The 144179-nt window shown below is 40.8% G+C and overlaps 4 protein-coding genes across 5 annotated transcripts in view; all 4 read right to left on the reverse strand.

The window, feature by feature from the left end:
* Positions 1-15065: 15065 nt before the first annotated feature.
* kbtbd11 (kelch repeat and BTB (POZ) domain containing 11) lies at positions 15066-20029 on the reverse strand. The gene is made up of 2 exons (XM_080042924.1): positions 19703-20029; positions 15066-19032 (listed from the first exon to the last, which is right to left on the reverse strand). The coding sequence occupies exon 2, from the start codon at positions 18920-18922 to the stop codon at positions 17066-17068; it is 1857 nt and encodes a 618-aa protein (XP_079899050.1). The 5' UTR covers positions 18923-19032; positions 19703-20029; the 3' UTR covers positions 15066-17065.
* A 1450-nt stretch (positions 20030-21479) lies between these two features.
* arhgef10 (Rho guanine nucleotide exchange factor (GEF) 10) lies at positions 21480-84605 on the reverse strand. Of its 2 annotated transcripts, XM_080041875.1 has the most exons (30): positions 84473-84605; positions 75540-75649; positions 68097-68489; positions 66857-67195; positions 65149-65185; positions 64783-64871; positions 64399-64455; positions 63041-63228; positions 61952-62068; positions 61104-61215; positions 60762-60874; positions 60562-60639; positions 60297-60476; positions 55956-56072; positions 53496-53588; positions 52791-52961; positions 51671-51816; positions 50850-51034; positions 44727-44842; positions 43391-43518; positions 40702-40802; positions 40228-40349; positions 39087-39173; positions 38002-38228; positions 37434-37591; positions 34009-34151; positions 29640-29814; positions 23923-24045; positions 22714-23244; positions 21480-22625 (listed from the first exon to the last, which is right to left on the reverse strand). In XM_080041875.1, exons 2-29 carry the CDS (start codon positions 75574-75576, stop codon positions 22730-22732), a joined length of 4347 nt encoding a protein of 1448 aa, XP_079898001.1. In that variant the 5' UTR covers positions 75577-75649; positions 84473-84605; the 3' UTR covers positions 21480-22625; positions 22714-22729. The 2 variants fall into 2 exon arrangements, with proteins under 2 accessions (XP_079898001.1, XP_079898002.1); XM_080041876.1 differs by lacking the exon at positions 61952-62068.
* A 4651-nt stretch (positions 84606-89256) lies between these two features.
* On the reverse strand, positions 89257-91411 carry cln8 (CLN8 transmembrane ER and ERGIC protein). Its single transcript, XM_080042016.1, has 3 exons — positions 91307-91411; positions 90136-90809; positions 89257-89635 (listed from the first exon to the last, which is right to left on the reverse strand). The coding sequence occupies exons 2-3, from the start codon at positions 90679-90681 to the stop codon at positions 89306-89308; spliced, it is 876 nt and encodes a 291-aa protein (XP_079898142.1). The 5' UTR covers positions 90682-90809; positions 91307-91411; the 3' UTR covers positions 89257-89305.
* Positions 91412-105537: 14126 nt separating this feature from the next.
* The window catches only part of dlgap2a (discs, large homolog-associated protein 2a), a gene marked incomplete at its 3' end in the record, with an annotated part of 148544 nt that continues 109902 nt past the window's right edge, over positions 105538-144179 (reverse strand). The window contains exons 5-14 of the mRNA XM_080042981.1: positions 136855-136923; positions 135543-135702; positions 134117-134333; positions 126787-126846; positions 119759-120147; positions 111830-111918; positions 110860-111296; positions 110560-110651; positions 106112-106264; positions 105538-105744 (exon numbers count right to left, since the gene is read on the reverse strand). Of these exons, the coding sequence (XP_079899107.1) occupies positions 105538-105744; positions 106112-106264; positions 110560-110651; positions 110860-111296; positions 111830-111918; positions 119759-120147; positions 126787-126846; positions 134117-134333; positions 135543-135702; positions 136855-136923 (1873 nt within the window). The remainder of the gene's footprint in view (positions 105745-106111; positions 106265-110559; positions 110652-110859; positions 111297-111829; positions 111919-119758; positions 120148-126786; positions 126847-134116; positions 134334-135542; positions 135703-136854; positions 136924-144179) is intronic.

Genomic DNA, 144179 nt, shown 5'->3' on the forward strand with positions numbered 1-144179 from the left:
AACCATACTATTGATGTTCATTTGGGTTTGTACACATCTCAGATTGTTGCCAGGTCATTGTTACTCTTGACTTTTTATCCCTTCCCTCTGTGACACCCTCAACTGGCTTTTCTTTCCCAAACCAATCTCCACTCAAGTGTTTCTAATCCCTGCAAAGTCAGTTGAGACACAGCTGTTAGATGCCCTCTTAACTGTGCCTTAAACAACTATTATCATGCTGAGATACTGTGAGGGGCATTCATTTGTATAGAGATGGAGTTTGAGCATTCAGATGTATGAAAAGGTTAAGATACAATATCATGACATCATCGACACAGAGCAGGCGTGATTAAGGACCACTGGAGGTGAGCTCCACTGACTACTATTCACTAATAGTTCATAATTACAAGTATGACTGTCACTTAAGGTTTGTGAAATAAAATGGTCAACTACAGTTACCATTTATCGATCCATCAACAGTCTAAATCTCATATTTCACTGGAGTCCACTCTTTCCAGGGAGTCTTGGATACATTTATAAAAAATATAGAATAAGACAGTTGAAAATATCAATCAGTAAAAAAAACTATCAAAGATGATATAGTCATTCATAAACCTTTGGTGGTTTTCTGCATATTGAGTGTCATATCGTCAATAGATTGTATTAGTGGTTAATTATTAAAGGAGAAGTAAGTGATGTGGTCCTTTTAGCTAACTTCCTGTCAGTGAGTGCAGTTAGCAGTCCCCTCCCTCTTCCCTACGTCACCACCACCACATGAACACACAGCCATCTTCGTCAGATAGTGCCGCGATGGAGAGCAGCGAGTCATCTTTTCGGGCACAGAGACGCGCCTCTTTATAGTGCTCTGTCTCCTGATTAGGTAAAACGAGCGGAAACTCAACATTTTAACTGGCAAATACTGCAAAGGAAAAATGACTGGGAGACGTGTTATGATAAGTGAATACTGTTTAAGTGGTAGCTGTATTAATATAGAGAGATTAAACACTTATATTAACAAAACAAATTTACTTACTTCTGCTTTAAATCAATTAATTGCTTGAGCACTATTCGGTTTGTTTAAATGTGGGTTGTAGCACTTTTCAGCATGTGATATAAACAGCATAGCTCATTCTGTACAAAAAATTGCGGAGATTCGTAAGATTATTAAATTCACATTTGAACAAGAAAGTAAGGTTTATGCCTCCCCATATTCTTTCACCACCACACAGGCCTGGTTCAAATTCACATGATAACCTTATACTTGGTGCTGACACAAATAACACAATTACTTCTATAAGGAATAGCTGGGATATCTTCAGTAATAACATAATAATCCCAAAGTCAAGTTAATACACTTCACTGACAGAAGGAGCCATGTTAAAGGGTACCTGATCATTAATCAACAAAAGGGGGACAACTGAAAAAAAAAAATCATAGTACTCTCGTAAATCCTCATCAAAAGATCAATAGTCAAAAATGTAGATTTTATGTTTAAACTCAGTTTAATGAGCATTATCATGAACTCTGTCTTTACATTTCACTTCACTGGCCCACAATAAACTGGATAATAAAATCGGTCTCTCTTTGAAATTTAAATTACTTTCTGAGGAAATTAATCATATAAAAAGGAACAGCGTGATAAGAACTGCTAACATGTTATTACAGCATGCCGTGTTCATCGCGGTTAAAAACTTACCTTATACCATCAGGAGAGAACAAAGTGCATTATGGAGCCAAATTTTACATTAAGGCAATTTAAAATATTCCAGACTGCCTAATTTAGGGGTCGGACTTCTGTGTAACTTAATTCGACAAGATTAATTATACAATTAAATCCAAACTTCTCTCAATTATGTGGAGAAATGCTGCCTGCCTGCTCGGGCCGACCCTTCACCTTTGCTGAGGCGAGGTACCTGATAATCATAATTTCAAGAGGAGCAGAATAAATTGCTACCTATTTTGTTGCTGTGCTCGACTCAGCACATTATAGTTCTTAATTGCTGGCGGACTTGGTAACTGTGCCCTTGACATGGAAAGGCAAAATGTTATGCCATTCACTGAGCTCTTTCCTGATTGACAGGACAATCCACTAAAACAAAAGACTTAATTGTGTGTCAATTGATTCTGTAATTACAATTGGCAGGTTTGCCTCTTCAGTTTCATTGATTCATCATCTGTGACAAGCAACTAGGCTAACTAATGACATCATTTGCTGCTAGGGTCTTAGTAGTCTATGTTATCTCCAAAATGTGGGCTCGGCATGGTACTATTTTTCAGTAGGCCTACAGTTTGAATGACATGCAGGTCAAGGCCAGGAACCAGCAAGGTACTGTTCATGTCTTCTCTTACTAAAATGTATTCCTTGAGTGCCCTTTTGTAGAATATTGTACCCTTTACAGTAACATTAAGGGGTCACTGACATCCAAAATGCAGGAGCCCTACTAACCCGGAATCGTGTTCCTTTCATATTTATGTCGAGGCTATGAGCTGAACCAGCAGGCCTGAGTTACACAGAGCAGGTGGGCTCATCCTCCTTGACAAGGAGCCATTATCAACACAATTCTTGGAGTGAGAGAGGAAACCACCAGGGATGGGTGTAAAACCTCTTTCAAAGGCCTTCAAAATCCCAGCTTCTACCACAGCTCTCTCTCTCTCTCTCTCTCTCTCTCTCTCAATCCCTCCCTGTCATCATTTTATTCGCCCTCTCTCAGCTCCCTTCACAGGAGAGGGGAAAAAGGGGGGAGGGAATGGTCTACTTGACCTTAATCTGCCCAGTTGTGAGTTTCAGAGAGATGACATGCAACCTCAGAGGTAAAGGGCAATTGTTTCTTTTTCCCTCTTCTGAGAGCCAATTTACGGCCCCTAGGGACTTCTCCTGAGCTGCAAACTATTTCAGGTTCTGCCACATTGTTTTTGATTCACTCAGCTGGAAGAGGCTGAAAGAGCAAGCACCTTCACCTTCACTTTCCTTATTCTTAATCTTGCCCAGACCATTAAATCCCATTCATACCTCCTGTAACGGAGGAGGAATAGAGTGGTATTTGCATTGCATTTCATGGACTACTGTATACGTAACCTATAATTGAATATGGTTACTGCTTGTTGTAATGGCTATTATAACAAGTCAGCGATAACATTAATTGTGAAAACCCTTAAACTTGAATTGAGCATAAAACAATAAGGAAATAAATCCCACTGGTAATATTATATGTGCATATGAGCTAATGAATGTGAAGTGCCTTCAGCAAATGACTAAAGGACTGGATATAGCCTATATAGACTCAACAAATCTACATCAAAACCAAGAAATCCAGAACAATCTGGATTGGCCTGACTCCATTATGTTTTGTTAACATATTGATTTTATCAACGTAGATTTCCCTGTTGTGGGATTAATAAAGGAATATGTTATCTTCTCAACGAACTAAATAGACAATAGAAAAAAGGCTATTCAATTCAAAAATATCTTTCCATTCACATTTCATGCATCTTCATGAGTCAAGTATAATGTCAAAAGTTACTCTTGCAAAGTTTTACACCTTTGTTTTATTACAATCATGTCATACTTAAAGTTCAAGACTGATAAGTCAATTGACAATTTCAAACTTCAAACAGAAAAAAAAGTAAAACTTGACCCATTATTACAGGGTTGTTAGTGGCCCCAATCAGAACCACCTCATTAGCTCAAACATGAGTCAGACGGGGTTGACTCGAGGACATTCTACTGAAATGACAGCCATTTCTTAAAGTAAAAGTGATCTACCGTATCAACAGCTAGCCCACATCAGCATGATGCATGGAAGAAACTGCATCTATTTTGCTAGCTATAAACAAAGCATTGATTTGGAATTCAATATGTAAATCAGAATGTCGACAGACAAAACTGCAGCCCAGATTTATAAAGTCACAAAGTTCTGACAGATTTGCCAAGTGCTTGTATAGAACCGTCAAGAAGCGATGCATATTTAACAACATATAAAGGCAGGGAAATTAACCATGAGACAAGTCTTGCAGAGCCAGTTCGAGCCATGAATTAATAATTCGGAGTGAAGTTATTAAGTTATTTGTTAACAGTAAATATTCTGTATGTGTCCCTGAGAGCATGACTTTTTAATAATCTGAAGATTTTAAACTTTAATGTTTCGCTCCATTCTGGAAATAATGGTGCTTAGCTGTAATTGATTCTTCCGGCGTGGAATCATTATACTAGCTGTATGGAAGTGAAGCCTGATTCCACTTGGCTCTGGGAGAAAGGAGAGAGATCGAGGGGAGAACAGAGAGATGTAACGACAAGGTGGAAAGACATTATTGAGACGCAGGTTTGGCTATGTCTCTTGCAGATAGCCTGCGATAACTGAAGGCAGAATACAGCACAGTGGTGGGAATACCCTCCAGCCCTGAGCAATATATCTCTTAGTCCTCATTTTTAGGCCTATTCACTGAAACACGTTATGTCCACCACCGGTCTTGTTTATTAGATGGTATGGAGCTGATTTAACACCTTCCCACAATTTCTTCTACACCTGTTGCTCATCTCACTCTCTTTGCCACTCTTGCCATAGTGCCCCTTAAAGTGTCTTGTTGCTAGCAGGTCACTATGCCAACAGCAGCATTCAGAGCCGATCTCAGCAGGGTAGTATTTAATCCATCAGGGCTCAGTGATAATTACTCACACATCCACAGCGCTCTGAAGTGAGGCTAGGTTGATGTGCCCTAGCTAGCACTGCTCTTTAAAGGGAATGATCCCATAAACCAGGCACAGTCTTTGTCTAGGGTCCATTACTTTGGCACAAATTAAAGGTGTAGTCAGTCAAAATCACTTTGTCAAAATCAGCGAATAACTTCTTATGATCTGCTACCTGTCCGTACTATGTGTGTGTTGAAACAATTCCAGTGTTAATAAACGGCATAGTAAATTATCAAATTGCTAGCAAGGGCCACTTTTGTTTACATACCAGTTTACAGAGCACATGATGTGTATTAACACCAGAATTATTTTCAGTGCGAACACATATTACACCAGCCATGATTAGAAATGCACAAACAAACATCCTGTAGAGCACAGGGCAGAATAGAGCAGGGTTAAAGAAACACACCTAGCAAACATGGTCAAAGTGTACGTCATCTGTGGCTGACTGGGTTTCCCATAGGTCAGAGACAAACACAGCTTCATGGGGACCACCGAGAGAGAAATGCCAATTGTCTCGTGGGATAAGCCAATAGCAATAGCCAATACATAGACAAACGCACATCCACACACACAGGGTCCTGTCTAGAGTGGCATAGCAGGCCCTGGTCACAGCTGCTCTCCCCTGCCTCGGGAGGAATTGCTTCCATTTGGCCTGTCACTTTGGCCCGGGCCACTGTGGCTTTTCTCATTTGTCAGAGAGCAGGGGCGATCCTCGGGCTCTCATGGCTAATCTGCAGCCTCAGGCTAGAGGAGACCCACACACACACACACATAAAGACAGACACTATTTTATCTCATCTGACTTATATAAGCTTTGGCTCACAAGGGTCTTTTTACTCTTTCCGTTGAACAGGGGCAGAGGGGGGGGGGGACAAGAGCAACAAGTAAGAGACAAAAAGAGAAGTAAACTAAATCAAGGTCAAGGATACAGTCACACATTGAGCTCCACTGCAAAATGTTTTTTGCTATTGACTTGAAGAAGTACAAACAACCCACAAAGGTAATTGGACATGGTTTTAGTAATTATCCTCTGATGGAAGCACAAAACATTGCTTTAACTGTAACACAATGGAGTCTTGGGTTCCTCATTCTCTTACATGCATGAGCGCTCAGTTAGCACTTGATTAGGGGGAGAAATTATTTAGGAAGTCTCAGGGAGGAATATCAGGGTCCAAATGAACATGAAATTGCCTGTACGCATAAATAGACGTACAGAATATACTTGAGATCATCTTTGTCTTCCTTGATTTTATTACAGTATATTGAGGAATAATTATACCATAACAGCCGAGCAATACTGGCTAGTAACATTTGTACAGCACTGGGGGAACGGAGCAGTCCAATTAAAGAGCTGTCACACAAAGCTTTGAGGGGAAACATGACCAACGTGCTGTGCCAAAACCGATCCTATCATTAGAGGCTGCCATCGCTTTGAGGAACAAATGCTTTCAAGTCTTTCTTTCAGCCAGCTTCCACTGCAGTCAACAGGTGATGGCTCTACTTGATTATAAGTCTGCCTTAAATCTACTATTATCAATATGCAGCTACCCGTGAGATCTATATAAGAATGAAAATGTCTTCCAATGATCTAAGGCAGTTTAAAATTGGTTTGTCTATCAAGATAAGAACAGGTGAATCAAGGCTCTCTTAATTCATTTGAATATCAAGAGAAAAACAGAACAACTCCAAATGCATTGTGTGTCATGGTTAGAGTTACAATTTAGAAACAATGACTTTGTAAAAAGTTATTAGAAGAAGTTAATGACCAGACAATTACATTTGGTGTTGTGCCTGTTTTACTTTAATCTTCTGATAACATTTCAAACTAGAGCTACGTTTTGATTATGTGTAAAATAACAGGAACTGAGATCAAACAAAATACCTGTGAGTAAAATAAATGTTTGCTGTAAGGCCAGGATACACATGAAAAATGCATCCCATTTAGTTTGTCAACACAGCTGTATGCTAAGTGAAACACAAGCCAAAGTATACATTTAAAAATACTTATGGGGCCACTCGTGTGTAGTGGTTAGAGCGCATTTCATTCCCCTCTATATCTCATTTCATCTCTGTCTCTCCAAACTATCAATAAAATGCCCCAGAAAATCTTTAAAAATAAAATACATATGAATATCTAATTGAATAACCGACAATTTTTGGGGATGATTCCCCAGTTTGATTAACATACACATAAATGTATGGTTTATGTATTAATATAATACTAAAACTGTGTATTTAAAGGTGCACTAGATAGAAATCCAAAAGTGGTTGTTTTCATGGTGGCCGTTAAGTCACATGCAGGCAGCATTCTAAGGGTGTATTCACACATGCCGTGTTTAGTTCGGTTGAAACGAACTCAGATGCACTTCTGCCTTCGGTGCGCATCTTTCAGGCAGGTGTGAATACTGCAATCGCACTCGGGTGCGGACCAAACAAACGCTCCGAGACCCAGCTGAAGAGGTAGTCTCGGTGCGTTTCCAAACGCACTCTGCTGCAGTTCGTTTGTGGTGTGAATTTGTTCGGACTCAATCCGACCCAAATGCAGGAGGCACTGTGCCTTTTTTTTCTTTTCTTTTTTAATAAATAGCCGTCAGCTTCACATTATGGGAAAGTGTTGTTGTCGCCATTGTTAGGACGATAAGTTGTGGTTTGACCGGGAGCCCAGAACAATATATTACATTTGATCGAGAGGACGTGTAAAAATGCTGAATGTGTTCAGCGATCAGATGAAGGAGAGGGGAGCGTCTCTCGCACAGTGCCAACAGGTTCACGCTGCGCAAGAAGTGAGTGTTTTTACTTTGCTTCCCATGTACGGGACCGTCAGTTTGGAGCTGAACTGCGCCGACCCAGCTGATACACAGCTTAATCAGCTGAGTGTCAGTTTGAGCCTATTCCTCGTGCGTCCAGCACCAAAAATACAGTAACAATTATGTTTCACATCGTAGGCTACAAGCCACATAACGTGGCATTGACATAAGGCTACACATTATAACCATATGAAACAACAATAATTTGATATTTTTCCTCTTTATTTATAGGTTAGATGTAGGCCCTTTTATTATTTTTAGCCCCATATTATATCAATGATATATATTTCGCAGTTTAAACTTCGTGCTTCCTGTTTCTCTCCACCCCAGAATGTCTGTCCAATGAATGAATGACCTCAGATCACGTGTGGTTTTGCTTCGTAATGCTGGTTCACTTGCAAAAGGGGCAATATGAAAGTGGACCACACCAAACAAAAAAAATCAACACTCTATTTGGTCTGGACCAAAGCAAGTGCACTAGCGGACTTTCCCAGTGTGAATACACCCTAAGACTCGCTTTCGCGTGAGCCTCAGCAGTGTCAACACAGCTGACCTAACGTTAAGTGAACTAGTTCGACAAAATATTTCAGCCTTATTATAGAGTTGCCACATTCCTATATAGACACAAATTTCAATTACAAAACTCATTTAGTTGAATAAATCGCTCATGTTTCAGAGGCCCTCAAGTATATATATATTGTTGTATGAACCATAATCAAACACAGTGGCTCCATTTGATAGATGGGCCAGATAGGACTGTAGGCAGGTGGTTGACAAACCTGTCCATTGTGGATTTGCGCCTCAACCAGTTCAGCTGTTAATGGGGGGACCACACCAGAAAGAAGTCCAAGAGCCTGTGGGTAGTCTGGCCAGAGACTTCTCCTCTTCGGAAACCCCCCTCAGATCTCCAGCGTTAACCGAAGATGTTGCACTGCAGCTGAGGGATGTAGCTCTAGTCTTGGGCAACTTTCACTGTGTGGACACAGTAATGTTTTGACTTCTTGGTGTACACTCTCTTTTTTCGGAAAGAAAACATATAACATCAGTTGACAATTGTATTTTACTGAGTATGTTTTTCATTCCTGTAGAGAGTGTTTCAGCCATTGTAAGTATGGGCTGTTGTTTTTGTTGTTTATGAACACTGGGTGGCATATTTGTACAAGAGGTTACAAACGTGATTGGGGCTAGGTGTAAGCAGAACATGTTTGACCATGTAGCCATGCAGGCACTGTTGTTTCAAATAAGCTAACCACAGTGAGCCACTATAATAGAGGCACACCAGTGAAAAGGGGAATATCTAATGATATAGCTTATGTAACGGCCTGTTAAATTATAGTAATTAAAAAGTGATAGAAAACACTTTTGTCACACAGAAATGTTGACTAATACACATTTAAGAATAAAAGAGATTATTACTTGATTATGATTTAACCAACTAAGAGAAGTTGACTATTTTAACACTGTATCAAAACTGTAACTGTTCGGGTATTTAACAAAATATTATAATTCAAAGACACAAGCACATTTTAAATTGAGATATTTATCTTGCAAACAATTAAATATAGTGTTTATTTCCTGAATTTTTCTTTATTGCTATGCCTGTACATGCAGGTAAAATTCAAACATTTATCATCCAAATGCAAAGGCTAATGTAAAAAAATTAAAAAAGTACCTGTGGTGTAATGGATCCTTAGTTCAGCCATCTCTTTGTGACCTTTGGCAAGTAGAGTTTGCAGCAGCTAGTTGCCAGGGATCGCTCTAGCAGAGACAGATGAGCACAGGATTTAAAGGTAAGGAATCAAGCCTACATTCTCTATATGGTATTTATGAGACCAATGCCTTTAAAAAAAACCATTAAGATTATAATTTTACTGATTTACTATCCAGTTCAGTTTGCCACACACACATTGATCAACCTCTCATCTTTAATTGACAAATCATTGCAAAACATATTAGAGAAAACATTATCTGAGTGATGGTCCTAACTTTTTATAAGCATTTCTGACAACGTTAATGTATCCCCCAAGTTTAATTATTTCTTAATATTGACATTTCTAATTAAGCAGCATAATTGGAAAGCCTGTGTGCAGTGGCAATCATTTAAGCGGGCACTGAAAAATTAATACAAAAATTATTAATGAATACTACCACTTTTAATTGCTGTGTACCCATATTCATAATTGCTCGCCGCATCCTCCTTGAAATGACATGATGACAAATACAAGTGTCATGTCAGCGCTTTGGTTCTTCATCTCACACCTCAATCAAAGCTAATCCATTCCACCTCAGCTATGAACACTGGAACAAATTAAAGTCCCTTTTCATTTTCCACCTTCATTAATGGATTTTGTTTCCAAGGTTACAATCATTTAGTCACTGTGCAACAAAACAAATTCAAAGAACGGTGCTCTTTGATATTTCGAGAGGAAGACGTGGATGGAGCTTACTGCGAAAACAAATAAGCCCATAGTTTTAATCCGCCGGCTCCAAAGTGTGCTGCACATGTTTATCACAAAACAAAGCCTTTTTCATCTGAACAAACATTTTAATATTAGACTTCAGAGGCTTATGCCCACAGAACAATGTTCAGAATTCAAACTTTACCTTATACTAGTATAAGGCAAAGTACCTTACTACTACTACTACAACTACTATCCAAATGCCAAAGGAGACGACATGAGCACTAGCTGCAAAATGTCATTATGTTTGTAGTGTTTCCTCCTGTGGTGTGTGATGTTACAACCCCAGACACAATGACCCAATTTGCCTGAGTGGCTATAGGGGGGTGCCAACGGTAGGTTGCATCATAAATACTGTACAAAGACCCTTTTAAGAGGCAATAATACAACTCTTCTATGTAATGAAAGGCAGCCATATAAAATAACACATTCTTCTTTGCCCAAACATATAAAGGAAAAGAAAACAGAGCCTAAAGAAATGCGGAGCTGGAGTTGGTGGGGGCAATGATGAGTTCTCAGACTAGCCTCTTTCGCATGCAAATCATATCTGAATTTCTCATTAGCATAAATGCATGAGCAACTTTAAATGCTTTTAATTTTCAATCTCGCCAAGCAGAGGAGTAATTTGTCACTGTCAGGATGGAAGACTAAAAGGGGGGGACCAGAGGGAGCCAAGGACTCAACACTAAACTGGAATCACAGAAAATTTCTGATTTACTAATTGACTGATGTGCAGTTTAGTCGAGTTGCCTTGAAGGTGTAAATAATTCTGTGTATAATCAAATGGCAAAAATGGAGAGAGTGCGGTGGATGGGGAAAAGCACATTAGACTTTCCCCAGACCATACTTTTTTCTGGTGATTCTAATTTCCATCCTCTTACGTTTTCATTCAGTCTCCATAAAGGGGGTGCACATTTGCTATTTTGGTACATAAGCAATGATAATCAACTGGAAATTAAAACAAAATGTCACAATTCTTTTGCCATTTCATTAAAAAGGCTGCTCAAAGCTATTCAGCAGTAGAGCACAAAAACATTCCCAACAGCTTATCACATAAGCGGGTTTACGTCTATTTCAATTGTATCTCTATTCTTTAAAGATATAAGATCAATTGACACTGCACTCCGAAGTCTAAATCACTAATCCCTTTTCTTTTTTTTAACAAAGCGGTTCAAATACCTTTTTAGCTAAATGTAACTGTAGGTGAAAACCATGGACCCATTATAAGAGGTGAACACAGGGGGAAATGATTTAAGCTCCCCATTTAAATTGCTCAAACCAATTATGCAAACATAAATAGCATAAGAAAACTAAAGAATAGCTACATACCTACGAAGAGGGCTGGATCATACACAATCTGGTGGTTGTAGTATTTATCTGTACAACTGTACCGTAGCCTATGAATGCAACACAAAATGTGTCATTTTTATTCACTTAGCATACAGCTGTGTTGACATTCATTTATATATGTTTTACAGTCTATGCATTTAACCTTCCACCAAGATATTATATTCGAAGAACATTTAAACAAGTTAAACATTATTTTAAATAACTCATTTATGCTTTTTGAACATTGAGCTATCATGCTTCGACCACACAGCTCTGCAGCTAGCATGTCTGCTTACTTTATTTACCTAGTATTCGCTATGTGACAAATTAATCTCAACTCAAAGCTTTTTACTAGCCTATATTCAGAACTTTAACAGCTACTAGGTATTTGCTAAATAAAAGAGCTGGCTCAAGTGTCAGGTAGTGTAGCCTATACCATTACATTAGCTTCTATGCTAATTAGATAGTTCACATTCAACCAAGCTAGATAGCTAATTGCACTGACCAAGTTTTTCAATAAAACAGGACAGAGGTGAGAGATAAGTTAGTATCGACAGTCACCAAAAATAGTGTACCTGGCATTTGGGGGAAAGGTGTCAGATGTTTTCATTGTCAGTTTAAAGAAACCGTATGAAGAAATAGGAAGGAAGCAAACTGATATAGGCTACGTAGCTAACATTAGCTTGGTAGTTTTCACTCCTAAAGATTAATTCAAAATGCACGGGTTCAACTGTCAGGGGTCTGTCAATCATCCTAGCTCCAGGGCAACAGGATGATAGCTCTTCTCTGAGTTTTGGTTTTATGACATGTCATGTGGTTTGTTGTGACAACACATGCAAGCAATTAGTAGCCTAAACATTCAAACTTCCTCTACACCAGCTGTATTTGAAGTTATATGACAAAATGAAAATAAATGTGCGCTGCTCAAATTGAAATCATTAATTTTAGGCTATATGGCTACCTTTATTTCATTTTAATTCAAACTAATTTAGCCTAGTTCTGAGAAAAACAACACATTTCGTCTATAGACCTACAGTTCAGACTCAACATCGACAATCATCTAGAAAAAAGGCCTTAAAAGAAAATCTACATATAGCCTATATCTAGGCCTACATCAGGGCAAATAAATCACTTAATAGAATGGTTCCGCACACAAAAAGATCAAATTAAAAGTAGATTAGGCTAGATATAGGCCTATTTACATTTGTTTAACTTTCCAACTAATATGTTCTGAATTTTTTTTATTAAATCAATGATAGGCCTACAAATAGCCTAGCCTAATAGCTGACACTATAATATGGCTACTTTTAGTTTGGTAGGCTACTTAGGAGAACTAAGTCCTGCCATTTTCTCAGGTCATTTGGAATGTTGTGGCCCACGTTTTCTGTGAAGTGACAGAGCTGTTCACTATCATATTTGACCCATTAGAAGCATAACCCAATATCTGGTCACGTCTGGTCACAACTCAGCCTCCATGTGAGCCGGATTTAGCCCATAGGCCTACCTGTTGGATGTAGGCCTATGCCGTTTTCATAGGGGGTAGCCAACTCAAGTAGCCTATAAGCATTAGTGGAAAAGGGGTGCAGTTGTGACATGTCAATTCTTTACATCATGTTCATACTGCCCTCCAGTGTTGAACGTTTGAAAATAGTGTGAAATACACAAAGGACATGCGATAACAGAAGTAACAACTGGCCAATGTGAACCAGTTTAATCTAACAACTTTGTGTCCTATCATGTTTTACATTCAGTAGAAGAGTAGCCTAGTCTCCCTTTAACATGTAGTCGTTTGGGAAAATGTAGCCCAATGTTTATAGAACCTACTTTTACACTTTAATTCTGCCATATTTATTCAGTAAAATGTCACTCACCATCCATTCACCCATTGACTCGACATCATTGGAAGTGAGGGTCACGCTTCAATGATCTCTCTATAAATACAGGTTGAATGAATTATAATATTTACAAATTAATTGTGCATAGTTTTGTGGGCAAATGGGCAGACAAACATGTCACAAGTAAAACTTTTCGTCCTTCAATTTTGGTGATATTCATTTAAATAGCACTTACTGTAATATTTCTTCTCCCAATGACATAAGTGTTGCAAGGAGCCGCCATAGGGGCAGGATACATTTGAAGCAAAAATAGTAACTCAATTATAGAAAGCACGTAGGCTATAGGAAGATAAATAATTGTTTTGACTGCAGCACAGCAGAAAGCAGGTCACTCATACGTCTCCACGTGTATGCACAAGAACAGGCAAAGGATTTCTGGTATGACACTGCTGGAAAAAGAAAAACTTGACAAGTTATGCAAATTTGAAGAAAAGAAGACCATGCTATTTTTAAATAAAAAGAAAAAAGTATGTCTTTAATGCAACTGACCCAAAATCATCTTGGGTAATGAAAGGAAATTGTCCAGACGAAATAGATGATAGTATACCATCAATACAGCTAAAAATGTTGTAGCCATGTCAGCAATGATGTTCTATTCAATCATATTTTTCATGTTCTTTTATTGTGTTTTGCTGTCATTTTTCACTCCTCCTTTCTACACGACTTGCCACCGACAACTTGAATTCAAAGGTTTTATACATTGACATGTCACTATCTGTAAAGTGAAGCTAACCCTTCATTTTTCCCCAATGTGAAGCGATTCTGAACGATTTAAGCTTTACTGCAGCTTGATACCATCCATATAGCAGGGAAACACCACCCTCTAGTGATAAATGTTTAGTATTGCATTAAATTATCTCAACATTTGAAGCGCTTAAACTAAGATAGTGCGTAACTTTTTCATATAAATGCATGTCGGTTGTATTCAAGCCATTGCCAAATGAGTTTACACAAAGTTGATCAACTCGACATAACTTTCACTGAATTTCTCAGTATTGCAGCTTTTACAAACTGATCAGCCCGACACTGCGTAGGAGCTCAGAAAAATCCCAAGAAGCGGCTAAGAAATGTTTCAGTTGTAGATTCTACTGCTAAGAAAAAAACTAAAAGGTATAAAATCCATGCACAATCACCGAAAGCTTTATTCACGTAGATGTGCGTAGCGTTGTTGTTATTACTCACAATTCCTCATGAGGGCGACAGAAGTTATGCACTATAGTTTTAAATGGAAGACTAATTTCAATGTTACATATATTGCTTTAATTACAGGAGCAAAGTAATATATGTATTGCCTGACATTTTTTTTTTCATTAAAAGTTGTTCATCTGGTTAGAATATTCTGTCATAATTACAAGGATTTTTAGAAAGTATCTCATAATTATCTTGTCGATGTGAGACGTGTCAAAATTATGAGGAGTCTCAGAAATATTCTTATAACATTTAATATATGATCTCAAATACTATTTGATAATTGCGAGTTGCTGTCTGTATTTTCACAAGTAATATATAAATCATAATTATGACACATGTATCACATTATAATTATATGACACAATATCTGATCAATGATAAAAAAGCAAATATTTGATGATAAGTATTAAGCCGTAATAATAGCTGAGCGTAAATCCACTTTTATCAGAATCTTTTCACATATGAAGTACTTGACTCTTGTTGTATGACGATGCATGTGATTGGCTTGTGATAAAAAACCGAATAGACTGATAAGTATCAAAAGTGGACTTTGCCATAGTGATGTTCATATCCTTCTACACAGGAGTCTAGCAGGAATATTACAGCGATTACTAAACATTTATGGGCAGGGAAATATAGACAGGTCAGTTATTTTATTGTTTGCAGCAGTATTACTGGCTGCTGTTACAATCAGTATCCACCAGAGGGAAGCGCTGTTCCAGGTTTGGCACATACAGTAGGCTATACAAAAGGATTCAGCATATTCAGAAACACCAAATCACTTTCAGACACAAAATATTTTATTTGAAGCACTTAGTTCTTATATTCCCATATACATTATCCAACAGCTAATTTGTTAGCCCACTCCAATTACCTTGAACAGGAAGCCACTGTCTAGCATTGCATTACTTTACTGTCAATCACAGCAGCCGATCAACACAAAAAAAAAACGACCAAATCCAATACAAAAATTCACAGAAATGCAGATGCCAGCCAGCAAAATATCAAAACCACATCCATGTTGTCCTTTAGTCACTACAAACGTTATCAAAAGCAATTTGTTCCAAGAACATTTCAGCACCAGCTTCCATAGAAACACCCCACTGTGGCAGCAGCAATCAAACAATGTGAAAAAGTCTAAAAATAAGTACATTTAGAGCGAAACTGGTGTTAATGTGCACTGATGCAAGAAGAGCATGTCTTGTTAGTGTGTTCATGGCCTTAACGCACTGCAGCAATGTAGTGTCTGATTTGACCTTTGACCTAAGGGACGGGGTCCAGCCATAGCTGGTGTAGAGATCTTCTAGCAGCTGAACAAGAGTATATTGCTGTTTCCCCGTATGAAACACATATGGGGAAACAATTATAACAGATGCATTTTTGTGTGTTCTGAATGGCTCACTTACCCTTAACCTCCCAGAAAGTGCCTGTTAGCAGCTAACATGATGCCCTTCTTACAGAGTCAAGCTATTGCTTCAGTTTGTTGCCCGACTGCCCAAGTTTTTACTAGTAACTTCCTCCACAACGTATGTTAAAGTCTTTGTCAGTCGTGACTTAATAACTATTTATCTTTGGCAAATGTGCTAAATGTGAGCTGTGTCAGCCGTGAGTATGCACTATAAGTAGCATAAACCCTGATTTAAACCTATATCAGGTCAGTTTCCAACTTTTGTTCCAAAAATCGGAAGCCTCTTCTTTTAGAACTGCAGATTTCGGTTTGACTGAAAAGGTGCCTTGAATTACGAGGTGCAACATACTGTGTAAATGATTTGCGAAGGGAAAACCATGTGTGTGGTATACAACTGATTTAGTTGCTTTTATAATGATAACAGTTTGAGCTTCCTTCACACCTTCAATTCAAGGGCAGTGGAGGTCAGGGTTCGAGGTAGAGCTGCAGCGATTTGTCAATTAATCGATTGACAGAAAATAAACTGGTTCAATAATCACAATTAATAATTTTTTCAGCATTTTCTGTTTCCAATTTGTAAAATCTTAGGATTTGAGGGTTTCCATTCCAATATATAACAGTAAACTAGATATATTTGTGTTATGGAAACCTAAAGACATCATCTTAGGGGGTATCGGAAATTAAAGCATTCTTTTCACCATAATCAGACATTTTGTTAACCCATCAACTTCCCTTTTAATCACAAAAAAAATGAATTTGCAAAAATATTTGTTGCAGTTGGAGAAATGCTTATTCCTTCCACGGCAGATTCCCATTAAAATGAACTTTTAAGGAGCCCAGCATCACAGCACATCTGTATATTCTGTCTCATTTGCATAGAACCTGTGTTGCATCGTTCACGAAGCGCACTACAACTTGCCTTGGCTCTTTTTCATACGACTTTCGACAAAACACTTCTTTGTGTTACCAAAGTCACCGGTTAATATGTTCTAAATAATATCGATTCTAACTACAAAAGTGCACCAAACACAGGAAATACACAAAATAACCTACAGTCACTGCCATCGCGTCATTATCTACAGTCGGAAACAAATGCTGTTGCATTCATTCAACACTTTAAGATAAAAAAGTTTTCCTTTTAAGGCTCAACCCTGCAGACACAGTAAATTGCCATGCAAATACACACATTCCATTGGAAGCAGGCATAGAGACACTGAGATTGAAAGCTGACATTGAGAAGTGTATATAGAAGGTCTTCTGCTTATTCCAGTTTTGCAATGACACATTTATAGCGTTAAACCCACACATTATGTAACCTTTTCGGGCTTTTCAGGCAAAGTGAGGACAAAAGGAAAAAGAACTCCTTTGGCCTCCATGGGCGCCCTCAGCGGCTCCTCCACAAAGTAGGCATTCTCCTCTTCCACAACAAACTGAAGAGTCTGGCTTTTGTTCACACAGTAGATGCAGTTCTCGATAACGGCACACCTGAAGGGCAAATGACTTCCGAGCCTCTGAGACGCACAGTCGTGCCACATTTTCACTATGCTGTTGTACTTGAACACGTTGATGCCCTGCTCGCGGTTGACATCAAAGCGGTAGATGAAGCTTTTCAGAGCCACCATGTCGCTGGACTTCTTCCTGCTGTTGTTGTAGGGACACTCCTGCCACTCGTCCCTCTTGGTGTCGTACTTGAGAAGGCGGTAGAAGAGAGAGCCGCCTGAAACGTAAAGTTCTCCGCTGCAGGTCGTGGCTTCGTGGGCCACGGCGAAGGCTCCCTTGGGCAAAGGGGCCACCGGGGTCCAGCGGTCCATGCGAGGGTCGTATTTCTCCACGGTAAACAAACATTCCCCTCCGATGGCGTACAGGTAGCCATCCATAGACACCAGTTTGAGCTGGGAGCGAGCTTGGTTCATAGGTCTGACCTCAGCCCAGCGGTTGGTGATGGGGTTGTAACAGAAGACCTTGTCCGAAACCTTGCCCTTGTCCCCGTAGCCCTTTATTCCCCCCGCCACAAACAGGTAGTTATACATGGCGCAGATACCGCACCCTTTAGTGTTTATGTCATCGGGCATGGCGGTCAAAGGTCTCCAGTCGTTCTCTGTCTTGTTGAAGTAGTAAATCATGTGATTCTCCTCCAAAGAGCCGACCGACAGCGGGCTCTGTGGTCGGCTGCTGCCACGGCTGGGCGGCCGACTCCCCACCCTGTCGAAGACATCGTTTATCTCAGCCACCATGAGCGTCTTCCTCCCCTCCATCCTCTTCTTCAGGATGAGATCGCGCTCAGAGCCGGTGAGGCGGCCGTACGCAGACGGGTCTTTGAGGACCTGGAGGAAGTTGTCGCTCATGAATGCGTAGGCGGTCTCCTTCAGTTCGCTGAGCCGCTGCTTCTTGGCGATGGTCAGAATCTCGTAGCAGTTCTCCGCCGTGACCTGTGCCGACATGGACTCCATGGCGGCCTGGACGGCACAGGGCATCTGGAGGATCTTAGCCCCCGTGATGACCTCCACCACATTGTCCTTGGAGACGCTCATCCGAGAGGTGTAAACGTAGTCGATCAAGGTGGACAGGGTCTTGTACGTCATGCCCTTCACCTTCAGGATGTCTCTGGACAGACGCGCTTTGAAGTAGTCGCTCTTCTCCGCCAGCACGGACTTGTGAGCGTTGATGGACTGCCCGCCCACTTCGATGACTAAATCGGGCTCTTTTTTAGCATCGCTCTCCTGTTTGGCTTGGCCGGGCGAGGGTGCGGAGTAATCTGCACAGTAAGACACTTTAGCTCTGGCGCCGTTGTGGGCTTCAAAGTTTTTTTGCATGGCAGCAATGTGATTGGCCACAGAGGAGTCCGTTTGAGGAGGGAGATCGGCAGTTCCCTCGTCGTTGGCGAGGTGACACTGGTCAGCTCTGGAGATGTACGAGCCGTTACCGTTATTTTTCTGATGATGGACGTGGTTATTCTCCATCAGTCCCCCATCCAACAGGTATTCCTTCTCAAACACTGGGGGAGGATTGAAGGCTTGCTCATCCACAATGAATCCTTTGACATAACCGGGGCATATATCCCCATCTTTGTCAGAAGGTGTGACGAGGTCGGGGTTCACGGCGTGGAAGATGACATCGGCCTCCACAGTGATGGCCCCTCCTCCTCCTCCCTGCACCACGTTCATCTTGACGTAGGCCAAGGCTACTCACTGGTGATGGGCGGCAGCTGCTTCACCAAATCATGCTGAGTGTGTGTGGACAAGCTTGTGATTTTTTTTCTCTCCTAGCCCTCCACCTACGAAGGGGGACAAAAAAGGAAGGAGTTTAACCAAGATTCAACAGACGAGGGGGAAAAAATGTGTCTGGAGGCTGCAAATACTTCTGTATTCTCTAAGGGGCGCCCTTTCTCTAATAACAAACCGCTTGGAACATTTTGAAATTTCAAAAAGGAAAAATTGACTTTGTGCTTCCATTGCCAACTATGATGTGCAATACACTCCTGTACTAAATGTGTCATTCCTGTAATAAATGTGTCATCATCCATCAGGGAAACCAACAGCAGCAGACAGACAGCATGTAGGCCTTCAACACCTTCAACTTAACAAAGAAACAGAGGCAGTCCCAACATGCAGCTTCTTGTGGCGAAATGCACGACCTACTGCAATAATAAAAACAACCCCGACTGTCCACTATTTGTTGTAATCTGCACATTACGAGCGCATGCGCAAATGGTGTGGCACCGATGGAGGAATTAATCTCCAATATGACTGGGAAAGGGCGTTTGTGAATAAACTCTCTTAACGCGTTCCTCCATCCTGTCTCCCATTAGACTCTGAAAATCAGCCCATTTGATAAATGCAAGAATGGATAAAAGTATCCTCGCGTAGACTAAGACATAATTTTTTATCAAATTGAATTCCACGTATGCGGGTGTGTTCCCATTGACAGTGTGAGATGTGACCTACCTGCGTCTCCTCGCTGTGATTAAACAGCTCGGCACCCGCGGTTTCCCTGCCAGTCCCTGCACAAACTCAAAGCTAGTTACGTAAGGGCGGTCGCAGTCCCTTGACGACTTTACTATACGCCGACTATTCCAGCTGGTTTATTATGCCATCCGTTCACCGCCTCTGCACTGAAACCTGCCCGGGTTCAGTGGAGGAGGAACGATCATGGTAAAGGTGGTTGCACCTCCTTCTGATGAGGCGTCGCCAGCTAATCCTCCTCTATGGGGAGAGCCTCTGCACACGTTCAGCGTCGCGCTCTCCAGCAGAGATGTAGGCTACCAGCTCACGGACCTGTTGGTTTTTTTTGTTGTCTTATTTTTTTAACAGTCGACTACAGTGAGGCGGTTATCCTTGCTCTTAACCACGCCCCCGTCCACTCGGTATTGGTATTAACCCTACACACTCAACAGCAGGAGCACGAGGGCTCCATCTGTTGTGCGCGAGCCAGAGATGCGACATTCCAATAGGCATCACCCATGGGTACCACCATGAGCGCAGGGGTCCAGGGGAATACAGGCTATATTGGAAATCCTCTAACCACACCCTTAAAAAACAGATGCTTTTAAAATAATATTAATTGAGAGATTGACACTCTGAGCCATGAAGTGGTTTTATATTACAATAACACCATTCAAAAATCAATGCATGTTACTTGAGTACACTTCTGCAAGAGGCAGTTTATCACAATATCTGTAGAACTGACATGATCACTTGGTGTAACAAATTGGGAGTGTATGCTTGAGGCAACCTCAAAACTGCCTGACAATGTTCTGACAATATGAGTCACACTTTCCTTTCGGCAAGGTTCCAACAATAACTTTTAGGAGAGAGAGAGATACAGCCTGAACAAATCAAGGTGCAGCAAGGGGCATATTTGAGTAGTGTAACCTTGGAATTGGTAATGTTTGTATTACTTTACTGAGAGAGAGAGGAGGCACACACAAGGCATATACTGTATACGCTGTGCATGCGGAAAGGCCTGATTAGAAATAGCACAACCTCACAGCATGTGGCAGACGTTTTCATTCAGGGTCTCCTGTGGAGACTTCATGTCTCAACAACTGGCCTTCAGATATAAAAATAGAGGCGAGCGACCACAAGGGCATCACACAACTCCATCAGCTCTGTGTGAGATTAAAGGGGCATTCAGCTGGGAGGCTTTAATGCCAGATATTCTGAGAACAAAGACTTGCTGCAGACCTGTACACAAAACGAGTGGTCTCCATGGAAACGGCAGGGCCCGAAAAAAATAGACTTCCAGTTGCAAAGCTATCTCTTGATATGAGACCAGAACAACACCCAGCCAGAACAAAGTAGATAACTGGGTTACTTCCTTGGTACAGTGATACTGAGGTGTTTCCACGTTCTAACAGTAGTTTACAAGTACATGATTGTGGCCAGTTAGGGAGGTTAAACATTATCTTAAGTAAGTACTATAACAAAATGTAGGCCTAGATATTTATAGGATAAGTCTATTTTGCTGTGGATTGCAGCAAAGGCACAACTCCAACCTGAAATCAGCTCATCTATTTCTGTTGGAGCCGATAATATAGTGAAACACGGTTGTGCAACAGTGGAGGTGGGCGTTACAAAAAGCGAGAAGGATCCTTGACCCTCTCTGTTCTCCTGCAGCAGGAGAAATGAGCAGCGAAATCCCGGAAGAGCTGTATCAGGCTCAGTTCCTGCCGCCCCTCAGGCACATTGCTAGTCCCAGCATGTACTGATGGCTGCACACAGGCAGAGTGGAGTAGTAGCTAGTACCAGGCACACTGACACTATTATTCCTCCAACGTGTCTTGAATATGACTAATGTCTACCTTCTAGATGGTGATTTACCAACACGTCAACTCCTTCACGTTATTTGGTTTACTGCTGCTGGAAACTTGCCACATAGTCAGTGTGTACTTCCTAGGAAGAAAGTCATCAATTAAATAAAACCACAGATAGATTAAAAGGTTGTGCATGTTCCAATCAAAAAGGTGCTTCTGAAAACTCACAGAACGACATGCATGCTTTGAAAATGAAATGAACACAAGGTTTCTTAATAGGACAGTTTATGACTTTGTTAATACAAATAACATACATAGATATTGTGACAGATGTATAAAGCTTTTTTTCACTCTTTTAAAATATCCTTTTGTAAGACACAAATATGCCTTAATCTCTCCGCATGATTACAACTCTTTCCTCCCTTTCTGAAAAGAAACCTGGCCAGCCAGGGATTCTCATCAAGCCTTCTCCTATTTTCAACCCACACTAATTCAGTCATCAGTATTTCACCTTTTTCATCCCTTTTCCCGGTCAAGCTGCTTCAATAATAAAAGGATTTGATTCTATATAAACACAGAGCCTTTCTCTGACCCCAAAACTCATACACATGTAATCCTGAGTTGTCAGACTTTATATTTCCAACTCTGGCCTTGCCTGATCATCTAAATCTGGCCAAAACCTAATCCTCATCTTAATACGTTTTTTTTTTAAACGTAACAGATTGAAAGCCCCATCGTTACCCTATGCACATTTCAAGCAGGACAAAATTGTTCTTTTAAGTCTCAACACTGAATTAAATACTGCAGTCCTACACATCAATTTATATGGCACAAACACTGAAGAGTAATGTATTAGCCATGTTACAGAAAAACAATCAACTTTTTCAATGTACTGTATTTCAACGAGTAAATCCATAAGACTGTTCCTTAGGGTGCCATCATGATTGAGTGGTTATATTGATCCTTTCATTTTTAATGGCATCATTAGATGATGAATGATAGAAATATCATCCAAATATTGTGGATGATGCTTGGTCCTGGTTTCCATAAGACATTTAGTTGTTTTGATTGATCCCAAATGTTCCGTGTGTAACAACAGATCTCTTTGTTTCACCCTGAAAGGAGACAAGAGAATATAGGTAAGACTCTTATACAAGGACACACTTTGACATTTCTACTTGTTACGGATACGTTTCCACCTACCAATGTGCTGGTGTTGTCACATGTTGAGTAAGGGGATCTGCCAGACCATGATTGTGGAGGTGGTGTCGTCATGGCGAGACTGTTTGGTCTTTTTGTTGACCCTGCGGTGGCCTGAACCTCCGGACACCACCAGCAAAGAGCTGACGTCCACTTTGCTGGTGCGTCGGCCCCTCTGGTGGTGGACAGGGTCGTGTAGAACGTCGTAAAGAGCCCCGTCCTCTGGCCCGTGCTCCAAGGAGCCCTGTGAGGGGGCCAGGGAGCCGCACGACGAGGACAGGGAGTCCTGGAGAGCCATGGTGGTACAGCCCGCCTCTCCCAACCACACACCCCGTCCCTGAGCTTGAGTCTGGGTTGACTCTGAGGCAGGCTGCTGGGTGCTCTCTCCAACGGTTGTCTCTGTCGGCTGCGCTGAGGCGGGAGGAGGGGTGGAGGTGGTGGATGCCAGGCCAGACTGCCGGTTACACACCGCAGCAGCCACTGTGAGGAACTTGACCGGTCCGTTGTGAGCGTGTAAGGACACCATACCCCGACCTGACAAAAGGGACGGCCACTTTAATAGTCAATTCAAGATGTTAAACACACCTTGTTGTATACTGTATTTGTGGATATATAATCAGCAGTACACGTATCTTTTAATTTAAAGTAATATTCCCCAAAACGTTAAAATGTTTAATTGGCTACTTTTGTTTACCAGCCATATTCTAATAAATTTTCTGATCGTGTAATATGCTAATATATTCAAACATATCTGAGAAAACAATCTCCCACATTGAACCTCTTTGGAACAAAAAAAATTAAAAAAGGAATGTCAAAGGTCAGCTGATTACAAACTGTGATTAAATTAATAGGCACCCATTTGATTAATTGCTTGTAATTTTTTAAGTAAAAAAGCCAAACTACTTCCAGCTTCTACAATTACAGAATTAGCTTTATTACACGCAAAAGAAAGTTGTTGTTGTTTTTTTGTTCATTTGTAAAACATAAAAGGTTTGCAGCTTTTCTGTGTTGAACACAAACCTATGTGGGTTTAGCCTGCTGGTCGGATAAAGAAGCAGTTTGAAAATGTCACCTTTGTCTCTAGGATATCGTGAAAAATCTTCTACCTTTGCGAGGTCTAAATGACTAATATATTAATCATATATAATGATGAATTCATCATTATTTGGGAGGACATTTTGAATATGTGCTACAGTAATGTTGCAGTGTCACCTGTGACTTTGGGGATCCCCTGCAGTCTGGGGACAGAGAGGGCCACAGTCACCCCGAGGTTGGTCCCTACCAGCAGCAGACCATGACAGACCAGCAGACTGCTCACTGACACTCTCTGGTTTCCTGTGGGAGAGGAACAGAAGAACAACATATGCTTTAATCTTACACAAATTAAATGTAGTTCAGTAAAAAACAAAAATAGAACATATTAAAATACATCGCCAACAAATGTTTGCTCTGCAAACTTTTTCTACAACCTTGAGTGATTTACAGTGTCATGCATGACCTGTCAGACCTCACACAGATGCACCAGGCTCATGCCCACTGGTGTATGTTGGAAAAATCAGAAAAGAGCATAGTTAATGGGCCACTTAAATACAGTGTGGTGTGCGGGAGGGAAGGCATTTATTCAGCGGCATTGCTCAATGGTTATTTGTCTCCAGGGCAACGTGGAGAGTAGCCTGGATAAAAGCATCTCTTTTCAAGTGTCTGAACACAGAAAAACGCCCCATTATGGTCCGCTTTGTAGTCAAACAAACAAACACAAAAGTCTTATGTAACAGAATGAGTGAAGCGTGATGCTGTAATTAAGCAAGGAGCTGTGGCTCAGAGGCGGTTACGACAAGACAATCTGACCTGACCTTTTCCCTTCCCTACCCGTTAGAGAAATCACAGTGATGCCACTTTGGACTGTAAAAGCTTGGACTGTTAAGTTAACAGCAGCTTTCAGCAAGGATGGCAATAAAGTCCGACCTAATGGCAGCCTGCCATGTTAGGTGACTTATGATGTGGTATTTGGCTCTCATCTAAGACCAGTCCCCGCACGGGAGCTTTGTCAGGATTGAGCGGTGCAACAAATGGCATCCAGTCGGACATTTTTGTCATTATTTTTTACGATTGTAATAAGAATCTGGGGTTTTTCCAAAAACAGACGTTTCAGTCCTGCTATGTGGGAGGGAGAATGTCACGAGTCATTACTGCTCCAACAGCTTGACTTGAGTTTCCTCCCTCAAAGTAATCCTCTTGGGCTTTGGGAAAAATGACTGCAGTCTCTCTGCCTGACCCTCCCCTCCCCAGTGTTGACCCCTTGCATGGGGCACACACACGCCATACTGCCACACTTCCAGGAATGGGGCCAGACATGGCAGGCAGGTACAGTGGAAGGCTGGGCCCCGAGTCCTGCCCACATGTGCTTCTAATGAGGGCCCAGCGTTAGCAGAAACACACCGACTGCTGGTCGGGGGCCTTGCTCAACTTCCTCCTTTCATAATATTTGGAGTTCCCCACCCAGAGGGTGAACTAAAATAAACCCAGAGTGAACGTCAACACGGCCTGGCTCTGGACCTGATCCTCCAGCAGAGCCCCACTTTGATCTGCACTTAGTCCTGACAAGCCACAGCAGGAGGGAGGAGCAAATCCCAAACATTGCAATAATACACTGTATCAGCCATTCACTCAGTCAATGTAGAAACAACTCAGATCAGCACAATGTGAGCAATTGCACTTTCAGTCGCTATCGTACGGAACTAAACCCCTCTTTGTATAAAACTTCTATTGTAAATTGGATTGTGATTTGTTATATTGGGCTATAAAAATAAAACTGATTTGATTCAATAAAGTAATAGAACTATAGAAGTGTTCCAAGTCCTACACCAACCCCAAAAGAGAGCTTTGTCAGTATTGAATTGTGCAACAAATGGCATCTAGTAGTCAGACATTTGTATCATCATTTATTAAGAGAGTAGACATACTGTAAGTGTTTTATCCATATTGGGATGTGTGGCGTCCAAACAAAGAGGAGCTGGAGGTGTTATTTACTGACCCCCCCTCTGTTGTTTTTCTCCCATTAGGCCATGCATGGCTGCTTATTTAGGTCACAGAGCAGCAGACAAAGGCGGACTAGACCTTCAGAACAGCAGCCAGCCCGCCACCATACTCTGAGACATCATCCTGCTGCCGGCTGCTTTAGTGATTCTGCTTTTTGATCCGCTTACTAAGAACTTTGATGGATATGCCACCTTTGATTTATTTTAAAAACATTATTTATTTGTTATATTACAAATATCATAAATGACAAATGAACTACACAATGCAGTAACAATCACCCAATGAACTGCTAATACCCCTTAATTACTCTAAAACATGAGCCGCAAGGAAGTCTTTCATAAACACTAGCTCTGAGTTATATGGGAAATGACTGCTATTACAGCATATTAGCCCGGTGTCTGGATTTAGCGCTTGGATAAGGAACCTCCTGTCTGCAGTGGAGGGAGTTAGCAGAATTGCTCCAACATGCATGAACATGAGAAGGACAACCCCACTTAAGAGCACCTCCTGCCTTTCAATACGGCACCATTTATAGAGGCATTCACACGGACAAGACAACGCCCCATTTCTATGACCGTGCACACAATTTAGATGTGTGAACCAGACAAAACTGCAAAGAGATCTGTAATGTAATATCCCATCATAATAATAATGGGTACTTCCTGGAGATTAGGGTTATGCATAGATCAAATAACAGACTGGTGTTGCTTCTTGTCATTCTTCTGATAAGCTTGTGTCTCAGTAAATGTACATTTATGGAGAACATAATCGCATTTGAAAAAGCCATCACTCTTTGCCTCTAGCACATCGATTGTGTGCCGTCCGTCCTGTCCAAACTGTTTGCACGGAAGCTCCATTGAATCATCAGAGTTCAAATTCAGTTCAGCAAATTTCAAAGCAAGCAGTGATCACAACAGACCACCGAAATAATGGCCATACAAGGTAAAATTCACTAAATAAGTACCATTTCAATCACACACACACAACCTTGTCTGTGATTCAAGGGGTGTAAAACCCCTTTGAATGATTTCCATGCTTACTGACAGTCCAGGCACCCAGTACTGCTATCAGAGGAAGTGAGTTTCTTAATGGTGAGGCCCGGAGGATGAAAGCTTTCATATGTGGTGGGTCGGTCCCAGAACCGGCTTCCTCTGCGGTTGCATGGATCCTATTAGCTCATATGGGGCAGCTTTTATCATTCACATCTGTCTGTCAAAGAGGCCTTCCACTTTTAACTCTAAACACTAGGAATTCTTCCACAATATCAAGTGATATGGATGTCCCGTAGCAGTTGGTCCCCTCTTACTTTTTTACTACTTTGCTTTGTAAAATTTAGGCTTTTAACTGTTGCAACTGCTGTTCATAAATCTGTTTTTCCTGAGATTTCTGCACACAGTACTTGTGATGCCTTTCCTAATGTCATTGCTACCTCGTGGCAATAGTGGAGAGTTCCCCTCAGAAGACCAAAAGTGCACGCAGTCCAGGCAGAGTTTGGCTAATGACAGCACTGCTAATGATGCTGAAGAAGAGATAGGACAGAACAACTGCAGTCTGGTCGTTAACTGCGGACCACAACACAGATGCAGATTAAACCACAGCGGCCTCACTGTACAATCTAGTTTTTTCTATGTTTTCAAAAAAGCATTCATATAAAAATGTTAAGTCATTACAAAGAATGCTTGAGGAAATGCTCCAAACCACAGCTGTCTGCGTTACTCAGCAGGAAGGAATAGGATCTTTAAAGCAGCAGCGAATGGGCCGCACACAATCCTGACCTCATATCAACAGAAGCAAATCCCCCCCCCCCCCCCCCGCCCTCACCAAAAGAAATACAACAAGCTCCAGTCATGCTTTGAGACTGTGTGTTTTGGGGTCAGGCTGATGTAACGCAGCAGATTAAAAGATCCAAAAGCAGTGATGACCTCAGCCTGGGACTGTCACACTAACGCTCAGTTGATATGAGCTGAACGTCCTCGGTGACAACGTTTGGCTTGAACACACATAGCAGGAAACTGTTTCGCAAACCAAATGCCAGCACACAAAAACACAATATACCCTACTGTGATGGCAACAATTGCCATGGTAACAAAACTAATGTCCGTGAAAAAGAACACATCAAAGATTTCTTTAAACAGTGTTATGATACCCATTTGGACACACACACACACACTCCGTGCTGAGTGATAAGTCCAACTTCTCGAAAGGTTCAGAGTCTCCAATATTTAACACGCTTGAATTCAACTCATCTCAAATTGTCTGTGAGATAATGGCTCATTTGTCTCGCCTCGGGACACAGTGCTGCGATTGTTACAACCTGTTAATGAAAGGTTTACATCTGCAGTGCATTACACAATGGCAGATCAAAGGTGAGCCATGATGCAAGTCGAGTAAAGTGCTCTTTAAAGCAGGGACTAACCACTGTTCCCATCTGGATTACTGCGCTTAGTAGTAATGCTATTTTAGATTTCTCTTGCAAGGGAAAAACCCACCTTCAGATACTCCTACACAGTGTTTCCATGTTTAATCTGTTTTTTCAACATATTTAATGGTCAGTTGATCCTTATAACAAATAATTTTTTTTTTGAACGTGTCCCTAGTAACAGCGAGCAATGCAGGTAGATTGGGTTTTATTTGCACAGGTCATGACAATACAATTCATATTGTTTGCTAGCATGACAGTCTGATCGATCAAATCAAATCAAATCAAATCAGTTTTATTTGTATAGCCCAATATCACAAATAGACATTTGCCTCAGTGGGCTTTACATTCCATACAGTATGACAGCCTGCCCTTACACCCTTAGCTCGTCTGAGAAAAAACTCCCAGTAAAATAAATCCTTTACAGGGATTAAAATTGAGATTGATTGAGGTTACTTGTTGGTGTTGAAAGTGTGATCGATTTAGGTTGCTTGTGTGTGGTTAAAGTGTTACATCTACTATTTAAGGGATAGGTTTATTTACATAATAGCGATTTCCAACACAAGCTTCTGGTCGTTGTCACCATTAATCTTTCAGATAGCATAGGAATGATATTTTTGGCTGAACTCTTCTAGCTCAACAATAGCTCAGTGGGAAATGTCTTTATTTCCCTGTGATGTCATGACTCATGTTTGTTTGGTCAGGTTATTTGTTGTTTTTAAAAGTGTTCAAAGTTTGGGCTGGATTTTCCAGCTGGTTTCAAGTTTCCTTGAAGATGACGTGACGAGGTCAAACATTTTTCTTTATGCCAAAGACTGAGAATAGATCTAAAATGAGAGGTTCCTCATTCACTGTTTAGACTAAAGGAGCCTTTGAATGACAAGCTTGCCATAACAAAAGCTGTCTGGATGAGCACCTGCACTGATGTCAGCTAATTACTGACACAGGCACCAAAATAAGACGGCACTTTGAAAACATGAGGTCATGGGAGGTGCATCACAGTCCACGAAGGAAGAGCTGTATTTGAATAAGTATATTTGTCTAGATGATGACAGGATCAAATATCAAAAGAACAGAAAATGTATGTTTTGTCACACAATTTGACACTCTCCAAAGGGTTTCAGACTCAACTAGGTGTATAGATCAGATGACTGATTGATACTGAAGGGCAGGCGGAGAGAACTGACAGGGGCAGTGGATGTTGTGTTAAAGGTGGTGAGACCCCAGAAACCCTATTACTGACTATAGACCAAGGAATCCTACAGGGTGAAAAAAACATCTGAATACTACAGTACAGTGTATTTTTTTTTGTATTAGCTACTGTGTAGAATGAACCATTAAAGATTCAAAAATATATTCTTTGTCTTATGCTTGTATTAAGAAATGAAATAAATGTCCACAACACATCAACTGGAAACTACACTGGATTGATATTTCCCTCAGTCCTTGAAATGAAAGTTAGCAGTCTTACCAGGCAGTGTATTGTGGACAGGCGTGGCGATGTTAATGTCCTGCAGGTGCTCCAGGGTCTCGGTGTGGAAAAGGCGCAGAGTGGAACCGGAGCTGAAGGCGATCCAGATCCCCACCCCGGCCACCACCATGTGGGACACTACCATGCCCTCCTCCTGGTGGGCCTCCAGCTGCCTCTGGAAGTGGACAAAGGCTTTACCTACTGCACATTTATAATACATACAGCCTGAGGGAGGGAGGATGTCCTAGATTGCAGAAGAGACGTTTCACTTTATTGAGAGTCAGTGTGGTCAAAATATGAGCAAGTGAAATCTAACTTGTAAGGACTTTTTGTCAGTTGTACTTAAAGGTGAAGTAAGCGGTTTATTTATATTGTAATATAAGTGTTAAATCGCTCTTTATTCATACAGCAATCACTTACATGATGTGCGCGTTTCATAAAGCCAATCTCTTAGTCAGCTGCTCTGCATGTAATAAGCAATTAAACTTTATGTAGTATCCCGAAATTTTAACCAATCACAAGAGAGAACGCTACAAACCGACACCCGTCCACACCCCTCTCCCTCATTGGTCTCACGCCGGAGCGACACATGGGTGAATGTTTATGCGCCTACAATGGCGGAGCAGGTAAAAATCCTTCCCAAAGTCTGTTTTGATGGTTTTTATCATGTTTTATCACACTTATGGATCTGAGATGATGCTAGACTAACTTGCTGCTTGGAGACCGCAGTGCATTAATGTGGTGACGTAGGGACGAGCGAGGGGACTGCTAACTGCAGTAACTGACAGGAAGTTAGCTAAAAGAACCATTCCGCTTACAGCATCTTTAAGACTAAAATAAAATAGCAGCTTTTCATGTGCGAGTATACATGATGATAGACACAAAATAAATAGGACAAAATCTCCTACCCCAAAAAAAAAGAGTAAGGACCACAGCAGTGATCTCAAATGATAATTGCAGGTACAGTACATAGGCTTAGGGAATGTTTGTGTGATGGTTTATTCAACCTTAAGACATCAAGGACAAGATGTTGGATAAGTTGTAGAGACTTTAGGTAGACATTTTACATCTTGATAAATCTGGGTTGTTCAAACTTAGGCTGTTTACTTTTGTAGCATGTTGTTTTCTGGTTGTACAATTTACTTCGTTTTGATTTCTGTTAATTGTATTAAGATGCAAAATCCAACACTGAATGACTGAAAACGACACTGCAATTAAAAGGCTAAAGGATTTTGCACAAACTACATGCAATGCATTTGGTAGTGACATTTTAAAATCAGGCTAAACATGACAGTGGCTACAGAGGGCATTGTTGACTGCCAAGTGTGGGCTGTATGTGACTGTAAAGTACAGAAAAACTAGAAAAACGTTATGCCATTTAACCCACTGAAAGTCTGTCTCAGTGTGTTTAGACTACATAAGCCTGTGTATTGTTGGCTGCCTGGAATCTGTGATTATGCTTACTTATAAAAATGGAATCAAAATAATCTACAATAGACAGCATGGAATATGAAACAATGATGGGTTGTCATTGTTTCTTTTGGTCCAAATGAACCGAATGTGTTTATTCAGGGTTGACATTTCACAGCAAAGTGAGACAGTGTCAGGTGTAGTCAAAACAAGGAAGCACATGGAAGGTAGTATTTACTAATGTTTAAAACGATTTTGTATAGAAAACCTCATTGAAATAAATGTTTATTCATTATTTTTTTAACTCTTGATTGTCCCTTTCTTTCATTAGTACAAGTTTCAAATATGTGCGGAGGTTACATTTGAAATCTCTGCGCACAGAGACCAAAAACCTGGTATTTTCCACCAATACTGGTTACACAATCTCCCCACACATTGCTTTACGTGTAGGTGGAGATATATTTGTCCAAGGAGAGTCCGTTCACTAGTGTGTCAGTAGAGGGTTGTAAGAAAATGTTGTGGAAAAAAAAAGCATGAAATGTAAATGTAATGTCCTGCCTTTGAGTTTGCCAAAAATGACAACCACTCATGTTTAATGTATTTTTTTGATTAAGCATCTATTAAATACTTCTTGAAATATCCAAATTCTTCGTAGCTATCCTATCTCTCTCGTTTTTCACTTATGTTCAGTCACCACCCTAACTGTTATTCCTCAGTGAGGAATAGAGAGAGGGCAAGACAGGCAGGTGGTCCAACATAATGAGCTTAATGAGGCTAACCAGATTAAGAGTGTGTGCATGTCGGAGAAGAAGGTTACTATTCCTGGACCCATGGCAGGTGCTTCCATTCACACACACACACACACACACACACACACACACACACACACACACACACACACACACACACACACACACACACACACACACACACACACACACACACACACACACACACACACACACACACACACACACACACACACACAGGGAATACCACGCATATTTTCGGATATGGAAAAAGGGACCAAGGGAAGGGGAATGAGGCACTTTCATCAACTAGAGGTTCTTTATACTTTTATTGAGCAAAGTTTATACTGGTTGCATCTTGGGGAAAACTCCCTAACAATAAATAATTCCACACTGAAAAATACCTATGACCACAATTTTCCGGTAAACTCTAGACTCTCCTGGATCTTTTGTGGTGATGTATCCCTTTTGTAATCTCATCTCCCTCTCCCTCTCCCTTTTGCTCACTACAACATATTCTTCTTCTTAACCTTAAAGTACACAAAAAGCCTCTCCAAACTATGTCCTTAGTTATTTTACTAGCCCGAGCCACTCCCTTAACAAACAGATAATTTCCCACAGACAGGAGGATGATTAACTATGATTCAGGATATTTACTGCACACTCACAGAATGATCTGCTAAACTGCTCAGGGGCCGGTTTCCCAAAGCCTTCGTAGAGCCTTCTTAACGCTACGTCATTCGTAACCCCTACGTAGAGTTCCTACTTAACATTTCGCCTGTTTCCCGAAACGTTCTTTGCTACGAATCTCTTTCGTACGTCCTACGTTGGTAAGGTTGGTCTGGAGCGCCCGCAGAGCCTTCTTAGCTCTACCGTAGGGATGTTTCAGCTCTCATTTGTGTCATTTAACTAATAAATCTGACTGTATTTCATATCAAACGGACACAGCGATGACTGTATTAAATAACAAACTGTTAAAAACGATAACTGTATAAAGCGTACATTTCACATTTAAAGTAAGCTATATATTTTAGCAGAATACCATTCACTCTGATTCACAAAGTGTTCAAACTATAAGTAGGCCTAGCCTACATAGTCATCTAACTGACTTGACAATCAGCATTAACTGATTGGATGCGATGTCCGTCAATATGAAAATAGGCTACTTTATACGTGATACACTACAGCCTACAGTCGGATCGTTTTTATCAGTTTGATATTTAATACAGTCATCGCTGTGTCCCTTTGATATACAGTCAGATGTATAAGTTTAATGACAAGTGAAGTCCCTGCGATCGCTGTGGCATCGCCAGAGATAGGCTTGGCTACTACAGACCCCCACATTTCCTTCCGTAAGCACCATGCGTAAAACGGACACGAGTGACATCCCTGTTGCGCATGGAACTGCCACAAGTCATTCATGAAGAAAATAATTGCTGGAAACAATCTTAATCTCCTCCGCTGTTTCTATATTTTTCTATAGCCTAGGCTACCTTTTTTAAATCAGTAGGCCTATAGGCTATGGTAATACGTTCGACCAAGGTTAACACTAGAACCATCGCACTGTGTTCCACACACTGCGGAGCTGTCAGCTGAGCCGGCTCAACTGACAGCTCCGCAGTGTGCGTCGGATTCTCCGCCTCAAAACATGTAAACGTGTGAAAAAATTAATGAATAATCAATTAAAGCTTACCTTAAAATAAGTGTGCCATGTTACTGTTTATTGTATTTAGGATTTTAGCTCATTTGGACGCTGTTTGGGCCGTCTGTTTTTATTGATAAAGGCCATTGGCGATATTCTACTTTCAGTTTCCTTACTGACCCACCACGAAACGTGATTATTGTTCTTAAAGATACTTAGATTATAAAGCAAGAGGTGTTCAATAAATGTTTCGGCTTAGAAGGATTTCTAGTAATCTTTTATTCGCAAAGACTTGTCATGCAGCTTCGCATGAAATAAGCAGGAAATGGAAAATCGAACTCTGAGCAATCGATTTCAGCAGTGTACGTACGACGTATGGAGTGTTTCTCCTAAGAGACCGTTCGGGAACCACGACTACAGAGGTAAACAACTTTGGTAAGTCATAACGTAGGAGTCTTCGTAGCTCGCTAAGAGATGACGTTATCGGGAAACCGGCCCCTGGTTTTTGATGGGGGCATTGTACATACATTAACATTAGCCCTAACAGTATCACAGCTGGGTTACGTACCTCCACACAGTGTGTGTGGGTGCTGATGATGAAGACCTGCCCACCCGATGAAGCCCAAAGGTGCTCCTCCACAGCTATCATGGCCTTGACTGGAAGGACTCCAAGCTTCAGCACCGTCGGATTTTCGTGGCTCCACAAACCGTCTGTTGCAAAAAAACAAAAAACAAAACACAGTATTTTATAAAAATGCATTTCACAGAATACCACAGAATAGTTTATTTGCAAACACAGAAAACAAATACATTTTTGGTAAGAGTCTGAAATCGAATAAAGTTGCATTGAAACACAAACTACAAACACAACAATCTCCTCCATTAGTATTAATGCACTCTCTTTTGAAACCTCCAGCCATTTTTCATGAACTAGTTAAAGAGGAACAGTTTATACTTCATGTGGAAAACGCAGTAATAGCCAATCCATCTTTATAAATGTCGTCTGAAAAGGTCATCTGCGTTTATGACACCGCTAATGCTGGCGGAGTGGCCATTGATGGTTTTCACAGCCTTCACTATGAATATAGATGGACTGCCAGGCATTAGTCAGAGCTGAGCTCTATCCCACACAACCACCTCCTACAGACCCTGTTCTTCATGTGCCCGGGTACACACGGTGCCAGCTCTGCTCAACCAAAACACCCCATGCAGTGTCTTTTAGAAAAATCAACACATTACTTTTCTGCAAACATTATATTCACTGGTCTGGATTCCAATCATTGTCGGAATTAAATTAGAGGAAATAAAAGGTTTATTGCATAGATAAAAAGCCATTTTTATCAAAACTGTGAACGTGCATCAGTACCAACTCTCTTTTTTACTGAAATGTGCTTTTAGCCAGAAGGGCCCCATGTTGAATACAAACTTAATTTCCTCCAGATACCACATTCCCGGAGCTAATCTAGGCCAGGAAGTGAATGAGGCCTCGCCAATAGTGTTTGTTAAGAGAAGGCACAAAGGCAGCTATTGAAGGCAGAGGTGCCACGTAGGGAGAGATGTTCTTTCAGAGGTACAGTAATGACTGGGGAAGTTAGAATAATCTCCCACTAAAGGTGCTAGGTGGGATTAGCATTCCAGCAATGCCCTGTGTATATTGTTTTAATAATCATACTCTCTAGGTGAATGCACATGAGAGAGAAAAAAGAGAGAAAATTTAAAAAGGAAAGGAGCAGTGGAGGAAAAGGAGAAAAAAAAGTCAATGAGTGCCAACTTCCAGTCTTATGTAAGTCTGCAGTGCCCACATCTCTGCCTTCTGAAACTGAGGCAGTCCTTCATGTCAGTGTCAGACAGTTGCAACACTCTTCTCATCAGTGTGTGTGTGTGCGCAACAATAGCACACAAACAGTGAACACTGACTCAACAAGCCAATCTTTTCTTTTCTTATTATTTGGCAATGCTGCGACACACAACAAATAATGCACAACACTAGTATATGATGCAGAATGACAGAATAGAGGAGCATAGAGTTTATCTTCAGACTGCTTGGCCATGACGTGTGACCTTTGCAGAATCATTGCCTCCCTCTTTCTCCATCTCTCACACACTCAGTCACAGAGGAAATAAGCAAGCATTGGCAGAATGAGGCTGACTGGCCGGCCTCAGACACACTGCATCTACAGCAGGATAGCATTACCATTGCAGAATGGTGGCTTTAAAGACAGGGCACTTGTATTTTTGATGTCTCATCACTATTCACACCGAGGGGTTCCCCTTTGATCAGCTGACAGTTTAACATCAAGGAATATAAGCCGATAATTTCTCCTAGTTCTGCACACTTTCTTCTCTGCAATGTAAACCGTGGGGCTACTTTAAATGCTAATGGGGTACAGGCAGAGCTTTTTTTACTGTGACAAAGTACCCGAGCAGCATTACAACAGGGATGCAGGGACCGCTCCCCCCCCCCCCCCTACCCAAATTATGCGGAGCTGAGTCATCATTTCATTTTCAGGCATTGTGTTCCAGTCACAGTGACAGTGACAGTGCCGTTGATGGGAAGAAATGGTCAGGATCTAGGGGCAGGATATCTTTCTGGGTTTCATTTCACACACCAGTGATGATGAATGAATAAAGAAAAACAGTCAGTTACAATGACAGCAGAATCTGGCATACTCTCCAAAAATGGGTTTGCGGAGGATCAAGGGGGGAGAGAGAGAGGTGACATGTGCATCAAAACAAGGAGCAATGACGAGCTTAAGAAAACATTCCTGAACGGTTGCATACATAAAAAGTTTCTTCCAAAGAGAACTGTAGCTAAAGAGAGGAATGCACGGACAGTATTTCCCCTCCTGTGTCCTCAGGCCATCAACCATATTATTTCTGTGTCCGTTTCCATCCCTAGCACACACACACCAGCCAAAATGACAGACTCACCCGAACAACAAAGCTACACTTAAAAAAGGATCTTAGTTGGAGATGTCGGAAAATCTAATTTGGGTCATAGTAGGGCATGGAGAGGAATGAAAATGTGTGACTGAGTTTCATAAAATGTGCAATGGTGTCATCACAGGATAGCCATGCCAACACTTACATTTGACAGCCAAGAATTACAAGGAATCTGTTTCCTCATGTTCTGAAATACGTACGTATCTTTACCTACATTAGTGAAACAGAGAAAGAGCAGACAAAGACAGAGAGAGAAGGAAAAAGCTCAGGGACCCTCTGTTTGCGCCACTAAGAGAAGGAACAAAACGCAGAATGTGAAAGACTGTGGGAAGAGCGTAGCCTAGATCCTTTTCCTCTCATGTGTCAGCGCGTTCGCCTGGGAGGGGAAAGACCTTAAATAGGTCACGGCTTACAGATTGGCTTCTCCCAGACAACCGAGCAAACGGAAACAGAACCTCAACACAGAGCAGAGGAGACCCCTGACCCCCGAGCTGCACAGCCAGCGTCTGACTTCTACACTCACGGCAACCTGAGGACTAAGAGAAAGAAAACAGCCGTTGGAACAACATGTCTGTATGCGGCCTACCCAGAATAACCCCCTTTCTGTCAGTGTCGACAAATTCCTATTTGTCAAATTAGCACCAAACTCTAGAGGATGGGAACACATTCAAATTTCTGCCTAAACTTTAAACATTCATCAGATATGGTGCAAGTTGCTGGTGGTAAATTATGTCAGAGTGTAAAAAGTTGATCAATTTAAGAACCAACTTACCAAGTCATAAACAGGGGTCTCATTCATTTCCATGGACAATTATGGGTTAAGGTTCCAAAATGCAGAGGGCTACTGCAGAAACACCGTCAGCCCACACAGTTTTAAAACAAAGTCAAACTTACTCCATGAATGCATCTGTTTCACGCAATAACAGTGATTTAAACTGGTAATAGCTCTAATTATAGCCATTTAACAGTATCAACAAACATTACAAAGGCTGAAGTCTGAGAGTGTAACAGAGGAGAGACACAAACTTGCTCCCCTCGTAAAACACACACCTTGTGATCTGGAGTAGATTGCCACAGAGCCGCTGACCAGGCCGGTGTACAGACAGTGTTTCTTATAGACCAGGCTGGTCACGGTGGACTTGTCGGTGGTGAAGAAATGCTGCAGACGCACTTTCTTGGACCGCTGGCTGCTCTTATACACAATAATGCTAAAAAAAAAGGACAAGATTAAATTAAAACCAAACTTTACAGAGTGTTACCAATACCATTTTGTTTGGAGTAAAAACGGTTAAAGAGATTATTGCCTTTGGACATTATTTTGTAGTGTTTTTTGGGACATTTAACAGAGTTGTCGTATAAGTGTGCATCATTTGACACTGAATTATATCTGAAAGTTTGACATTTAAGTATCTAAAACCTCTATATTGCAAATTCAATGACATGATAGTCAACTTTTTTTGTAGGTAAAATGTATGATGTCTGTTGTTTCCTCTCCCGCCTGAGGAAAATAGTGCAAGAAGAACTTCAAACCATTTTCAAGTTGTCTTTAAAAGTTTCAAAACATTTACTGTCATTTGTAGATGTTTTTTTAAGATATGAAGGACAATGTATTCTGTACCTGCCCTCCTCCATACCCAGACAGACACTGGGGGTGTCGCTGGCCTTCGCTGTGGGGACGTGGTTATTTTCGGGGACCTTTTCGCCATTCTCCTCGGCTTGCTCTGCAGGGACGTAGGCCATGCAGAGGATACGGGACTCCACGTTGAAACACTCGGTCACCTTAGGGCTGGAGTTCTGCATGGCCACTATGGATATTTGGCCCATCTGGTTGGTACAACTTGCAACCTGCACAAAGATACAGAGACCTTTTGTTTTAGGGATTGTTTATTTAAATATGTTAACTACTTATATACTATATATATATACTGTATATATTAATGCCTTAACATCACAGTAGAATTTTTTTTTAAAGCAAACAGTGCAATGTTTAATTATTTAAGGTCATATCAAATTTGTGTCTAATAGTGTAAAAAATAATATATAGGCCAATTTCAAAATCTCATGAGACCAAATACTTATACCTCAAATGTTCATATTTCAGGTTAACATCTTTCAGCAACAGTTTATGTATTACCTCACCAATGAAAATAACCAGCTAAAGTGATGTTTATATCTTTAACAGACCCAAGGTTTTCCCTTATGGTAAAAAGTACTGCATTAGCAGCAATTACCAAGGTTTATTTTGAGAAAAAATCAAAGTACTGGAGCAATAATTTTCACACCCTGATTGTCTTTCTTATAAGACATTTTAACAAATAAACGTAGAAAAAACATACCATCTGTTCTGCTAACACTCTACTCTTAGCCAAAACTAAGAGACAGACTCACTGACAGAAGAGTGGTGAAGATTAAATAGTTTTAGCTGCTGAAAATAAGAAAGCCGTGAGACCTTTCTCCAATAAACACTTGCTAGAACCAATCAACACACTTATCTAAATCCTCTAATCCAAGTCTCAGATATCATAGTCCATAAATATGTTCCTATAAAACTAAAATATTCAACTCTGGGTGGATGAAGCCACTATTATTGTAGGTAGCCACTATATAAACCTTGGAATAAGCTGTTATTTTGTGTAAGTGGAATGCATGCTAACACAGTGCTTCTTTTTTTTTTTTTTTAATGATGTGGGAAAAATGTCTCACCCAGACACAGCCATGGCCAACGACGGGAGTGTCAGCTGTGCTCTCTGTGTTGATATGGGGCTCTGGATTGTGAACAGCACATTCCACCTGCCACAGATCAGGAAGACAGAAGAGAGGGTGAAGAGAGATAAAGAACCTTGATGGATGACTTGCCTCAAGTTATCATGTAGGAATTCACAGAGTAATCATTAACAGTGCCCAGTTAGTCATAAAAACAGTCAAGATCTCTAAGTGAGATTCCACCATGCTAATGCTATGAACCAAGGCGAGACAATTCACTCAGAGAAACTACGACCTGTGATTGCATATAAGATTCATAAATCAAAAACATATGGCCAGTACGGGGATCGAACCCGCGACCTTGGCGTTATTAGCACCACGCTCTAACCAGCTGAGCTAACCGGCCCTGTGAACATACTTAGGCTATTTTTTGACACACACCGTCAGTCACTGTTGACTGATATCTGACCCCATTCCACAAAACAGTAACGTGATGGTAAAAAAATAAATATAAACATCTTAGTACACAGAAGAAATATAGGAAGTGTTTACTTGAGGGTTTATCTCGATTATCTCCAGAATATTCTTAAACTCTGAAAATGTCACTTTACCTTATATTTTGTTAAGAAATACATATATTTATTGCATCAAAGATAGGGCACAAAGCCCTTTTTAGGCCTAGTGAAAAACATTCAATCAATCTTTTTTATGGGGGATACAAAGGCAAGTTGGTCCTTCAGCCATGGTGACAGATTTGAGAATTAAGAATGAATTGAAAGATGTAGGTTCGAAATAATCCCAGAGTTTTTAACAGGACAATGATTTAGCAAGTTAGACAGCTTCCTCAAATCACTAGTATGTGATGATTGACATCTTCCCATCTCATCAACATTTAACATAGGAAGGAGATCACTGAACAGAACCAAGTGAAATGTTTCACCTAATCTTGTCAACATTTTGAGTTGAAATCTATTTTAAACAAGCCATGTCCTTACCACAATATGATAGCTGGCCAGTACGGGGATCGAACCCGCGACCTTGGCGTTATTAGCACCACGCTCTAACCAGCTGAGCTAACCGGCCATGAACCACACTCATTTCAATCAGTTAAAAAATGCGACAAAAAAGGAAAATATTTCACCTTAAACTCCAGTAATTTTGACATGACCACAGGCATTTGTCGAAGCAAGAGAGGGTGTTTCTGCTTCTTCATCTGATTCCCATCATCCTCTGCAAAGAACCAACCCTGCAAGTTGTCCTCCTCTGATGTAAAATACACAAAACATGTTTTAAATAAGCAACATACTTATAATGACCATTAAATATATTAAATACATATAATACATCATTTAATATGAATAATATTCAAAATATTTTGAGGCATCTTTCATTTAGATTTGGTCTTAACATGTAGTTCATCTTACATCCTGCTAGCAAATAATGTTTTACGGTAGTAATTTGGATAATTGTGGAACATTTATTGAAGAGACAAATAAATCATTAAGCCAATAAAGTGAACTGTCATATTGTACAAATGAATGCATACACAAATATAATGGAAAAACAATCGTGCAACTGAGACAGTGAAGGTGTACGGCCAGGCAGTGTACCGTACCTAGAGCCAGCTTTGCCATCTGCAAGTTACTGATCCATGACTGTTTTATGGCTGGGCTGAGAGTGTTGAACACTGCACTGAAGTAAGTGGGTTTACCAGACCTGCAATAGATAGGGGACACAACAAAACTACTCGTGACTGAAAAGCCAGATGAAACTGAAAAGCCTGAGTACAGAAATACTATTACAAATAGTATTCATATAACTGATGCATTTTTGTACATAAAGTATTATGTATGAACTTTTTTTAGTGCACCCTTTTTTTCAAAACTCTATGTGAAAACTTGGCAAAACGGCAACACACTGAAGAGGAGGTCATATTTTACAACCACAGAATGGGGACTAGGGGTGTGAACGTTTACAAAAATGTCTAACCGTGTACACAACGGAATTTTTTTCGTGTACACGGTTAACCGTGACATCATTGTCTTCGCGCGCCCGCCGTCCTGTAGGCGCGCGCACACACACATACGCGTTCGTTCGTCTGTAAACACACAGTTGAAATGAACTACGCTCATTCACACACCTCTTATAATAGGTCCATGGCACAAACACAAACACACGTTCTCCTGACATGTGCGCCGTCATTATCGCGCTTCATTCATTTCCTGATTAATATAGCCTATCGCTTTCTACATGTCCACGTTCATGCAGGTTGAACAGGTGTTATAAAGTCTGGGCTACTTACGAGCTTAGTTCACGTCAACCGAGTAATCTTTAGGTTATCTTTCATCACTCTTCCGTGGCTGTGAGTCGAGCACCGGCACGGCGACTCCCCGTGTGTGTGTGTGTGTGTGTGTGTGTGTGTGTGTGTGTGTGTGTGTGTGTGTGCGCGCCGATACACACACACACACAGACACACACTCGCCGAGGGACAGACCGATTCGGCAGACTAGCTTTTATCATCCCCAATTAGTTTAGGCCTACTAGTGATGTAAAATCAATAAATGTGTGTCTCCAGAACATATTTAAAAACTTTGAAAAAAAGAAAATTTTAAATTTGAAGATTTTTTTTTTAAACGGTTTTCGTTTATTGATTTTTCCTAAACGGTTATGATTTACTAAACGGTTACACGTGTACACGTGCACACCCCTAATGGGGACAACACTGTTTTTGATCATTTCTGTTTATCACAAACAAGAAAAATTCCTCACTATCCGTATCGGGCAACAAGTTCAACCGGTGTTCTGCATACTGAAACAAAAATGTTCAAGTCAAGAGGATGTGGAAAGTTTACAATGTAAAAGTCATCACATTGAGCTTCATAAAAAAAAGTACTCAATTGCAATGCGAGTCCTTTACTTTCATAAGTACAGAAATCGTTGGAAGTGTTTGGCTTGTTAAAGCATTTCCGCTGTTTGGTTCATAGTCTTGTTAAACTGAACTGAATAATTCATGTGCTGCAAGATCTGTCGGCACTTGGACAACCATAGGGCCAGCCTGAATTTAGATGGGCATTTCTGTAAGCAGTCATGTTAATGTTGAAAATTGCAGACACGGCAGTCCACTGATTAGCATATTTTACAGTCAAATACTCAATAGGTTCAAATAAAAGGAACTCTGTCTGGTTTGAATTCCAGTCGAGGGGAAACGCGAATGTGCCTATTCCATGCTGATTGACTAGACAGACTGTGAGCGAAACGTGATAGAAGTCAATGTCAATTATAGCTTATACCAGCAGCTCATAGACGTGTGTGTGTGTGTGTGTGTGTGTGTGATGTCCTCATCTGAAATGTGTTTCTCCAGTCACTGCCTGACGGTGAGAAGTGTTGTGTTCTGTGTGTTTTGGGATTGAGGGATCAGCGGCGGAATGAGAAAGGCACAGCTGTGTTTCCAAACATAACTGTGGATTATCTCACTATCTAAGAGCATATGAGGGGATGAGCGATGCAGTCAGGGAGAGGGAGGGCGAGATAGGGAAGCAAAAGAAAGCTATGGTTCCACAGAAATGTGAAAAAGGCCAAAACAAGGAGCACCCTTTGGGGATCAAGTGCAGCTAGACTACAAAGACTTGTTTCCACTGAGCAGTGCGGTTCGGTGCGGGTCGGCACCCGTTTATTTGGGTTTGCATTGTAAAAAGTTAGAAAGGGTACCAAAATAAGCGAGCCAAGCCACACGTTTTTTTTATGGACCCTTTCGTTTGGGTACCAAGCTGTCCCAAAGGGGCCCAAAAGGGTGGAGCTACACACTGCAGTCCGTTGATTGGTCGACAGAATAATTTTGGGTGAGAGATAAACCGCAGTGTTTGCGCAAACCAGAATCTAGGGTGAACATGCCCTGCCGAACCGTGCCTAACCGAACTGTGCTGCTCAGTGGAAATGAGGCATAAAAGTGTATGTCAATGTGTGGGAAAGAGTATTTGCGTTCAGCAACAGCTGTGGCACTGGGATGCTTTTGGTTGCAAACACTGATGCACGTCCCCCCCTCCCCTCCCCCTGAGATCCATGCCTCAGATTAGAGCTGGTGGAGAAACGTTATCCAAATATCCAACTGTGCTCTAAATACTCTCTCCTAAACCATAAGGGGACAAAGGGAGACAGCAGGGTTAAAAAGGCATTTTCCCAAAACCTAAGATAACATGACAATGGTGGGGTGTGGAGACTGGTGTGTTGTATGTGCTGCTGATTGTATGAAAGGCCAATTAAAGCTAAAGAGGTACTGTATGTATCTATGTATGGAAAACACAAACTTGTCTTGTTTGCCAGGTAGCTGGAGCTGGATCCTACAGCGATCGGCCGCCCTGATCTCCTCCTCCTTCTTCAGTATCAGCCTCTGGAGACCCGATACCCAGTCGTGGGCCACCGTGGGGTTTACATTCTGTTTACAAGAATAACGAAGAGAGACATGAAATTGAGAAAATAATAGGAGAGAGAAAAAGAAGTATAGGGATGGGGTTAGGAAGTTTTTTTATATACTTCACAGCATTTAAACATCAATCAACCACAATTATTTAGAGACATTGTCATAATTTAAGGTAACAAAAGTCCTCTAAGTTTGATTCAGTTAAGACTGCATTTTATTGGATGCAAGTGGTTTCTAGTATCATTGCTTCTAATAAAAATATTCTCCGTATATTTAAATTACTTGAATTATGTAGAATAATCAACACAAACTACAGCTAAAATGTGAAATACCATTGCATTGGGTAATCACAGCAACTACAGTATTAGTCTCTCGCCAAACTGAACATCATAATTACATTGCAAATGTACTGGTATATAGATTTTTCTGGAAAATTAATGTAAACTGACTTATAACTTGTCAGTCAGACGGAAGACAGACATTTGTTCTTAATGTGTCATTTCTAACTTGACAAGGATATCTGACCTTTCAACATACTTCTTATTATTATAAAGAAATCTTAGCCAGGTTTCTTTCCTTCCTTTCCCCATCATCTCTCCATCCCTCCCTCCACCTCTAGGACACATGTCTCTCTGAGAGCTCCTCTGTTCCTTTGCCTCCCAGTCTGCTCCTGACAGACCCAGCACCGCAGCACAAACACAGCCTCACACACTCATGCTGTGCTGTCCTCTGCAAACCAAACCTCCATCTCAACAGCACAGACTGGCTTGTGTGAGTGTGTGTGTGTGTGTGTTTCTGTGTGTGGCCTTATGATATGACATGCTTGAAGGGGTGCAAATCAAGACTTAAGAGTCTCAAATCACCCACGCTGGCACATTCCACAGCTTGCACATTATATGCCCACTTAACAGACCAGCCCTTATGGACATCTCAGAGGAAACATGATGAATGTGATTTTAAAAAAGGTACATTGGAGGAACATTTGTCTCCGTCAACTTTTGTCAAGCTTCCAAGACTATGAATAGACAGTATAACTCTACCAATAGTTCATATGGTAAGTAAACATACCATAAAAATACAAGTACTCATTTATTCATTAGATTGTATTAGATTCTTTTATAATGACATTTTATTTTCAAACAAGTTTTATCAAACTTCCCTAAATGCTCAACAGTTCATTTGTCTCTAACTCGGTGCATGTGTTTATTGGAGTCATACAGTACCTGGTAGTTGCCTTTGAGGCTGCTGATCATGCTGGAGATCTGGTTGACCAGACTGAGGTCATGGATGAGGTTCTGCAGATCTTGGTACAACTGACCGGGGCCCATGTACAGCTTGTCTACACAGAGAAACACACACAACAAAAATAATGTTAAAAACAGCAACATTTGAGTATATTTAGAAAAAAACTAAACACAACATAACTCGCAGTGGATTGTTAAAAAATTTAAAAACTGAGATTATATCTTATTAAAAAAAGGTGTGTCTTAAACCTTATTTCAGAGCACCTACTATGATGACCATCAAATATAAAAAGTTTCATCCTTGTGTGAGGAGCTGATTTCTGACTTCAGCAGCCCCCTAATAGAAAGTTGGATACACAAGCAGAGATGAGTGAGGCTTGATTGATGTTAGAAGCAGTTAATTAATTGATCAAGCCAAACGAGACAAAGATCAATAAAGGCCAATTAATCAGTTTACCACTGGGAGCGGTGACAGCTCTGCAAACGCAGCAGTGATTCTTTACAGTGTGCTCGATCGATCTAGTTAGCTTAGCAAGTTAGCTTTCACACACACATATTGTGCAGGCTGCCTACAATATGTATGCTGCAAAGCTATGGTGTTTGTGTCTCAGTTTTTCCACTTGTGCTCAAAATATCAAACCTAATAAACCCATAAGAGTTGATGAGAGTGGTTTGTGAGTTATTGTTCTGTATCAAAAGGGAAACAACTTGTGCTTTGTGTGTACACAATCGCATAGCTCAAAGGTCTGGCAGGCCTTTCCCACGCACACACACACACACACACACACACACACACACACACACACACACACACACACACACACACACACACACACACACACACACACACACACACACACACACACACACACACACACACACACACACACACACACACACACACACACACACACACACACACACACACACACACACACACACACACACACACACACACACAAATTGGGAAGAGTAGCTTGCAGAGAGCACAGGGGGACTGCCTGTCATTTGGCCAAAATGGTCAACAGAAAAGTTATCCAGGTCATTTGATCAGATGGCTCGATGAACAATTACAGCACTCTTTCAACAAAAAAAAAAATAGTTTGTGTATCTGTGAACAAAGAGTTAAACGGCATCAGAGTCTTTGGCACGAAAATGATTCGCTTGCCTCTGCCATTCTACTTTCTCTTCTCTCTTTCCCTCTCCTCCTCCTCCTCCTCCTCCTCAGTTTTCTTATACAATAGTCACAGAGTCTGCCTGGTGCTCCGACTCCATGGCAACCCAGTGCAGTCCAGGGCAGTCCCCTCCTGAAGGTCTCGCTGACCGGGCATTCAGGGGGAACTTTTTTTCCCCTCTACTTGTGCACCACCAAATATCGCGTTTGTAGGTGGTCTATGGGAGAATAAGTCTGAAAAAATGTCTCCCCTTGAGTTTCTACACAAGACGCTGCTCAGAGACGGATACAGTCTTTGTCATCCCTACACATGCTTGAGCACCCAAACACACAAAGGAACACACTGAACACAGCAGGCCTACTAACAGTCCTGTATGTTGGTTTTAGATTTCTTTGTAGTTTTCAAAGTCTGTGACCTTTAATTGTATTGAATCCATGTCACTGGATTAAATACCAGCCACCATACAGTAATGTTATGTTTACTTAATTAAAAAGGAGGAGTCTGCAACGCCGGAGAACGCTTGTTGTCAAAATCACCTTCTGTGAATATCTGGGAATATCTCCTCAAGATCCGCTGCCTTTCCATACTTTGTGTGCGCTGAAAAAAAAAACAGCCTAGGCTCTGTAAATGGGCATGTTGCTAGATATGGTGGGCCCCCTTTGTTTACATACCCTTTGTTTGCAATTTCAGTTTTTTAGAGCCTAGGGTGTGTGTATTAACAACACCAGATTTATTTTCAGCACACACACACACACACACACACACACACACACACACACACACAGTACAGACAGGTAGTGGATCGTGAGGAAAAAGATATTCACTGATTTTAAACAAAAAGTGATTTTGACAGCAAGCGTTCTCCAGAATTGCTGACTTCATTTTTAAAGTGCGTATAATATTACATAAGAAATGATTCAGAGAAGAGTTTGCAGTTCTATTACAGTAAAGTGTTTTTATTCATTTCCCATGTCTTCCTTCTCTAATAGCGCTGTATGCAATTTTCATGGCTCATCTCATCTGCCTCGGCAAACGCTGAGACACAGGGGGTTGAATTCAGGTCAGGACAGAAATGCTGAATAAAACCTTTCGTGCTTGCTCTACGGTGGGTCTTGCGAAAAGCACGTGCAACTACACATTTCATCAGCCAGTAATATATGATGGACTCACTGTGACGTCAATACACTACTTAATATTACTTCATTTTGGCATTGTTTAAAACAGAAAGGTAATTGAACTACGAATGTTGCAATATCCTACTTGATTTGAGTTTAAATCAAACAGGCATGTCGTTTGAATCTCAATTCTTTGTTACACTGTCTGCTCATAACAAGCCCAGTGATCTTTGTATGATGTGGCTGTTGCAGTATATTTCCTCCTTAAATAGAATTAGCTGAAATTATATCAACTAAATCCAGAGTGCTTTGTTTTTGCATATTATCTGTATTAAATGTTACAGATAATAATAATAATAATAATAATAATAATAATAATAATAATAATAATAATAATAATAATATGCAAAATGATAAAGAGTAAGGAAGTATAGAAACCAACTATCGCTAAATGTACTATTCCCGCAGAAAAACACGACTTTCTGAAAGGCCAAATGCCACAAGTTTTTTCTTCTAACATAAACAAGCCTGTAGCATTATAGGAATCCCCAGCAATTACACACCTCCTACAAACAAATAGTATATTGACAACTGACATACTGACTTAAAGCAGTAGGAGTGTTACCAGTCTGGGTTATACAGCATAGAGAAGAGATTCACTAGGCAGAGAGGTGACATCATGCTGGTCACCGAGCTGCTTTTGGCTGGACACAGCGGACTGAGGAACAATCGTTTCCACTTGGTAAAAGTTCCTGGACAATGAAGGCATTCGTATGCACACCCACGTTTACCAAAAGACACACACAGAGCTGATGTTTCAAAGGGAATAAGTAAAACAGAGTGGGGAAACTGAGTGAAGGTCAGAAAGGCTATTGTAGACCAATATAGAATTTCATTCCTGTCAAGGGAATCAACAGACACTTTTTATAGCGCCGTATTCAAATCATATAATCTCATAATCAACTTCCACTTCCAATTCAATGAACTGCTGTTTGTTAGAACAAAACAATACACTGAAAAATATATCCTTTCTCAGGCCTTTAAGGAGAAGAGAGTGCACACACACTTTAATCACCACCACATTGGGTTGAAATGAGGCTGTGAAGATGTCTGGCAGTAGCAGATATATAAAAAAAAAAAAAAAAACGCCAGATGTTACTCAGGTCTGTCTGTGCCATCTGTTACATACACTCATGTAAGCGCTGTTCATATAGTCTTGTTAAGTATCACAGTGGGACAGGTGGCCTGGCAGGAGGTGGGTGCTATGGAGAAGAACCGAATGTGGCTTAAGAGGTGCTAAAAGGCCAGTGATAAAGAGGTGAAATAGTATAAGACGTGGTAGAGGGGGAACGTGTGGAAACTCACTTGTTGATATTTTCAGCATAGGAAGATGAGGAAGAGTACATGTATACACTCCACTGCACATGCTGTCATCCTGCATAAAAACCTCACACAGCAGGGACACTAACACAACTGTAACACCACTGTTACACCTGGCTTTAAAAGACTGCATATTATGCAAGTGTATTGCTAACATTGGAATGGAGCGAATAGAGAGAAAGCTATAGTGCAGTGTGTATTTCAATGGTGCCTATTCCAACCCACTATCCTTTGCCTTTGACCCCAGCTTGAATTGCAAACATCCATTGACGCACCAGGCATAAAACGCTATCAAACTACGCACAGAGGGAATGCATGTCAATATATGTACACACACACACACACACACACACACACACACACACACACACACACACACACACACACACACACACACACACACACACACACACACACACACACACACACACACACACACACACACACACACACACACACACACACACACACACACACACACACACACACACACACACACACACACATCCTAGAATAAAAACTGCAGTGCTGCGACCACAAAAACACACACCCCCGTTACGCCTCTTGATCTGGTCATTTTAAAGTGGTCGAGCAGCTGTCTGTGACAGAGGAGAACCCAGTGGAAACGCTGAAATCATCGCATTTAGCAGCCATTAGACCATTTCAGAAAGGGAAAAAAATGCATACTGGGTGCTGGATGGTCTGTGCAGGCCAGGGCTGACACCATTATAGAAAGGCAGTGTTTCCCCTACCATTATACAGGCCTGGCGGGCCCGCCAGGCCAACGGGACCCCCCGCCAGGCCAACAGCAGCCTGACTTTAAAAAAATAAAAATAAAAAAATTAATTGATTCCGTAATAATCATTTGCGAGCGTCTGCGCGGCACTGTCGGTCTACCCCTCGTGTGCGCCTGTCTTTACAACCTCTCGTTTGATCATCCCATCAGCTGATCTGTGTGTCTGCGTGTGTGTATGTGTTCTGCGCGCGGCGCGATGCGCGTGTGCATTCGGTGCACACTTGTTAGACACGGAAGCCAATGAGCAGGAGCATGACTAGCAAGCAAACGTTGAACTAATGGCGAAAATAAAACCAGCGCCTGCTCTGTGGAGATATTAAGGACTCAGTAACAGGGACGTTGAACAAGAAAAAGTGCTGAGCAAAATTTAGAAAGTTAAAATCGCTACGTCGCCGTGGCAACACAACCAATCTTTATCAACAGCAGAGACAGCGCTGAAAAAACGGCATGCACTCGTTTCAGTAAGTTTACAGAAGTGCCTCACTGCTACTGCCTTTGGCATTTTTCTCAGAAAAGCATTAATTTGTTTTCAGGAGACATATTAATTTATTTATTGTTTTAACTGTTAAGTTATCTTGAAAACAGCAGGCCATAGCCTACAAGCTTTATTTTTTTGTATTTTCAATGCTAGGCCTACTTTATTTTTATGTTTTAAATTGAGAAATAGGCTAGATGAAATATAATGGTCGGAATAGGGAAGTTGCCTTAAGAAGCACACATGTTGATAGGCTAATCATGATGTGTAGCCTATGTTAATTAATTAATTTTCAACAAGGCTATTTGCATGAAAAATAAATTAAAACAATGTTTCAGTAGGCTAGCTTCAAGGTGAGGTGATTCAGATTATTCCAGAAATGAGTACTAGACAGGACTTGTCTATATTAGATCTTAGTGTTTATTGTTTTTTTTCATTGAAATCCACGTGTTTTTCTTCAATAGATTACGTGGCTTGTATCTCCAAATTATTACAGAAAATAGTTATAGGCAGGACATATGACAGTTGTTTACAGAGCACAGAATTTCGCCTCTCAAAGTGCACCAGATTGATGTATTTAACTTTAAAAGGATAAGGTTTCTTCTGCAGGGGGATGCCCCCAGACCCCCCTAGAAGGTCCATTCTCACCCAGCAGGATCTATCCTGATCTAAATCCTGTGAGAAACACCACATGTACAAACGTACTGATGAATGTGAAAGTATAACCCTATGCCCTCATTTTTAACGGGCTGTCAAAAGAGGCTCATCCCAAATGGGGTTCGTTTTGGTCAATGTCTTCTAGAAATTTGGTACGCACGTGGCGCGCATACTCTTTATCAGCTCTTACCACCGGGCCTAAAAAATATTCTAGGGGAAACACTGAAAGGCTCTATATGACCAGCAGGAAACAAATATTTATTTATTTATAAAGTAGGCAACAACTAGTCATGTGTTGGCTCCTATTTCAGAGACTCATATTTCCATGACCTATACAGTGATCAAACCTCAACTACTTAGCATTTTCTGACAATTAAGCTAACTGAACCCTCTTGTACCTTTCCTACAAAACCCTTTTCTCCAGTTTTTGGAGAAAAATCAGCAGAACATTCAGAGAGGTAGACTCATTTTAAAATAACGGGAATGTGACACAGCGGTTCGTACTTGGCTTGGCGTTGATGACCACCTTCTCCCCAGAGTGGGGTGTTGGGTAGTGGCTGTTGTCGGCCATGTCCTCACTGGATCCAAACTCTAGCGCTTCCACAAAGCCCAAAGGCACGCTCCACTTCAGAAGGTACTTCTGGTCCAGTGGGGCATTGCCACTGCCGCTCCCGCTGCCGTCTTGAAATCTGGACGGAGCAGAAAGAGACAAAGTGGTTCATAACACTTTTTTGTGGAGAATATGTTAATCTTCCGCACTGTGTGAGGAGTAAAAGCCAAGGAGAAGGTAGGAGAAGGTAAAAAAATACTATCATTGTCAGTGGAGGAGGCCCAAGGAAGCCATTTTTGAAGGAGCAAATGTCACTCTTTTAGAAAATCAGTTTCCCAAAAGTAGCATTTGGTGACCAACATGTTACAATTACAGGATAAGAGAAAAGCAAGGAACGGGGCTCTCCATCAGTCTTGGCTGAATAGCAAGCCGCAGTATACATGGGTTCAAGCCCAGAGACTTATATAGTGCGGTCAGAAGTCACCCCAAGGACACCTCTTACGTACAATGCTTACCAGCTTTCTCTGCTCTCGAGACTTGCATTTCAGTTTAGTTGTACTGAAGGGAAATCCTAGTTGAATTTAACATTCCCTTGCAATAGGCAAACTATACAAACAAGTCCGGAGCAACAATATACACACAACAATCAGTTTCTAAAATAAAAAAATAAAAAAATGGCAAAATGATTACAGGACATTGCACCCAAGGACAGAAGAAGGTGCAAATTAAAAGGAGAGATTTAGAACAGGTCTTTGGTTTTTGCGGCCCCTCTTACCGGATATTGGGCGTGGCACACATGAGGACATCATTGAGCAGGAAGAGGCGTCGCTCCTTGGTTTTGATGATTTCACCGCGCTCGTTGTAGACCGTCTCCACCATGTCGTCTGAGCGGATCAGGTAGCGGCTGCCATTACTCAGAAGCTAAGGGACAGGGATGACAAGTCGGAGTGATACTAAGTGAACAGAGTTTGCATCTTAGATTTAAAAGTTCATGTTTCAGTACTGAGTTAACAATAGAATGTAGCCAGAGAGACCCCACATTCTGCTAACCTTAATGGCTTTAACAAGTAAAAAATCCAGATACATTTTAGCCCATACTGCTGCTGATGAAATCTGATAGTGAAGTCAAGGGGAATTTGGAATCAAGGCTTTCCCAGAGTATTTAATTCTCAAAATTCAGCCAGGCCGGCAACCTTTGCTTAGTGTCATCACGCTCTTCCTTCCCCCATGTTTCCTCTTACTCTCAACTGTGAAACCAGCTGCTGTGGGCCACAGCATATAATATAAGGCTATCAACAATGACTGAGAAATTAAAGGCTATGGGGAACACAACTCCCCCTGCCCCAGGAAGGGTATCCTGTACACACACACACACACACACACACACACACACACACACACACACACACACACACACACACACACACACACACACACACACACACACACACACACACACACACACACACACACACACACACACACACACACACACACACACACACACACACACACACACACACACACACACACACACACACACACACACGAGTGGGTGGCTACATAAAGACAAATAATTACAACTTGGGGAGAGCTGCTGTTTGTGCACATGCAGTATGCTATTGAGTCAAGCGAACACTTGAGATTTGAGAAAATGTGAAGCTCAAGGGCTTAATGGCCGCCCACACTGTGACAGAGACAAATGCCACAGCATATGTCGAAAGAATAAAACATGAGCCAAACATTTGCACACTGACTGAGCACTGAGTACATCATCAACTCTTCATACTTCAACTGCATATTAAAATAGGCACATCGCAAAAGAGGACAAAAACATGATGATTCAAGACACGACCCACAGAAGGCTATGGCATTATACTGTGCAATGGGCAGACCTTATTGAGGTAGCGTTCGTTCATGGCCTTTGCAATGTGACGGATCTCGCAGCGCTGGTCAGCTTCCCTCTTCTTTTCGTTGAGCTTCTCTGCCAGCGTCTCCAGTTCAGTCAGGGCCATCTGCAGGGGCAGACGGTCTGCATGACCCACTGGTGTGTTCCTCAGCATGTCCTGATGGGGATGCACACAGAGGTCATACATTAGTTGATTGCACACTGAGGACCAATCTCTTTGCCCTTTTTTTCATTAATGTTATGAGAAAAACTACAATTATACAACTCTGACTAAATCTACACAATCACATCCACTGCCATTTAATGGAAGCATGCTCTCTCCACTCATACATTTTTTGGTATTAATATACCACAAAGAAATGGATAAATGATAATAGCGAGGATGCAGATTAACATCCCTTGGTATTTGTAGCATTTAAACTGCTGTCATACATGTTTATGTAACCAATGTCCCATATAGTGTCAAATGTTTTCTGCAAGAGACACAGGAAAAGCAAATAAGCCTGGGTTGGAATGAAAGAGGGCTGAGGAAACCATTTCCCTTGCCTCCCTATGAGGTGGCAAAAAGGAAAAAAAAAAAGAAAAAAAGTTCCATGTTTTTTTTGTGTATGGCACTCCCTCTGCTGGTGAATGTGTTTACTACACAGTCTCCTGTAAACTGCAGTTCTCTGTTATTCTGAATTGGTTGTACCTGAAGGAGCAGAATGAACTGTGGGAACCTCTGGATAGGTTTCATCATCAGGCCGTACAGAGTCATTCTGTCACTGCTGGTCTCCTGACGTTGCTGTTGGTGAGAAGATGAAATGTACTGAAGTGCATAGCTTTTAAATAAAAAGTGATTTCGGAACAGGACTAAGAGAAGCATGCTAGCAAAGTACAGAGTTGTATATATATATATATATATATATATATATATATATATATATAGATTGATATATATATCAATCTTCCTCTGTGCGTCTCAATTTTGTTTGCTAGCTGTCTCGTCTCCCGCCGCCTGCCCCATCTGTGTGTGTGTGTGTGTGTGTGTGTGTGTGTGTGTGTGTGTGTGTGTATGTGTGTGTCAATATTTTTGCCTATGAGTACGACGATGGTGAATGAATCGGCATAGGCATATGTGGCAGTGCAGCGCTGTCTGTTGTGGAGACAGAAGTTACGAGAGACGGAGAGCGAGAGAGAGAGAGAGAGAGAGAGAGAGAGAGAGAGAGAGAGAGAGAGAGAGAGAGAGAAACAAACTGTAGCAGGCTATACAGCTGTTTATAAACAGGTATAAAAGTGTCATAAAAGTATGCGATTAATTTAGATTAATTAATCACAGAGCGCTTGACAGCCCTTATATATATATATATATATATATATATATATATATATATATATATATATATATATATATATATATATATATATATATATATATATATATATATATATATATATATATATATATATATATATAATCATATATATATATATATATATATATATATATATATATATATATATATATATATATATATATATATATAAGGGCTGTCAAGCGCTCTGTGATTAATTATATATATATATATATATATATATATATATATATATTAGTGGTGGGCCGTTATCGGCGTTAACGTGCTGCGTTAACGCAAAACTTTTATCGGCGATAAAAAAAATATCGCCGTTAATCTCTTATTCCACCTCCTGTTCGGCTCAGGGGAGATGGTTCCCTCCATGGCCGATGGCTATTCGCCGTCAGGGTGAACCCCCTTCCGTGTGTTCTCTGGTCGGGTAATAATAGCCGGGGGCCGTTGTTGACACTTGAGGAGCCTTTATTGCAGGAGCGAAGCTTCTCTCACACACCCGCCGCTCTCTCTCTCCATCACTTGCCCACGACACACACCACCTGGCTGCAGGATCGCTAATGTAACACTCAGCGCCAAACCCCCTTCACAAATCTGTCTATTCAATGTTTACTTATGAATGTATCCATGTACGTAACTCTGACATGTACATAACTTAATTTATTGTTAATAATATGGTCTGTTTATAAATTCGGCATATGATTAAAGCATCTAAACGCCCGTAATCATGTTAAACGTTTACTGTTTTTAAGTTATTAATGCCACTCGCTCCCGCAGATACACAGCAGAGGGAGGTCTTATATTCAGCCATTGCTAAAGGGAGTGCTGTATTATGGAACGGCCGCTGTGGTACGAAATTCCAGTCTCAACAATGTTTCCTACACGAAATTATAACTCTAGCGTCTACAGCCCGTTGTTTTCATGTAGTGTAACTTGTGTAATGTGTTACATTATTCAGCTGTTGCCGTGATGTCGGCTAACGTTGATGCTAATGATAACTAGCTCTCCGTCGCACAATAGACTGTAGGTTGGTGTTGCAGCCAGCTGTTAGGTGAAGCGCTGTCCCACAGGTAAAAGCCATGGACCTATAAAGCCTGTCCAATATTCACTCTAGTCCAGCTTCTTGAAAAGTTTATAAGGACTTTATTATTTATGTAAAAATTATATTTAATGTTTCACTTGAAGCACAAAAGTAATGGCTTTATTTTCTGTTATAGCCTATAGCCTACCCAACAAATTAGTTTTTTCGTTTTTTTTAAGCACAAAAAACAGTGCAATGTTGTGATTTTTAGCCTTATATCTGATTAAATTGTTAGAATATTATTTGTTCGCAATAATTAGACACTCGTTCTGATGACGAAATGAAAGCCACCTGGCTTGAGAAACACGTTCTCAAAGACTTACTTTGAGTCATTATTTAGGAGCACACACATATTATGAATGAATTCAAATGAGCCATTTTAATCTAGATTAATCTAGATTAATTCCAAAATTAATCTAGATTAATCTAGATTAAAAAAATTAATCTATGCCCACCTCTAATATATATATATATATAATATATCACACAGATTTGTGCAGTTTGGAGTAAATGTATTCAGCATTATTGTAAAGAAACAATTCCATTCGTCTTTTATGCAATGTGAATAGCAATACTGTGTATCGGCAACTTAACAGCAAGAATTTGACGATGAATGGTTGATAAAAAAAATTCTTGTTAGTAAAAATTAAATAAGAAAATTAGTATTAATTTGGTACTTGTTTATAAGTAGTAGTATTAGTTTAATACTTGGATGTTCTCAAACCTTGAGGAATTCCAGGAAGACAGGTTTGGCGGCACATGTCTTCCTTACCACTGCCATCGCAGTGCTGAAGTTGTTCACATATTCACTGTAGGCATCCAGCACCATGGACTTTGAGAACTGTTGAGAAACATGTTTAAAAGATTAGTGCCTTTCATCCACCTACATTAACAGTACCTTGGAAAAAGACATTAAAAAATGTCAAACCACAATCATTTTTGTCCTTATAGTACAGGCATTTTGTGAGAAAATATGGGTGGACCTCTCAAAAATTGCAAAAGAAACCATTTCAACTGTTTTTGACTCATGAATATGTAATTAATAACATACAAAAGTCTTAAGGAATCCAAGCGGTGGAAAGTTATTTTCTAAGGGGTTTCTTAACCATACCTTTATGTCAATTTTCGGCTTCCTAAAGTACTGTTTTATGGTGGAGGGGATATGTGCAAAATTGTTAACCTTTTCAGAAAAGCTTGAAACTTGGTACACTTATACAGTTTGGGGCTCTGAACATTTTCAGATATTAAGCCATTGCAAAATTTAATCATGGTTGCCATGGAGACCATTTTACTTTCCGCCATAGCCTAATTATGCATTTTTCATCATAACTCCTGAACCAAACATAATACCACATAACTAGTGAGGTCTAACCATATGTTTTCATGGTCAGGGATTACTATGATACCACACAACATCAGAAACAGTTAAGGTCAATAGTTAAGGGTGAATCCAATGTTAATTTTTATTTATACATTCTTTTCTGATATCCACAGAAATCGTTCATTACTGTCCATATCAACCAACAACTTTGTTTAACAAGAGATATGGTACAATGCATGTGCAAATAAATGATTAACTATGAAGTCATAATATTCATTTGATTTAATTTTCTTGCCATAAATGTATTAAATGTTTTCAAGATAACAATGTCAAGTTATTTTTGGGTAATTTTTGCCTTTATTAGTTAGAGAGAGAGATCAGAACCATATGACCCGACAGCAGACCTGAAACTCATATGGAAAACTGCCATCCTGTTTGTCTCACAAAGGCCAGCATGGTCTAGTATGATGCAATTTGCACAGCATGGCAATCACCCGGGGTAAACATCCTTTGTGTTTACCCCATTGGTTGATATGAGACGTAGTGACCCTACATGCATCTACTCCGCATGTAAGTTCCTATGTGAACATGCCCACTGCCACAATTCCACCCCAATCATCAAGTTTTATCAACCACTGGTGGAAGGCATTTTCTTATGAAAGCAGCTGAGCCAGAGGTTAGTGACTTGGGGGCTTCCACACTGATATGAGTTGTTGGGGTCCATTGGGCATGTTATGGTTGAAGCTGGGAAGAGGAAGTGATAATGATTTTCTATGCAGCCATTGTGCACATTATGACAGGGAAGATGTTTGGATGGGATTTGCATTGAAAGAGTCCTTAATTGCCTGATTCTGCCTGATGCACTTGTTGTAACTCCCCATTAGCTGCAAGGAGATCCAAAATACTATGATGAAGAGATGTCATCAGCAGATGATACCTGCTGGAGATCGTTTATAAAACTCTGGTGTCAATTAAGTTGCTGCAATATATGCAAAGCTGATAGACGATGTCTGCAGAGAAGGCTTGCCATTCTGATGTGATTCTCAGAATAAGATGACTTCTCAAATGCAAAACTGAATCCTTAAAATCCATTGGTAGACATATTTTGCAAGTTTCTGAGAATTGGGAACTTCACCTTGAAACAATATCAGAAATGCTTCCTTTCATGGCAGTATCAGGGCATAATCTCTACACAAAATCAGCTCACATCATATCTGCACATCATATGTGCAGACAGGGCCGCCCATAAGGGGTAGAAAGTGTGAAAGCTTTCTAGGGCCGAGCCACTTGGGGGGCCCATGGTCTTTGGAAGCCAAGAACCTACCTAGATAACCTTTATTTTTCGATTTTTAGATATTTATGTCAATATCTATTCAAAGTTGGGTGTTTACACAGAGCCGCGGCTCCGCTTAAGGCCATTTAAAAAGCAGTAGAAAAGCTACTTGTGTTTGGGTGTGGATGTGAAAAGTATTTGGACCCCATGAAAAAACAGGTTGGATACCTTTTGTAGTTCTTCTACATTCTTATAAACAGGACAGGCTAGTTACTCTGCCATTGTACTGAGTCTACAAAGAGGTTTAAATTCTCTCTCCCCATAAAGTACATTTTTGTGAAAAAGAATTTCCCTTTGGGGACTATAACTTCTAAAGGCTTTGACATAAGTCTTCAGGTTGACACGGCCAGCCAGGTCTGACCAGTTTTTCAGAAACCTGGCCAATTGACCAACCAGCCGAGTGATACCACAATGAAGCTGACGAGCAGCATCATCCTGTTTTAATCATTGTAACCAACAAGGTCCTGCTTTCTGTATTGGTTATTCATGTAGAGAACCGCCTTTTTTTTCTTTTTTGTGTGAAGAATTTGTTGTTGATGTTAATTTTTAAGCGTTATTTATTTCAACAATACCACGAAAATATTTCAAATGATTTATTGTCATGTGCAGAAATACAAAAGAGTGCAATATTTGGTGCAGTCAATTAGTGTAAATGTATCTTATACCAGAAACTAGTAGCATAGAAAACGTGCAAATTGTGAAAAAACTTTTAGATTGCTTTAGTGGATACTAAAGAAGAACAATCTCTCTGTGTGAACTGATTATTTTGTAGAGATCTGCTGATCTGTTAAACAATTGTGTGAGTGGGTATTCAAAATAAAGGTATGCTGGGCTAAGATATTTTTTGGGCATTGTTATGCTTTATTGATAGTGCAGAGAGACAGAGGTGAAATGGGGCAGAGAGGGGAGTGACATGCAGAGAACGACCGCGGGCGGGAATCGAACCCGGATCTGCTGCTGGGCCCGGCCCGGGGGGGGGACGCCCTACCAACTGAGCTAAGGGCGCCCAACCTTAACTGTTTCTGATGTTGTATGTGGTATCATAGTAATCCCTGACCATGAAAACATAGGGTTAGACATCACTAGTTATGTGGTATTATGTTTGGTTCAGGAGTTATGATGAAAAACACATAATTAGGCTATGGGGAAAGTAAAATGGTCGCCATGGCAACCATGATTCGATTTTGCAATGGCTTAATATCTGAAAATGTTCAGAGCCCCAAACTATAAAAGTGTACCAAGTTTCAAGCTTTTCTGAAAAGATTAACAATTTTGCACATATCCCCTCTACCATAAAACAGCACTTTAGGAAGCTGAAAATTGACATAAAGGTATGGTTAAGAAACCCTTTAGAAAATAACTTTCCACCACTTGGATTCCTTAAGACTTTTAGTATGTTGTTTATTACATATTCATGAGTCAAAAACAGTTGGAATGGTTTCTGTTGCAATTTTTGAGAGGTCAGGTTATATAATGCCTGGACTATTATTGCATACACCACTGATTCTCAAGACTATGGTACACATATCACCAGTGATATTTGAGCTCCCTCTAGTGGTATACGGAGGAATCTCAGAAATATGTTTTTTGAATGTAAATTTAAAATAAAAAAAAAAGTAATACTATCAAAACAATCAAAAATGTCAAATGAAAATACTTTAAATATGAACCCACTGAGATTGTAGCGATTCCTCTGTAATTTGTTGGGGTTTTGGGACAACCAATTGGCTCATCCCCCTTACACCACGTCTCTGGTAGATTTGCAATATCACTGGCACTCATCTCAATAAATTCATAACGTCTGCTCCCCAAACAACATGCGGAGTAGCTAAGAACCTAAATGGTCTGTATTCTGTATAGAAATGCACAACAACACAATAACTTAACTGAAAACGTGTCGCCTGTTTGTGGACATCGTTGGAGTTTCTGAAGGAATTGCATTGTGCTGCAAAGATTTTGAATAAAATAAATAATAAAATAAACAACTTTAAATGTTGATGAGTGTTTCAAAATGACTATATATTTATATTATTTAATTTAATTTTATATATGCACTAGGGAGTATTCCATTCCCAAAATAAGCTCCTGGTGTGATAAGTCATGTTGCTTTATGATGGGATGAGAATAGTGAGGTTAGAGGGCAGTGAGCAGACTTTTGACTGAGTCTCACATAGGTCTCAGTGCTCCTCTGATGTCATGCCAGGGGTCGATTTTCAGACAAAAACAAGGTAATGATGTAATGGGCAGGACTGCAGGTTGTCTGTTTTGACGACGCTCAGCACTTTGCCAAAACTATCATAAATAGCATAAATGATTAGGAGGATAACAGGAATTTATGGGTACCACAGCTAGTGTATGTTTAACAGTTTTGGAGCAGTTCTTAGTAAAAAGGCTATTCAATGACAACTTACCGATGCCACAAAGACATCCCCGATCATCTCCAGGCTGTCCCACTCTGCCACTCGGCTGGCCAGGGCGATCTGGAACAGGAAGTGGCTCTGCAGAATCTCACGCACACGATAGAAGGTCATCTTCAGCTTCCTGTCACTTAGCAGCCTCGGCTCAATCTGCGACAGGGGCTTCTCATAATGCTGACGGAGCAGACAAAGTCAACTGTTATAACACAAAAAAACTTTAAAGTGCATTTGGCAACTCATTTCAGCAGTCATCTTTTACCTCTAATATCTTTTTCAGTGCATCAAGATAGTTCTTCTCGCTCTCCAATATAGATCCCAGTATACATCTCCTCACCAGCTGGATAGGAAAAATTCCCAAACCACATTTATTAAAAAGGCATTTGGCATAATTTTTCTCAAACATGTATTTTCAAGAATTGCGTGAACTGGACTAAAAAGGTAAAAGAGAATGTGTGTTACCTGCTGCTGTGAAAGACCCTCTGGTGCTGGACACAGCACTGGCTCAACGTTAAAACAATCCACCTCTATGAAGAGTTCTGACTCCTCATCCTCAAAACAGCCCGACTTCCTCTCTAAAATATCAAGAAGAGAGAATTTGCAAAGCATCGTGAAAAAAAATTATTGCAATTATACAAACAGGCCATTATGCTGATGCTGAAGGGATAGACGGAAAAATGCTCCCATGGCCCAACTATGTTCCTATTAAACACTGAAACATTCCCATTACCACAAGTAAAAACTGTGTATAGCTGAAGGGGTTGCTGTTAATGGAGGTAAACTGCCTTTAAATGGATTGCATACCGTTACAGAATGACTTGGTTTTGATGTAAGAGCGTCCCTTCTTCACTGCAGCTTTGGTTTTCTCCAGCCCATCTTTGGTCCCGTCCTTAGCTGCCTTCACCAGCTTTTGCATCTTTGATGAGACAAAAACACACTGTATATCTGTATCGCAAAAGTAACAGAAAGGTAATTTGTTTTTTCACAAACCTGAATTTCAATCCAAAGGGAGGTTAAATCTACTTTGTCTAAACCTATGGTTAAAAAAAAAAGAAGCTACGGAATTGAGCTAAGTAGGAGTAGTGTTAGAGTAGGGAAGAAGGTAGATGGCAGATCATGTAATACAGGATTACAGGAGGGTTTACCAGAGAATGAGACAGTGACTGGGACATCAGCTAAAAGTATCATAATGCTGAGGGACAATTCAGTTTTACATAGTTCCAATAGCTATAGCTCACTTTCAAAATACATTATAACTGATCTAAAAGTAGTAAAATGTGTAAATACCACTAATATTTTCTGTTACAAAATGCTAGTGTTAATCTAGTTAATCAATGGCTACTATCCATCAAAATACAACTCCATTGCTGGTGTCTCAGTTTACAGTAGGAAACCTAACACCTGTTACCCATGAAAGCATAAACATAAAATGAGAAAGGGTCAGTGCAGCAGACATGGAGGCAAATGAACCATCACCAGTACAACCATCACCACCACCACCACCACCTCCACAAGTCATTCACATCAGAGCGGGATGAGGGATACCGAGTCAGTGAGAGATGCCCAGAGTGGTTAGCTAGACTCAAGAGTAAAGCCGTGGGAACTACTTTCTCTAGCACACACACAGGCGAGGTGAGCCTCAGGTAGTTTACCTTCTGCTCGCGTTTCTGTTTTAACTGCTGCAGCTCTACCGTTCCCACTGTATTTGCCATTAGATCTTTCATCTTTTTCTCATAGTGTTCTTTCAAGCGTGTCAGATCTTGAGAGAGCTAAACAGAAGCAAAGCAGGCGTTACTGGTTATGGTTTTGGAATGAACTTGCACCTCAGAGTCACGGAAAACTCTTATAATGATATGTGTGTTGCTAGACTGCCGACTATATCCTGTCTATATCCAAAAGAATAATTTTGCATCGGGGGATAAAATTTACTTTTCAAGAGGGCACGCCATCACTTGATCTGAAGTTATAGGGCATTTTTTCCTTCTTTAAGGCCACTAAAATGTTGTTAAAGCGCACTTGTAAAATGGACTAGAAATGCATAGGTACTTAATCTGTATCAGTAAGATCCTATTTGATTTAAATACAATGTAATAACATTGAGAGTTTGTGACAATTGTCTACAAACACAACATTGACTGTTTTGTTTGAAATAAATATTAAGCAACTTAATACAATTGTTCATAATGCTGTCTAAAATTAAAATTACTGGGGGCACTTTTCACCCACTACTTTCTAAGTCACTTGGCCTTTGAGGTACTATTATAGTATTTGTAGTTACCCAAATCAATTATTGTTGTTTTGTTTTTTTACCTCGGTATACTGGGAACTAAGTGAAGTTGAATTCTCAAAACCACAAGCCAAAACATTACAGATTGAAGCAAGCTGACTGTAGGCCAGAGTGATCTCTCTCAGGTCTGCAGAAGCAAATGGACTGTTGATTTTCACATTCCACGCACACATGGACATTACATTATTGAAATCTTTAACCATCAACAAAAATAAGAATATGTATATACCTCCAGTATCAGCTTTTAATCTTAAATGACATATTTGGTGGTTGAAAAAAAAACAAAAAAAAACAAGCCTTCTCACCAAATTCAACAATGACAAATAAAACAAACCCCTGCTTTAGCCACTGCTGTCATCCACCCAGCAGCAGAGGTAACAGTAACATGGCAAAGAGTTATTTGTAGGCTGTGATGCTGATGGAATAATGTGAGGGAGACTGTTATATAACGCACATGTGTTTTCCTCTGCGGGGGCTTCCCTCTCATGAAGGCGTTGGGCAGGCCGTTCTCAGAGCGACCCTCCCCGTCGCTGGCCTCGTCGTAGCTCTCAAACTCGCTGGAGCTCCAGCCGTTGTCCATGGAGCTGCCGAAGCCGCCCTCCTCGCCCAGCTCAACGTCATCATAGATCATCTCATCCGGATCTGTGGGGGAAGAACCAGGACAGAGAAGGTTTTATCAGGAGATGCAATGTTTTGGCTAGAACTTTTTAAGTAGATTTAAGGGCCTACAGAGCTATTTGTGTATTGAGTGTATGCCGATGAAAACAATAACAATATTCAGCACTCAAAGAGAATAGCTTTGAAATAAATCCTACCTTTGTAAAGATTATTATGTTCAATATTCGCTGAGAGCAAATTAAATGGGATTTAGTGCTGTGTTCCTGTTAACGCTTTCAATAAAAATGGTTCTACTTTGCTCAAATCATGTGCTTTATATAAAAAAATATATATATTTACAGTCATGCCCGAAATTATTCATACCCCTGGCAAATTCTGACTTAAAGTTACTTTTATTCAACCAGCAAATGTTTTCTTCATTGGAAATAACACAGGCTTCTCCCAGAAGATACCAAAACACAAAGCAAAAGTGGTAAAGAAATGGTTAACGGACAAACACATTAACGTTTTACAGTGGCCCAGCCAGAGTCCTGACTTGAATTCAATTGAGAATCTGTGGAGGGAGCTAAAGATCAGGGTGATGACAAGGAAACCCTCCAACCTGAAAGAGTTGGAGCTCATTGCTAAAGATGAATGGGCAAAAATACTAGTGGAGACATACAAAAAGCTGGTCAGCAATTATAGGAAGTGTTTGATTGCTGTAAGAGCCAATAAACACTTTTTCTATTGATTATTGAGAAGGGTATGAATCATTTTGACCATGCCACTTTTTTGTTCAAATGTAAATAAAAGCTGAAAAAATGTTTTCTCACAATGATGCCTCTTGTACATAGTCTTATTATCTTCTGGGAGAAGCCTGTGTCATTTCCAATTAAGAAAAAACTTGTTGGTTGAATAAAAGTAAGTTTAAGTAAAAATTTGCCAGGGGTATGAATAATTTCGGGAGTGACTGTATATAAAAAAGAAAGGTCAAATTAATTGAATGGCTATTGTATTGGATTACATTCCAGAATACACAAACAGCAGCATAATGTTCCCATGCAAATGCCTAAATGAATAACTGAATTTAAAAAAAGGAAAGAAAAAAAGGACACAAGAAGCGAAAGTGAGCGGCGCCGACAGACTTCAGGCTACAGACAGAAACTGAAATACTGAATTTGTGAAAGACAGGAATGAAAAATACATTTCCCAAACCTGTGTTGGAGTCAGAGTTATCTCTGGGCACGTCATCATAAATCACCTCATCTGGATCTGTAGCGAAGAGGAAACATTCATGAGAAGTAATCCATGACTTTTCACATCACACAGCGAGGGGTTCTACACACAACAAACAGGATCTCATCTAAAAGAAAAGCACACACAAGGGTCTGCTTCCTCAAAAGAACAGGGGAAGGAAGCGTCTGGGATTCCAGTTGTTTCAAAAGAAGAAGAAAAAAAGATAATGGCACCCTGAGGGCATGCACTGCACTGTGTGTGCAGAGGCAATAACAGAGAACTCATAACACAAACAGCAGTTTTCTTTCCACGGAAATTAGACATGCAGCTCCAGTACATGAACATTTCTTGTTCTTTCCTTACTTTCCATCCATGCCGTGTTGGCAGGATCCGACGCCCACTTAGCCAAAGCATCCTCTTCTCTGATAGGTGGATACTCTTCACTGAAAACACTTGAGAAAACATGCAAAATATTGTCATTATCAGTATTAAGACAAAAACAAAGTAATAATTCTATATTTGGTTATTGACATATTCGATAATATTTGTAAAGTGAGTCCATGTATCACTTACATGAGGTCCAGCAGTCATTTATAATTTATAATATATTGGCATGGAAAACTTAAACTGTAAGTTAAAGTGTAACTGCTTCTTTTCTTGAGATAAAACTCTAAATGTACTTCAGTATTAGTATTTTGACATGTTCTAGCTGTGTAGTGCGCCACATACCTGTCAACAGACGTGTTGCCAGTCCCAACCACAGTGACTGAAGGAGGAAAGAGAGAGAACATTACACACAGAAATCCTACAACTCCATGCATTCTCTTGTTGTTTTTGCTACACAGTTCTTACGATCCAAGCACAAAGGATTTAAATTTAAATATGGCATATTGTATTATTAAGAGCATAGTAGGTAGGAACTCTTCAATAATAAATGATTATGTATTTAACATTATTCTATTTATTTTTTCATAAATTATACCATTATTATCATCAGTATACTTGTTTTGTTGTTTCCGAAATCAACACACAGCATGTCAAGCAAATCCAAGATTCAGAATCTCTATTGTAACTTTCTATTTATGCCACCAGGTGTCACTGATGATTCCTAGATGGACATCTCCTTAGATGACCAATGATTTTCCCAAGATGATAATTTTATGTAAATGCGCATCCATACATTTCCCTTGACACATGTTCCTAATTTAATAGTCTCAGAGAAGATAAGCCCTCTGTTGTCCTTTCAAAATGTCATTGAAAATGTGATAGTAAGTGTAGTAAAATGTCCTTGCTATGTGCTACGTAATGTGGCCAAAATAACTCCTCAGATGAAACTAACAATGTGAAACGTGTTAAGAATATTTCTATATCCTCACATACATCCATCCATGACTTTCCAAAGTCTATTACTAAAACGTGTGAGTATGTCAGTCTGGTGTGACCATGGGAAGATAATAACAGTGTAATCAGACTCCGCAGCGTGCCAGGCCACAGGCTTGGACTAGGCCACTGCTAGATTTGAGGGGAAACAGGAAAATCCTCACAGTCAACACAGATCTTTGGGGAGGGCTAAATTTAGGCCCTACTTCCTTGTGGCAAGGCTTCAGGAAAAACAAGAGAAAGGACAGGGGAGAGAAGCCGCTGAGACAGCATTTACGTGTCATAGCATTGTGTCTCTAGGTCTGAGTGTAGTGAGAAAGAAGAGGAAGAATTTCTCTCGAGATAAAAAATAAACAGAGCCCTAATTTAAGTTTTTGTTGTTGAAGTTATTTGAAAATTAAGTATCTGCATTATTATTGTTTTAAAGATGCATTATGTAAATGTGGGTGTGTCAGAGAAGTTTTTCGAAGGTATATTCTCATAACTGAATAAACAAACTTTTCCTACAGGAAAATAGGATCCATGGAACACTGATTGAAGTTAAAAGGCTGCCTTAAGAGTAACCATTTCACTGTTGTTGTATACAGCACTATGGCCAACAGTTTTGTTTACAAATATATTCTAGTCTTACGTTTGGTTCAAAGGTGCCTCAAAATATTTTTTTGATAGCATTACATATGTTTTGTTAACTAACTGCTGGCTCTGCAAATGTAAACAAATCCATCTTCCCAGAAACTGCATAGTGCACCTTTAAGCCCAGTTCAAAGACCAAAGATTTGCGAGACGCAACTGCAACTGCTCGCAACGAGCTGGCCTGGACGTTCTAAAACTGGACCTTGCGATTTGACATGTTAAATCTTCTGCAACTCCTTGCAACGGCTTGCAACGCGCTGCAACAAACAGTTCACACTGCTGCGACTTCCCCCCTGCGACGTTCTGAAACTGTCTCGTTGCAAGTCGTTGCGAGCCGAATCTTTGGTCTGAACTGGGCTTTAAGAATCACTTGTTTTCAGAAAAGTGTTTCCAGAATTCCCCACTGCTGCAGGCTGTACTTTACCTTCCTCATCCATGGAGAGGTGTCGAATGATGACAGGTGTGGTGTAAGTCGGCGTGATTAGCGGTACGCCGGAGGGGGTTGCATAGCCGCAGGGCACTGGGACTGAGTATCCTGAGGTGATGCCAACAGGGCTGCTCGGGATATCCTGGCCTTCTCCATCTCTTTCCTTAGGCTCTGTCGGGGAGGAAGGGTGAGAGGAGGGTCCGTGCTGCTGCTGCAGTTGGAGAGGAGAGATGTCGATCACACAGTAGGGGTTGACTTTGCCCTGGGAGGAGGACCCGGGGACGGCCTGTGGAGGCTCAGGGCCATCCAGGGATCCATCCTGGCCCTCGCTGACTGCTGAGAGAAAGAAGATACAGAAAAAGATGCATTAGAATGAATGGGAAAAAGGCCATTTCAGGCACAATTATATTGAAACATCACAAAATACATGATCAACTTACTAACAATTACACAAACTAGTAATACTGAACTACAAAGACTATATAAGATCATTTACCTATACAACTGACAGGAGCCACTCTCAAAAATAAATGTTTTGTTATGAAAGAAATGAGTGATGAGAATAGTATTATATTGTACGTTCTTAGGAAACTCTTCTTTGTAACAGACTCTGTATATGTGACGTTTTATTGTATTTTATTGTGTTTTTTAATGTGAAGCGCTTTGTGACCCTGGTCTGCGAGAGGCGCTATATAAATAAACTTTACTTACTTACTTACTAGTGTGCTCATATCATGCATGCTTGTTAGGGAAAAAGGGAAAACAATAAACAAATAAAAAAAGTTAAAAATTGTGCTCCGTTTCAGTACTTTCTGCAGTACTACAGATAGAGTAAGTGAGTGAGTGAGAGTAAGTAGAAACTGGCCCTGTCCACAGCTGCTGCTGTTATGACTTTCAGTGATAAAAGCCAGACAAGCTCCAGCACCAGGCTCTCCAGAGATACAAGGTGTCACGAGAAAGACCGACTGCCCCACTTTACTGCCCCTCTCTAGCCTGAGCTGCGGGGGCTGGATTAGAGCCAGATCATGTACACAAACATGACAGGAGAATGTCTAGGACTTCTGCTGTTAGAAGAAATATCAGCCTTACTCAAAGCATAATTTGTAGTCTAATTTCCAAACACAACTGTAGTGCAAAGGAGCTTCTTCCGCCCCAGGTAGAGGCTAAAATAGGCTCAAATTGCTCCGACTGCCCCCTCAAACCAACAATAAAATGTCAACACTTTTAGGTTGCAGACCTGCACTGCCTGGATCTGTGTCGTCGAGAGGAGGGGGTGGAGGAGGTAGAGGTAAATCTGTCTCTTTGTTGTCATCAGTGCCCTCAGCAGCAGATGTCCCCTCTCCTTCTGCTGTTGCCCCACCTGCTGTGGAGGGTCTGCTTGTGTCAACTGTTGGTGATGGAGCCGTGTCAGATGTGGTGGAAGGTGCTGGGGGGTCTGAACTGGGGAGACCATGGCCCTGCGGTGGACTGGCCACAGTCGTGTCCGGGCTCTGATCCTTGCTGTTTGGGTCTAATGGAGCTGGAGGGGCGGGGGGCGGTCGGTCAGCCTCAGGCACATCATCCCCGCTGTCATCAAATTCAAACGCTTCTCCCTCATCTTCATCTGGGAAGGGGGCGCAGTCTGCCAACACTGGAAACAGAGACAGAGAGAAAAAAAGTGATATTAGAGTTAGAAAAGATTAAAAGAGTTTATGGGTTGATGATAGATACCACGAGATGATAATTGTATACTGGTTAGGTTTATTATTTCTACTAAGGAAGCATTGCCTTTAATGTACTATCTGGTTATAATAGGACATCTGGGAAACACTGCAGTTTTGTGACATATTTAAAAAGTGGAGTCAGCGATTATGGAGAATGCTTGTTTTCAAAATCGTTTTATCAAAATCTGTAAATATCTCCTCATGATCCATTACCCGTCTGTACTGTGTGAGCTGAAAAAAGTCCATAGTTAAAACACAGCCTAGATTCTGTAACGGGCATGTTGCTAGCTATGGGGGGCCCCCAAGCAAACTACACACTCGTCTTCTCACATTCAACACCCATATACCTTTAGTATATATATATATATATATATATATATATATATATATATATATATATATATATATATTGTGGCGTGTAAAGACGGGAGTCGGAGGCGGAGTGTCAAAAGACGGAGCTAACTGCTTTAATGACATTAAGACACTTGTCGAGTAACAACAACGGAGCAGACATGTCAACTCCTGCTAGTCTCCACATGCCAACAACACAAAACAGGAAATTCCCCCAGTCATAACAGTCCCCCCGGAACCCCGGAACTTCAGTTCCATAGGTGAATTATGTAAGATCACTACACAAGCCCCCCCAGAATTCACCCATAGTCAAAGTCCCCGCGCCGGAAAGGCACGCTGGCCCGGCCGCGACTAGAACGAGTGGCAGGGGCCGAAGAGGAGAGGGGCGTGGTGGGTGCGGCAGGACCAACATCAGTTGCGGTCGTAGCGACTGTGGCACCGATGGTTACAGGAGCGCTGGTTACAGGAGCGCTGGTAACAGGAGCGTTGGTTACAGGAGCGCTGGTAACAGGAGCGTTGGTTACAGGAGCGCTGGTAACAGGAGCGTTGGTTACAGGAGCGCTGGTAACGGGAGCGTTGGTTACAGGAGCGCTGGTAACGGTCGGGCGTGGTGGCGTCATCTAGGCCATCCTGCTTCGGAACCATGTGGAGTGGCGAGGACCACGGACTGTCGGAACGGCGAACGATGCCCAGGCGCTCCATGTTGGCGAATTCAGCCTTAGCAACCGCCAGTCTCTCCGGAGCGAGCCGTCGGGCCCTGGCATGGACGGGGGGCCCTTTCGTCTCAATATGGTGCTCCACACCGTGTTTCGTCGACGTGGACGAGAAGGTTGGTTGCAGCAGGCTAGAGAACTCTCTGAGCAGCCGCTGGTACCTGTCACCCTCAGAGAGCGAGCTAGAAAGGCCGTCGTATGTCCCCTCATCGCAGACACGTGCGAACGAGGAGAAGGTCAATGCGTCATGCTGTTGCGATCGATATTCAAATCAGTCTCGGAATCTTCAGCGGGACTGACGTCAGGGTCACCAATGTGGCGTGTAAAGACGGGAGTCGGAGGCGGAGTGTCAAAAGACGGAGCTAACTGCTTTAATGACATTAAGACACTTGTCGAGTAACAACAACGGAGCAGACATGTCAACTCCTGCTAGTCTCCACATGCCAACAACACAAAACAGGAAATTCCCCCAGTCATAACAGTCCCCCCGGAACCCCGGAACTTCAGTTCCATAGGTGAATTATGTAAGATCACTACACTATATATATATATATATATATATATATATATATATATATATATATATATATATATATATATATATATAAATAAATAATCATATTTAAAAGGTCATAACATTTTTATTAGACAAATACAATAAATAACTCTAGGATGACAGACAGGATAATTTTACCACACTGTCTGTGTAACCCAGTAGAATATTGGGCCCTGATATATTATTTTATTTCCCAAATTATCCCCTTATTTCTCATAAAGTTTCCCCTTTCTTTACTTTGTCTGTAATATTCCCTTAGTTCTCATATTGTTTACCTGTTGGGTTATTAAACTGTCAATCAGTGATTTTGCATTAACTGGAGTACTATTGGCTGTATCTCAGAATACAGACCTCCTATTGGTTAGAGGGAAGTAAGCCCCGCCCTTCACGTAGCTGTCGTAATGCGCTATGCGCAGCCAGAACGCTAACACAAGCAGATGAGTGAAAACGAGTGGTGAAAACGAGTCAAACTATAGAAATAGTCAGTTACTAAACTGTATAAAAACTGAGTGGAAGTTGAAGGTAAACATAACCGAAGTGAGGGAGAGGGAATTGATGACCGAGCGCCGGGAGTTTTATTATTTTCGGCCGAGTCTTGGTGAGTTCATGAAGCTAGAAGCTAAAGCTAACGCTCATTGCTAACTGTGCTAGCCATGCTCTGTGTTATCATGCTGTGTCATACCACGAGGCTCAGTAAGACTGCTTGTATTTTACCGCTGATGCTGTGTGTGAACCTGACTCTATGTTACTGTTGTACAGTGTTGAAGATACAGTTAAAGCAGCACATTATTGCACTGATAACCCGATAGAAAATATGAAGCTAAGCTATTTTACTTTACTGCTCAATTTATTTGCACTTTACTTTTGTGGTATTTTATGTTTACAATTTGAGCATGCATGCTCTGTTAAGCACTACTTGTGCTCATGGTATGTAGCATATGTTAAAAAAGACTGTTCTAAATGCACTTATTATAGCCTTGAATTTATATTTTGAGGTGAAGCTGTAAGATGTGTTTTGTTACATGGTGAATAAGGCTTATTTAATCATATTTCATGGTTAAAAGAGTTGAATTGATTTGTAATTCATGGTGAATAGCTAAAAATAATTCATTTTTATTTAAGAGTATAACACATTTCCTATGTGGAAAAAGCTGTACAGTTAAAAAAAGATAATTCTGCATTACTGCAATACTATTGCGTTTCAATAGTACCATTATGGCCATAAAGAATGTTGTTTTGAGACCCATGTAGTAATAGCCTGTTTTTATATAGGCTAGGTTTTTTTGGAGTCCTTGAAGAATCTGGATCGAATTCCCCTTGACGAAGGGGTGGCGAGCTAGTGAAGATACCTCCTTATCCAAAGGAGTGGACCGATACCACCTGTGCCCAGGAGGAGCATATCCTTCCTTAACCTCCATCACTTGAGTATATCAGGTGAAAGCGCTCTGAAGCGCCACACATGACCCTTTTGACTTCTGACTTGACATTCCCCTTTTTGACTAATTCTGAACTGGCCGAACCGAAGGAAAGGAACAAAAACTTAAAGGAACACTTGCAAGGAGTTTATTTTGTTTATATTTTATTTTTCTTTATGGACATTTTTCAGCCATTTTATGGTGTTATAAGAGTATTGTTGTTGACCTAATGTTATGGTCTAAACCATATAAACCATGTGCAACGTTGCTGAAAATATTTGATTGCACTGAACTTAAATCTATTATTTTTCTACCAAGTTAATACAGACAATTTAAAAGGTAACCTGTGGCTCCAGTTCTTCATTGTGTTGTCATTTAATTATTTCCCTCCTTAAGAACCTAGACACTATAGTCCATATCTGAGTACTCTATTGCCCCACTAGGGTTACATCTTTTGCGGATTTGGTAAACAGTAAGTTAAATGTAGGTAGGATTTAACTCTTATTACTTATTATCATATTGTTTTACTCAAAGACTCCTTCATAGATCATATACAGATACATGGTGGGTGGCTGTTTTAGTCCTTGGCCTGTCAAAGTTAAAGGACTGAGCCATATACAGGCTTATAATTAAGGGTGGGGTCTACTACGTGCGGTATGTTTTCTTCTAGAAACCTTTACATAGGGGGATCCACACCAAAAAGGCACAGAACATCAGCTGCTCTACTTCACAGCTAAAACAAACTGGGGCAGAACTGTACGAGACATAGTTAGCGTTCAAAGGAGTTCACATCAGAGCACTCGCTTGGCAGCAGACAGGAAAGGAACCAAACAAATGTCTTTCCAGTTTCCACACTGCAATTAGGCCAGCAGGAAAGAGAGCTGTTACTCCCTCCACTGAGTATTACAGCCCTGAGTTTGGAATTCTTTCTGATCAGATGAACAGAGTGTGGGCCAGAGTCAGTGAAGCTCAATTAGGAGTAAGAGAGAGAGTAAAAGGATTAGGAATGCACAGCACAGGCGCAACTTCATTGTGCTGGCTCCATGTTTTGACCTTTTTCAAGGGTGAAGACAGTATTTAGGTCTTCTTATGTGGAGTAGTGAAAAAAAGGCAAATGTAGAGAAAACGATTCCATCTGAATTCAGGGTTGTGGTGGGAAATATGAGGTAATCATTTAGACAGGGTTCATAGAAGGACAAACTGAGCCAAAACCCACAGAGTCTGAATGGAATTAACTCACATTCCCCCAATGTGCTGCCGATTTCCCCCCCGAGAGCCAATAGGAGGTTTCCTTAACTTAGAATGATATTCTATCTTTATTAAACTTTTGCTCACAAACATACCACAGATTCTTTGTGAGCACTTTGACCGGTAGTCACAGCGTGATTGTATTAACTTACGGCCCCTAGGTCATACTCTCATATCCTGACTGTGCTCCTAGAGAAAACAAAGAATGTTAGGGTTGCACGGGTTCATTGTCACGACAACTACGCCGCACGTGTTAGATGGTGCAGCCGCCGAAATAGCTCAGTTGGGAGAGCGTTAGACTGAAGATCTAAAGGTCCCTGGTTCGATCCCGGGTTTCGGCAGCCCCTTTTTCTACCACCACGGCTTTAAGTCTGTTAATCCTTTCCTGTAACACTTTGGCAACACCTTTCCCTTATGACACATCAGTATCCGTTATGCTTTTCGAACATTTTCAAGTTCTTCCTGCCGGACTGAGTCAACATATAAGTGGCCATTTAAAGGTGTAGCTGTAAAGGTTATTCTTTAAGACACAACCTATGATTGCAAGAAGCACGTTCTGTGTTGCAACATGCTGTGTTATGCCCTCCGGGGCTTGAGCCAAGCAGTGATAGTGACCAAGTAAATCTTCAACTCGAAGAGAAACTCCCTGTAGCCAACCAAATAACTTTGAAGTCCCTCGGGACAGTGTACACAGCTCTAAATCACCAGTACGATTCCCTCAGGCTTGGACAGGTAGTTGTTCAACCCTGTAGTCAATGTGTCGGGCGGGGGAAAGGTCTGTAACTAATGTTCCGGGTCAACACTGTGACCCTGTGTCCATATGCACCGTGACTAAAGCTGTACAAGAAAGAGAAAACGTAAAAACAGAGATCGCTATCTGTCTTTTTCCATCTGTTTTGCGATAATGAATGGCGGAGGACACAGAGATAAGGCACAGCTAGTTGGATAATTGTCAGCTGTACTCCAGGGCAGTGTCATCATGTTTATTCATATGCCAATAATTGTCGACAATATGCACCCAGATCCTCTCTCTGTGTGGTGTCAATGTGAAACACTTGACGGTTCCAGAATAGAACATGAATTGATCTGATTGGGTTTGGCCGGATCACAACTGGCCATTCAATAGTACATCTGCAACCATGTGTAGAGGAGACCGTTGATAGGAGGCTGCATTGGTATGCGTGCCTGCAGCTTAATTATACAGCGACTCTGCTGGATTCTGACCTTACTTCCAGCACACGTAAACACACACACACACACACTTCTAGCACTCTTTTCTAAACTACATTTATACCACAAAACCGGCGTGGGAATAAAAAAGCAACTTCCATTAGTTTTCTCTCATCTTTCTACTATTGTGTAACTGCAAAGTACATGACCGCGGACCCTGCAAGCATGAACACGCAAACCCGGCCCGAGGTGTCCATTGTCAATTCATAAATCACAATATGGATTCTGTTCTGCGGGCCTATCTCCACACTCTGCCACATAATGCTCCGGTCAAATGAGTCACTGGGTTACTATCCGCTCCAGCATCGCCCTGGCAACAAAGCAAGTGGCTGGCCAGCTGGAGACGGAGCATTTCTCTGGCCGGAGTGTGTGTGTGTGTGTGTGTGTGTTGCCGAAGCCGTATTCACCCTAACACTGAGACACATTGTCTGGTATTCACAGCAGCACAGCACATTTTACCCTCCTTTTACTCCCTCGTTCTACTGCCCACACACACTCCACAGCGGTGGAGAAGCGGAGGAGAGGAATCCGTGTTGTTTACTCATGCTGTCCAGCTTCTCCAGCCCTCCAGGAAGTGATCTGACCACAAGATGACCCACAGATGCCAGCAGGTGAAACATTTGGTCACAGCGGCTGTAATATTTCTCTAAAAATAGTCTGCGAAAGACATGTGAGAAAAGTAAAACTGTCAACACAAAGTTGCCCAACAGCATCTCAAAATCTCCTATCAGCTCTCTGTTGTTTTCGACACACAACTGTGACCAGTATAATGGTTCAATTTAGGGCTGCAACTGATGAATAATCTCAGTGTCCATTAATCTGCTGATTGTCTTGTGATTGAATCGATTTATTGTATTTTCTGTAACATTTCTGACATCTGTTTTTTTGTTTGTTTTTGCTTTCTTTGACCAAAAGTCCAAAATACCCGACTATCCGACTATGCCCCCTAGACGAACGTTACATAAAATGTTGCTGAAGGGTTTGTGTTGGTCTCATGCGGCGGTGGAATGTTTGCTGTGAATCTGGCCTGATGAAAATATTAAAAAACTATTTAATACACCGCTGAAAACCTCAAACTGCACGTTTTCTAAACCAAATACATTATGACTACGGTACATCAATTCAATGCGTGTCGTACAAGCAAGAAGCACTCGTGTCTAGGCCAAGATCTTTTGAAGGAAGTGAGTGAAAGCTGGCTGGGCCTGGCCAGTCAGGGAGAAAGAGTAGCAAGAACAATCATATTATAGCACAACATTGGCAAGTGCACCCTTAATCTTTCTATTTCAAACTTGTCAACTCAAAACCATGTGGCCAGTACGGGGATCGAACCCGCGACCTTGGCGTTATTAGCACCACGCTCTAACCAGCTGAGCTAACCGGCCCATGAGAACATGTATCTGACATGGTCTGTCAAACAAGGGCAATGTGCACAACATGTAGGAGTGAGAAATCAGTTGACTTTACTTTCAGGAGGTGGGGGAGGAAAGTCTTCCACGTCCATGCTTGCTGCTCTTCTCCTGCACAAGCTCTTCAGACAGCAGCATCAAGGGGATCAACTACGCCCACACACATTCCTAAAGGAAAAAGGACAAACGTCATAAAATGACAATATTAGCAGTTTCAAGCACACAGTATTTCCCAATTAAATTCACTATTATTTGCAGTGCACACATTATAAATAAAGCCCTTTTTGGCTCTGCATATGTACAAGTCAGTCTTTGAAAGCCCAAGCACACTTGCCATTCCATGTCACTATCACAGCAGCACTTCAGCAGCAGAGGGGCATAGCTGTGTTGTGGTCACGGTCTGGTACCTTTTGTGTCAACATCAGAATCTGAACCAAAGCTAATACAGACAAATGAATGAGTCGATGCAAACAAAAGGAGCTCTTATTGTGCTCCAGGGCACTGTTGACACGACCACGTGTTGAAGTGTACACATCCATCTCATATGCTAATTGTGGGTGTGTGTAATGGCATGTGTGTAAACAGGCCTGGCCAACATCACAATCTAAAGGCCATACCCTGTGGAGAAACCTTTGTGAAAGGAATGGGTAGTTGTTGGGGAGGGGTTGTAGATAAAACAAAGTTATTCAGTTTTTAGTTTTTTTATTTTAACGCTTGTTTCTTGTGGCAATTCAGGTACTGATTGATCTAAAGCCAGTCCATAAACATGCATCCCTCCATCAACAACGGTGGCCTCAAACTAAGCAAAAATAGGTCTTAAATAAACTGGATTTCAACAAGTACTTACATTTGCATCCTTTCCTCAAGATAAGATAGGTATCAACCACAAAACAAAACACAGAGCTCAAGGCAACCAATATTTTCAACACTTTGAAGGAGCATTTTTGTTCAAGCCACGGGGGGGGGGGGGAAATCATATTAACTCTAAAAGGTTTACCCAGATGTCAATATTATACTACTAAACTTGCCCTTTACATGCAAATAAAATCAACTACAGTATTTGAAAGTGTTTATGGTTAAGAGGTCAATGTCATGGTTTTGACATAAAAGTAACCACCACACATTTTAGCCCGGGGAAAATGTCATTAGCAAGTCGAGGCAGGAAACACCAATGTACCTGCATGGGCATGAGACACACATTGCATTCCTCAGAGCAGCACGGCCTTTTGTTTGCCGATGCAAATTTCATATCCAGAGGTGACAGTTTCTTTCAAAGGCCTCCTCTAGGGGAAAAAAAGAGTCAGTGCTATTTCCACCTGCCTTCTTCAGCTTGCTAGTGTCCACAAGAATAGAATGGCAGAGCGGTGACATCATGCCGTAGCATAAAGCAGCCATTGTTGTGGTATGTGTGCATATTAAATCTAGGCAAGCTCTATAGTTCAATAAGACAAGCCTTGGCATACGTTTGCAACAGTCTACTTCTTCTGACTAAGACAACTCCTGTATTGAGGCAAACTGAATCTGAAGGATAACACATTTCTGAGTCTCAAAGCTTGTTTTGTCTACAAATAATGTGAAATCCTCTGCTTCTTTGCCCCCCCCCCCCCCCAGTCACTGGGCACAGGGCCAGAACAGTAGATGTGAACACACACAGGGGCCAGTGTCTACTCTGAATACAGTACGGCTGACACAATTATGCTCACGCCAACAGGCAGGTATAGAGTATGCATAGCCTGAGGAGAAATAGACTACTAGACAATAGAGAAGAATCCAAAGAGACGGAACCAGAGCAGCTATGTTATATAGTACGATGAGGCACTCTTTAAAAGGTGAAGTAAGCGGTTTATTTATATAAATATAAGTGTTAAATCGCTCTTTATTCATACAGTAGTCACTTACATGATGTGCACGTTTCATAAAGCCAATCTCTGCAAGATTGAAAGCCAATAAGCAATTAAACTTTATGTAGTATCCCGAAATTTTACCCAATCACAAGAGAGAACGCTACAAACCAACACCCGTCCGCACCCGTCTCACTCATGGTCTCACTGCCGGTGCACGCCGGAGCGACACATGGGTGAATGTTTATGCGCTTACAATGGCGGAGCAGGTAGAAATCCTTCCCAATGTCTGCTTTGATGGTTTTTAATCATGTTTTATCACACTTATGGATCTGAGATGATGCTAGATAACTCGCTGCTGGAAGACCGCAGTGCATTAATGTGGTGACGTAGGGACGAGCGAGGGGACTGCTAACTGCAGTAACTGACAGGAAGTTCGCTAAAAGAACCATTCTGCTTACATCACCTTTAAGTTTTGCACTGCACAGCCGGAGAAACGTGATGTATGAGAATGAAGTAAATATATGACACGTGGTTGTAAACTGGAGTGTAAACATTTTGGAGTGACAACTAGCTGCCTAAGACCTGACAGGAGCTGTGGGAGGGGGGTGACTCATCTCTCCCTTCGAATGCATTGTTTGAGGTCTACGACAGCAGGAAAAGGAAGGAAGGAAGGGAAGGGAGGAGAAGTAAAATATTCAGGTGTGCACTTCTTGTCGCAGAGGCACAGAGGAGAGAAGTCTCATTGTTTGGTTAAAGAGAAAAACACTTCCATTTCATACAATCTCTTTCATTTGTAATTTGCATTAAGGCGACACAATGAACTTTGTTATCTTCAAGAGGAACTGGCTTGGTGTTTGACTGCCTTCTCGGCTCGCACATTAATATAATAACAACAACAACTCTGGTTTCCTTTTCTTTCCCTTTCTCAACTGCTTCTTGAAGATTATGCACCTTTCCTCAAATCACACCCTGGGGTGGTGTGTGCAGCACCATACAAGCACCTGGCTTGACCAACCCAACAAAAGCACTTCCTACATCTGGAGCATCTTTCAACAACCTGTCTACACTCAAGCACCGTACAGAGTTACACATTTACACTTTATAACACAAGCAGGCCGGTGAGTAGGTGTACTTCATAAAAACCTACCAGGAGGGAAGAGACATTTTAAACCATGATTAATTCCTAAATCCCTCTGCCAATATGCTCGGTAATTAATTAAAAAGGCACTGTTTTGCAGTCTAATTCCGAGAGCATTGAATGAGGACAGAGCAGAAGACAGCAGACAGGTAAAATCAGCTGTATAGTTGATGACAGGCTCAGCCGAGCGTGTCATTACATGCTGGGAAGCCCTTGCTGCGCTCTGCAGACAGGAAAACAGTCATCTGGCTTGCTGGTGCGATGCAGACAATTTGCTCCACTGTGTATTCCCAAATAACCTATGTTAACAGACAATGACACGGATCAAAAACATGTTGACAATATGTATGGTACGTATATCTACATTCTCGTAGTGTGTAGGACGAACTGCCACCTATGATCGTCCATAAACGACATTCTGTCTGGCACTTTAAATGACAATAGCAAAGTTCTAGCAGATGTCTTCATATCAAAATGGGATGACTGTAGATTAATCCTTAATTATTAACATTTCACAAGGGATTCCCCCCCATCTCAGCCTACAAAAAAAACTAACTTTATGATATTTTAGCATTATTTAAATGCTTAATTGAAGGAGGGACTGAGCAGGTACACATGCTCCTTTCCAGCAATATCAGCCTTTTTTCTAACTTCTTAATAATGCATAAATGATACATCATCTCTCATTAGAAGATATTGAAGATTGATAGAACTTGCAGACAGACCGGAATATAACTTTTCTCTATACTTTTAAATAATCTAATTCTTGTTATTTCCCTACAGTTTCCACACTTGGTTTTTAATAAAACCACTAACTGTTTGCATATGTTTCTGTCGTGCCTTAAAATACCCTCACCCATCACTTACGGTTACATTAATTGTGTGTGTTGCTGTGTAGAGATATTCTACATCAAACACCCTGGGTTTAGTTTGGGGTTTTTAATTCTACTGAAGTGTTTTCTGGAGCACACTTAATGACAAGTGGCATTCCACACACACGGGCTGAAAGTCATAAACAAAAGCCTGGAGGAGAGGGTGGTATGAGAGAGAGAGAGAGAGATTCTTGTAGTCTGCTGTAAGTGTCTGTTCTTTTGCTTCACAGCTCTTTAGACTAAATAGTTTATTGAGCAGCGTGTCCCAATCTTCCCCTTCTTCCGCCAGGATTACAGTTATCAGGTCTGGACTGAATACAGCACATCCTAGGTCTACAAAGAGCAGACAGACAGCCTTTTACAAAGTCCTGTAACACATTTGTGGGGAAGTTCAGTGGAGGGGAGGACAGCCCCATGCAGCATACTAAAAAAAAATGATCTAGCCTCTTCATGATCAGCATTAAACAGTAGAAAAATAATATTATTGATTTGCTACAAAAGACAATCATATTATACAGTATATCATATAAGTGATGCAACCATATAAATCATATAAGCGAGTGATGCAACTAGTTAGCTGACATTCTCAAGTAAGACTCCTGACTCTTGGCAATTAAGAACTGCTGATTAGATCAGCACAGGAAAAATTAGAAACATATTCATATTCGTACACAAATACAATAAATCACAGCCAAGAAAGCAAACCTCCTCATAGTTAAAGCACATCCCCTTGTCTTTCCGTGATCTCATACACTGAAGAGTGTTCACGCCTCCACCCAATCCTCCACTCACTGTAACATAAGCTTCCCTCAACACACTAAACATCCAACACAAGCAGAAGACCAGAAGATAAGTCTGTTATTCCCAATCAGCCACCAGTTATAATTATAGGCTTAATGGGGAGTTGACTGTATGGGGAATGCACTTCAATATTCAGACCCACAGGGCTGCTGTGTTTCCATGTGATGTCAGAGGTGTGTGAGCTATTGGACACATGCGAGAGGATTTCTGGGCAAAACAACAAGCTTTGAAGCTGTGTTTCTAAACAGAATGTGGTCAGTGCTAAGCTACTACTTGCTGTAGTTTGGTCTGGCTTTGCGAGACTAGTGCTAAGCTAACACAGTGACATTACAGCATGTAGTGGAACCAATGTGATGGATGACCCAACATTAAAGTAGCCCATTATTCCCCTAACGTCCCTGTTATGTAAGATCACTAGGGCAGTATTTAAAAACATTTTTATTTATTTTTTGTATTTACTTTTAAGATGTAATGTTGACGTAAAAAAGAACAAAAGACTGGCACAGCCCACCCAGTTTGTGAGTCACTGGGTGGAATTAAAGACTGGGCCTGTAAAATATTTGAAACGCGGTGGTGTGTCCGTTTGAAAACACAAGTCTTGGGCTGTCACTCCTAGCTTGGTCTCCACCCACCCAGTGAGCCACACCAAAGCTCAGAGAGCCCGACATCTAACCAGAAGAACCCTATCTAGTGTGCGCTGAGCAGTGAATAAGCGGCCTCTTCAAAAGAGCTTTTTGTTGACTGGCTGGATTTACACCCTGGATGCATTTTAATATGAATAGGGCTACTCAGTCCATGCACAAGAAAGGACTTCAAAGAGTGGAGACACTTTCTTTCTGTCATTGACCCTTGACTGTACTCATCCTTTCTAAGAATGGCTATGCAGGGTTGTCATCTTCAGAAAGCGTATTACTAACAAAGTAGTCCAGATCAGGGAGAACTGCAACTGGCTGGGGCTTCTTGGTGAATGTGTGCTCCACGATGCCTATACCATTTACAATACAACTGCTACCATTATTCTGGCTGAGGAATGTTGTGCCATGTCATAACCCCTTTACCCCTCTCCCCTCCCTCATTTCCTTTTTCTCTCTAAATTCAGATAAGGGCAAACATGCCTTAAAGGTGGCGTCAGCGATTCTTATATCAAAAACACTTTTTGCCAAATAAGCGAATATCTTCTAATCGTCCGCCACCTGCCTGTACTATGTGCGCGCTTTTGCCGCTTTATACACAGCCCAGGTTCTGTAAACAGGAATGTTTCCAAAGGGATTCTGACCTAGACTGTCAACACTTCTCCTACCAATCAGCGCATTCGTGATGTTAGTAACTACAATGCTATTGCTCAGGTAGTGAGTGACGACTGCTGTTGCCAGGCAATGTGTATGTGGGGGTGGAGCCTATGAAGGAACAGAAAGGGGGAGGGAGGTGTTTTAGTAGTCAGTTCCCCTATCTACAAGCTTTCTCTGAAATGGCTTACTCCACCTTTAAAATAATCTTGACAAGCAGTATAGCCTAAAGGTGCGAACACACTAGGCATTTTACACGCGTAAGATTTACGTGCGTAACGCGGCTAAAATGTTGCTTGATCATTTTGTGTCAAAAAAGGTTATACGCGCGTAATGTGACGAGTCTCCCTCCCGATATTGTATTTCCCTTATCAATTATGGCTGCGATCAGAACCGACCCGACACAACAGCGTGCATGTCCACACAAAAACAACAACAATACGGCCAACAACTGTGCCAAAAGACAAACTGAACAGCACAAATAGCCTAGCATTAAAACAGCATTGCATATTCACGGCAGCTACATAACAAACACAGTTACAGCAGCATCGGTGCACGGCGGCACAACATAAAGGCAAGTAGCCAAAATTACCCTACCTGGCTGTGACAGGGGACCTTGACAGGGGACCGTGGCTGGCGTAGATCAACACCGGTGCTTCGTGTACTTGTCGTGAAAGTCCCGCGGACAGTCGTCATGTTTGGGTTCATAATATGAGGCGCTAGCCGCCCGCACACAACAGGGTGAGTTAACTAATGCTATACGGCGCTAACTTTGTTTATCGGCTAAAGCACAGCTACACATATTCACTGAATTAACCAGGAAGTCCATTCTCCTGGTTTACTTTCCCCACGTATAACCCCGAGCGGCTTCATACAGCACCGGCCGCCGCAATACATTTACTCCTCGGTGTCTCGCATCAGCCTCTGTGTACAGTACACTGTTCTCCGACCCTGCCAATGTATGTGACGTAGGGTCAAGCTCAACGCTGATTGGCCAACGCGGCTAATCGTCTCGCGTAGGAGCAACAAAAGTTCAATTTTTTGAACTCCTCGCGTAGCTATACGCGCGTAATATATACGCACGTAAAGCTACGCGCGTAAAAATGTTGCTTTAGCGCGAGTGAAAATGTTGCTTTAGCGCGAGTGACGCATTTACGCGCCATGTACGCGCGTAAACCAATGGTTCCCTATGGAAAAGGGGCGGGTTTCATACGCGTCTGTACGCGTGTAAAATGCCTAGTGTGTTCGCACCTTTAGCCTACAATGTATGGTAACATGGTGCACAGTAGAAAAATGATCAAAATTTCTGCACTGCAATGTATCTTACACTTGTACGGGAGAAATTTCACACGTCCACCTGCAGTGGCCTGGCTCTTTCCCAGCTGTTGAACTGTGTTGCTAATCCGTGCCTTATCTCATGGGGGTTCTTGGTGGGGTGGTGGGTGGACAGTGGACACAGATAATCTATATCTGCTTTTCTAAAAAAATGAATGGTATGTCCCCCCCCCGCTCAACCTCTGTGTACTCTGACAAACCCAGCTTAGTCACAGAGATCAGGAAGCATTTCCATGAGAAACTAATGGCAAACTAGAGTTACGTCCTCGTCACAATTACTTTAGCAATTAGCGATCCCTGGCATTCCACCACTGGACTGCATCTGTGGTGGTCATAGACTGCAATGTTAAACCCACTTCAGTTTATTTGTGTGGCGATGACAAAATGCTAAAATAATGTCTCCCCTAAGCATCTACGCAACCGACACGGCAAACAGCATTAGCATCGATTGCCAACATCTCTTTCGCTGAAAACATCCAGTGTGAAAAGCAGCTGTGGTTTGATGGAGGAGCAAGTGTCACACATAAAGGCTTCTGTGTCTACATGCATTACGCAAGCTCTCACTTCAGGAAACTCCATGTGAGTAAAAAGTGATCCCTGGAAAGACGGGAAGAGGTATTAAGCATCTGTATTTGCAGCCAGGCCACCCTGGTTATTTGCCTAAACAAATTACCAGTGGAGATTTTTTGTGTACATGCATGTGTGTGTGACCACCACCCCCCTCAATGTCCCATCTCGCCCATGTAAAGGCTGAGTTGACTGGACAAGGCAAATGAAGATCAAAGCAGTGCCTTGTTTAAAACCATTTTCCTTGAAGGTTTAGCTAAGCGTAATAGATTGATCAAAGCACTTGCCTTTTTCTGCGACTACTAAAGGAAACAGTTTAATTAAATCACACTTTTACTACCTGTTTAGACGGATCTTCCAGCTGACTGAAGCTGTGCAGTGCAGTGCTTTCACTGAGGAATGCTATGCATGACTACTTGAATTTGCGGGTTGGTCTGACTACTGCAGCTCAGGGAGAGATTTATATCATTTGGGCATCTTTTAAACTATCTATTATATCTATATGTATTGTATGAATTAAGATATAGTTTAATAAGGAATATGAAGATGGCATACTTGACCTTTTTTAAAACATATTTATTTATTTATATTTTTTTTTATCACTAGTATTACAAATGGCAAAAAGGCTATCTTGCACCTGCAGTTGCATCCTTATAGAAGAACAGGGGGAGCAGAGAAGTTTGAGGTTATGCTCAACATCCAACAACATTCTACATGACAGATTCAGCAGACTGAGGAAATGTGCTAAAGGTCCTTTTCAGATGAAATGTCAAACTATAAAGCAAAAAAAAAAGTTTTGCTGAGAAATTTCAAGTAGGCTAACCCTAGCCGTTAATGTCGTGTTAAGGACGCATTAATTAACAGGAATGCGCAGGAATTAATAGGTGTCCATCTTTCTGGTAGCAGGTAGGTGACAGTGTTGGCAGTTAGCTGAGGCGCCACGTTCTAGCTATCACCCACTTGACCGTTCAAACAGACAAAACACACTTAATTTACATTAACACACAACAGAAACACATTTCATGACTTTCTTCAATCACATATTTGGTGTTACGTTACTGCTCATCCGAACCGACAGCTAGCAAAACAGACATGTAGGGGATGTTTCAAACTTTGTCAGAAACTTTAAAAAATGTCCTCCAACTCACCATTTTATGACTTTATACCCAAAAGAAATGTCGTGTCCCTTCGCCGTAACACCCTGCAAGTGTTAAAGTTGATGCATTTCCGTCTTCAAAACAACTTTAAACATATCAAACACATCCACTTTTTCGCCCAGTGTACTTCTTTTAACTTGACTCCCTTCGGTGCAAGCTGACTCCATCCATGGAAACCCTTTACCTCCTTTAAGTAGCTGATTGGCCCAAAAGGGAACTCGCGTCAGCTGTGATTGGCTGAGCAGGACGTCAATCAAGTTTCCATCGTCTTCTCCTGTAGGATCGGCCCCGGGAGGGACAGAGGAGCTCAATCTGAGCCGGCCACGTGACGTGTGAGGTGGCTCCCTCGAAACAGCTGGCCGGAGATGATGTTGGGTAAAAGTTTTGTCTAACTTTCTTGCTTGTCAACAAATGCATATTATTATCCCTCCTGTCACGTGGACAATACAACATTAGTCTGAACCAGGCCAGTATTATTTTTACAGAATCATATTCTGTGATTTTTTTTTTCTTTTTTCTCTAGTCTATAGCCTATCATATCACCTTCAGAAACGGGCTTATTTCAAACAAGTCGAATACATTAATATGATAACACACATCTCTGAAACATCTACACGTTTATTTATTAGGATTATTTTGTCCTCCAAAATCTGCACACATTTGTATGATTGTCATGTCATTTGGGAAAAAATAAACACATTTTTTAAAAAGTATATGGAAATCAATTTGGAAATTAAAAACGTGTTTAACTCATACATGTCTGTTCAGGTTCAAATGTGACTATAGACCATACTGAATTAACTAAACAAGCCTTTTCTGCCACCTACAGGCTGATATTGTATTTTTTTTAAAAGTCTGAGCAAAACATGAGAGACAAAATTGTATGTGAGAAAGGGTTTTATTGTGTTAAATATAACTCAAATGAAGGCATTTCCAAAAACAGGATTTTGAACATTCTGGCATAGACTCTATACCTGCAGAATGTACAGGCAATCCTACAACCATTACATCCCATTGTGTTATTTCTATGCTGTCATAAGAAATGAAAAGCACAAACACTAACTGACATTGGTCACGTATGTACAAATGGTATGAGGATGATCAGATGTAGCCTACAGTTGAAACTAAATGAAACGGGTTCCATCTCTTTAAATAAACTGATGAAAAAAAACTTAATACTTAATGTTATAAATAAAGAATCTTCAAACATATTTGTTGTCGATTCAGTAACGGAAGTTGGATGATGCAGACATAGTACAAATATACATTTCCTTGATAAGAAAAAGTGTAGCTTGTTTTTGTAGCTGTTTGCACGATGAGGCAGATTACAGTTATCTTGATCATACTAATGAGTAAAACCCAGCACATTCCTTCTTTCATCAGCCCAGGTTCCAGATCTGAGTTGGTTCTGGTTTTGACTCCACAAAATTATACAGGTTACTCAGAAAATGTGCTTCTTGTGGGAAACACCAGGCTATACAATTCTTCAAGTAACCAGGGCAGTGGGCTGATTTCTACTTTGCTGGGGTTACTTTGAGTTTCATTATTTCCTCAAGATGCATAATGTTAACCAAATTCATGGTAATGCTGAAAATGAAAAGTCTAAAATCAGAGAGCTTATTAACATAATTAATAATGATGTATGAGCTAACAGTGATGTTTCGGTAAGCACACTGACAAATTGTAAAAACAGAACTGACATGTTGCAATATAGAGACAAATAAACAAAAACATGCCCAACATATGACAATGGACCAAACCCACACACAAGGTCGAGATTTCCAGTAGAATGAGGCCATTGTGAGGAAACACAAAAAGCTCAATTTTGATGTGGCATAAGTGGAAACAAACACATACTTTATGAAAACATTATACGAGTCATAGTCTACTATAAGAATGATCATGATCAAGATGTTACTTAGTTGTTATTATTCTGTACCAACACTGGTTCCCTTTTGTCACATACATCTCCATTGTGTACAAAAGAGCCTTTGTCGGGGGGGCCAGTCCTGAGCATTCGTCCGATAACAAAGAAGATTCTGTCAGAAGGCCTTTTCTTTCACGTCCACGGTGAAATATCCCCCCCCCCTCCCCCCTTTGACTGGAAGAGGAAATTCATTGTCGAAAACACCAATATGACTCAAGAACTGACTGATCAAATTGTCCACTTAGTACCTAATAGCTAACCTATAGGACCTCCTTCTTTAAACCTAAACTACATTTCCTGCCTTCAATGTCCAATCAGAGCTGAATCAATGGATCTGTTGTAAAGAGCACCAACGGAGCAGACTTGACTTCTGGGTCGTTTGATGATGATTTCTGAGAAAGAGCATTCCAGCACCAATCACTTTATATCATATCCCGTAGCACACTTCATGTTACTAGGCTGCTCTTTTACCCAATAGATCAGCTGGATTACTAATAGCAAATTGACCATAAGCAGCTGTGCGTAGACAAAGATATATACAGTACAATGCCTCCATAAGCATTACAAGATATAGGGGAGAACGGGGTAAGTAGGCACACTTTTTACTCTAGTGAGAATTGCTCATCACCAAAACATCTGTCAATAGCCATTACTACATTAAATTGAAGCTTAAGGTGTTGGCTAGAAATGTGTGTCTCTCTTTTTTTCCAAATTATTGTAATGAAGAAGTAATTTACCATCAAAGACACTCTGACACATTGTGACAACCAACCCCATCAAGGGGTCGGTTGTCACACACTATGGGGTTGTTTGTCACAATGTTATCTTAATGGGAAAAATCTTAAAAAGAAGGCAAGGAGGCAGAACCAAATTTGAATGTTTAATTGCATTGTCAAGTTGACAAATAGGCCTACATAACGTTCTGTAGCCTTGGCAGCTGGTCTAGTTTGGGATGCTCTGGGTTGTTTTGATTTTGTTGCCCTTTTTTCTTTTGCTTGCTAGCTGCCTTTTCCTGCTCTATTCTTTCCTTCTCTGGGGTGTCAGTGAGGATACAGCTTGACAATTTATTTCGTTATTGGGTTCCTTTTCTGGCTGCAGCCTTGAGATAACATGTGACAACCAACCCCCCAAAAAATTTGACGACCAACCCCAACTTGAATTTCTTGCTAGCATCAAGGCCAACAACCATCTGACAACTAATTAGCTTGCTAACCACAATCTAAACTATAGTTTACCCTTCACACTTTCTGAGGGTAACAAGTGTTTTGTTATAAACCCATTGTGTAAAAGCCTAGAAGAAAAATACTGAGAAGCAAAATATTTTGAATTTGACATGAAAAACACAAAACATCCTCTCACCTGAAATGCAGCTGTCTTCCTCCAAGGAAGTCTATGTATGTGACCTCTGATCCCAATTCTGGACCTTTTTTATATCAACATTTCAGAGCTAGCGCGCTCTGGTGGCGAGATATAACGAATGTGACATCCAACCCATGTGACAAATTACCCCGTTCTCCCCTACATCTGTAAACATTGCAGATGTACAGTGTTATTCTTACATGTCTTGTAAGAAGTCTGTCTCTGTGTATTTTTCTTATATGACTGGTTAAAAACAGATCATTCCCAGTCTGCTGAAGATGATAGAAACCAACAGGTCTCCATCTCACTTCCCTATACCACACCTAACCTTAAAAAGCTAAACTAACCAGATGCAACATTTTTTTTTTTTTTTAAAACAATGAAAAACAAAACAAATGAAAACCACCTAAAAGTAAAGTCTGATGGAACACACTTGATCAAGATAGTCACAATTTACTTTTTAAAAAGGTGCACTATGTAACTTTGGGTGTGTCCGAGAAGTGAACATTAACTGAATAAACAAACTTTCATCACAGGAAAGTTAAAAAACTACCTTAAAAGTTACTGTTTCACTGTTGTTGGCTACCGCAGCAGAGCCCACAGTTTTGTTTACAAATATAATCTAGTCTTATATTTGGTTCCAGGGGCCTCAAAATTATTTTGTTTTCACTTATCATGATAAAAATATTAAACACTAAAGAATAACATGTAGATTAAATATCTCTTGTATACTAACTGCAACTTCTGCAAATGTAAACAAATTCCCCCTTCTCTGAAACTGCTGGTGCACCTTTAAGTTTTTTAAGACATAGAATACATCTTAAACCTTACTTCCACCACTCCAAAAGTCACTTCACACATCCATCCATTAAAGAGGACCTATGATGCTTTTTGACTTTTATGACCTATAAACGTTGTTATGATGATTCATAGTCATGCTTAACCATACTAAATTATCAAATAATGACTTACATGCATTTCGACGTATTCCCTGCTGACCGTCTGGGGTGTCTGTGCAGAGCACTAAACACTATTCTAGCCAGTCGAGAAGTCACGTCTTCAAAGCGGTCTACCCTTTCATAATTCGTGACGTCGCATAAAAATTCGTGACGTGACCACGCGGATGTTTCCATGTATGGTAATGCTGTCACTTCCCTGTTCGCGTCTGCCTCGCGCCCTTATAGGTCCATGCTCGCGCTTCCCGCCACTGAAAGTGTTCCGGAAGGAAGGTAACCAATCACAACGGAGTGGGGTTTGCAAGAGGGGGGGGAGGGTAGCGGAGATGGCCGATGCACAGGCGGAGGGAGCGGAGATTGCCGAAGCACACACACTCAAGTGTTGACAGGAAGTGCTGGATCGCCAAAATAAGAGAAAGAGCTTCCCGAAAATCAACATAGTTTTTTGTGATGTGATTCGTGTCAGGTTGCTCTATAGCAGTGTAAAACAAGAAATTAAGACCAGAAAAGTAGTATAATAGGTCCTCTTTAAAAAAAAAAGATGGCATCCTTCAAAAAGGACATGACCTCTTTGGTACCCCTTTAGCTAGCATGGGGTTTGGTAGAAACCTCAGACCTAGGCTCCGCAGTGGTACTGTTCAGGGACTGCGGCTTGTTGCCAAAGTTCCAGTCCACGGGGTTGAGCAGCTGCATGGTCTTCTTGTGCGTCCAGATGGGGTTGATGACGAACGTGAGCAGAGCCAGGCCGCTGTAGAAGAGGAGACGCGAGGGCAGCGCCACATAGGCGTTCAGCTCTCCCCAGTGGGTCACGGTCACCCACCACATGTAGTAGGTGAGCACCATGCGACAGTGGAACGTGTGGATCATCGCCCACTGGTTGGCCTTCCAAAACAGGGTGCGAGCCCAGCCGGCCTAGTCAAGAGTGGAAGAAAGACGGAGAGAGGGAAAATGAGGCCAAAAAAAGAATTGAGAAAAATTATTTCATTGTTTTTAATTTTTTTTACAACACATTCACATCTTTGTAATCAAATCTTTGAGTTGGATGAACAGGGGACGCAGCAGAGAAGGTTAGGAAGGAACTGACTCTCAATCTCATTTATAGAACTTCCTCTTTCTAAAAATGTGAAAATTCGACTATCATAATGTGCACAAGACCAAAAAGGAACTAAGAACTGGTGACACTTTCAGTTATTTCTTCTAACGTAGTTGGTAAGAATCTGTGAGAAAAAGAGGATAAACCAGCAGCATAAAATGCAGCCAGAGAGCAGGGGAACTGCACATACATACCAAACATGGTTTTGGTAACTACGATTACTGCTCAAACGTGACAGGCGAAATAAATCATGTGTAGGATACAGTGGTGACAGGTAGTTTAACCCCAAAACAAAGACACTATGAAAGGCCTCTCTTACCTTCAGTAACATCCAGGATATGCAGGTGAATGGCGTGCTCATCTCCAGTAGCAGCGTGACCATGGGCAGGTAGTGGCCCAGGGAATCCCACACCACCGCCCCTGCGTATCCAGACAGGGCGAAGAAATGGTGGGTCGCCAGCGGGAGGTCAAACGAGCGAAACACCACACTGGACGAGTGTAGTGCTACATTCTCAAACACAAAAAACCCAGTGGCTGTGAGCACGGTGAACCACGACCAGTCTTCTTGGCCCCTCACTCTGTCTCTGCTTAACTCCGAATCCTCTGTTAGGGCCCGGAGTCCGGCCACACTACTCTGGATGCCAAATACCGCCCGGGTCGCTGCGAGGTTCCAGAAAACCTTCTCCTTAGCCAGCAGGGAGTTGTAGGTGGCGGACAGAGCAACAGACAGGAGGTGGGAGAGGAGGAATACTGCTGCGTAGAAGGCAAAGCCCAGGCCGATGAGCTGGAGGCGGTAGTCCCATGAAAAGTATTCTGCACTGGGATGGGGATGAGCAGGGCTGGTGGTCTGCTGGCCAGGATCCATGGTAGTTCTCTTAAGTGAGGAAAGATCTTATAGGTCCATGGGAAAGATACTGGAGGTCTCAGCTGCAGAAGCGGCTGTAAACAAGGGCTGGTGGATGCATGGTCGTCAATCCGTGTGACCTATAAAGGCTACTGGGGGAAAGACAAGACAGCTCATCGTCCAATAAACACAGTGTAAATGCAACACGTCACTAAAGTTACAAAGAATCCGTTTAGCTACACGTTTGGTTAAACTCTGTAAATGTGTCATGTTTATCTTGAATTAAAAACAAAAGCAATGTTGTTTAGCTTTAATGAACCCTGAGTCTGGACCTCAAACAGCTTTGAACGAATTGTTTCTAACTCAGTCAAAACAAGATACAGTTCGACGCCGAATAGAAAGTGTATTTTTCTCCATTTAAGGTAAACTCTTAGGCTATATTCAAGTGCTTTTAAAAACCGTATGAGCCAGAGAGTAAAGTTTTAACCTCACCCTGTAGTAACTCTGCTGTAAAGTTAACACGAAAATAAACCTCGTCGACAGAAGCCGGGGCCGCGTCGAGCTAACAGGACATTCAGTTGAACAACAGTCTAAAAATGGGATCGTTACTCCCCCACAAAGTAGCTAATATTCTTATCATACATACCGCACAAAAGTGTTTCCATAGGACACTGTGTACCGAAGCTGTTTGTGTTTGTGTGCAGGCTTCAACAGGAAAATTCACATCATGCGACTTCAATATGGTCATGTGACCTACAAAAACAGGAAGTGACGCCCACTTTAGAGCTCCGGACATCCCATTGGACAACACCGCTCTCACGTTAGACACATCACAAATGCACACGCACGCACGCACGCACACACACACACACACACACACACACACACACGCACACACACACACACACAATTCTCAGGGTTCTCAACCCTCACGCAATGAGAGTGAGACACACGCATTTCAGGCAATTCACACGCTCCACGCCACACCTTGCATTTCTCACGCAAATTATAACTGCCAAACAATTTTTTTTATAGCCTATAGCTTCGATAAATCCTGGCCTTCACCACCATCACCTAGTGTTGCCACCTTATTTATACTATCTATGGTTGCCACCCGTCCCGTTTTTCCCGAAATTGTTCTCTTTTTTCACCAGCTGTCCCGAGGAAAGAAAAATCTCTCCCGGGACACAATTTGTCCCGTTTTTTGGGAAAAACTCATTCGTTTTTTTGGGGAAAAACTAATTTGATTTCCTTCGTTCAGTAGTTAAGGCCGTTTCACACGGGCCGTGGCGTTTGTTGCGCCCACTAATGCATTCTGCGAGAGCCGAGCGGGCAGAGACAAGGCGCAGCGTTTCGTCAGGCTACACGACAAGCGTGCAGGGGCGGTCCTAACGATCTCGGGGCCCGTTTCAAGACCCTGTGTGGGGCCCCCCACATTTATTTTTTATTTTTTTCTATGAATAATGCTTGTGCATGCTCCCCGCAAAAATAAAAAAGATTGTGGAAACTAGTTGGTTCATAGACGGATTATGAGATAATAGGCCCAGACTCTTAAAGCCCCCCCGCCCCCCTCCCTATCCAGTCAGTTACATTGACTTTTCCGCAAAGATACTTACGTTTACTGGCATAAACATATTAAGGGAGTCAGTGTTTCCCACAGGATTTTGGGATACTGTGGGAGATATCCTGTACCTTGTTGGGGGGTCCGGGGGCATGCCCCCCTGGAAGAAAATTGGTACAGTTTTAAAGTAAAATGCATCAATCTGAAAAATCAATCCGGAAAATTTAGATTTAAATCAAATCTTGAGCTGCAGAAGGAACATTAGTTTTCTTAAACAGGCAGCACTCTTTACTCTGCAACTGTAAAAACATTTCAGAAGATTGGTCTGCAGACCCATGTTATATGATGGAGGGGCCCATTGCAACAGATACAGGGTGGAAAGCTACTTTTTATGAACAGTATAGAATTTACATGTAGAAAGTTTATTCCTCTATGTGTGTGGGGGCCTTAGAGGCCCCTTATGAAGCCCATAAGACATAACTAATAATGCTTTTGTTTTGCACTTGCTTTTCGATTTTTCACCTACTAGTTGAGGGGCCAAGTTGGTTTTAGTGCTCCCACATTCAAATGCGGACGCCGAAAGAGTCTTCTCCATGGTTGGTCTTCACCAGCACCAGAAACAGACTAGCCCTAGAAGGAACATTGTCCTCCATTATGATGGTCTAAATGGCTGGTGTGGAGCCACAGTGCTTCAAGTGGGAGCCAGAAAACCTCTATCCTTGAAGGCCTCAAAATCTGCCACTCGAAGCTACAACAGCGAGCATCAGTAATATCCAGTATCCATATTTGCTGAACTGAACTAAGAGTTTTACTGAAATAACTACCCCGAAGAACTACCCTAGGCCTACACCCATCTCACTAGTCTGGCATTTGGTATTAATCCAGTTATACTTTCATCATAAAATTACTACAATAGGCTATATTTTAACTAAAACAAAGAAATTATATTGAACTGAACTTGTGTTAAAAACCATTATTATGCTTTAAATTAATAAATAAACACACAATAAAATTTCGCTTGCGCGCTTTGCGCGCTCGCATGGGAAATCCGCTTCTGTCTCACTCTAAACAATTTCCAAAAGTTGAGAACCCTGAATTCTTGTCATTTGATGTTAAGAAGAGGACAGATCGGGCAGTGAGAGGCACACTCTCACACAGACAGACGTTTAACCACATAGCCTATCTGTTGGAGGAATCTCACAGAGCCGACCGAGACTGTTATGGAAATGAATAATATAGTCATAATAAATGCTAATAATCAAGTAGGCTACATTTGTTTATGTAGCCAGATGCGAATGTGAATCTAAATACAAGTAATATAATTGACAAAGAGTTCTGACCTATGTCTCATGGTGAAGGTTGTTATGTTTTGAGATACTAAAAACTTGTTTGGCAAAAATAAAATAAAAAATGTTTTGCTTGCAAACAAGAATCAGCTTCTTCAGCCAGATATAATAATCATAATCATACAGACATCATTCTATGGTGCCACCTAAGTCAAAACATACATAGGCCTACTCTTACAGAGTTTTGAGTATATGATTATTATATTATGACTATAATATTCATTTCCATAACAAGATCCAAGGGCAAAATGCAGACTCCTCATTTGAGGATTAGACAGCACTTTCACAGGCTTGGATAGACAATGCTTGCAGTGTCCATGTGATCTGCTTTCCACTGAAAATAATCTGAGGTAGGCCTACCAGCCATCCCATTGTAATAATCAGAGTTTTATATTGCTAAAAAGTTTCTCATTCTTCAAAGGTGATGTTTGTTATAGCACTGTAGCACTGATTACATTTTCTGGATGAACAGTAACACATATTTAAAGAGAGGCAGTAAGAAGACAGGTTCATTTGTGACTACATAAATAACCTTTTTGTGAAGGAAGTTCTGTTAAGGTTGGAGGTCAACTCAGGTGGAAGAATATTTCAGGAGACTTGGATGAATTATGAAGCAATATTTATTACGGACTTGGCCAAGGAGAACCGGACTGCAACTCTTGTGACTTGCACTTCAATTCTGCCAGACACATGCTTAGAGCTGTGTATTAACCTCGCGCTATCTCTAACACCTGCCCGGCTCGGGCACCAAGCGTACCAATGTTTTGGTTCAGAGCTGAACACAGTGAACCATAACATTCTGGAGTAGAAGGAGATGAGACTTTATCTATACAACTGACCTACGTGTCTCCTAACAGGCTCCAAGGCTGACCTAGAGTATGTGAGACAGACACACAAGATAGGCATATTATGAACTATTAATCTTTACCATTAATATTACAAATAAAGACCCAAAATTCCCTCACACTTTTATAATGAAATATTTAAATCACATAATTTATTTTTGTAATGAAGTATGAAAGGGGAGCTGAGAAGTGCAACTCGTGAAAATGTTTCTTTGTCCAACAGGGGGCAATCCTGCCCTATATAGTTGAGATTGTACGAGGGAGGTGAGGGGTTTGAGTTGAGTTCTGTAAAGTTTGGGAGGAACATTTTTGAGAAATTCATTGGGGTTTCCTCCAGTGAGCTCAAATACTGCCAACGAGAATGAGTATTGCTGGTAGAAGGGTAGGCATTGAATATCTATATAATGCAGTTGGTGTCTGACAATATGAAATACAATCTTTTTATTTTATAATTTTTTTCCAGCCTGATAATATTACAAATATACAATGATTGACTTTTTTTAATATGCAATAAAAAGTAAGAGAGTCCCATAAGATGTCTCATGATGTCTTTTATTGATTTTAACACCAATTTTTTTACAGGATGGTAAACAGCAGACCACGTGGGGAGGAAAAGTCTGGACCCATCCTAGAGGCTGTAATCTTCTGGTCACTGTTGTTAACTCAATGGCTCTGCAGATTAATGTTTGGTCCTTAGAGTGGTTTTAGTGTGGTTCAATGGACAGCTGCAGTGTTCGGGTGTCCTGGGATGATCGGCCGGTCCACATCCACTCTCAGACGCCCCAGGAATGCCAAAGACACACAAAGCTTCCGGTCCTAGGAAATGAAAAAAAAAATAGCCATGAGTTTAACCTCCTTTGACGGACATCAAAATGTTCTACTTAATTTTTCCTTTTTTAGGATCCATCTTTTACAATAAGAAAAATTAATATTAAAGGTGCAGTGTGTAATATGACATCATCAAGAAAGTTCTACAAAGTTCTAGAATGCAAAACACTCCCTGGGTAACCCCAACCCTTTCGAATAATAACAGAAGCTACAGTGGCCTTCAAGGACAAGAACAATTAAAAATTTTAAACAATGCACCTGATGACATTCCAACTATGACACTTTCAAGATGGCGGCACTAGGCCTTGGTCCAAAATATGCAGAAATATGGACATATATGAGACACTTTCTAAGAGAAAAAATAATAATTAAAAAAAAATGTTTCAGCTATTATGCACTTAATTAAATTTACTTATGGATATTATAATTACTTTCTACAAAATCTGCTAGGAAATAAAACCCAAAATTCTACACACTGCAGGTTTAAAGGACGTGGCTATAAAAAGACATCAATATATTAATTTAGGCTTCTAACCATGTTATATGGTAAGCACTACGTAAGGGTTTACTTACTTCGCTGACTCAAACACAGGTCCACCACTCTCCAGCTTGTCTTGGGGTCAACCATGCTTCACATCTGGTTGGAAGGATGAACTTCTTAGTTGTCAAGGTGTATGTACTGCAGGTATGCTGAGTTTTCCACTTTATATCTTCTCATGAGGAGGTTGATGTTTATAATTCTGCAGGATGGAGAGAAGATAAAACAACAACAACATTGACAGTCTGATAACACAGTATGTTATAGACAGCCATCTTCTCTGTCAAGGGTTCGGTCTGACTGAGACAATTAATTCCAATCTGTTGAGTACAAAGAACGTGTCATTCTTATTCTTACTTTTGCAGTGTATAGTGTGAAGCAGTGGTTCTCTGGATCAGGGTCTTCTTGGGTTTTATCCTCTGCAGCAAGACTGGACTTCACTCTGAACTGGAATCTTATCATAACACTTGTAAAATACTTTTGTTAATTTTCTTATTAACTTATAACTTACTTGTGTCGTATAAAGAATTCAATTAAGTAAATCATAACACTACTGTAATACACAACATCAAAGAACAACAGAGAAGTAGAAATTGAATCAATGTACAAGATGAATTAATTAACGATAGAGAGACATTAAAAAAACACAATTAGAACCAAATCTCTGTCTGAAAAAGCCATTTATTTAATAAAACATTTCACTTAAACCTGCAGTGTGTAGAATTACAATTAAATACAACAGACAAAAACTCATTCAGTAACTGAAACGTACATGGGACAATTATCGATATTGTTATTACCATTCCTCATTCTGGTTGAGTATTAGAATAATTAAAAAACAAAAAGAGTAAGTAAGACAATCATTGAATTATTAAGTCATTACAAGATTTTCCTCTGCCTTTCAACAGAAACGTTCTCCTAGTTCTCTTCTCTGCTCCTCTTAGGAGAAGCTGAAGCCAGCAGTTGTTGTCCATCAATTACAATAACAGACAGGGTCGTAAAAATTCCGCCACGATCTTACATTAACCGTCACTATATAAAAAAAAAAACTTAGGCGTATTTGATGGAAATAAAATTCCAGTTTGCAAATTGGAAAAAGAACAGAAACAGAAATAGTGCGACGCTTCGTATTGACACTGATCCAGGTGATCAAACTTTTTACAAGAAACTAAATTAAAGTCATTCCACCTTCTGTTGCCTTCCTCCTGCTCTGCATGGATTTGAACTGTGCACTTGCTTGTGTGTAATCAAACCTAGAGACTACCGCAGAGGATATTATCATCAGGTTCTGAGTTTTTGCCTCTATCAGATGACTTATCGTTGCTGTTTTGATCTGATTTTGAAAGCAGAATCCTGCTTTGCTTAGACGCTGGAGACTGGAATTACTAGACTCACTTCAGCCACAGTTTTGTAATCTGTTTCAGCGAGACAACGAGGTCCAGCACTGAGATCAAAGACAATCTGGAAAATGTACTTAGTACAAAATGTGCACATTCACCACCAACTGGACAGGAGTGTAAATTACTCAAATTTAGCTGGATTAGCGCACATGTTTTTAATCTGTCAAAATGACGCACTGCCTTCAGATTTTTCCATCGTTGTCAATAATATTCCATCAATGACTGAAAATATTCTGTTAACGTGACTTCTGCTCCAGATCTTAGTTCTTCTGAGGTCTCCATCACAAAATGTCTTCTTACGTACCTGCTCCCAGCTCTCTTTCACTGCTCCTTTCAGTGGAGAGGCTAAGGCCATAAATTGAGGGAGAAGCCTCTGTATAACTATACATACTGTACCTCATATCAATAGATCTTCAAATTCCAGATGCTGCACTACACTTCAGTCAGGAAGGTACAGCAACTGAATCCCAGCGAATAGACCACCAAAACCAAATCCTAGACGAACAGGGAGCGGAGCAGCAGCAGCCTTACCTGGACGCCTACCTTGGTGAAAGGGCTCCCGTGGGAACTCCTGGATGAGAGGGGAGCATGGTCCAACGTGGTCGTCAACTCCATCTCCAAACTCCTCATCAGACATGGTGTCGTTCCTGGAGTCATCGCTGCCGATGTCCAAGTCTCTCCAGTAGGCGCTGTAGTCCATCTCTTCATCCTCGTCCTCTTCATCAGAGGAGAGCAGAATGGAGGGGATCTCGCCTTCTGAATACTGGAAAGAAGCCTCGCACGCATAGTCATCATCATCATCATCATCATCAGAGTACAATGGGTGGACATACTCACCTGCTTCACCTGCAACAACCATCTCACCCTCTTCATACTCTTCATCGGAGGAGACGGGGAGGCTGTCATGGAGGATGGCTCTGACCAGCCAGGAGGGCACTGCAGCACGTCCAGCCATGCAGTCGGCATCCTGAGAGGAGCAGCCTGTGTGGGGAAGGGAAGATACATGCACGTTAATACTGTTGTAGTGTAAATATAGCCTAAACAGCCTACACACTGAACAACGCTGTGTAACTGCTAAACAAAGAAATGGTTGACTGGCTGGATTACTTGTAAAAGAACATACAAAGGAGTCAAGGACTATTCCCTAACTGATAAAAGGTGAAGAAATTGCAACTGTGCAGAAAAACATGGACTTGTCTTGAGTGCACCCCAGGTCCCTTTCCACTGATGTGTAAAAAAAATATTTTTTTCCAGCAAAAGCACACAGCGGGAATTAAGATGTTAAATGGTTGTATTCAGTCAGATTTTTTTTTTTTTACATTTAATTTAGTTACAGTTACATTTAACAATTAAACAGCCAACAATACAATAAGGCAAACACAGATACAGTGTGAGAAGGCAGCCCACGTGGCTTTGTTTACACTTATACATTCTGCAGCTGATGTTCTTAGTACATTCCCTAGGAATAATTCATTTCCATGGTGATCAAGAAACATATACTTGTTGCATTATTCAAAACATTTCCACAGTCCACTGGCATGCATAAAAAAATATTTATTTTACAAGCATAGGCACACAGCAGGAATTTAAGTAAAATTGTTGTATTCAGTCAGATTCAGTTAAATTTAACAATTCAGCATCCAACAATCAAATAAGTCAAACATAGATACAGTGTGAGAAGGCGGCCCACGTGGCTTTGTTTACATTCTGCACACTGACGTTCTGACATTTGCTCCGAAGAATTCCATAGTTTCCATGGTGATCAAAAAAACTTACATTTTGTCGCATTATTCAAAAATAATTGCCTCTCCCCGTCTTGTTTTGGTAAAATTTCGAGCCCAATTTTGACAAAAATAACCCCCTCAAACAAAAATAACAATGTTTTCATATCACTACATACTTGTTGACACATTCTGAACTTTTCCCGGGACTTTCAATAAGTTCCAAAACATGAAATAGTGATTTTAAAAGGAGTAAACCTCGTCTAGGGAGGCTATTCTCACCAAATGTGTGTCATTCAATAAAGTCAACCAAGTTATTCACCGTCAAATGAATAAAACATATTGTTTTACTGGAAAATGCTTTAGCATGTTTTAGAGAGATTAGGCTATTTAATAAACAAGAGGGGGAAAAGATTAATTTAAAAGTTATCTTACCTCCGATGTGCTTGTCTGACACAGGGGCAGCTCCAATCAGCAAGTGTTCCTCACAGACCGGTGGTCTAGGACGACTCAAAGCCATTTGAACAGTTATTAATTTCTTGTTATGGTAATTATCCGCTAGTCCGCAGTAATCCACCAAAGCAATGAAAGTTTTCCAACAGATGTGTTTCGTTCTCCAAAAAAAGTCAGCTTTTCAGCGTTCAGGTTTTTTGCAGTGGGTCAACTCGTGTCGAGTTCAAGTGCAAAAGGGAAGATTCGATCGATTGGCAGCTGTTTTATAACCTCGGTTCATCGTCATCACGTTGACTTCTTCTGACGCATCCACGTGCGCGTGCGGTAGGCTATGTCATATATCTATGGTTACATGTGATTGAGCAAGCGAAATAATAAATTATATAGGTTTATTATTACTAATATAATATAATTTGATATAACATAATCATTAAAAGCCTAAATTATAACAATGTATAAGATTAAATATATTATTTTAATGATAAATCTTATAATGTAACATAGGCCTACAAGTAAAATAATACAATAGTTATTCATTATAATATAATTCACATCTAATATTGAATATATACAAATATATAATTAATACAGACCAATCATAATTCATTTTTAACAGGCATTACACAGACACACTTTTCCAAACTTTTTCTCCAAAAATTTAATTGCAGAATTATTTACACTGGATGACTTCAGCAATGATCAAATTACTCAAAATGAGGCAAAAATCTTTCAATAGCTCAGCTAGGAAAGAATGGAGGAAAATGCATATGTCGATGCAAACTACTCAAATAATACAAAAGATAAACCAAGAATACGTTAACTTACACTGAAATAACAAACATTGACTAATGCACATGTGATGCACTTAAATAAATACATGACACATCAGTGGGACAATGTCATACGTTTTAACCAAATCAATAAATAAGCCTACATTCAGAATCAGTATTTCGCATGCCATCATATCAGCTTATAAAACAACCATAACAAAGTAAAAATGACAACAAAACATGAGCAAATGCAGAAAATAGTTATGTTTCAATGAAGCATATATTATATATTTATATATCTATATATATTTCTTTACAAATAATGAATATTTGGCATTATATTCATCCTCACTATAGATATAATATACAAGAGATGAAAATAGTTTTAGCTAAACGACTACTTTTTTCATTTGATCTAGTAATTCTAGAGTGGTTTCACATTCCAAGTTCAAGGAAGTGTTGTATCAGTCTATCTCAATGAGTCTGACGCCCTTTCCATGGCATGGTTACCAAAAAAGTTTCCTTGAAATATTTCACATCATGGGTTCAAGAGTTAAAAGCACATAGACAGTCGTACCGGAAGTGAGGCCACAGATGTCGAGATACAAGACAAAATGATAGAAATATTTGATTTGATGTGGGAAGAGGTCGGGGGATGGCAGTAATGGTTTGCTTACAAGAATCTGATGAAGGATAGGATGTCTGTGAAGAATAATGATTTTACAGTGTGCTGGGTAAGTCAGAAAAACGGCACTTGTAGTTAATTGCTGCCCTCATGACATTAAATCTGGACACTGAAGCAACTTTGCCCAAAATGCCCTTTGGAGTTTTCACAACTTTTTGATGGGTGAGTAGAAGTTAAATATTTTTTTAACTTAATCATTCCCACAGGTACATACTTAATTACATATGAGGAACCCTCCGATGCTCACAGAATCCCATGCACAGGCACATAAGTGTACGTCAACCAAATGGATCCAACCTAAAATGGCCTCTGAAATATAGGTTTGAAATTGAAGGCCCTTTTCAACTGTGCATGTGTGTTCTAACCTTTTTGGACAAAAAATAGTGTGAAAAGGTAAGAAAAAAGAAAAAGAAAATGATTTGCACTGGTACACAAACTTTAACCAGACATTACAGAAAGAGATTGTTTTCATAGTTTAGAAAATGGCTCTGAGAGTAGGAGTATCAAGATAGTACTGCCCCCCCCCCCCCACCCCCAGACTGTATGATTTCTGAAAGCTCAGTTCTTAGTATTTACTAAAGGTATGTGTCTCTACTTGACATCTATCCTCTCACAACGATTCCACTTCATATACTTTTAAATAGTTCTTGCTCTTGCTTACGTGAATGCTTCCTGGAGGAGCTAGAGATAAGGCTTTAAACCTAAACAAGGTGGTGGATCCGCTTCACCTTGTATTCACAGCCCTGGTCAATTTGCATAAGGGAGACACTCTGCAGCCTGCAGTCAAACAGACCGATGGAAATATGTGTAGTGCTGATGCTTAAGTTCTACAGTACAGGCCAATATTCAGCAATACATTTATCAACACAAGCTTTGAAATGACTCGGAGGCTATTTGCTTGATCTCACCAAGGACCCACATCTTACATAAGCAGCTTTGCTTAGTCAAAGGCAGGATGAAAAATATACCCAGCGCAGCGCATAGCGATCCTCACAGAACAGCCTTCCAGCTACACAATACCAGCAGTTTGGAGATCAGTGCGGAACTCTCGTCTCCTCTAAGCCAGCATATGTCAGGCCGAGTCTGTCTCTCTCCTGTCTGCCTGCCACTGTGGCAACAGCAGGGGAACGTCTCTGCTCTGCCAACTGCCTGGCATCACACACCCCGATGCTTTCCAGAAACCCACTGTCACACTGTTTGAGGTCTCGGCCTCTGCAATGAAAAAAAAAGCAGAAATCTAGATAGGTGTGTTTAAAAAAATAATAAGTAATGTGTCACTCAGCAGTTATTAAAAGCAATACTTTTGATCTATCAAACACTGAGTTTGGTTAGTTGGTGATTTGTTGGATTGAGTCTTAGCACTCCAAATGTGTTGTCTGAGCTCTGCTACAAGAATGTAATGAAACATAAGATTGTCTCATGTATTTTCAATACAGTGAATGGCTGATTTGAACAGTGGAAACAAATAGGAGGAAAACAGACTTTAATATACTTAGAAGTCATTGTGGGCCTACATTTAAATATGCATATGGTTAAAAGATTTTGAAATTAAAAAAATACAATCCATAGCACAAAAAAGGTACTTAGACCTACTGCATGTGCTATGGTATGATACCTAAAATAAGTGTGTTTGTGTGTATGAGAGAGAGATGCAGGTCAGGCCACAGTTGGATAGTAATAAGTCCAGCCACATTGACCCCATGATTCACCCTCTCTTTTCTGAATATGTCAGCACTGTGCAACAAAAACAAGATACACGCATAGATATCAACAACAGGCATTCACACACACAGCAAATATTCAAATCCAGAGAAATGTAATTTGTTTTTACTCCTGTATGATACATCTCATGATGAACACTGGAACAATCACTCATAAGTCATAAAAATAGGTTTTCAAGTGGTATCGATAAGCCAACAGCGCATTGTGTTGCATTTATCTTGTACTGTGTTAACTAAATAAAAAGCAGCACCATTAAGTTGGTTGATTATCCAAGGTTTTTACCAATATACTTGAGTCTAGATGATTTTCATATAACTCTGGCAATAAACTGAAGACTCGTGGTCAAGGTACTGGAACCAAAGTTGCATAAAGAGCAGCAGAATTTTAGCTTTTGCTAAAAGATAGGTTTAACCTATATGAGCACTATACTTATAACCACCTCTACATTAATTATATGACCACTAGATACTCTTATCCCCATAAGTTCAGGTTTATTCAGTTTCACACGACCATGATTGGATTGTGCCAGCTATTCGTAAAATCCATTACTCCGTTTGTGTGTAAAGTCCTTCCCAATTTCTCAATAGCTACTGGCTAGGTTCAAAACAGTTATTTATGTTATGGGGTAACACCCTAAAAACATTAGCTAGATAGCATTTAGTAATTTTTTTTTTTATCGTAGTAGTATTCAGAGTTGAGTTAGTTGAACATATCTGACAATGCTCACTTAACTCATGGATTCAGCTATTTGACCTGCACATTGTCAGCATACAAATTTGAGGTGTGTTGTGCCATTTAACTGAAATGTAATTTACATTTTTTACAGTTTACATATTTTATTAAAAGATACTTTGAATGTCAGGTTAGCTATGTCAACTATATCTCTTTTACTCTTCAATCTAATCGGTTCATATATAAGCAAGCTAATGTTAACTTTGTAAGCTGGATTAGTTAGCTAGTTGCTCCGCGTAAGTACTTAGTCAAACGTAACCATATATTTGTTTGTTTGGTTGGCCCGTTAATTTAGTTACGGAGATCTCCATTTAATGTTAACCCTTGTATGTCATCCAGGAGGTCTGCTTAGTTTGAAATTACAAAGAGCTGGTGCAACTGTTAGCCTAGCCTACATCTCAAAATTGTTATGGAGATCAAAGGCAATTAAAGGTGCTGTAAGCGGAATGGTTCTTTTAGCTAACTTCCTGTACTGCAGTTAGCGGTCCCCTCGCTCGTCCCTACGTCACCACATTAATGCACTGCGGTCTTCTAGCAGCGAGTTATCTAGCATCATCTCAGATCCATAAGTGTGATAAAACATGATAAAAACCATCAAAACAGACATTGGGAAGGATTTTTACCTGCTCCGCCATTGTAGGCCGGTATGAATAAAGAGCGATTTAACACTTATATTAACATAAATAAACCGCTTACTTCACCTTTAATAATATCTAACTACATCATGTCAACTACATCATAGCCACCGACAGTTCAAATCGTTCTCCTCAAGAATTTATTTTCAAAGGTTGTGAGTTATTTAAAACTTACTGCTTGCATCCCCCTGGAATGCCTTTGCCCCAATTTTGTTTAATTATTTCGCAGTCTTTCCTAGAGGGATGGTGCGCAGTTAAGAGACCGCTTCAGGAGCCTTTCAGCAATACAGAACTTTTCAAGAAATATGAAAATTACAAATAATTTCTTTCTTGTTTATGTTTTTTTCTATCACTCCTCATTAACTGTGGATGAGGAGGGCGCTACTTGACAGGGCCCAAGATAATTATATTAGATGAAAACACCGCAGTGTTTTTTAATGTGTGAGATCAAGCCACTTTATGTATGCAACTAATCTAGCTTTGTCAAATACAATAGAAAGGGCAGGCAAGCAGTGGACACGAGGGGGGTAATACACACAATGAGTATTCTTCCCGCTCCAATTAAAAAAATACAACAGTACTATTGTGAACTTGGGTATGTACATTTCCCTTGGAAATAGAGATAATTGTAATAAGTGCATAAGTGCTTTTGTCTACACATTTTGATCTAAGGAGTTACACAAACCTTCATAGTTTTTTTCTACTGCATTGACATAATGAGAATGTTGGCACAAGACTTGTATGTTTTTCAGCTTCAAGTAAATGTCAATATGTGAAAGTTGGCAACATGAACATGAGATATATAGAGGAAACTTGTTTGAAATGTGCATGTTAATGAGCCGACAGATGTCATTCTTCCACCAATCCAGACCAAGAAAAAATATTTGACTACAACCAGATTGGATAGAAAGCTGCAATCTTTTTTTAAACACTGACCAGTCCAGAGCTTATATGGGCTGCCTGAATAACCTTCAATGGGTGATCAGTGCCACATGCACAGAGTTGAGGTATTTCAAGCATTGGCACTTTTCAAAGTTGTGAAATTACAACAATTTTGTGATACTTAGCTTGTAATTAACATATACCACCCCATCCTCCCTCCCCCCAAAATAACAAATAAAACAGAAATATTCATAATATAACCTTAAATTACTGTAAATTACATACTTTGAGCATCTTCGAACAACTTGAAATAAATGCAATTTCTCTCATGTACTAATTTTAGCTCAAAGGCCTGGTTGCTGGTAGGTTTTTCAAAGCTGCACTTTTTTAAACGGCACTTTGCAAATGCTGAGGAACTACTACAAACGCACCCATCCAGGGCGTTGGATGAGAGAGCTTGTAGGCTGGGTATCATGATCACCAGCAAACCAGAGAGAACCCAACCGATACCCACGTCAGACACACACTCCACTAACACTCATTCAGGGCAATGGGAGAAGAAGAGGCCCGGCACATCCTACAGACCGATGGGTGTGTTGGTGATGGGCACTGAGGATGGCTATCGAGATCAGAGAACAGATGGATGAAGGAAGAGTAGAGAGAGAGTAGCAGACAGTCTAGAAAAAAGGCTAGTTTTTGAAAGTTGTTTGAACGCGGGTGCAGGGAGACGTGTTGTTGGCCCCCCCGGACCCAATCATCTCAAAGTCTAGTCTGAGCCTCTGGAATATAGATCTCGATGCTGTCTGCTCTCTCCGAGGATGAGTTCTGCCGGAAGGAGGATGCCCGCTTGGCTGCCATGAGCCGCCGACGCGCCTCCTGCCGGTGCCTGTCTTGGAGGTCCAGGGATTTCTCCCTCGTTATCAAACTCTTCTGTCGACCTGTCTTCTTTGGTACGGGAACTGGTGGCTGTAGGAAGACCAGAGAATAATTAAAAGGTGGAGTCAGCGATTCTCGGGAACGCTTGCTTTTGAAATCACTTTTTTTTGTCAAAATCATTAAATATATCTCCTTGTTATCTGTTTCCTGTCCGTACTGTGTGTGAGCTGCGAAAAGATCTGGTGTTAATACACATAGCCTAGCCTCTGTAAACTGGTATGCCAACAAAACAAAGTAGGGCCCACCATAGCCTGCACCATGCCCGTTCACAGAGCCTATGGTTTGGTGTTTACACTGGATTTCTTTTCCAGCTCACACACAGTACGGATAGGTGGCGAGTGGATTGTGAAGGGTTTATTCATTGCTTATAGAGTGCCAAATAAAGCGATCCCCTCACCTTCTTCTCTGGGCTGGCTATGAGCCTCCAGTTGTTGTTCTTGATCTGCTGGAGCTCGTCAAACTTGACAGAGACGTCCTCTATGGAGAGCTGCAGCAGGTCCCAGAACCCAGCCAGGTCCTGAGAGGTGGGCCGCGGCATGGCACTGGGGTCCTACGAGGGCGCAGGAGAGAAGAGGTACCATAAAGATTATATATATGTCAGGGGCGGAATTGAGTTAAAAAGCCAGATTGTACCTTCAAGCACTGTTATGCTCCAACACACTTAGCCTACAGACTGACCATATGCTTACTAAAGAAGAGTCATGACCACACCATGTATTGTAGTTCAGCTAAGATCCACTAGATGTCCTTATCAGACACAAAACAGGCATGAAGTCCAGTTAATAAATGGATTTTGGTTGAGATGAGGTACATTTTCTTTTTATACAGGTATATCCCATTGAGTCCGAAGACTCTTTTGCAAGGGAGACCTGTTCCCATTTACACGTTACCATTCACACACACATTCATACACCGATAGCAGGCTAACTATCGACATTCACACGAGGCAAGGTGGGTGAAGTGTCTTGCCCAAGGACACAACAACTATGACACAGTTGGCAGGGCGGGGATCGAACCTCCAACCCTTTGATCATCGGCCGACCCGCTCTACCAACTGAGCCACAGTCGCCCCGATGAATGTGCTAAGGAATAATAAACTGCTTTTGTTAGTTCAGTTATTCTCGTCACTCCATCCCGGGGTTTGAAAGAAACATTGAGGGGCTCTCCATTGTGTTTGCCACTGTCCTTCAGTTTCTGCAGGTTTAAATGAGTCATGTAATTTTGTGATAATTCTTCATATAATAGAATTTTACATAATAGAAGAACCCATCTTTCTGTTACATGATCACTGTTTAAAAGCCGCTACATTTCTGCTTCCAGAGATATGAACATGGATGCTTGAAAAGAAATCACACGAGCTGTTGTGTCACTATAATACATCATCAAAATGCAACCGTTATACAGAGAGAACATTTGTGGTCCAAAGTATTTGTGCTGTGATCTCCTCTGCTGAATTCCCAAAGGATTATCCCCGCAGTTTTTAAATATATTGCAAAACAAGGCCTGTGATTAATATTTTGTTGCAAAACAAAAATTATACCCATTAATAACACAACATGAAATATTAAAACTATACAATCTTCTCTTTTTGTTTGTTGTGTGCTTGTGTGTGTGCGTGTGTGTGTGTGTGTGTGTGTGTGTGTGTGTGTGTGTGTGCGTGCGTGTGTGTGTGTGTGTGTGTGTGTGTGTGTGTGTGTGTGTGTGTGTGTGTGAGTGACAAAGATGATAATGATTTATGGAAATTATCTTGAACCAAATGTTTGCATATCATTAACATTAATTCATTACAGATTTGAATTTATTCCAATCTAAAAAATATTAACTGAAAACAGGTTATCTGAGCAGAAACGGATTCTTGCTTGACTGATCTATGGTGTAACACTATGAAACGCAGCATTGACTCAATAGTCTCTTAACACAAGGAACTTCTTATATACAACATGGTGTGGATCAAGGGTTAGCTATCCATACATATGGCCTATGGACATTCAGAAGGCACTGTTGAATCCATGAGTGAGTGCAATGTTTGCTTTATTTTCAAGCTGTCCAAGTGTTTAAGATAATTGTTGTTACAAAAACCTTTCGGACTTGACTATTTTCACAATCTCTTCCTAAATACCTACTACATGTTGTTATTGCAAATAATGCTCTGACCATAGATTCAATTATATATACTGATAACTGTACTTAGAAAGTATATGCAATTAAGGGCTTGCAGAACTTCGAGATTAATCTATGGATCAAGCAAATTGTTTACGAACTGCATGGTTGCTATACACTTGTTTGGATGTACAGTATGTATTCTTTCCAGAGTTTAACACAACCTGCTCTTTCAGATGGTTTTAAGATTTTTTCCACTCTGTCTCAAGCCGGCCGAATTGGCGACTTGAGCTCTGTCCGATCCCAGATTCCTACTTCAAAAACACATCTGTGAATGGATGTGAGGACTCAATAACCCAAGGCACATTCTCACACTCGAAACGTTGTGACATTTAGATAAGATTGGCTGGCGAAGGGATCCTATGGTTGAATGGATTGGTATTCCCTATGATACTGTCATGTGAGCCATGTGTGTTTTTCTTTTTTTTCAATCATTTGATTTCCAGTGAATCTATCTGCTTTACGATGTTGCATTTTGTCCTGTCATATCACACTGTTTGAACAAGAAATATATCAGAGCTGCACGATACATCTAGAAAAGAAAATGTTACAAGAAACCAGCTCAAAATGAGTAAACCAGAAATCCACTTTGACAAATTGTGCATCAGTATATTAAACTGCGTCAGTGATACTGAGATTACAGTTTAGAGTAACCTTATTATTCTATTTTTTTTTAGAAATCTCATGTAACACGACTCCAATCCCATTTGTCACATTAGTATTCCAATAGAGTCAAACTTCTGCTTTGCTAATTTGTATAGTATGAAGATATTAGCATAATTCTCTTTTGAACAGGGAAAGATTTGATCTAAATGACTCCATATTTCCATATCACAGTGTCCATCATGTAAGGTAAGCGGGAAACAAATTAAACTTCTCCTATCTGTAATTACCGAGGGAGTGCCACAGCACCTCATCAGCTTAATTCTGACCCCTGAACTTGTGATGGAAAACTTGAAAACTCTTAAAGCTTTGAATATCCGGAGCTGACAGATTTGGGAGGAATCGGGGAGTTTTAAGCCCTGGCTGAGTCGGTCTGTGCTTCTAAGACCGCAGCTCCTCCCAGAGAAGAGCTCCAGTATTACAAACACACAGTATGTCTCAAGCTTTATAAAGTTGATCCACAATGTACTGAAAAGCAGTTAGACATCTCATGAAACTTTTTTCAAATTTTTTGGGGGTATTTCATTTCACAAACAAAGCCAAAAGTATGAGGTGAATATTGCTCCATAGGCTTTAGTCATGTGGAGAAAATGCTGCAGATTTTGATAAAAAATGTAAAGTTGTTTCTGGAAAGTTGCATAATAATATGGTATGGTGGTCTTCAGCGGGACAAAGACAAACATGACTGTCTAAAAGGCTGCTTCCCTATGTCTAATTCATGTGCAACAGCAGTTTGTGGCGGCTGCTGCACTAAAAAACACCATCACTATCACCGCCCTAGCTTCATTTGAAAGATCGGTTACTTGGCTCTGATCAATAAAACGAGTTGTGAACAATGGATGAATAATATGTGGCGGAAATCCCTGACCCTGAGTGTGTGCGTGTGTGTGTGTGTGTGCGTGTGTGTGTGCGTGTGTGTTTGTGTGTGTGTGTGTGGAGGAGCAATAGAGCGTCTGGTTTTCTGGATATGTTTTAGGTCTATTTAAGTTTGGCTAGGCCTCCTGTTCTTCTCGCCTCAGGGCAAAGCTGCATCACTGTAAACAAAACCCGTCCACGCTCATGCATTGTTCATTTAAAAAAACATTCAGGTCACACATAAACCTACCAGAGATTGCTATCGATTATTAGCGTTGTAGCTTTCCACTCAATCAATGATATTCAGGGAGCCTTGATTCAGTTTGCTAGTGCCGGCTAAAGCATTAAATGTGTATTGAAGGTATGGGAGCAAAAAGTTTGTGTAGACACATAAAAGGAGAGTGGAGATATGTTTCTAATGACAGATCATTTCAAAGTTGCATGCCAGTGTTTTTTAAGACACACTCTGCAGATGGATCATACACATTTTTTCTTCCCTCAATTTAAATTCAGATTTGATCCCTCTGTATTATGCTTATAGAAAATAGTCGGTCTCAGTATTTGAATTCCGATCCCAAACGACAACATTGGATTTCACCATGTGACTTGAATGCTAAGCTTTTCTGTGTTGCGATGAAAATAACAAAATCTGACTTTTTCGACTGAGACTGAAATATGATTTATTCTATGCAATGTGGACACAATGGATGATGTATTGCTTTGAATAATGAATATGGCAGCTGGTTAATTCTTCTCACCTTCATGTCTTTTTCACCTTCTCTCAAACAATTTCTTCAGTTAGTATGCTTTACCATTCATGGGTAATCTTACACAAATTATGTATGGCCACATAAAGACTGATTGCCAATGATTGTGGGTAATTATGTAGATGTGATTGCACTTGACGATGGTCTTGTTTAATGTTTTTTCTACTGTTTTCATCTACATATATTAAAGATAATCTGATACTAGTTTCCATTTAAGTCACTTATTTTCTGTAGTAATACATTTGACTTATATTACCTTTGACCATATCACAATTTAACTACAATAAAAATTAGAAGACAATTTAATTTACACACACACACACACACACACACACACACACACACACACACACACACACACACACACACACACACACACAAACACTGAGAGGTTTCTTACCAGGTTTTGCTGACACAGCCAATAGAATTGCTGGAATTTCTGAGACATGAGCAGCTGAGCGCTTCCCACTGCACTTCGGATTTTGCCTAGGACTGAAACACACACACACACACACACACACACACACACACACACACACACACACACACACACACACACACACACACACACACACACACACACACACACACACACACACACACACACACACACACACACACACCGCACATGAAGTACACCACCTATAGTAGAGTGCCATACATAGCCTCGGTACATGACATTTTTCAGCATAACACTCACTCTCTTCCGACAGGTCGTTCTCTTCAGCTTCGGCCTCCATCTCTTTGCACCAGCCCTCCATCCTCTTGGTCTCTGTGTGGAGCAGCTGCATGAACCAGCTCCCGTCTCTCCTCAGTGCGGGGGACACCCTGCCCGACTCGCCCGTGGCCGTGCTCTCTCGTGGGGAGGGGGGTTCCAGCTGCCAGGTGTTCTCGCTGGTGGTCTCTCTGGGGCTGGGGGGCTCGGCGGGGGTCCGGTAGTCCTCGCGGTAGCTGAAGAGCCCCTGGGTGCGTACGGTTCTCACTGCCCCGTACTGGGTGGGCGTGGTGGGCTCCGAGTGCCGCTGGAAGCCCCCACCGAACTGCAGGCCTTTGTCCTCCATGATAGGGAAGCCCTCCAACTCCATGTCGGCCTGCACACCCGCGGTCACACTGTTGGAGCGTTTGAACCTGCCCTGTCTGTGGTATGATGACATAGATAAATGCAGAACACAATCATTTTAGCACACATGCCACATTTGCAAATACTTTGTGCTGCTTTTACACTGACACCTTATTGTTTAAGGTGGACTGGAGTCAGCGTTTCCTGAGAACGCTTGTTGTCAAAATCAATGAATATCTCCTCATGATCTATTCCCTGTAGCCTACATACTGTGTGTGCGCTGGTAAAAAAAATATGGTGTTAATACCCAGCCTAGGTGTTAACTGGTATGTTAACAAAGGGTATGTAAACAGGGGCCCACCTTAGCTAACAACATGCCCGTTTACAGAGCCTAGGCTGTGTATTAACACTGTATTGATTTTCAGCGCACACACACAGTAGCCTACGGAAAGGTAGGAGATCATTAAAAGATATTCATTGATTTTCACAAGAAGTGATTTTGACAGTAAGCATTCTCCAGAATTGCTGACTCCCCCCTTCGATAAAAGTGAGGGCAAACATCACAGATTCAAGGCTTTTCTATCCCACAATCCCAGAAACATTATCTCACCCTTTCTTGTCATCTTCCACCTGGATCCCCACAGAGTGGTACTCCCGCGAGCCTTTGCTTTCAGATTCAGAGTCCGTAGCTGCTTCCACCTAATGCGAGGAAATGAAACAAACCAAAAGTGTTCCTCATTATGTGAGCTACTTTTTCTCCGAGCGCTTCTTGGTTTATTGGTCTGGGACTGGACGGAGCACCTTAACTCTACTCGGCTTGTCAGAAAGTAAACACTGCATGATTTATGGAGGCAGCAAAGGCAACAAGACGAAGAGGTTTCCTGCAGAGGATTTTAGGTTTCTATGGAAGTAAATCTGAAAAATGAAGGCGGGTGAGCTGGATTTTATACCACACACTATATGAGATCTTAAAGGGTTCCGTTTAGCTATTAATGTAATAGCCCGAACCAATGTAGCCCCAACTGTTAAAAGACTACAACTTAAACCTGAGATTCATGGGGATATGTAGTCTTTTATGAAAAAGTTGAATATGTAATGTGTACGCTGCAAGAGATCATTCTCATGTTCTTTGAGTACAGCTCAGAATGGATAGTTATGTTGTCACATGTAACTTTTAAAAGAGGGAAAAACCTGTGACTTTATATTACGATATTGTAAAATAACTGGAGGTTTAATGGAAAAGCTGTTTGTGGATATATTCAGAAAAACAAATACCTGAAAACACATGGTACTTCTCAAACACTAATACAAATATTCTATAATAATATATCATTTTGATAACTTTTAGGTGACTTGGCTTATCTTTCGTTCATAAGGATTTTGGTGAAGAACATTGTTATCTTAAAGTGAAGAATTAAGCAACCAGGCTGAGTAGAAAACAAAAATCCTGATAAGTATCTTTTTTTTAAGATGATGAACATGGGGTTAAAAACATAAAATAAATATGCCTATAAATAAGAATCTATAATGTATTTTTGCTGCTGCACATATCTAATCTTCACTCTCAAATCACTGAAGATGTTTTTTTTTGTGTGTGTTTAGTCTATTTGCATTTGTTTTCTCCTTTTTCTGAAATGTTATAGACTAATTAAGTAACTGATTTAATAAAGAACATATGTAATGACTACGGAATAACAGCAAACCTCTGAATTATCGTAGGTTGCGGTGCTTTAAAAAACATAATTTTTAATTGTGAAACTCTTTTGGCAGGATATAGTCCATGATTATGTGGAACCCCCTTACTGGGCACATGAGCGGAACATGGCAGCAAGCCATAAGGATACACTCCTGTTATAATCAATGAGTGTCACACCAAGCCCATCCATGCAAAAACAAGACGGGCGTAATACAAAAATCTAAAATAGAATTGAAATCTATTTTATGCGCGTTTCTGTGACCGTCTGCACCAGAATCAATTAATATATGAGTGTTTTCACCACATACGTATGTGTGTATGACAGTTGATCAAACCCTTTCTACCCTTGTATTTAATGCCATTCCTGCATACAATTTGATTGCAGTCCACCAATAAATTGTTTCTCCCTGCAGTGTCTGAGTGTATGTTTGTGGTAAATCAGCCCCACAGTTCTGGGGGACTGTTAATTTGTGCCACACAGCCGACGTTATGTTGCCATCGAAAAAAACGGTGTAATAGGAACTCAACTCAAGAATTATCCCTTAAGTTGGTTTCAGATTTACAGAGCTATTTGGCATCTTTCAGCTCATTGTTTTGCAACTTAACTGTTGTGGATTACTCCCACTACTCTATTCAGCATCTCCTCTGACACAGGCAATGTTTTAGTGACATAGATCTGAGACACCTGTTCTACGCTCCCTCAGGTGGCCAGAAACACACGTTCATATGCTAATGTTGCTCCATTTTAGCTTTGATGGGTAAATAGGCAAATGTTGGTTTAGCCATATGAACTTCATACAGGGATAATATGTCACTGTTGTGTTGTGCTGTCCTAAATTGCCACTCCACAAAAACAAACAAATAATTTTGAATGAAGGCATGTTGTCCTTTTGGGCGGTTGTAGCTGAAGAGATAGAGCACTCATCCACTGATGACATGGTTGGCATTTGATCCGCATCGCTTGCCACAGTGTCCCTGGGAAAGACACCGAACCCCCAAATGACTCCCTATGGTTGGCCAGTGCCATGCATGGTGGTATGCTGCCATCACCATCTAAGAGTGTGCGTGTGAATGGGGGAATGAGAGGCAAGCATTGTAAAGCCACTGACAGTGTCTGTGATTTCAGATAAAAGCGCTATATAAATGAAGTCCATTTACCATTCCACAAAGAAAAAGGCTCATTACTTATGGTTTGATATAGAATGGATTGTTCTTTGTCAAGTATGCACAGCTGTGTGGCCCTACAGTAGTTACACAGTGACAAATACGGAAACATTAGTGGATATTATGGGATGGGAAAGAAGAGTCACCGATGATGTTGATCATTGCTGTGATCCTGATCCAGCCACACTAGGCTCAGAGACTGTTTATGGCTGCCTGGAGCCTCATGTTTCACCCGCTTTATGGAAACCCTGTCAGTGCTCACCATTTTTGGCCTTTCCATCTGTCACCTTTTCCCCGTTTGTCCAATTGCTCATATCTCCCTTGTCTAATTTCTTTGCTTTCACTTCACTCTTTGTTTAGTGTTCAGCATTTCCTGCCGGCTTACTATAATAATCATTTTCGCCCTTTCGCTGCCTTTCTTTGTCTTTTGTCATTCCAGTATTTCTTCTTTAGTGCCCACTGAATCTCCCCCCTCCCTCAAACTGTGACAGTACCAGGAAATGGTCTGCAAATCAAAAGTCTTATGGTACAGACAGTGTGCCGGGACAAAGACAGAGAGAGACTTATGATTATAGCACTGTCATAGTGAGCATGTTAGCCAGCTGATGTTAGCACTGCTGAGCCTATAGCACAACTTCAAAGAGCTGCAAGAATATGGCTTAAACCATACATCTGTGTATGTTCCTGTTATGGCAGAAATATCATCCCTCCACTAGAATATTTTTCGGAGAGTCATCCAGAAATGTCCATGTGAGACTTTCAGAGCATCTGTCTGACATTCATACATCCTCAGTTCAATGCTGTATCATGACTGTATGTGAGTGAGCCAAAGTCACTTGTTCAAAGTACATAAGGAGAGCCTCTCTTGTGAGGAAATGTCAACCGTAGTTTTGGTGTACAGTGGTCAGTATTAGTGACATTTTGGGACAGTCATTTTGTATTCTGTCTGGCTGTTTGAGAGAAGCTGTTAGCAGTGGGGGAAATGAATGTGGAGCAGCTTGCCGAAGTGACCTCCATTACTTTGTGTTAGAAACAGAGCAAAGTCCACCTCATGAATAAGAGAATGAGTTTCATGTCTGTGGATTGATGGATGAGGACTGAAGAAAGACAAAAACATCCAGGAGTCTGTGAGATAATCTGTCTAATAGTCTTTATAAACAGAGGATCTTGTATATCTTCATAGAAATACTCTGGTTTTTGCGCACACACACACACACACACACACACACACACACACACACACACACACACACACACACACACACACACACACACACACACACACACACACACACACACATTTTATCTATCCACAGTCACAATGTCAGCAGAGGTGTGGACACTGAAGCCATCAGCAGAGAGTCAATACCACCGTGCCTTTCATCCAAAACACAAACAACTCCTGGTGACTTCTCCCAGCCGATGACTCTGTTTGAGGTTAAAAGCTTTGACTTTCTCTTTGTAAAACCTGGTCTCATTAAGGCTACCAATTAAAACTATGTTTTTTTGTAAATAAATCAATCAGCACTCTAGAAACACAAACATGTCTCAGCTTTAGGGTAGCAGAAAGATCAGCTACGGCAATAAAGAGGTCCTCAAGGATTACCAGAACACCACATCCATAAGGTCAAAGATCAAAGATCCAAAATGTATTGACTTCCTACACCATAGGTTGTGTCAAGAAGGACATGGCAAATCAATACAGAGGCAGGTTAATTCAGGTTAATCATACTTCCAGTAGGAGGTGGGGCAGACTGATTGGCCGTATGATATGATGTCGATCCATGCCACTGAAGCTGTGCGCAATACAGCTGAATCCCCAGATAAGCCCTAAGAGGTGCCTGCTGCAACTCATTATTGTCATCTCATGTAGCTACTGAAACGGTAGCTATTATTAACAAACTGGCAGGCAATAATATGGCCTTGTAGTTGTATAGAGCAGCCTACGAAAACATGAAGCCAATAGGCAAGGGTGAGATACACTGCATGAGATTTAGATTATATGAGGGTTGGAAGAAGTGTGGGGAATATAATGTCATTGATTTTCTAATAATTAAAAAAATTCTATATTTTATTTATTAAATTACAAACTAAAACATGTTTTTGTTTTATGTAAACTGAGCAGTTCTTCTGGAAATCCCCACGTGCTTACCAACCTTAATTACCATTCTAGGAAATGATGGCCCAGTGAAATAAAGCATTACTGTTTTTATTTCCCAACCATGAAGATTAAAGGCTCTTCGAAAGCCCTCTCCACACTGCAAGAATTCTTGTGACTCAAGTTATAATTGTGTTTGTTTCTGTTGATTTAAAAGTATAGGCTAATTTAATTCATTCAGTAGGCTATACATTTCTGGAAACAAAAAGTGATTTTCTCTGACATGCAAATCCTCCTCCATTGGGGCATCTGTCACGGACATTTCATTCTTTAGGCTTCTTAAAATAAATATAAATAACACATATTGCTCTTATTGGCTTTCCTATGTGCCTGTCTATTTCACAGATAATAGTTCAGATTTCCCTCCTGTTAGAAGACATGAAGATATCCAAGAAAGACGTCTTAAATCAGTGTCCAGAATGTTAGTGATGTACCAACTCAGATCCTATGATGTTCTGGTGGGTTGATGTTGAGGGGTTGGATCACAGGGTCAATTTTAACCAGAACGTTGTTGCCAGGCAGAAGCTGCCCTTTCTACATGTTTCTCTATTTCCCCATGTTTCTGAAAATGTAAACCTTTGCTGGTCCGGTCCGGCACTGACAATCATAAGGGCTTATGCACTTTACACACATCACTGAAGCCAATTAGAAAGCCAATATAATTCTCTGCCACTCTCATTCTCGTATAGGGACACATACAGTTCATACAAATACATTAACATGCACTGCTCCCTGGCTATTTCATCCTTAAATACCCCTTCACTTCAACCGTTAGGACTGTATTTTCAGGCCCAAATAACAACACAGTGAAAATGGAATTTTTTTCTTCAGGAGATTAATAAAGTACGTCATCTTCTTCCTCTTCTAAACAGTGTTCTGCTCTTTCCGCTCTACACTTATCTCACCCACACTCTGTTTGATCTGTATTCCCTTCTGTTGGTAATGAATGAGCTTAATCCAAGCTGCTGACTTGGAAAGATGCATGGTGCTCGATTGAGAGTCGCCCACTGTGAAGTTTAGTGAAGCATGTAAGTGAGGTTTTAAATGTTGCAGTTTTGCTTTTTAAAATTAGCTCTCATCAGTGTGGTCAGGTACCCTGATTAGAACTGGATGACTGACTGTGACTCTTACTAACAGAAACTATATGTACTGCATGTGTGTGAGGGACAGAGAGAGAGAGAGAGAGAGAGAGAGAGAGAGAGAGAGAGAGAGAGAGAGAGAGAGAGAGAGAGAGAGAGAGAGAGAGAGAGAGAGAGAGAGAGAGAGAGAGAGAGAAGTTATGCACATAAATGAGTCAGGGATGAGTGATCAAATGTATTAATGCAATGAAGGAGGGAGTGAATTAATATGTTTAAGGCAGGAAATCAATGCAGTCTGGTATCAACCATACCTTGAACAGATTTTTACACCTATACCAGTAGGCCAGTTTGTATTTTACATGTATTAGTTATGATTGATTATGGTGACGACATGTTACAGTTGCTGTTGTAAGAAACTACTTCTTTTTGTACAGTCTACTGTTGAGCTGAGGAAACAGGCTTATTTAAACATAGTTATGTACATTTCAGTTTAACTTCTATTTCAATTTGACATGGATTTACTTGGATTCAAATAGGCCTATTTTAGATACATTTGAGGTCGATTTTTAATGACTTTGGGGAGGGATAAGTTCAAGTAGAGCTTCAAATATTCTTCTTCTGATGGTAAAATATGTGTGGAGTCCCAACAAACAAATCGCATGCACGCACCCATCTACACACACCAGGTTTCACCTCATTTCTTTCTAACCACGTTTACATGCAGTTGTATAAATCAGGTTACTGCAGAAAACAGACAGTAACCACGATATTTCAACACACTCAATTCAGGATGGATTACAGTAAATCAACTTAATAGGCTGCTAGAACCAATGTGTTTGAGGCATTTTTTAATTGCTCTCATTTGCACTTCGCTGTAAAATGTAATGTCTGGGAAAAACCCACTGTTGGCTGTTCTCTAAGTTTGGATGTGCTATAACGCAGCAAGTGTGGCAGGATCAATTGACTTTGAAGGGATCATTTATATCGCCGGCTGACTCCCCGGTGGCAACTCCTGACAGTCAATGGCTTCAGTGTAATGTGGACGTAAGACCGATATCCAGATAAAGAACCTTTTTAATACCACCGGGGGGAAAAAACAGAGCAATTACCCTTTAAGGTTTGCCTGATTTATCATAGCAAGAAACTTGAAAAGCTCCCCAATGACATTCAAACAACTACAGAATGAAATTAATGATGTGTTCTGTTTTTTTTCTCCCCTTCAAATATTTGAAAGGTTTTCAAGTTCAACTTTGACCTTGACGAAGCACGGTGTGAGCCTGTGAATGTATGGATGGAAAATAAAATAAAAATTTAAGAAAATGGCATAAAAATACAAAGTATACGGGGGGAAATAGAATAAAGGAAATAGGTGAGGGGAAATAATGGAGATAAAGAAGGGTTGATGGGATGAGAATTGAATTATATGAACCAAGGAGAATACATGAGGGCCAATTTACTACAGTCAATGCACAGAGAAAGAAAATATACCGACAAAGGCCTTTAAATTATCATCTTTCACGCTGTAACTTTGATATACTGCTTTGATGAGATACTGGCAAATGGGCCTGCTTCTTGTGTGAGCTGCCACGGATTCCTTCCTTTGTTCTGAAGCAGACCTGCAACCTTTAGACTGCAGACAGAGATCAACAACACCAGCACACTCAGCTATACTATCAGAGAGGGAGGCTGACGGCTCCGAGATAAGATCACAGGCAGAAGAAAATAGAAGAAAAAGACACAGAAGGAGAGAGGGAGTGTGGAGACGGTGAGATTGGAGAGAGAGAGAGAGAGAGAGGGAGAGAGAGAGAGAGAGAGAGAGAGAGAGAGAGGGAGAGAGACAGACGTGCGCGGTATAAGTATGGAGTGAATGAACCACGGAGTGAACTACCATTCACTAAAAGCTGCTCCGGCATGAGTTGAATCTTAATTGATGGATTGCGGTAAGATGACTCACTCTTGCTATTTTTAGCATGCTTCAAAGAAAGCAACGTTTCTTTGTTGTGTTTGTTAGTGTGTGTGTGTGTTTGTGTGCTTGATTTGTAAACATTGTAGCAGTCATTTGATCCACGCAGAGCCACCCATAAGGGGGAGAAAGTGGTATAGCATTCTAAGGGGGGCATTTAATTATTTATTTATTTATTGAAAACCTAAAAGAAGTATAAGTCGTTTTTTCCCTCCTAACCTTTGTGTGCAACGTAGAAAGCTCAACCAAACAAGAATTCTATCGCTACGTTTCAATGAGCAAGTTAGCCAATGTGAAATGGACCTGGACATAAATCAGGGTGCCAGAAAAGAAAGGAGAAGAAAAGGAGGGAACTGATGTTTAAAGTGTGAAGGGGCCCATTGACTGGACCTTTTCAGGGGAGCCCAGACATTTGTTGTGAGCGGGCCTGATGTGACATATTTTCATTATATACACACAGTTAAATAGACAGGACTCACCTGTATCCCTATGGACGACCGAGGTGTCTTCAAGTACTCCTCAGCCTTGGACACCAGGACGGCCTTGTCGCAGGTTTGCACTGAGCTGTGGCTGTCGGTGGACGGGTGCCTCTTGCCGGCCATGACCGCGGCCGCCTCCATGGCTATGGTGGCGGCCTTGGCGCTGTCCAGGCTGTCGTTGGAGTTGTAGAGGCCCCTGCTGCCGTGACCCAGGCCCATTCCCAGGCCGTCGGGGGCCCACATCCCGCCGTGAGGGTGCCTGCCCTCGTGGTAGGCGTCCTGGGTAGACTCTGTGCTGCTCTGGGCCGTGATGGAGATGAGGGGTTTGGAGGCGCTGCGCGGCGGCACCGGAGGAGGGGCCTTCTTGTAGCCCGGTGTGTATGTGATGGCTGGGAAAAAAGAAAGAAGAAAGACACAGTTTTGAAAGATGTTTTTATTAAATTTTTGCTCCGAGGAACTTTCGGTTTGTGTTAATTCTTGCACCCCCTTTGGACAAAAGCGGTAGTGCTTTGACTATGCCAGCTCAGGGCCGGCGGTAGCCAGGGGCCAGGGTGGGCCGTGCCCACCCAAATGTTTTTTTTTTTTTTTTTTTTTTTTAGGTAGTAGTCCAGACCCACTATCGGACGGACCTGTTCATTCGCTGTCCAAGAAAATGTCAAATAAAATTCAGACAATTAATTAATACTAAAGAATATATCATTACCATGCATTGCTTCTAATTGTATTATTGGGTGGGCAGGACAGCCTGCCTTCAAGTTACCAACACGCTTATAGTGGTCACTGGTCAGCAGAGCCGGCCCGAGACATAAGCAAAATGAGCGGTTGCTTAGGGTCCTGACTGCCAGGGGGGCCCCCCCAATTTTTATTTTTTATTTTTTTAGTTTGTGTGTTTGATATCAACATTATATTACATAAATGTAAATTATCATACAATAAAAGGAATACAATGTTTTGGTAGATAGTTAATAGTTTAATAATTATTTTCATCTGGGAGGTAATCCGAGGTTAACTAATCACGTCACGTTCAAGTCCATGGCATGCACAGTGTGTATTGAGTTTATTTAAAAATATTTTAAAATGGGGCTGCCCTCAGTTGCCCATGCACTGTGTATAGTCTATAGCCTATTTCAGCCTCGTCTGTGGAAAAAAAGATAACTGGACAACAGAGTTCTTCTGCTTCGTTCCTCTCACTGCATTTAAATTAATTCATTATATTACAGAAAAATATGTCCCGTAAAAGAAAAAGAGTACCAAGCCCATCCCAGAGGACCCTGCATAATATTTGATTTCAAATTCATATTTCTATGGAAAATCCATGTGTCTTTCTTCAATAGCTACTAATTCATCCGACCCAGTGTCTCCAAATTATTTGTTCACACAAAATTCCTCAGATTTAGCCTCTTAATTTTCCTCTCAGTGCACCAGATTCATGCATTTCACTTTAAAAAGGTAAAAAAAAATCTCCCGGGGGGATACCCCCGGACCCCCCTAGCAGGGTCGTGACCTCGGCTGGCTACTAATTTCACCCAGCTGGACATCGGAACCAATAGTGGAAAGACTATATCTATATAGTGTGTATAGTACATAGCTCTGGACTACCACCATCCAGGTTGCCCAGTCCCAAAGCTTTCTCTTCAATCAGCTCAGGCTGCCTACAGTTAATACTGCGATTAAAAAAAAGATACATTATGTTGTATATAATGTATATTATATGTTATTCATAAACATTTTGGAAAAAAAACATGCAAGAATCAAATCTCCCACACAGCAACACTCAAAGTTTATTTGCATATTGTGTTCTACACAATTCACAGTAAATGTGCCAAAAAGCAGACGCAGAGATCTTACAAGGGCAAAAAAATTCGGCATCATTGGTCTCTCTGCCCAGTGTGCCCACCTAAAATGTCTACAGGCCCACCCTAATCTAACTTTCTAGAACCGGGCCTGTGCCAGCTGTAGTTCCTGGGTGAGCGTACCCATGACAAAGGCATTAAGAAAAACTATATAAAATAACCTTCTTTGCACTGATGGTCTCGTTTGCTGTTATATGTAATTTATGTTCATCAGAGGAATAATAAGACTCGTAGTACCATTAAGCTCAACAGAATATACTTTTATTTGTTTTTTTCAGTTGGTCTAAAATAATGTTATGTATACGTATGTACACAGTCAGCTTGTACAAATATTTAACAATTACAGACCTGCGTATCATTTGAAAACCACAGTATACCATGTAAAAGAGAAAAAGTGGATCCATTGACAGCATAACCCATTCTCAAGGCCACCTAAGGACAAGGCAATGTTCTCTATTGTTATTATTGCCAAAAATGATGATTTAAGACCAAAACCAATGGTGCATTAGTCCATCACTTATTACTTAATGACTTCATTAGCACACGTGGTAAGCCATACATCATGGCGATTATGATAGGACATTAGGCAGCAAAACCATTTGTTTCAGCACTCGATAAATGTAGCTGGTTCATTGTAATGAATTGCTGTAAAATAATCCTATTTTGTTTTCTCGTGCAAGTATTACATGCTGTTTTTAAATGATTAATTGGGATTAACCCCAAGAAGACATTTTACATTAATAAACCGTTTAGGTAAATTACAGCAGTGACACTGTGGAAATAGGAGTGGTTTACTGTGATTTCACAGGGGAATGTGTCAAGCAGAAAAATGGCCCCTGTGACTGTGATACTATTATGTATTATATCATCAAAGTATACTTCAATGTAAAAGCAGCATTCTACTGTTGTACTTAGCTGAGCTGGAGTTTATTTTTAACTGTTTTATATAAGACACTAAGCCACTCATGATTATTTTTATTATGGATTAATAAAAATTGTGATTGTATGGTTTCTTTGAATTCCGTAAAACAGAATTACTCTCAAAATTGTCCCGAGCCCAAAATGATACCTTTACATATTGTTTGTTTAGTCCAAATCAACAGTCTACATCCAAATTATTAAAGCATTTGTATTTGCCTCTGTGCCAATGCAGACATCTTTTTCCTTGTGGTTGGAAATCTGAACAGCATTTTAAAGGTTATTAATGTAATCTCTTTTTAAATGTATCAATAAGTGGATGTGGTAGCAGCAGAGAACATCAAAGTATCTGATACTCGTTATGTCCATTTCATGACAGACAGGAGGGGGGGGGGGGGGGGGGGATAACTCTCTTTTAAGTGTAAATCAGAAAATGTACTTAATCCACAGAGAGCTGGACTGAGGAACGGGTCACGGACACGTCTTTATTTCTAAGCAAGGCTTTGAGAAAAAAAAATCTCACACGGCGTAGTAACAGGCCGAAAAGTATGAAGCTCGAGCTGCGTTCTGTGTGTTTTAATGAAAGCTGAGAGCGTGCCAAGTTTCCTCGGAGCGAAGAACAGAGGAAAGAGGAAGAACCCTGAGTCACTCTGCAGGTGAAGTTATGGGTTATCGTTTTCCTTGACAAAGCAGAACACCGTGGCGAACTCTGTGTTTCTGTTTCAGTGTTACAAATGCTTACATCACAAAAAAAGCAATTAAGGATGTCCTTATGAGACCGGGGATCAGATCTATTTTGAGTTCAAACGAGCTGCGCCTCCCACGCACGCAAGCCCTCAAAATTTGTGGTGTAGAATTAATAGCGTTTGCACCCTAATTACATTGTAGTCTGAACAACAAAATGACATAACAAACATGTTGTTGTATGCACCAATTAGAGGGTAGATTTTTGTTTTGTTTGCAAACCTTTTTACTCTCATTGTAAGAACAAAACCAGGGGCTTTACCGCAAACCTGCAACACCTTTTGGCCTCTTCCCCATCCATATTTTGGCAGTGTTTATAAATAGATGGAAACGCCTGGTCTAAGAGGAGCGTTCTGCTCCAGGGGCCTAATGACTCATGCTGCTGTCCATTCACAAAGTTAACCTCTCATGGATGAAGAGATGTATTAGAGAAGCACAAGGAAGATGGGGAGGGGAGGAAAAAGGTGATGTAGAGGTAAATGGAGGAGAGGGGCTGAGGGGAGAGGGTTTGTGTGTGTTTGTTGTGAGTGTCTGTCTGTCTGAGTGAGTGAGTGAGTGAGTGAGTGAGTGAGTGAGTGAGTGAGTGAGTGAGTGAGTGAGTGAGTGAGTGAGTGAGTGAGTGAGTGAGTGAGTGAGTGAGTGAGTGAGTGAGTGAGTGAGTGAGTGAGTGAGTGAGTGAGTGAGTGAGTGAGTGTGTGTGTGTGTGTGTGTGTGTGTGTGTGTGTGTGTGTGTGTGTGTGTGTGTGATGGGGAGCGAGGATAAATATGGGAGCGAGGAGAGATCAAGATCAAGGGAAGAAAGAGATGACCCATACAGGGGGCATGATTCAGCAGCAGGACCAAAATAGAGCCATTATTAGCCAGCCAGTCGTAGAAAGGAGAGTCATAGTTCTTTCTCCCATCTTGGCAGTGGCCGTATTAGCTAGTCAGCATTTAGATTTCATCTGGAGGGAACACAGCCAGTGCTCGCTCTCTCACTCACTCATAAAATGATTCACCACGATTGTATAGAAATATGAAAACAAAGCAAAGCATTCAAGACTAAAGACTGATGGCATAACCATGGTAGGGGTGTGTGTCGCATATATGAATTGCACCATGCCAGGCAGTTGGCCAAGTAGTGAAATGGTAAACTAGAGCTGCAACTGCCCCAGGGCTCCAGACTCCCAACAGCCGAGGGTTCACTGTGGTAGTAATATCAACTAAAGAACATCCTGCCTTATTATACATAATTGTGTGGCCCTGTGTTAAATTACCTTTTTATTTTAGTTTATATACTAAGTGCTTCTCAAATTGCCAGGTGCACATGATTGGGGGGACAGAAGTCTTTCTTTCTTTCTTTCTTTCTTTCTTTCTTTCTTTCTTTCTTTCTTTCTTTCTTTCTTTCTTTCTTTCTTTCTTTCTTTCTTTCTTTCATTTATTCATAAAGGAACAATAGCCAATCAAGCATGGCTATCAAGATTGGGATTTAGCAAGATCCATTCAGACAGTAAAATGCCATGTCAATTAAAAGACTTTGTAAGAAGAAAAGAAAGAAGAATTATGCTCATCAGACAAACGCGTTTATCACATCTGAAAGAGGACAAAACTTAATTCAGTTAAATCATGCAACTGGAACAGATTATGTGAATGTAGAATATGTAGAGCATTGATACATGGAAACATCAAGCTCAACACAGCAGGGCGCTGGGAGTGAGATCACTTCACCCCAAGGGGAACGCACATTCACATACTTTTTGGCTGCCAAAGGGGGCACGACAGAAAAAGGTTGATAACAAGTGTTTCATGTTGTGCAAATGGTGCACATTCCTTTTAACAATTCCATGCACATCATCTGGCCTAAAACTACGTAGTAAGAGACAAGTTGGTTCTCCAACATTTGGGAGTAACTGGTTTTGGTTCTCAGTAGATAGAACATTATTTTGGATGAAGAGCTTTTTAGCATCCAAACAATTGTCAACACACACACACACACACACACACACACACACACACACACACACACACACACACACACACACACACACACACACACACACACACGCAAAACAAGATACAAACAACTTCCACTGTGCCATGAGGCTGATTAACATTGGACCCAAAGGCAGTGATTCCACCACTCCATCTCTGTTAGGACCTCTCTATCTATCATGAGGACTGGCTTGTATGCTAACATGGGGGTGGGGGTGGGGAGGGAGTTGAGTGACAGGTCGTTAAGAGTCTCTCTTCCCGATTGGATTTATTACTGTAAAGGAAACGCAGCCGTTTGTTTTGCAGCAGGCTTTTAAGGATATGTAAATTATCTGGAGGGAGGGAGGTTTAGGACGATGGATGGTAAACTCCATTATAGGAAACCTCGCAAGTGAGTCAGACAGAAACACTACAGACATTACATTATAAAAGTAGCCTACAATGGATGAGGAAAGAACTGGCTGGATGGGTCTTTACTCAAAGTTACCTAACCAACCCTTGAAAGTACAAAATATATCCTGATAATTAGGATGAAGCAATGACAACATAAAAAGCACTTTGTGCAACGCACTAAACACCCCTGTGGCTGCACATATAGTCATTTCATTGCCAGTTTCTCTTGATCTGTCGATCAAGGACGTTCTTTTACTCGCCAATAATAATAGCTCAGATGTTGTCCTGCTGTTCGTGAAAGTCACACTGCCGAGTCTGCCTGTCATTGACTGCTGCTGCAGTTGGTAACAGTGACACTACCCTGCTGTTGTTGGTGGCACACTGAATAGCATCTCCATGTCACCAGTTACATGCATATCGCCGTTTTTCTTAACCTCGCCCTTCTTGAAAACGAATTGGCCTCTTGTCGACTAGATGGATCACTAGAATGCACAATGGAGGCTATTAATAGAAACATCCAAGGGGAGGTGTGTGATTTGTGCCCATGTGATACTGCAGACTTTAGAATAGAGGGATGTTGGAAGGCAGGTTTCAGAAAGCAACGGTGTCATAAATATGTCAAGCGGCTGTGGAAAATGCACTTTAACAATTGCAACACTCTCATGCCTGCAGTCTCTCTCAAATAAAGGAGGAGAATGGTTTAAACTTTAGAGCAGCGATGCAGTGCAGATGTCGGGGAACAACTGCATCCTCCAGTCAACCTAAAGGGCCAAGTGATTCATGACAAAATAATAATTGCTAATGATAATTTTGCTCATAGAGCGCAAGGGAAGGACACTGACCACTAGTCCAGTTGCATTGTTACAGAGAGACAGGTCCTTTAGTGTGAATTACTCTTTTCTTATTCAACAATCACCTGACTGCAAGTACGAGTATGTGTGCATGTTCACTACATGGTTTACTTTCAGCTCATTGTGCAAACAGTAACCTCTGGTGCAGTCCACACTGCTTTCTCTTGCTGTGACTGTGTGAGTAATTTCAGATACGCCAAGACTATTTGAACAACAGCGACTTGCCACAGGGCAACTCATGTTATATTACATCACATCGAAATCAAGCCATGGAGGATTCCCCAGGTAGAAAGTTTACCTGGGGTTTGCTGGGAAGTCCGATCAATGCTGCACGTGGAGGGGAGGCAGAACTGGATCCCTGAAAACAAGGCAGCGTGGTGGATGTTCAGAAAAATGGGCACATCTGCCTGATATATAACACAACCTGTTTATTACACAAGGCATTCACTGAGTGGACCCAGGGAGGAACGGCAGGCTGTGAATCATCATGCACAGTAGGTACTTCTGCAAATGCAATCCTTTTGGCAACTGACAACTAACAAAAATACCTTCATTAGAGAGGCAACTGACTACAAAGTGAGCATTCATACAAATACTGTTTATTTTCCAATGCTTTTTTCTGTTAGTCTTTTTTTTAATCTTTGATTGTTTACTAGGATTATATATCTCTGAAGTTTATAGTGTGCCATTTTCATACAGATGCAGATGACCTTGGTTTAAGTTTGGTGTCAATAGGTCAACACACATCATCTGACCTGGCTTCAAGACCTTTCTCCCAGCACGGTTTTAGTGCTGACCTGAAACTACAACATTACAACAACCACTTTAAATGAAATAAAAGCTGATTCCCATCAAAGTCCAGTGCAGTGATGTTTTAGGCAGATGTTGGTGTTCTGAGAACTAGATTAACAGGGAGTTTGTCCATCTGGCATTTGAGGCGATTTTTGCAAGAAGATAGAGAACATTCAAGTTAAATGTGGCACATATTTCTTAGTAATCTATTATTCAACAATAAAAAAGGCATTTGTGATTTATAATAGCATGAGTGTGAGTTTTATATAACAGTTTCTATGATTTTGTATTCAATTTAATGAACTAGAAACAGTTAACCCCTTCTCATCCTATTAATCCATGTTTTTCTGATTTGTGGTAATTTAAATTTAGAGGTACAATTTGCAGATTTTTGGTCATAAATAAAATAAAAGCAGTTCTGCTAAAACTTCTAACAATGAATACAACTGCTTGTCATGGGTCCAAGTAATAATCAAGACACTTGACCCCATATAATGCATGTGGCATTATAATTGTGATTGTGATAATTGGTATTGTTTAAAACTTAGGCTGTTTGATGGTCGCAATGAATAGAACTAAGGTAGGAAGAAATTCAAACAACTATGTAAACTGTAGTGCAGCAGTGCACTCCTTTTGCATGTAATTGGCTTACTTGTTAAATCTTTTAATAATATCACTGTAAATTATCTTTTCAAATAAACACAAGATCAGCAATCAATTCTAGTTTTCATTGCAAAATTACTATCAATCATCAGCATCATAGTCTCTGTTCCCAAATTCACAGTAGAGAAAGGGGCCAATACTATATGCTAATATATTTCATTGCAAGACTGAATCCCAAAGCAGTTTATTTTTTGATTATATCTTATGAGCAAACATAATAAAGCCTGCAATAAAGGTTACATTGTGTGCTACTTTTAGATAACAATATTGCAAATGAAACATTTAACATTGAAGGCGTCCAGGTGAAATGAGCTAAATTAATACAACAATACAGCCTTATTAACTTCCCACCTCTGTGAAAAAAAACTTTCAGATTCGGTCAATTTAGCAAACTCTCATAAAGTGGTCTGCATAGATTCAATTCAAAATAACACACAGTTGAATCTTTTTCTGGCAGCTCACTGATGATCAGCTGAAAAGACTCTTTATGTTCCAGCATAATTTATTAGACCACAGACTTCAGTGGGCAATTCCATATAGAGCCCATTAATTGGACAGATAGCACAGATATATCTTGTGGTTTGCCTGTCTTTTGTTCATTGCTGGTAACAGAATTATGTGTCTTCTGTGGTATTTAGGCTATTTTCATTACATTGAATATCAACATGAAACTATGAATATAACCGAATCACAATGAGGCACGGTATATGAAATGCACAAAATAGTGAGGCCGCCTGTCATGCACAGTTACAACAACTTTTTCATCATTCAGTGACACACATTTAAAGATTGCCGGGCATTGTACACCTCTTTTTAGGATGGAGCACAATCCTACATGTCATTACACTTGTCCCACTTGTATTACATTCTCAATCATGATTCCTGAGCAATAAGATCATACAGTCATCTTACATTGAACAATTCAAAATCACCTCCACACAGGGCCTGTTATTGTTATAGCCAGATTATCAGACACATCGATCAATTAATCAGCATATATTGTGTATTTTATAAATAAATGTATCCTTTACTTATTGTCCAGCACGATTGTGTGTGTATATGTGCTGAATGTATGGTAGCAAACAAGTGTATGTAATGTGCATGTAGGTAACATGATGCTGTGTGTCCATTGTGGCTACAAACCATATCGGTTATTGATTGTGATTATATTTGAGCTTGAGTGTTTATGATGCAAGTTATTTTACCAATAAATTAACAGTACAGTAATCCAGCTCCATTGTGCGATCATCATTCTATAGCATCCTTTTATTTTGCTTTATAACTGCAGAGTCCATCCAACAGCTCACATAGTAAACAGTATGTCCTTATAGTTATATAATAACTGCCAAGATTTACTTCACTCCACTCTAGAGTGACAATAAACAGAGAGCTTAAAATAAGTCAGGAAAAGGAACGTTTCCATCATTGTTGCAAGGATTGTTATGGCCTTGTATACAGCACATTATGGCCATCGTCTATAGTCTGAAACAAAGCTCCAAAAGAGTCTTAAAATAGATGTTTAAAGTGTCTGATGAAATACACTGCCTGATCAAGAACATTCAGTACTAGTGTATCCAATGATTCAAAAAGTGATCCTAAATAAGAAGTACTGTCCTGGAAGATTATTCCCATCAGTGGTGTCAACAGCTTCAGAAAAGTTCAAAATGCTTTTAGTAAATGAAGCACGATTGATTTGTATATTTGCCACCACTGCACGTTCATGACATTCTTGCAATACGGTGCAGTCCTTGCATTATGTTTTTTTTGCTGCTACCAATGCAGTCTTTTTTTCCTGGAATATTACTGCAGGGCTGTGTATAAGGAAGTCCTTTATTTGAATGCCAATGATCACATGTCATTTAGATCGACTTGTTACTTTACAGTTCACTGGCAGCTACAAACCATGAACTATAAATATACTCTGAGCTACATTTTGTCTGCTGAAAATGAGGAGCTCACAGAGTGAGAGACACATATGTGATTTCTGCACTGTTGTACTCGTATCTCCCGCTCCAGAGTTCCACACTGGCACTCCGGTGTATTGATTCTCGTCTCTGGACCTTCCTCTGCCACCGGTACCAAAGAAAGGCATGCTCACTTGAGGACCTCTCTGGACTACCTTGGGTCTCTTCTTCCACAAGTTCCCCATGCTCCTGGGTTATAGCCATACAATCCAGTGTTTCTACAACAATATTATCTTGCTCAATGTGTGCCAGATCCACTGAGGGTATGTCTCCGAGATCTAATGTTGATGGATCTGTATCTGGTGGAATGGGATCTGGTTCTGAATTGTTGGACCCAAAGTCTATTTCTAGTGACGTGTCAGGGGATACTGAACTAGGAGGGGATATTGTGACAGTGACCTGTGGAAGAGTAATTTCATGTAATTCTGAGGTTACACCCTGAGGCATGTGAGCTAAGCGATACTCCATAGCTGGATCCAAACAGACTGATTCTGTTGACTGTGAAGACTCCAAGGGGCACATTGTTGCAGGGTCAACAATGGGTAGGGGTGAACTTGGACAATCTGATTGGTAGGCGAGTGGATCTAAATCCTCCGTATCAGATGGAGAGTCAACACTCAGGTCTAACGGCTCTGGTTCAGGGTCCATGAACACTGAGTCAAGATCATCTTGATCTAGGGAGGTCAGCATGACCATGTCAAAGTGGACCAGATCAGCATGAAATATACGGGTCGTATCAAGTGGTTCAGGAAGGGGCGGCCATTCTGAATCTTGGGACTCTGGTTCAGTGTTGAGTTCAATTTCTACTGAGCTGGACGCAACATTTGATGTATTTTGCTCTGGGGTAGGGTCATAAGGATAGTCTGGAAGGGTGCCAATCGGATCAGGATTTGTGTCACTGTCAGTTGGACTTGCAGGAGAGTCTGTGTCAAGGTGCTCTGAAACTACAATAGATGGACAATTAATGTGCATCCCTAAATCATATGGTGTAACAGTATCACGGTCAATTGTAGGTACATCACAGATTGAGAATGGGCTCATAATGGGTTCAGATGAAGACACAATGGTTACATTAGATGGTTCCAATTCGGTGGGGTCCAAGGGTTCTGGATCTTCGGAACCTGAATATGCTAAGGACACACTAGTAGGGTCTTGAGACACTGGATCTGACTTGCCTACAGTGACAGGATCTGGAGTCTCTGAATCTGACATGACGTCATAATCATGTTCCTCTGGTGAAGACACAATTAAGACAGGAACTGGATATGGCAGCTGCATCTTAACTCTTTCAATTGGTCCTGAGTCTTGGAATTCCATGTCATCAGAGGGAGATTGTACAGTATCCAAATGGGACCCATCATCTGGGTCTATACTTATTGGCTTAGGAGTGATATGCATTTCTGGTTCGACTGTAACTGAATCCTGAAGGCTCTCAAGTGCTCCTTCCGAGGAAACTTGCACGGAACCATGAGTGGTGATTGGCTTATCAGTGACCATTTTAGAAAAAGAACACACAATTGCATGATCTGGTTCTGGTTTGGCTCTAGAAGGCACAGCAGTCAAGTCAAATATCTCTGGTTGGACTGCTCTAACAGAACCTGGAAGTATTGGATCCAAAGAAAGTGGTATAGCACTCTCTACATACATTGATTGAGGGCGGGAAAGAATACTTGGGTCCATTGATTGTTGTTTTGGCAGATTTCGGCGAGCCCCTTTATTTTCCTCCTTCTCCTCTGGACAATTGACAGCTGCATCTGCAGTGCTTTGCCGGATCAGTCCTTTGCTTCTGGCCTGGGTCCCCACAGACACTTTTGATACCTGGGGTTTCTTCACTCTAGCTCCCCCAGTGGCTCTACCTGCCCCAGAGGTTTCCAATCCTCCTGCCCCTAGCCCTGCCCCTGCTCTTGCTCCTAATCCTGGTTCTGTTCCTGCCCCAACCCCACCTCCTAAAACTACATCAGCTCCAGCAGCCACATTGCAACTTTGGGGAGACCATGTGTTGTAATGCTGCGTGAAAGTGTTGAAATTACTGTTGAAAGCACGAAGCTCTGTACAGAGATCCCTCCTAAGATCAGCTAGCTCTCGACGCATGGCAGAGACCTCTTCCTTCCACTGCATGCTGATAGCTGCCGCCAAGGTAGCAGACTCTTTGATACTGGCTTGGATGGCTTTTGGTGATGGGCGCTCTGGGACACTAGATCTGGGGGATCTGAAGAGGCTTGGAGAAACAGGTGGTCCAGACAGGGGTTTGGCTGTAGCACCCATGTTTTCTCGTTGGTAAAGCCTGTCTCTTTTGATGGGGCAGCCTAGATCATCATGAGCCAAAGGGGTCGTGTCTGCCAATTCCACATGTACACTGGCCTGGTCTGGTAAACAAGAGTCTTCCTTCACATAATTTCTGTCTGGAAGACAAATGTAAATATGTATCTGTAACACGGCCACAGGTGTGAGCAGCTGGAGAAAATGTGCTTTTTATTGCCACAAAGCAGTAACATCAAATCATGCACTTAATGCCATGAGTCAAAATAAGATAGTAGCAGAAATCGACAATAACTGACTGCTAACCTTATGATTATTGCCCCAATTCACTCATCTTTATACCGTAGATGTGTACTAAAGAATTTGTATGCTACTATTGTCATAACCTGTAATATCATTATACATTACAGTCTTGAAAACCAGTGCAACACTGGGAAAATACTCAAATTTTGACTCATTTCTGTTAATGGTTTACACTGCCTTCTCAACTTTAATTTTTAGCATGCATTCTTCACATCTTTTCAATGCACAAAGCTGAAACTCTGAACACATGACATATAATGGGCAATATTTTTAATAAATGAAGTGTAGAACATTCCTTGCATGCTCTTCTACTTTCAGTCAAGGTAAAGAAATGTGTACTTTGTGCAATGAAAAGAGGCAAAGATGAGCAAAGCTTCCAAACCAATTCCCATCAATCAGGAAGTAAAGTATGAACCCTATTGAGAATGTGAGGTCCAGTCCAAAAATTTTTTGCGGCACCAATTGCCCAATGTCCAAAATAGTGGCGAAATCCATCATATACCAAACTCGGTTTCCTAAAGATGCAAAGGTATTTGAGTTTACTGAGAAAGCAGTGTAAGCAAACATTTATGTGGATAAATAATTGATCATAAACACATCTCCAGATGGCCACACCTCTAACCCTCCCTATTATAGTCCAGCTGATGTAGTCTGTTCATGAATCAACTTTGGGAAGAGGACTCCACTTCTCATCCAGACACTTTCTTCTTTTCTTCCCACATTCTTCATCTGTACATTGATGTATCTTTTCCTCTGTGAATCCAGCAATCATGTTGAAACCACCAGCAGCTTATAATTTACAATCAAGGCTCAATATCAGAAATAAATGCAAGTGTCAGCTGAGAAGGTTTCCATTTATTGTTACAAGTTTGCATATGTGATTTATGTGACTAACCAGCGTGACAGTTCGGTAACCGCAATATTCTTTTTCAGCATTATCCATTCTCCACGTCTAGCCATGACCGTGTGCAGTTTCTGTAATATGATCTCATTGTGTGTAAACATGAGCTTTGCATAGAAACAAATTATTTACTGAGAAGTGGACAATCTGTGAATGAAGAAATCTCATAGTTTATGCTGGGATATTTCTGCGTAAACTGGGTTTACACGCAAATAATGCATACTTTTAATATGTCCACCATCCATCTTTTCCCCAGTTCGCAATAAAGCTGTGAGTACGCTGACAAGTGTAACAATGTGCCATCAAAAAATAAGACAGATTCCAAAATGTAGTGGGAAAAGCAGCCATGTCCTTTTTCTGACCTTATTTTTTTATATCCATTTGTGATTTTCAATAGGGTTCATAGCTTTACTCTCTGATGCATCCAATGGATGAGCAGATGAAGCACTGTATCCCAAATACAGTAAGATGAACTAGCACAGCTCACAATTGGTACCTGCTATTCATATGTCCATCAAAAACAATGGAAACATACAAGAATGATTCATGCAAAAAAAAAAATATAAAAATGAAGCTGATTAACAGTACAACCAGTTTGCACTAATTTTTCTATATTCATCCGTTAACACAGGTTAATGCCAAATGTAAACATTTGGTGTCAATTTGTGAGTACAAACAAAAATACCAACATCCAGGACGTTAAAGATCGTATTGTGCAGATTTATTTTATGTCCAAATGCCCTTACCTGCTGTAGACCTGACGGTGGAGGTGACAGTGGAGGCCATTGGGGGGATGCAGTCATCGTCCTGGGAGTAGCCGGCCTGGATGGCTCGCAGGTAGCTGTGACTCCGTGTTCTGAAGCAGCCAGGCAGGTCCAAAGCCTCCATTGCTTGTGACTCCACTTCACCGAACACCGACTCGCACACCGATTCAAACTGGCCATTTACTTCTGTTTCACTTACCTGTGAGAAAAAAATAAAAAAATCTATTTCATTGCTAAGCAAGTGAGGATATTTAGATATTTATTCTGGAGAAATTAATTGGTTGTGTGCAAAAACCTGATATTTTTGTACGATAAAAACAAGGCTTGCTGCTAAACTAAAACGATTGAACATGTTTAAATAGGCAAAATGACAGAGAAATCAAGGAACAACGGCAGAGAGATCAATGAAAAAAGTGTAGTTTAAAGTTTTGCCTGGAGTTTGCTCTGTTATATTGCACCAAGAGCAGATCACTTTTGGGCCATTACTTTTGCTGCAGTTGCGCCTACTTTGTGTGAACGCAACCAGACAACTGATTTACATTTTCATGAAATCAAGGACATACCGTGTCAGAGAGTTTCCAGTGAAAAATGTGTTGATGCTGACAAGAGCTATATCAGTTTCCTGTTTCAGATGTGTATGATGTATCTTGCAATCTGTTGGAAACTGATTTGTCAAAGATGTTTTTTTGCTGAGTAGAAATGAACCGCTGTTTATCACTCCTCTTCCATTTGGCAATATCAAAAAGATAAACATCTTGTTCTATCGGGATTGGGAATTAGTTGGAGTTTAGTTGAGCTTTTAAGACTCTGAACAAATCAATATGCCTCTCTTTTGAGAGGGAGATAAATATCTTAACAACCCCTGTTGGAGTCGTTTATCTTATCAAGATAAACAATGTGGAATGGAATGAACAGTCGTGTGAAATAACTTGGAGTAAAATTAAGACAGAAAAAAAGATGTGTGGGTACTAAAATAAAATATCAAAATGTTATAATATGATAATATGATAAAAGAGTAACAGCAAGTAAGATCACTATTTTTTTTTTTTTTAATTTCTTTAAAGATATTCTTTTTACATTTTTATGCTTTATTGATAGTGTAGAGACAGAGTTGAAATGGGGCAGAGAGGGGAGTGACATGCAGAGATCGACCGCGGGCTGGAATCGAACCCGGGTCCGCTGCTGGCCGAGGCCCATGGAGGGGACGCCCTACCAACTGAGCTAAGGGCGCCCCCAAGATCACTATTTTTAGGAGAGTCATGAAATTTCAGGTGAAACTATTTTATTTCATTTAGCGGGATACTCCCTTCTCAGGATCCCTCAGCAGCCACCGGTGTAAGAACCCCTGCTCTACTTTACAAGGTAAAGGGATTGTAAACCTTTCTTTATTGAAATGGTGAAGACTCACCTGGCTCACTTGGCTAACACAGCTAGCCTGACTGAGGGTGCTGACGGCCCGCATATAGCTCTGGTTCCTGGAGCGAAACTTGGGAGAATTGTAGTTGGCAGAGGGATCAAGGGCAATGCTTGGGTGCATGTCCCTGGCGGCTTGCAAGTGGTAGCTCTGACTGAGCAGAGAGACAAAAGGAGAAGCAGGCAGGGGGTGGGACAACAACCATGGTGTTAATTTCTTAAGCAAGTCATGAAGAAACAAAAAAAAAAAAAAGCAGTTTGACAAGTTGTTACAGGTGTAATATGATGTCAAAAAACCCACACAGTGTTATTAAGGGCAGTGGGCCTCTTCTGGGCAACCTGAGCATAGGAGAGGGAGACTGGCTATGACATTGCATCTCCCTTTGATGTGTTCTCCAGTGTCCTTAAAAAGGCAGTTCGATTTCTGTTGTGCTGAAACATCCAATCAATGCTTGGAAATGAGGAAAATGCAAATCAGGAGCTAGTTAGCGAGCAAGCACTTCAGAAAGAACCCCGGTGTCAGCCAGGTCAATTAAATGTGCTACCCCAGCACTGCAAGAGAGATATTCAGAAACCCAAGCCGAGTTTGATCTGCTTGAGAGAAGACTAATGAAAAAACATTGAAGAAAGAAGGTGCCTTAAGTAAACCAAAGAATACTGTCTGAGTCATATTAGGAATACCAAAGCAAGGTTTCTTCTGCCAGATCTATTTCTAATGACAGCCAGGGATGAGTAAGCAGTTTCCGGGCTTTTTATAGAGATAAACGCTGGTGTTTGGCAGCCGGGGAAAAAGTGTGATTAAAAGTTCCCCAATCCATCTTGTCACGCTGTACCAAGGCTGTGTGTATTTTGCAAAGTAATATCAACCTTCTAAATCCTATAGAGCGGAAACATCCAGAGATTAAGTCTGAATAAAGTGGTACAAATAAAAATACATGGAAAAGGGAGGAAGTGCTATTACTAAATATACTAAATTAATGTTATTATTGTTATTATTATTCATTTTTAAACATATCATGTAACTAGTTAATTTGCACTACTGTGAAAGAAGATAATGTACTACTGTGGTGTTGTAAAGCACAGCAGTGAATCTAATCATATTTATATTGTGTTGAGCTGGTCCTTATGCTTTGCCAGTATGAGCAGATTGCCCCGGGTAACCTCTCATTGACTGGTCTTGAGTGTATACTCTGTGAGGCTTCCATATTGGGTATGTCAGCAGGGCAGCGGGCCAGCTGGCTCCGACCACTGACCACTGCAACATGGCAGCAACAGAGAGGTAAGGGGAGGGAAGAGCCTGTATTCACCTCAAGTCTGCAGCAAAATTGGTGATGTAGTTACGCATGTCACTGTTGATTGTATCCAGGCGGTAAGAGCTGTGGGTAGAGAAAACAGAGTTAGTGGGTCCCACAAGTGGGAGTTGGATGGGTGTGACGTCACCGGGTCCAATGGAACTGGCTGTGAGTGGAATTTGCAGTGAACTGAATGTTTGCTTGGGAGTTTTCACCAAAGTGCTGCAAACATTAGGTTGAAAGTGGTAGAAGGTTACATTCGGTTGGCAGACAGAATGATGATGTACAGACACACAAGCGATGGAAGAGGAGTGTGTTGTGATTCTTGAACATGCACGCACGCGCGCGCACACACACACGCACACACGCACGCACGCACGCACGCACGCACGCACGCACGCACACACACACACACACACACACACACACACACACACACACACACACACACACACACACACAAACACAGCCCACCAGCACTAACCAAAACTTACAACAAGGCAGATAAACAAAACTAAACAAAACAAAACCAAGACAACCTATAACAACCTTCCCTAAGCAAAGAAAGTAAGTGGAGCCTCTTTTAGTCGACAAATCAGAAATGAGTGCACTGGATAAAACAGAACTCCGGCATACTCCAACAATTCCTGCCTAGAGAAATGCGTGTGTGTCGTCAGTTGAGTGAAGGGAGACTGTTTTGAGAATGCGTTGGCCCTTAATTAAATCATGCCAGAGCAAATTTCCTGTAATGTCTCTGATTGCTGCTAATGCACTTCCATTGTTGGCCAGTAAGGAGGAAAGGGAAGATGGGAATCTCACACATCCTGCCTTTCACGCTTTCAGAAAAAGTACTCTTTCTTTGGTTAAACAAAGCCCAGCCTTGACAATGGCAGCTGTGTGCTCATTTCTGAGGAAAAAAGGTTCAAAGTAAGGCAATCATATGAGCAGTAGGAAAAAGGACAACTCTGAAGCATGAAAAAGAATGCCGCAGATTTTGCAAGACAGGTTAACGTATAACAAAATACAAACTTAACAACAATGAGATAAGGCCACACTAAGACATTTGGGAAATATGTCTGCAATTCCGTGAATGTTGATATTGGCAGATATGTTTCCTTCATTATGACACACAAAATGCACTGAAAAACCCTAAAGAGAATAACTAAATTTTTTACAATGGTTCTCACACTCTTGACTTAACCAAGGTTAACCAAGTACACAACTCTTTCTATTCAAGTATATTGTATGTTCTGTTCCAGCAATGTGTCAGAGGCGTACAAAAGGGATACCTTTCTGAATGGGACACTGAATAGCAGGATACAAAAATAATCTTGGCCTGCAGTATTAAGTGTAACATTCACAGTGGAGGCAAAAAAGTGCTGAAAAATAAGCTTTCCCGATAGAAAAGCACACTCATTATGCATGACATATCCCACACAGACACAAATCAATGGGTCGGAATCCACTTTGACCTTGAGTGGGAAAATGCCTAGCCCGATGCTATCTGAATGAGTAATCACATTATTTCGCATCAGGAATTTATGGAATGCTTTGCCAATGTTAATTTTGATTAATTATGGTGCCTCCAGAAGCTAATCATGGGTGAGGGGGGTGGGGGGGGGCAAACAAATGTGAATTATTTTAGAAACTGCCATGAATGGATGGGATTGATTGGCCTGTGTTGTTTATATGCGGGGCCAAAGTCATTTACTGTAAAGAGAAGTTAAGTTGCCGGTGATTAATGATTGATGTTCCACTGTGCTATCACATGACATATGATTACTGATTGATTCAGTGACTCATTATGCAAATTGGGAATAGTGAAATTTGTCACATTTTACTCACTTCCCATCTTTATTAATACATTCTTTAAACAACATTGGAAGTACAGTACTATGGCACAAAAAAGCTGAGTTATATTAAATGTATCAAAAGCTGTCAGCTGTGCAGCTTACAGTATGCACAGGACCCGAGGGTATACACTTGTAACGGAGGTGGGGTTTCAATGATTTTAATGAAAAACAATCATTGACATCAAACTTTTCTTCTAGTGCACAGGCTGCTCCAGCTCGGTGGGCTTGTGACTGTGATGTATTTTTTTATTGGTGGGATGAACAAAGAGGGGACCCTGTCGAGAGTGACAGAGAGCTAGAGAGAGGGGAAGATGGAGGGAAGGAGCACAACCTGACAGCCTGTTCTCACTTTAACATCATTTGCTGTCAAATCTGTGTGTTGGCCCATGTGAATGGCCCCGTGGGACATCAAATTGCTACAAGGGCAGAGGATACCCACCCTACTCCATGGCACTCTTAAATCCAATCCAATCCAATCCAAACAAGCCCAAAGATCCTTAGTAGCGCGAGAGCCCTAATGTCAGGTGGCACTCACGTGAGTGATGCCACCTATGTGTCGACAGAAACAGTAAGAGATATGGGATGCAACATGATGATACAGAGAACAGAATAATTGAAAATAGCCACAATCCTGAACAAATGATGAGAGATGTAGGTACTGTGGGGACATTCTTCTAATAGCACTGCATTCATCTGGACATTTTATCCAACAATTGCATTGGAAGGAAGGGCCCCTTTTCCCAACTGTGTCCACATTAAATTCTCTTCACGTCTTTAAAAGTCGAGAATATATTTGTCCAAATGGATGATTTTAAATGTCAGAGATATGTCTTCTTTTATGGGCAAGAGCTGGTCCAAGCTCCCCAGCATCTGGTCTCCTGTCCCGTTGGTACAGGAAAAAAAGATCACAAAGCAGCCAGGGTTTGCAAACGTGAGTGTGCTGAGTACCATTTCGTGTCTGCAGATTTATGATCATTGAAGTTCAAATTTCAGTCCCCCCTTGTTGCACATTGAAGCGGCCCATGTTTTCAGCTATATCAGCATTCCACATAAACCTCTGTCTACTGCAACACAACTTACACCATAAACACCATACTAGATTCAGACACTAAAAACATGAGCGTGAATCATTCATTCTAAAGAAAGTGTATCCATCAAAAAACTTCACGATTGCTCTTACCCATTTATGCACAGTTTGTAAACTTTATAACTGACACCAAAACTAACTGTTATCTGTGTATATATCCTTCTCTATCCATCTGTATCCTTCTCACATAACACATCACAGGCCTCCTTCTTGTGTTGCCGTAATGTAAAATTGTCCCCCTGGGATCAATAAACTGGGGGAATTTTTATCTCATCTCCTAACTTTTCTGTGTCCAACATATGTACTAAGTGGGACAGTTTTTACGATGTAATGGGGCCACTGTTTCTTTTATATCTTTAACCCTTCTGTAATGCAATTTCTTGTTATTCTTTGGCCCATATGCCAACACCAATATGTTGCCTATATTTGTTTAGCTGATCCCCAACGTATTGGTCTAGTGCTGCACCAAACCTCTCTCACAGGAAAAAAATTATATTTCAGAGGAGGCACAGAAAAATAAAATCAGATACATCTCCATTAAAATCCAAGGAGAAAGATGACACATTATGGCATTCTGAGAGTGGACTCGGGACTCTCCAGTAATGACACCCTAAAATATCAACAGTGTTGCGGCCGCGGTCAATGGACTCCAGAGGCAGTGCCACACAGCCTGATCCGTGCTGGTCAATATCTTCCTTTCAGCAGAGCCCAGCAGACTCTCCATCTAACCACTGAGAGAGCCATTATTCAGAGGGGGCCTTGGAGTACAATAACTGCAACTGATAGCCCTTCCCACTGTTGCATCCTCATAAATCATTCAATGTTTACAGCTATTCAAAATGGATAGTCAGGGGAAGCTTTGCAATATGTGGTGAAAAAGGAGCATACCTCACAGTGGCCACCTCATCCATTACTTCACACTCTGAAAGAGCTGTTAAAAATGCCAAAGAACCGCATTCTCCTGCGACACTTATCATAATGATGCTGCCTGATCACAATCCATAACATTCGATTTGTCATGACGTATCCTCTGGGATGAAAACCTGGCTTATTATGAAAACATGCACTGGTACTACATGTGGCCCAGGACTGTAAAAAGCTATTTGCGTGTATGCGTGTGAACGTGGTTTTACAGTGGCAACACGTATCAGAGGGTTCTGTGGGTGTTGCCCGCTGTATCAGAGTGCAGCGATTTTGAAACCTCTGCTGAATGGCAATGAGCGCGGGGTCAGCGGCGCGAAGCATATGAGGCGAGGATGTGACAATAAGAGTGAGGGAATGATCAGTGCTATAGTCAGTGTGTGTGTGTGTCTGTGTGTGTGTGTGTGTGTGTGTGTGTGTGTGTGTGTGTGTGTGTGTGTGTGTGTGTGTGTGTGTCGCCGTCACTTGTTGTTGTGACTGTCTGACATTATATACTGCAACGATGTGTCTTTCACAGGCGGCACTTTACACAGAGGTCGTACACATGGTTGCCTTTGCATAATGCCTTTACAATTTGTGTCAGATTATTTGCTTTTCGGCTTGTGCAGACCAGAAGCACAACAGACACACTGTGGGATTAATGCAGCAGGTACAGCAGGCCAGTGGGGAGTTTATCAACATAGACCAGCAAAACCTGCCCCGCTAAAGCACACTGTATGGAAGTGAAATAGATTGGAATATACTCACATTGTTCCCCAACAGAAGGAGCAATATAATCTTAAGCCTTAGCGGTTTGAATTTTGTCTTTTATAGACACATTTCTTGCGACCATACCCCTACAATATCCATGTTTTTCTCCTTTGTTATAATATTGGCCATTATTTTGATTACCTTCAGCCACTGTTGGACTCTATTAATTTATTTATTCCTCACTCATCCCATCTCTTTCTTAATCTGAAGAAACAATATTTACATAACATTTCATGTTACTTGAGAGATAATTCAATGTCTGAGGTTGATAGGAAAAGCCTTCTACCAGATTACCTAGACATGACATTTATAAAATAATGTATTGCCGGGAGTTATATAAGTTAATAATACCTTACCTTACCTAATTACCTGTAGGGAGAAAGGTCTACTTCAGACCAATTTCCAATTAATTATGCACACAAGCTGTATTTTTTTTAAATTTTTGCTATGGAATAATTTAAAAATTTCTGTAACTCTCCAAGTTATTCAATATTATCTACACAACTATCTGGATGCTTTGACTGTCCAATTATTTATTTAGTTATGACAAGGTTGTTAAAGCTCCAATTACTTTCACCATCATCCCTTCTTTCACTGGCAAATTGATATTTCACAAGGCTCGTGTGGCACCTTCCACATAATCACATAATGTTTTAGTCTTGAGGGTTTTGTGGCAGTACCAGACTGCTTTATCTCATTACCATAATGTCAGAATGCATAAAGGCCAATCATTTGAATTGATAGGAAAGAAAAAAACCAGGCGTCAATTAATTTAATTTGTTAAAAAAACCTTAAAATGCAGAAATCATTTGACACTAGCCTTACTGAGACACATGCCTTTGCTTAACACAAATCGAGCACATTTCAGTAACACAAAAACGTCTCAAAAGAAACGGAAAAAAAGGAAAAGAAAGCATCTTTGTCATCTGTTTTAAAATGATAACATACAACCATGTTCTTCTTAAAGGCCTTTGAAGGGGGCTCTCCCCCATTGAATTCACACTCCGTCTGGTAAATGCACTCAATATACACGGCTCATGAAGCAGAGTAAAGGCAGATAAAAGATTGTGCTTTGAAAGAGCAGGCCTAGGGTATTTTTTTTTAAATAGTCTTATTATCAAAATCGACTTGTGACTCAGAGCTGCAATAGCTGTCTGTTTTCACATTCTGCTGGGGTAACAGGTCCCTTTGAAGGGCTAACGGCACTGAATTTGCTTTCTCCAAATGCCACCATTTTACAAAATGACTGCGGAAAAGATGAATCTGCCATGCACAGTGCAATTATGTGCTGTCTGAAGAGCTACAACAATACAATTTAAACCACAACAGGGAGTGAAATAAGACTAGAATAACTAAAGAGTAGCTTCAGTTAAGCGTTCGTAATTGAAAAAATGAGCATTGAAAAACTGTTGCAAATAATGGGAAAAAGTAGGTCTTTAACAGAAGACATGGTGATGGCAAGATCTTTTGTATTTGTGGTTGATGTTAAGGCCAGTAGCATGTTTAGATGAAATAAAGATGGAGATATGATGTGAGATGCAGAAGGTGAGGCAAACCCAGAGGAGAAAGATAAAACAGGTAATTATCAGGAGGAACAACACACAATAAAAGCAGCAGGATAGAAGGGGAAAAGAGAGGAAAGAGAAAAAAAGACACATTCTGCGTAACCCCTGCAGAGTAGCATTGCTGTATTTCCCTGTATTTTTATATCACTGGCTAAGAACACATCAATTTTATTCGGGGTATAGATAATCTCAATATTTATGTATCTTTATTTTATTACCCCCCATTTTTTGGTGTAAGATCTCTATTATCTCATTTAATTCTATCATTATCGATGTGTTAACGCTGTAATCATAGTAAAGCTTCCTCGTATCTTTCCATAACGTGGTTGTTGCTTGTGTTTATTTTTTCTTTGACATTGTCTTCAGCTTGTCTCATCATGTAATCCTTTTACAAGTGTTTTCCTCAGCCGCCGAGTTACCGGACCAGAAGCCCACTCTTTCTTCACCATTTAAAAGGACACGTACCAGAGGAACGCACAGAACACTTTCTTACAGTTGAAGACACTGATGTGAATACCCGTAAAGGGATTTTTAAATAGTCGAGGGTTCTTTATCAAGTGCTTGACACTGATGTAGTGATGGAGTACTACTGCAAGAAAACTGAGAAAGAAAACACTGCCAGAGGGAATGTTATATAGGAAATTAATAACAGGTATAATGTTGCTCAGGACATAAATAGATACTAAGCGGAGAGAGGTTGTTCACTTAAAATGCGATATCCTAATAGGTACACAGAGAGACGCATGCCTTTAAAATAATTCAAAACGAGTGCATTGAGATAATTGCACTTGAACAAACCTGTGTTGTATTTTCAGGACTTTAGGGATCTTTGTGGGATATTTCCTGTAATTATAAGAGAAGCCAACATAATTGGCTCATCCCACCGAGAGATACATAAATTTAAAGCCACTGTGTGTAGATTCTTAAACATTTTGTCTTTGGCACACCCACTGGTAGAATGAAAGACTCAGTGTCCCCAGGTTGCATCCCTGGGGAATCCCATCCGGGGAACACTAAAGTCAGTGGGCTTAAACAGCACACACACTGAACAAATCTTAACTGGAATTGGTAAAGTGTATGCAAAGGGAAATAAAAAAAAACAAATTATGATATATTATACATTATACAGATATTTAAGTACATTTCCTACACGTGATTACTTTG

Source organism: Ammodytes marinus (genome assembly GCF_949987685.1).
Source record: "Ammodytes marinus genome assembly, chromosome: 15".
Lineage (NCBI taxonomy): Eukaryota > Metazoa > Chordata > Actinopteri > Uranoscopiformes > Ammodytidae > Ammodytes > Ammodytes marinus.

What these genes read in the sequence shown, in the direction of transcription:
- kbtbd11 (XM_080042924.1), bottom strand. Translation starts at nt 18,922, where the DNA reads ATGAACGTGGTGCAGGGAGGAGGAGGAGGGGCCATCACTGTGGAGGCC.
- arhgef10 (XM_080041875.1), bottom strand. Translation starts at nt 75,576, where the DNA reads ATGGACGTGGAAGACTTTCCTCCCCCACCTCCTGAAA. An exon ending in CCTCTCCATGGATGAGGAAG is followed by an intron (nt 65,186 to 66,856) that starts GTAAAGTACAGC and finishes TTCCTCCTTCAG; the next exon opens with TCACTGTGGTTGGGACTGGC. An exon ending in AGGGTCTTTCACAGCAGCAG is followed by an intron (nt 60,640 to 60,761) that starts GTAACACACATT and finishes TTTCCTATCCAG; the next exon opens with CTGGTGAGGAGATGTATACT.
- cln8 (XM_080042016.1), bottom strand. Translation starts at nt 90,681, where the DNA reads ATGGATCCTGGCCAGCAGACCACCAGCCCTGCTCATCCCCATCCCAGT. An exon ending in TATCCTGGATGTTACTGAAG is followed by an intron (nt 89,636 to 90,135) that starts GTAAGAGAGGCC and finishes ACTCTTGACTAG; the next exon opens with GCCGGCTGGGCTCGCACCCT.